We start from the raw sequence: 125,095 nt of genomic DNA, 5'->3' as shown, positions 1-125,095 counted from the left end.
TATTTAGAGGCTCCAGAATCTACAACTTCGTTTTTAATAAAGCCTCAAGGTATCAGCCCATATTGTCAGGAGCAGGTAGGTGCAGGTACATCTGTACCAAAGCAACGGCATTGTCCAAATAGCTCTTTTTCATCTGGATACCTCCCTTGACCCTCCTCCAAGCTTTCAGTTTCCTTGGCCTTACCAATATATGTGCTTGTAGGTAGCCATCAGGCCTCCCACAAGGGAGACCCCAAGGACAGGGACAAGATCTGGAAGTAAGGATTATTTTGCACTTGGAAGAGTTCAGTATAGTGACAAAAAGTTTGTCAAAATTCTTTGCCTATCACCTGCATGCATTGCTCACCCCCCGCTCTTGCTTCCCCTTAGCTGAGATTTTCCTTCCCATGTTTCTACAAGTTTGTCATTCTGGAACACAAGATAGAAGCTCAGTGATGCTCTGAAAAGAGGGTCCAGCTTTGGGAATCTGAACCTTGGCTAGCTGCTCCACTGCACAGCAAGCAGGGTTTTGTTCAGCAACAAAATGGCCTGGACAGGGCACAAAGACAGAAAATTAACCTGATCTTTCACCAAGTCCTCCATTGTTCCCAGGCAGCATAAGAGAGTATTTTAAAATCTCCTTTGCAGGCACGCACAGTCTGAACTCCTGTTCTGCTCAAAAAATGAATCACTTAGAGGCTTCCATCACCTTATCAAAGTCCCTAGTGGCCCCTGCCTGCCCTCCCATGAAGAGTTTGATCTCCTTTTAGGAAGAGGATAAAGCTGTCCTTGAGCAAAGCTGCTTTTCAGTGAAGTATTGTGCTGGTTTTATGAGAACATCAGACACCTCCAGGTGTCCCTCAGACACGTATCTATCAATAGTTGCAGCTCAGATTTTTTCCAAGCAGCTCACGGAAAACAGTTTGTAGGCATCTGATTTCTGCTTGAAGGGCACGTTAGAAACGCGATTCACAGAAGAGATGTCTAGATTACATTTCTGATGCTGCATAACTATGTGGGTCCATCTTATCTCCAATTACAAGGGCAAGCAGGGAGAAGAGAACTGGGAAGGAAGAAGTTGAGCTGAGAACAGATGAAAGCATTACTGGCTGCCATCAGTTCATGCTCACTGCCAAAAGCAAGGTCAGGCAATATTACCTTTCTGCCTCGTTAAAAATCTCAAAGGTAAAAGGGCACTACCATTTCAAGAACATAAATGGCTGCATGAAACAATCTTCTCTCCCACCAGAGATGAGGGCTTGTTACCTAAGATAACCAAATCCTTCAGCAATTACAAAAATCCACAAGGCCTGGAGCATCGCTGCTGGTTTAGCCCAGCTCCATACGGAAATCAACAGCTCTCACTCACTAAGCATCAGGGATGGGAAACAGGAACAGCAGCCAGCCAGGGTCAGATGCCGAGGAGCGAGCCTATTTATAGCAAGACTGTACATCATGCATTTATACACAGCAGGTAAAACAAGAACTGATAAAGATACACACTTCCCATTAGATTTTCAGATTCATCCAGAGGTTGGAACTCAGAAAAGAGAAACTCCCTTTCTACCACCTGTAATGGGAATCAGTAGGTAAGAACAATACCCGTAAGGAAGATTAAAAATGCATCAAAAAGATGTCTAGAAGCAGCTGCTAGAGCCTTATAGGAGGGAGGGGATAGAAGAAAGAAGATGATGGCTTTTCTTTTCATACTCTTACCATTAGAACTCTGAAGTTGAGAACTGCAGCTTCTCTCCATATCCACTGCTGTGCTAATCGGGCTATGCAGGGAGCAACGACTGCACCTACCGCCTCTGGCCTACAGATCTGCCTGAAATCCTTATGTCAGGACCAACAGAACCAGCCTCTCCAGCACTTTGTGAATTTACTTCTCTGGGGTTTTGTTTGCATTTTTAACAAGTTTTTATTTACCCATAAGGAAATTCTCCCTTGGGTCCACACCCTCAAGACAGGTCACGTGAAGGATTCACTGAGAAATCAGACAGCAACTGCTCTCATGTCCATGTCTAGGGTCAGCAGAGACAGACAGTGTAATCACATCCCTTAGCTATGCTCATAGGCAAGCAGAGCTGTAACAACAAAACTATGGGTTAGAAACTGTGGTCTAAACAATTCTCCTCAAGAAGAGCACATTGCTTTTCCAGGGTATATTTCTTGCTTTAGAAAGGTAAAGAAATGAAGTTGTGTAGCACAGTAAGGGATTATGACCTTTGAAACACAATAAGCCAAAATCAGGCTGCACTGGATAAGCACTCACTAGTGGTGGTACACTGGAGAGCATATTGTTGCACAGTTTCTGGTTTTAAAAAGCTCAAACCTTTGCAGAGGCAATAAGGACTTTGAGAACACAGCCTGGGACACATGCATTAGCAATAAGTACACCTGTGCTTTGCTGATGACTCTTGTACTGTCTAGGTCACTACTGCAAGCATTTCAGGCAGGAATAATCCAAAGTTAACGTGCAGACAACACTCCTCAAGTAAGGATCTAACTAAGCTACTGAATTTGCTTGATCAAGAGAGCTCAGCTGGCTCCCCAGCTGGAGCAAATTCCTGGCCTCACAGCTGGTGCCGCTGCAAGGCTAACAGTGCTGCAGCCCAACACACCCAGCATTATGCAGCACCAGGGCTCTTCACACATACCTGCACCCAAACCGTGTTCAGGTGAGCACCCGTAGAACAGGTACAAAGCACATGGACAGCAAGATGTAGCAGGCTGATGCTCCCTCAAGTCACAGAGTAAAAGAATGCACCCTTTCGAGCAATTTGTCACATAAGCCAAGGAAACGTTTTGCCTTCTCTCCATGACACCTCACAAGGGTTTACAACCACTGATAAATACCTGCTGGCATCCAGCTTACTAGTGATAATAGCAAACAAAGTTGACCGTGTGCCAAGATACGTCCTTTCTTTACAGTCTGACCACATACTTCCCCACAGATGAATGTGCGCAGGCTCTGCTGGCTGAGGCAGTGTTATCACACAAGGAACCAACAGCTTCAGACAACTTGAGCCCAGCAGCATTTCCAAGGCTCCTTGCCTTCAAGATCAAGCATATCGCTTCTGCTCAGCTTTTCCCAAACCAGACTCCTCCAGACAGCACATCTGCAAGGCAGTCACATTAACAACTTCTCCTTGTTTTGTTGCCTCAATCCTTTCCCAGGGAAAGGGCGTGCAGCAGGACACTTACTGCTTCAACTGCCCATAACGTTGCCCCTGGCTCCCTAGGCACCCCAGCTCCTGGCAGACACAGGCAAACCCTGGCCTTTTATCTTACTCAGCTCACAAGTTTCCTTGCAGCTTTGCTGTTATCTCTAGATGATAAGAAGAAATAGAAAAATGAGAAAGGCAAGTGTACACGTCCCCTGAAGCGAGGGATCATCTTTTCCACCATTTCACAGCTCAGGATCTAGCCCCCTCCTCACCACAGGGTCTGTCCAAAGCTCCTCAGACAGCCAGACCCAGGATGCAGAGCTGCTTCTTGCTTTATGCACAGATTCATACTAATTCTATACCAAGACTCACCTCTCGGTCTATCACTGACCTTCCTCTGGCTGAAGTCCCCATCCAGTCATCCCTTGGGGCACAGAGACCCAGAAGCACAACCTTTCTAATGCCTCCTTTCCTTCTTTATAACCTTGCTCTGCCAAATTGCTGTTAAGGCATATGACCCTCAGCTGGGCAGCTGCTGTATCCAGCCTTGCTGAGCAGTTGATTAGCTGTGCTGGGGCCAGCTGGTAAGTGTAAACCATCCCAGACACAGTAACAGCCAGGTGTGCCGCGAAGGTCAGGGTTACCATGCAGAGAGAAATAAGAAAACTAAGTTTTTTTTCTCCTCCTATTCCACTTTTCTGTGTATTACAGAGGGGGAAGGAGGTCAGTACTGCTATGAAGCTCAGACATGACTGCAATGGCTCTAGATTGCAGATGGAATGAGAAGGTGATCCCAGATCCTCAGGGCCTGCCTGTCATAACAGTGGTCTCCCTCCATGTATCAGCTGTGTGTTCAGAGCAAATGAATTGGGTTTTAGCATGAGCAAATTCCAGGTCTGGCCACTGGCAATCCTAAGGACGTGCAGCTCCTGTTAATCTGGTGTGAGCAGCAGGTGCTCGGCTACTTGAGCAATCAGGTCCAGCTTCAGACTGAGTAGCTGGTTAGTGGATAACAATGTTGGATGGAGCACGGGGGTGCCCAGGAGCTGTGCGGAAGGATGTAACACCCATGCAGTATTTCTGCCTGAGAGCCAAGTCAGTGTGCCTGCTTCGGTCTGCATCAGGGTAGGAATCAGTAGGCACTAAGCAGGTGGGGGGGGCAGAACCCAGCTAGCTGTGACCTGACCTGCTTGGAAATAGCCCACCTGCCCTGCAGTGTGTGTGCAATACATGATTGTCCCCAAAAGAGAGGTGCTTTTTAATTAATTTTGTCTGGTATTACCTTCTGCAGTTTCAGCAACTGTTTTTTTCATAAGCAAACTGCGAAAAATAACAGGAAATATTGGGAATCATTTAGCAAACAGAGCAGTCAATCTTGTTTCTTTGCTCATTTGAGCAGTGGTGCTCTCAGGTGAGCGTTAACATTTGCATAAGGAACATTAGAGCTGCACTTAGCAGTTCAGCCACTGCATTTCCCACTATTGATCGCTACCATTCAAGCCCAGCTCTAATGCGTGTCAGCAGACATAAGCTAGGAGGCAGCTATGTCCCCACTGGGAGCAATGATACATTATCACTCTCTTCAAATGAACCTAGAGAAATAATATATATATATATATTTAACAGAAAGTCCTGGCTCTAACTGACTGCAAAGAAATTTCAGTGGCTGCAGAAGTGCAAATCAGCATAATCTGTGACTAGAATGAAAATCCGGTACTAGAAGTGAGTTATGCATACAAGAGATTATTTTACAAACACATTCATTAATTTGTGTTGCTATTCTGTCCTCGTGCCCCTGCCTTCATCTTTTGAAATCAGGCTGGCTAAACACGGACATTTGCTGAAATATTATGTGTGAAATTGAGAACAGCAGATACCTTCCCCATCATCAGCCTGACCCTCAAAATAATGTTTTATCTTGCCATATGTGTGAAGGGACAAGGCCACCGGCAGTCGACGCCAGAAGGTTATTTCCAGTAAGAACTGGGAGATCCAATACTGCTGTGAGACATTACTTAGCTGTCTAAGCAGCGTGGGTATTTCCAAAGTGGCACATGCCGTGCAGTTGAGAGATACCTGAGCTGGCTCTTCCAGAAAGAGGAGCTGCATGTGGTCTAATTAGTGCCACTGAAGGAAAGAGCAAATTGGCTTGTGTGCAGAGCTGGGCTGGTCCTGCATGGGGCCATGCTATGCAGCTACATCAGCCCTGCTTCCTGAATGTCATCCGTAAAAGACTCAGGTCTTATTTCCAAGCCAAGCACCGGGCGTTGGGAAAGGGGAGCAAGATGCACTCCATCTCCTCACAGCTGGAGATGGCCCTTGGCTCCTGGTCAGAGCTCTTTGGGTTCACAGGGTGCCTTCCTGATGCACTTGTTGAGGGAAGTGCTCAGTGAGTGTCGTAACTGGAAAGAGGAATGACATCTGGATCTGAAGGACCTTTTTGCAGTCAGGTCAGAGGAGTACATGTGGTGACATGTGGACCCAGCCAGCCACTGGGGTGAGTTATCGTATGATGATGGCATCATGCCATTAAACAAGCATTTGAGGGACCAGGTCTGTGCCAGCAAACACCAGCAATACAGGAGGGGCATGACTCATGTCTAAATGCCTTGCTGGTCCCTTAGACCTCAGATCTAGTTGCACAAATGGTCAAATTAACTCACTTTGTGATAAATAAGTCCCACCCCCAGTCATAAACCACAGCAGTTCATAATCCCTCCACCCCAGCTTTGTGTAGAGGTGTATTTAGTTCTTCAAGGCATATGCAGCTGTATAGCTGGAGTTCTTCATGCCTGAAATAAAAGGAAAGTAGTTAACAGGACTTGGTCGCTGGGACACCTAGACCCCCAAAAGACACAAACTCCCAGACCTACCAACCGCTCTGCTGGGCTGAACCCAGAGCCGATCAGTCAGGGACGGGGAGCTACAGCTGTCCCCAAGGCCTCCAGTCCACACCTGAGACCTCTCCTGCATGTGCACAGGTGTGAAGGCACAGAGGGGAGGGAAAGGCAAAGTAGGCAGGACCCTGTTCTAAAAACACCATGAAGATTCCTTGGCACATCGTATGGGAATTCTTTAACACGCCTTGTCTTTGTGCTGTTGAGCTGTAGTCTTCCTTGTAATTTTAGACAGAAGTCTCAAGGTGGGAAACACCTCCTGGAGGTCTTCACTGTTCAGGAGAACTTCTGAGACACTAATATATCAAGCAACTGGAAGACTAGAAGTTCAAGGATTTGACGTATGCAGCCACACACAAACCACCGCTGTGTCTAATGCTCAGTATTGAGCTGGAGCAGTGGGACATGGGTTTGCATTTGCCTTCAAGAGCGCATCTTTCCATAGTTACCAGAGCTGTATAACTGGCACAAATTCCCTCTCAGGCAGAGCACAATACAGTAAGGTTCCTTGGGAGTTGGAAGCTGGGCAGGAAATCCAAGTCTACTGTGACATTAAAACTGACCACGTGAAGTTCCTTTTCACTCAGCTTCGCACTGTGGAAGGGCTGTGCATGATGTACTGGTTTTTAGGTGGTCTTCTTTTTTTGACCCTTTAATTCTTGAGCTGTTACTCAGAAATGGCTTTCTAACTCAGGCACTGACCGTGTTCAATCAGTTGCACAGTGGTGTATAGTAGTGCAGCCGCAGGCACCCGGGTGCAGGTACAGCCGTGCCAGCACTAGAGCCCTCCAGCCTGCTGGTGCTTACACTGCTCCCACACCCTGCAGCCTCTCTCCTGTCCTCCACACAGTCACACTGCTGAGTTTCCACCCGCTCAACGAGCTGGAAAGTTAACAGGAAGATTCGCTCAGTTTTCTCCATAGCTTGCTTTAACTTGGGAGAGCATGATTTCTGTGTGCTGTCTGTCAAAACAACAAGCCGGTGCATCTGAATTATTTACGCCAACTCACTTGAACTTGCATTTCTTTTGCTTTTTTGCACAGTCACCATGATGCTTGCCACTCCACAATTAAGAAGAAGAGACAGATGACACAGATGATGAGGTTGCTCTAGGTGATTATAACAAAATATGACAAGACATTTATCCAGCTCTCTTCAGCAGCATTTTATTTCTGCTCAATTCATTAGTGTGTAGCAGGACACCTCTGGCGAGTTTACTTAAAGGTGCTTTGGAGAGGGGCGTGGGGCAGGCTGGGTGCAACAGAGAAACAGATTAGAGAAACCAGCTGAGCAGCACTTCTTTCCATGCCTCCTGGTGGGCTGGGTTTCACGTTCTGCCTTCAGTGTGTTTTGATGCTGAATAGAACCATGCCCTGGGGAAAGAACATGTGAGGAACGAGCTCTGTGCTATGGACCTGGTAACATATGCCTCGGTGGACTTACCAGTCCTTAGTCACACGGGGCTGGTGGGATTCAGGACTGTTGGGTTCAGTTTCAGGAGTTTTCCTTTAACTGTTGGGCTCACATATTTTCTGGAGGCTTTCTGTAACAACTTCCTACTGTTGTTCCCTTCATTTTAATTAGTAGCAGAGATGATGTTAGTGCAACCGGTTCAAGTATTCATCAAGATAACATCTATACATACTTGGAGCAGTCCAGGAGCTAAAGGCAACACTTGCCAATTCCAGTTTTGCCACCAGTGGTTAACAAAACGAGGTAATGAACATATTACATCAACCCAGACAGAACCATCAGCAAATAGAGACAACCTCTCGGGGAAGCTAAATGAAGGTTCCAGCTTTGAGTATTTTCTTGCGGTAGCCCTTCTGCCTGTTACAGGGTGTTAAGAAGTGTGGGGCTGGGGGTAGACTAGACACTCTGGAGCCTAAACGACAAAACCACCACTGCTGGTGTTTTTGACCATACTGGTGGCTGAACTCCATGACTGAAGTGGCTCCTCTGAGCCCTGCGTCAACAATTAACAGTTGAAGAATTGGAGGATCCTCACAGGACAATCACAGCTGAACACATGTGTACTGGACACCATGGGAGGTAGAGGAGAAGCACATCCTTTGCACTAACACTGTTGCTTGTCCTTGTTCCTCAGTGCCCCAGTTCTTCTGTGTTAGTTTACATGGCTGCAAAGAAGGTGTAAAGGCCCAGGGAAGGCTCTTGCAGGCACTGAGCACTTACCTAAGCGAGTAGGGAGGGACAGGGATCAGTGGGCTTGCTGCAGGCTTTCCCCGAGAGCCAGCTTTGCCAGGAAAGATCCGACCTCGCTTCCTGAGAGCTCCACAAATAGTGTCTTGCCATAGAAGCCACAACCAGCTGCTGCAGCTGTGGTGGTGGTGCAGAGCTTGGGGGTCGGAGTGAGGGGAGAGTGTGTCCTCAACCACTCCAGCTACCACTCTGCCGCCCTTGCTGGGGCAGTCCTAAGGCAGTCCTGGGCTCTGTCCCACATGGTGGCAGGAGGCAGAAGAGCCCCAGCATCTCTCATGGATAGTGGCTGCTGCATGACACACACTCCTCGACCCAAGGGTGCCTTTACGGTAGCACTAGTCATGGAGCCTTCTCCTGGTCACTGCACAAGTCATAGTGCTGGTGGGAAAGGTTAGACTTTGCAGTGGCCTCCCTGGAGGAAGAATGTTCTCCTCCGTGCTGTTTCAGATCAGCCAATGGAGTTCTCTCTTGGTGTGGCAGTTGTCGGAAGCTGTCCCCTGGCCTGCCATCATCTGCAGATGCAGTCTGTACCCTGCAAACATAACCAGCCAAAGTCTGCTCTCGGAGCACTGACTTCAGATAGAAGCAGACTTGCCCTGCAAGGGATGCTGAAGGCTTGGAAGGGGGAGCTGGCCAGTTTGCACAGAAGTGCCTTGGCCTTTATTCTCTGATCAGCTGAAGCCCTCAGAAGTGGCTAATAACATACTGTGTATGTGAGCCTTGGCACACAGGTGGCAGCAGGACAGGAGGTCACTAGCTGTTCATGAAAAAGCCCATTCCTTGCACAGTTCTGTTGTGAATTGGCTGAACAGATCATAAAACCCTCTCCCCATCCCACCAATGTTATGATAAGGTGTAAGGCAACAGGGAGCCCTGGAGACAGAGACATTAATGCATTTATGCACTGATTCTAAGCCAAAGCTATGATTAGTACCCACTGAAGTGGACAAAAGCAGTTCATGTCTCTCCTATCCACCTACCCAAAAGAAAGCTAAACAAAGGGCTCAGAGGGGTTGAGAATCAGGGAGAAAAGTGGCTATTTGGGCTCAATTTTCACTTTGCACTAGAACTTCCTTGACTTCAGAATCACGTATCATGTCTTCTCTGTGCCAATCAAGACCTCAGTCACATCTTCCATCTTAATATTCCCAGCACACAAAAACTAGGAGGGAAAGACAGGGCCGAGTGAGTTTAAAGACAGCCTGATGCCCCCGATGTGCACCCACATCTCTCTGCTTGGCAAATCGGGCTGTCTGAAGACTGAATGAGAGCGTGTTCCTGCACCACAGAAGGTCAGTAAGATAAAAATAACCCCCCAAAGCCTACATTCAGCTTGGAAGCACAGTGCTGAGCCAGGGACAATGATAATAGGAAAACACAATACATTTCTCAGAGCAGTCCTAAAATAATACATTATAAATGGGCAAAGGGGGAGGAGGAGGGATGGAGGGCTATTTTATCACTATTCCAAAAGCATTCAGAGGAAATAAATTGGGATCCATTTGACAGACAGTTCTCAAAAGCCAAAATGTGCTAAATATAATGCTGAATTTCTCTAAACACAAAACATGTCAGCAAGAGTCCCTTGGCCAGCAACTTTTTAATATTTGTGCTTTTTTTGCCCCCCTCCCCTGGTTTAGCCTTTTCCCCATGATGGTTATTTGCCTTTCTGGAGAGCTTAATCAGGAGCTATTAGAGACAGTCACTCTCTAAGCTGTAAACGTTAAAAGTCCATTAGCTCACCCCAAGCGAGGCTGGCAGGAGGGAGATGATGTACTTGCTGAAGTTGAACAAGCTGTTTGCATGCTGAATATTTCTAATCACTGAGCAATGCCAGGAGAATCTGAACATTATTGCACTCAGCTGCCCAGTGACCTTTCGAAAACACTCACTCTAATAAAAAAAATGAAGTGGCAAACGTATCCAGCACTGAACCTGCAAAAAGGGACAGATGAACGTTTGTAAGCAATTCTAGGCACCAACTACACCCACCTTTACAATAAAATAACTCTAGAAATATTCATTAGCAAGGCCTACCTTGCCTGCTCCCTCTGCCACATTCACTTGCGTTATGCATGGTTGCCTGTAAAATGCATGGGTTAATAAAACATGACAGACAACTGCTTGCTTTTGGTCTGATCACAATCAGCTTGATCCAGCAAAGTGCACACACTTTGTTTTAAGCACATTTTCAAGTCCCAACGGTCTTTAATGTGATTTGAGCCCTGTCCTGTGACATTCTGGCCCCAGCTAGCACCTCCTGGAGGCTTTTGGTCTGATCACCCAGCTGCCATTCATCACTATACAGCAAGCAGAATGGCGAGACACCTAGGTAAACCTTTACAGAAACATTTTCAGAGGTTGCAGCTGAGTAGAACCAGGTTTAAGCACAAGTCACAGCCTTTGGAGAGTACAGCAATGCAACCTTGAGGAATCTCTGGCCTTCTAAGGCTTTTAAGAAGTCATTTCTCCCTGTATTCCCCAAAAAATTAAGCAATTGATTGGAGACTTCTAGCTACTCGTGGATGCCTGGCACCAGGACAGCATCTTGAGTGATGCCAGCCACACTCTGCTTGTTTTAGAGCACAGTGCCTACAGACAGAGTTTGGGGATTATCTCATATGGCCCACAACACCGGCCAACAGAAATTGAGCTGAGGGCACATCTCACGTCAAGAGTAACTGCTGTCTTTCAGTGCCTGTTTCAGTCACCGACCTGTCAATTGTAGCAGACATAAGCCTGTCTCCTAGCATAGTATACCTTCCATGAGAAGACCAAAAAATGGAAGGGCAGAGAGCTTGGATGTCCCTGTGAAGTTCAGAACAACCATAGATCAAAATTAGAGTTATTTCTCACAGTGACAGAAGGACAACGGAAAAGACAGACCATTAAAAAACAGCTCTTTGGTCAGTGGATGGTTTAAGCAAAATACCAGCAGGACTTTATCTCCTGCAAAGAGTGACTCTGATGCTCAGTTATAGTTTTCTGGTTAGAGCACCAACATTTCTCCAGGCTAGGGTATTCAAAAACATGGAGAAACTGATTTATCACAGCCAGCCAGAAGCGTCTGAGGCTTCACATAAGATGCTTGAAGGAGCAGAGACTGCAGGCTTTCACAGAGCGCTTGGGCTGTTGTTCCCTTCTGCTGTAGTTTGAGTACTCCCTCCAACGCAGCACAGAGTAACGCCCCACTGGCTGGTGGCTTTGTCAGCTCTGTAGCAGCTCAGGCATCCCCCTGAAGTGACAGGTTCTTCAGGGTCTCCCAGAAGAGGTGACAACTGGAACCAGTCAAATCAGTTGCTCCTCCCCTTGTGCTACTGGCCAGAAGCCCTATTGAAAGAGTAAAGGCAAAAGCTTGTCCCAAGAGCAGGACCAGAGCCAGGATGCCCAAGGAGGCTCACACTGAGACATGGAAGTGGAGCCTCTGAGGGGCACTTTTCTTCCTCCCCACCTCTCTGATGCCTCAAGGCCAGACCCTCTTGGTGGGGACTCCCCTCCCTTTTAACAGTGTAGGAGGCAGTAACATGCTCCTAGGATGTTACATAAAGGAGACCTCCTACATTCTTACACGTGCAGCCAGCCCCTCACTAATTGTCTCAGTCCCTTTGCAACATCACTCACCAACAGGGAGAAGCCAGCAGGAAGGCAGCTAATGGGCAAAAGGAAAATAAAATAAAATAAAATAAAAATTTAAAAATCTTAGCTCCACAGCAGCGGGTGCAGAACTGCAGCTTCCATTGAGACATGGGCTTACAGCGCTGCCTTGTCCTCTTGATATCAGTAGGGAAGATGACTACATTGCTAGTTTAAAGCAAATCCCCTCTTACTCCAGTGTTAGTCAGATTGGCCAAGCCTCTAACCCCGTGGGGTTGGGTGCTCTATCTAAAGTCTTGTGTGAAGACTTTAAAGAACTCCCCAATAGGAAAGGAACTGCAATCCTCTTGAAACTTGCAGGTTTCAAGTGTATAAACCCACTCACTACTTTGAAATCTCACACAGAGATCTATGCATTTTGCAAGTCTGTCCCAGTATATACTCAAAGGCAAGAGGGGACAATGGGAGAGGAAGAAAATAGAACCTTCAGTGTTCTCCAATATGCAAAGCACACATCACCTCTCTGGCTGGCAACCTGCTTTATTAAGTTAAGCCATAGTATGTGATAAGGAGCAAATACTAGCCTAAGATTCAAAATCTACTGGAGATTAAGATTCTGCCTCCTTGAAAGACAGATGGTCCAGGCAGAGGATATAATGTTCTCTCAGACCTACCTGGGAAATTGCTTTCCAGTCCAGTAAAAAGCCAAGCCACCTCTCCCCCACAAAAATACCCCAAACCACCAACCAACACACCCACAGTTTCCTGAAAATGCAGGAAGAACAAGATGGATACTTTTCAAAATGTTTTTTAATTAAAACCAAAAAAAGGAGCACACACCACAGCTTGACATGGGCTAGCCAAACTGCTGGTCATTGGGACGCTGAACTGGCATGAGGAAGGCTGTGTTTCTGCATAACTCAGGAGCACCGGCATGGACACTGAGACTCCCAGGAAAGTACTCTGCCTGCCAGGCTACTGCTGCTTTATGCTGAGCAGATCTCTCTCATGTGGTGATGAGAAACTTCATCCTGCAGCCCAAATTCTTTTTCCAACAGGCAGAAGTCCTGGAGACTGGGGAAAAGACCATTTCAATGAATCTGCATTTTCCAAGCACTTCTGGAAAGGTTTCCCCGTTGGTTCTCCTGCCTCCCGCGGCAGGTTACACGAGTTTAAATGGAGACTCATCTTTGGCAATAGCCACACTGGTAGGACCCAGTTCTGCTTCTGCTGAAGTCAATATATGTCCTTCCCCGGACTGTAACCGCAGCTGCACCAGGGCTCATGATCACTAGCCAATTGTGCTTTAAAGTTAAATCCTCATCCACTCCGTCTAGTCAGCAACTTCTGAGAGCTTCTTCAGGCTCACGGAAGTGTGTACCAGTAAATACAGGTAAACATGAACATCTTGGCTACAGCAGTGTGGTGAAGTTTTCAAATATGCCCAAGAGATGGAGGAGCCAAAGTTTCATTTTAAGACATGACTTGGGCACCAGATTAGGTATCAAAACCTCTCTGTCATCTAATAAAGCAGTTTCCAAAGCTGCTGGTGTGTTGCTCCACCAGCCTGTGGGTTTTCTTTTACCAGAAAGGCTGGGCTAAAAAAAGTGACACATCTTTCATACACAATTTTTATCTGTTAGAATTTGCTAGATATGCACCTCATTTGTCTGTCAAATATTTAAAAAATACTTCAACCTGCTCTAATAATCACATTTTAACACATGCATCAAGTTTGGATCGGAACAGCTTCTCTGGGATAATCAGTAAGCCCAAATTGCTGATTTAAGGCCTAAATATCAGTCACTGGCCAGCCAGCCACAAAAAGTCACTATCCTTGAACTCTTGGAATTATTTTTGGCTCAGACTAACCCTTGTTACCATACATCTTATCCTACACACAAAAGGAAAGCGTATGTGTTTTTCAAGGCTACTGTTGCACCACAAGTTTACATACAAACACAACTTTTGCAAACATGAGACCAAAGTAAGATCTCATATGTCCCAGGGTAAGTCAGAAAGTCCACAGGAGTCAAGGGAATGGTAACTGCCATAGAGGATCAGGCCTAATACATGCATTACAGAAGCAAGGTAGCTCCTTGGCTCGAGGTCTGGCTGATTCACTTTGCACATACCACTGCTTTAGCATTACATCCTTATCTAATGGTAAACCTGTTTCAACAACATGCAATACATATTAATGCAATATGCACTGCAACACACAATACGCATCCAAAGAAATATGCCAATGCAAAAATCTGACTTCTCACACATAACAGGGCTAATAAGGAAGAGCCTTTTACAAAAGACAATCAAGAAATCACCCGAAACCATGAGACCTGAGGGGCCTCAAGCGATCTGCAATACTGAGACCTAATAACAGATGCTAATTCATGAAAGAAACACAAACAGTGGGACTGAGGTAATGGCAGAGATTTCATTAGTGCAATTAACATTTATAATGGTATGTTCTTTAATAGAATTTAAATAAGGCTTTGAATAATTACACACACTAAAACTAACATTCCATAACCTTATTCCGCATGGAAAAGCAGCAGAAACAACCCTCTGGACTGCACAAGGTCCAATTATGAACAATTACATTCAAAAAGTAGATCAAAACAGAAACAACTCTTTCCCCCAAAAGATGCATCATCATCTTTAAAGTCAACTTTCTCCCCTAGTGTGAGAAGTGTGAAGAACAGATGAACTGGGCTTCAGCCCAGTAGATTTGGCCTCATCAAATTACCGGTACTGCTTTCCAACCCAGAGTCTCTCCTCATTTCTTTAGGGTGGTGGAAGCTCATGGAAAAAGAAGAGAATTTCTGAAGCAATGGAAGGTGAGCTGTCCCTTCCCCAGGCCCGACAATGTACATAAATTATGGAAGCTTGAAAAAAATCTACATTACAGTGTGGCATGTGTGTTATCGGTGCATGTTCTCCTTTAGAAACTACTCACAGACAATGGGGCTGGGTGGGCAAAAAAAATCAAAGCAGCATATGAAATAGTAATATACTGTTTCAAAATCTGCACTGTCCTGCAGAACCAGGAATTATAATTTATTCAGATTGTTCTCAACAGATCCAATCTACGCTGGATATGTAAAAAACAAGAGACTAAGTCATCAAGGAAAACCAAACAAAAAAACCTGCACACTGAAAGAGTTTTTAAAAATGAAACAAAAGAAAAAAATCCCAAGAAACACTGCTGAAAGCTCAGAAAAATTTATCATCAATTCTGAAGTGGGGCCTTGTGACATCATCTGGGTTAATGAAGACGGAGATGGACTTCCCAGGGTTCTCAGTCACTAGCTGTTGCAACTTTTTGGCTAATCGGTCATCAGGCTGGTTGGTGTCCCCTCCATCTGACTGCGGGGAGGGGATGCTGGTGGTGCTGCCCCGCCGCTGGAGCTCGAGTGTTAGCCGGTTGGCTGCTTTGACATGTTCAATGGCAGTTCGAAGGTGTTCGGCAGGGTCTGAGCGGACTGAGGACAGCTTCCGCGCGTGCAGCATGACGGTTTCTTCGGAGAGGTGCTCCAGCATATTGCACTGGGGGATGAAATAGTTTGGGCACATCTTGTTGACCAAGCAGTGCTGGAGATCATCAATGAGACCCAAGAGAAAATGGGCTGCGTAATCCTCCTGGGCCAAGTAGTTGGCTGGTAGCCTGTCACAAGCCCACAGCATCATGCTCCGCAAGTGATATGGACTAATGGCTTTGGGGCGGGACAGCAACTTGATAATGATAGCTTTGCAGGCCTGATAGGCTTGCATGAGGCTGCTGGAGATGCACTTTTTCAGCTGCACTTCACTTCTGGCAAATGACAGCCTCCATTCATTGTCCTTCTTCCCCTTGTAGGAACATGCAGGCACTAAGTAAAACCCACTTATTACTTCCTCCTCTGTGATCTTCCCATCCCAGAAGTGGTTCTCCATCAGCCAGCTCTGGGCCACAGCTGGCCAACCTTTGAAGGACACCACAGGGACAATGTCATACAGCATGCGGCTGCTGCCCACTCCCAAAATGATGGATATGATAGTCCCATTCTTTTCTACCTTCTCCACCTTTGGCATCCCTCGCTGGGGCTTTTTCTGGATCTCGGAGAGGACAATGCTAATGGAGTCATAGAACCAGTCTGCGACTTTTGTTGGAGAGAAGAAATAATTGGTAGCTCCATTGATATGGTCCACGATTGTGCAGCAGTCCTTCCATTTGCTGATAGTTCCTTCGTCAAACAGACGCAGGCTCAGCCAGGAGTGGCACAAAGCTGAGTGGCGCATGTCCAGCGTGACTGGTTGGTTGCGGTCATGCAGCTTCAGCGCGGGCACAAGCAGGGTGAAGTCCATGTCATAGTCTGTGCCTCGTGCATAAACATTCAGCTCATCAAGATCAATGTCCACCACACCTTCCCGCACACCGCCTGAAAGCAGCAGGTACTCGTTGGCTACAGGCAGCTTCTGGTCAAGCTTCTGAACCATGCCTGCAAAAGAGAGAAAGAGAAGTCCTTTCAAGAGAAGGCAAACAGATCTGGGATACAGGATTTAACCCCACCCCATACCCAGCAGGAATAAAAGCGGCCAGAGTTATCCATCACAGTTTGTGTGACACAGCACAGATGTACGTCAGACCCAGCACCCAGCCAACCTTTAGTCCCACCTGACTCAGGGCAGGGCCTTCCCTGCATTCCTGGGAATGGGTGAAGTCCATCCTAAACATCATACTGGGGACAATGGAAAAAAGCAGAAGCCTCTGGTAAAACACAGCAAAGCTACTTTCAGGACTAACTTTAACTTCTTAAACACCTTCTAAACCAGTTTTTCACCATATTGTTGCTTATTTCCATGGTATCCAAATGCTTCAAAAAGAAATGAGATTATTATTTGAATCACCACTCTTATTTTCTCTCTGGTGTAAGAAAAAAGCTGGGCCACCATCAGGGGGTTGATTTGTGTGTAACTGAATGAACAGCTACAAATGATAGTTCAAGCAGGCCCGATTTTGCTATTTGCTTTAGATTTACTGATGAACAAAGGCAATACGTCCTTCTCTTACGGTGGAACGCAGACAGGTTAAACTATCATATCCCTGCTCATTGCAGGAGGATTGGACTAGATGACCTTTAAAGGTCCCTTCCAACCCAAACTGTTCTATGATTATTTGACTCTATCAGGCAGTAACAGAAGCCAGCTCTGAAATTGGTTCCTCAAGCTGTAATGACGGTATCATGCCACAAAATACCTGATCAGCTCCCCAGAGCACACACACAGAATCATAGAAATACAGAATCATTTAGGTTGGAAAAGACCTTTAAGATCATCAAGTCCAACCATAAACCTAACACTGCCAAGTCCACCACTAAAGCATGACATGCAGACAGATTTCTATTTTCAACACCGAAACCAGACACTTCCCCTCACCTGCACTACCCACACCAGTTGTGCAAAGCCAGTTTTTCACTGCATTCTATAAATACCACCATACTCTGTTCACAGAACACGAACAGCAGACTGAGAAGAGACTCCATGCAGTAGCTGAGGTATTAGCACCTCATTCAATGTTCAAATTAGGATTAAAATTGAGGTCTGCACTTCGACTGCTCTATAGTTTGCTTCTGCTATCTGCGCTGTTTCATTCCTGGTGCTAATCCTGTGGTCAAACACTCTTGATTCCTTCCCAGCCCCAGTTCAGAAAACACACTTAGGCCACAAAGGAACTAAAGCCAGTGACTTTGAAGGGAGACACTGATTCTCTTATAAGCACTGCAAAAGGGATATACTGTTATTTCTTACAAGCACAAACGTACTATTTTTTGTTGGCATGCTTTCGAAAAGCACTATAGTTCACTCTGGTTTGCTTATATCAAGAGTGGTCAAATTAAGACCTTCCATGACATTGAAGCCAGATTTAAGAGAGACATCAGTGGGAATAACTAGCCAGAGGCATGACGAGGTGAGGCAGAAAGCTGCCTATCACTCTGTCAGCCCAGGAAGCACAGACAGACACATTAGGAGTGGTTTTTTACTGAAACATTAATACAAATGATCAGCACTAGAGTCTGAGCACCCATCCTGGCAAAGCCCCAGGTACTGCTGAGCCTTTCCTGAGTTAATGCATCCCTGGGGAATACTGCCTGAGCTGAGTGGGTCTCCCTGGCAGAGTGCAGCAGAAGTACCCCAAGGTGCCGAGTGCTGCACTAGGCTGAGTGGCGTTGCAGTGCTTTTGAGGAGACTCGCCTGTCCTTTCCTGCATGCTAGGACAGGGACAAGGAAATGCTCTCTGCATACACACAGGTAGGCCATGACTAGAGCAAAATCTAAACCTATGCTGATTCTGATTCCTTGGGAGAGCCAAGGAGACTGTAGGAAGAGGCCTGTATGTGAAAGGGAATGCACCATGGGGCAATATTCAGGGTAACTGTGCAATCCCCCATGTGAAATTCCTTGTTAAATTCACTTTACCTGTTTCATTGCTTCCAAGAGCACTGGACCCAGTCCATTTTGCTGCACTGAGCTGGGATGATTTTCCTGCCAGGCAGGGCAATGACATAACCCCTTCCATTTCATGCAGCTCTAGAGGCTGCAAGAGAAGGAAACTGCTCCAGAGGAGTGCTAAGAAACTTGTCCTGCTAAGTCTGAGCTAATCACATTCTGTAATCTTGCCACATGCATAATCAAGAAAAGCTTCTGTCGACCCCAAAAACATTTTCTGAGGTGTAGGTACGCAGTGAGCTACATTTCCCTGATCCATGGAGTGGCAAAGCCTTGCACAGGCTTCTCTATCCCTGAGGCCAAGTAAGTGGCAGTCACTGCCCCACTGCACCCAGAAGAAGATTTCTAATGGGTACCTAAATTGACAGGACTTTTGGAGACACTATTGGCACACTGCTTCTAAATCCTCTCCTTGAACCAGTGCAAGCAGCCTCGGTGTTTTACACCCCAGTTGCTGAGTCCAAGACCCATGAAGTAGAGTTTGGGTTAATCACATCATAGGGACAGGGCGCAGTTGCTTTTCTGAGCATACAAGTCAGTACTGACACTTACTGTGGGGCAGCACAGCTATTCAGGGTATGTAAAGCCCTGATGGCCCATCCTGCTTCTACATTGACCCAAAATTTTCCACTTAGGACTGTGATCTGCAGCATCTGCCATGCAGATCTGCAGACGTTCTTGAGAGAGGCAGACAGAATGTAACTATCCTACAGAAGAAACTGTTCTAATCTACAGAGTTCAATAAAGGATGTATTTTTTTAAAGTATTTTTAAACTTGAAGGATGAAAAATGTCCTGTGAAGTTGTGCAGTGTGCTCTTCGCACCAAAACTTCTATCCTATGGTACAGCCAGAGCTTTTGACTGGAAAAGAAAACACGATTTTTCTAAAAGGTAGAGATTCTCCACCACAGAATTGAAAAATAATCAGGCAATGGCTACAGGAAATGATCCAATAGATCATCATTGTCTCTCTACCTGGCTGGCTGAAGAGTTTAAATCCAAACCCTTGAGCTCTGCCTGGCAAAGAATTTCCCCTTAAAGGCCCGGACCAGCAACACCGGCAGATCTGCCACAGAGCTAGAGAAGGTATTTTTGCTAACAGATGAGAGCAGCATTGCTGATCCAATTTAAGCTGTGGAGCAGGGCGTTGAGATGAGGTCCCCTTGAGGAAAATATATTTAGAATAGGCATAGAGTGTTCTATAAATAGTTGAGATGGCCAAATTCAGCATTCACTAAGGCTTTAGGGGTTTGCAATGTGTTCCAACTGCCCCCCTTATTTATAAAACTATTTGAAATGTGAAGGGATTTCAATGAATCCCATTAGCCAACATCGTACGGCATACACTACTCTGGCACAAAGCTTTCATCCCAAGTTTCAACAGCCCAAATGCAATCTGAGAGAAGGAGCAGGCACTCCAGCTCAGCAAACATGTAAGTGCAAACCCAAAGAGAATCAAGTCTGGTACTTGAGCCAAGTACTTAAGATAATAGCACCAGTGGGCCATTTGAGTTCTCTTCTTTCCATCTCAGTACCAGGACCACCTGGGAGGAGGAGGGAATAGGGGTTACGAATAACCTTATGACATTTGTAGAAGCCCTGTGGAGCTGTCAGTAAAGACCAAACCCAGAACCTGTAGCGTCAAACACAAAAAAATGTATTTTAGCTGAAGGACCAGCTCTCATAGCATCAAAGAAGGTTCACTGATCTTTAACAAGTCTCTTGCTGCTACCAGGCAAAACACATAATTTGCAGGCGTCCCTTGTGTGACACATTGTTTTGAAAAGTTTGCTTGGCAAGCTGGTATTTTGCTAAGTAAAGAGACTGATGTTCAGTTACCACTTTTGCTTAAAGCACTTTAAAGGAGTTCTGTTTTCCTAGCTGTGTAAGCAGTAAGGCCTTCCAAAGCTATACAATCTGGCATTGCAACAGGTAAGTGTGCACAAGCATGAGAAAAGCAAGGAATGTTAGAATTAGGAGCAGCACCTCTAGGCCAAGCTTGCTGGTTAGTTCAGAGTAACACAGGTGAGCAAATGAGTTCTACAGAGAGAACTTCATTGCATTGTTGTTCATTCAGTGACAGGAAAATAGGATTTATTTCTACTCCAAGCACTGTGATACAAGGAGAATAAAGACAGAGAAAAGAGATTTTACTTTTACGTAACACCTACATTTAGGATACATTCCTGAATGAAGTGGGATGCTGATGCACATGACGCAGAGATTGTTCTTCCCATTTAAAAAAAAGCAATGCAGAGATGCTCTTCATCCATTACAGAATTTCAGATGAACTGATTTCATGACCACTGCAGTGCATGCTGGGATCTGCTCCTATTTCATGACCAGCTTTGTGTAAATAAGGAGGAACACACAGACTTGTCTTTGAAAAAACTGACCACAACAAAAAAAATCACACAAAACCTTATTTCTAACACAGGCATTTCCTAATTTTTGCTTCCTTCTTGAAGCCTTCCTTCCTGATCCCTTAGATACGCAACCATTGCCATCAAAAGGAAATGTAAGCAAAGACGGTCACTGCATTAAGAGACTTTTTGCTGCACGGGAACTAGAGAGAGGTCAAAAGAGCAGAGAGGTGCTCAGAAAGGCTCCATGAAAGAGGATTTGCAGAACCATGCATGCAGCAGAAGCATATCATGGGAGTGCTTCTGGGAGCCCAGCCAGATCTAGGCACTAGCTCTGCACTGCTCCTCTTCTCCAACTTAGACCCCAGCATCTGCAGTAGCTTTACCAATGTTCCACATCAGCCTGCTGGGGAGGAGACAGTCCACACAGTGCGCTGCCTTGACTTCTTTCCTTGACCCCTGTATCACTCACTCCTCCTGCACAGCCTGCAAGGCTCCCTGTAAGCTGCTGGGACCATGAGTTACTGTAACATCCTTGTCTTTGCAGGCTTCCCATGTCAGGAAGGGTTTGCAAGTTGGCTCAGAAAGCTCATGTGGTCCCTCACAGACCATCTGCAACTTCTTAAGATCACAAATGTATTCTTTACATCACCAGCACTGGAGGTAAGCAAGAGGGTACTAAACCATGAAGATACTGTGGCCAGGCTGCCAAAGACCTTTAGGGGCATGATGATCCCCAGACATGTGTAAATGATGCACACAAGCTTATCCACAGCGTAGACAGCCAGGAGCTTGCCCCCTCTCTCCAGAAGAAAAAGACCCCAGGTTAATGACAAGGGACTGGCTCCAGCCCACAGGCAGCCGTGCAGTGCAACTCGGCAAGTAAAGGTGATGTTTGCTGCTCCTCATTACCGAGCTTCTCTGCTCACCTCTTGATTTTGCCATCTAATCTGATTTGAGAAGAAGCACAAGTCTGTGTAACATCAGCTGTTAAAAATAGCTGCAGCACAGAATAAAAACGCCTGGTACCTGCCCTTCAGCCCCACACTGGAGTTAAGACGCCAGAGTACTCTCCAGCCCTGCTCAAAGACCCAAAGCACTGTAGGTTCAGCCTAGGGACAGAGCACCCTCTGTGAAGGATCAGAAGAACTGGGACACTGATTCTTTACACACTTCAACACGTGCACATAGACAGAAGGGAGGGAAAGAGCTCGACAAAACTAGAAGTGTCCTTCTCCCAGCTCCTCTCTCCCTCATGTACCAGGAGAAAGCCTGCAGAATTAAAATTGAGATTTTGTCTAGAGAAACCCAACACCCAAGCCGGATTTCTCATTGGTATCTTCTTCCCTTTATTCCTTCTTACTTTGCAGGTAACTTAATCTCCACATAACAAGAGGCCTGGATGCTCATTTCCTTGATCAATAGCAATGGTGTGGTGTTCTGGCACTGATCATCAGCCGACCTTGCATTCAAACCCTGCCCTCTCCAAACCATTAGCTTGTGCTCTAGCAGAAGTCTCCTGTTATTCGCAGCCACTCTTGCACAGACTTGACTATTGTCTTCAGCAACATTTTTTAGTAATCATATTGAATGAAAGTGAGCATCATGCTGCTGCTTTTGCACCCCTAGCACCTGGGAAGAAACATAGATACATACCCCTCATAAGAGAAATCAGAAAGTCCCCACTGACATCAATAGGGCTGTATGTTTGAACTACCCATCATCTGAGACTCATCTGAGGCCCAGGGACAAGTGAATTCCCACACAGAGAAGCTCTCTGGAGGGGTTCCATGAAGGAATCACACCTCTGAGGAGATCAGAACTGCTGGGAATTGCTTTTGATTCAACAGATGTGATTTGCCCTCATTTTTTCAGCACTTCCAGCAAGAAGCAGCACAGAGCCCCTTTAGGGAAGCTTGCCCTGTGGCACTGCATGCCCCAGCTCCAGGCCTGTTTTCTGGGATATGCAGAAATGCATCACTGGGAAACTAACCACTTTGTGGGAGTGCAGAGCCTGAGCCCAGGATCTCAGACAAGCTGAGCCCACGTGGGTTTGGAAGGAGCTGACACAGCTGCTGTCGAAGGCAGGGGTCATGCCCATTCATTTCACCAGGGTGGCCAAAACCCACTATGCTAGGTGTATGCCCCCCCATGCCCCCTGGCAGCCTAGGGAGAAGACATGTAGAAGGGATCTTCCTTATATAGGTGATCTCTTCTATAGGGAAGGCTAGGGATCACCCATATGCACCACTGCCTCTCTCCTTTCTGCTGCTTAATCCTTCCGCAGGACCCAGCATAGTCAGAGCTCTTGATTTTTCCTTCCAGGTCTACACAGTTTGAATGCATAACCTTGGCCATGCCTTTTTTTTTTTTTTTTCTTCTGCATAAAATCATTATGCTCCTGTAAGCCCCAAAAGCTAAGGAAGTTTGACCTCCTGGATGCTCAGAAAAGTGCTTGGAATTGCTCAGATGGCACTAACCACACACCAGACGTTATTAGCAGAGAACTCACAATAAATCTTAGGATCCTCCACTTTGGCTGGGCAATTCTTACCCTTGACTGCTATAAGAAACACATGAAACCCCAGGCTAGTTAAAAACCAAAAAGCTTTTCTCATTTTTCGTAAAGACACTAGACAGGCACTCTGCGGTTCCTTGACAATTCTGCAGCAAATAGCAGATCCTGCAGAATAGGAATGTTGTTCAAAGGAAAGATCCCCCTGCAGAGGTCTCCCAGCTATGCCTCAGTGACGTGTGTTGAATTTCAGGGGCTTCTTTAAGACAGGATGGGAGGCCGGCTCTGATGCAGCTGGGTTGCACTGATTCTTCTGTTACCCTTGGTAATTGTAAATCTATTTATGAGCAGTACAAGTTTTTGTTATGCAGAAGAACTGAAAGAGTCAGCTCTTTAGGAGAGTCTTGAGTTACAAAGCACATTTTGAGAGGACTTGGAGGAAGCAGGTGGGGGTGGGAGCAGAGTGGGGAGACTGAACCCTCTGACACCAGTTTAGTCAAATACGGGAGGCGACCGAAGGAAGACGCTCTTTGCAGGCTGATACACCAGTGTCCTACTGCTTCTGCTCCTTTTAGAAATCTTGTGACACGGTGACAGAACACACTGCAGGGAGTCAGCACCCCCTTGTAAAAGAAATCAGCTTCTTCCTCCAAAGTCCTCTTCAAAAACAATCTTAAAAGTAGTGTCCCAGTTTTTTTCCAGTTCTCATGTGCCCCAATAGAAGCCACCCAGCCAGCTGAAATCCTGTATGCCATTGAAGAGGGGCATTTCATGCTGCAAGGGGTAAAAAGCAAAAAAACCCCAACCAGAATGAAAATGGAAAAGGCCCAGACTCAAAAGGGTGTGCCTGTACATCGAAGGGTGTGCTGTCACAAACACCCAAACCCACCACGGCACCAAAACCAGCAGCGGTGTTATTGTAGTGACCTGCTTGGATAAAGTACTCGGGTCTCAGAGACCAGCACAGCAGGGCTAGACTGCTTCAAGAGATGGAGCCAGCACTTCCACAGGGAGCTCCTGCATCACTGTGCATCTCTGCTTTGGATAGCGAAGAGTTTAAGAGCCACCCTCCAAACTGATGTTGAGTTGGGTTTCCAGCCTGCCTGTTTGCTTATCCAACGGGCTTAGTCCAGAGTCATATTAGCCCAACTAAGAAGAGTATCTGAAAGCTGAAAGCCTACAAAGAATATGAAGTGGAAGTGAAAGAGGTGCTTTAGAGTCTGAATAATATGGGTGATGAGGTCTGAGAGCAACTGCCAAGCAGAACAGAGGAAGAGGCTACAGAAAGGATACTTACAAGAACAGCTTGCTGTTACACCCTGCTTAACACTGTCCATACGGTGTCCGTATTTTTGAGTGTGTTTAACACATAAGATTCCCTTTAGAAATGGCACAAGATGCCATTTACCCTAGAATTGCAATCCCAAAGATAAAATCTGCCAGGGGACAGATTGCTTTATCAGTTCCACCCTCTGGGACTGAGAGTACACATTTGGCAAGGGCTACACAAGGTCTAGATGGGCCATTTCTGCTCACACCCCTACGGAACACTGCTAAGTACCGAGCAAGATGTTAGACGGAGGAGACTCACCAGGATTCCTCCCCTGGATCTGTTTACAAGGTAACAACAGTGGGTACAAACCAGGTTGAGCTTCTTGAGTGCAAATGAGCAGCTCCTCGCAGAAGAATCTGCTCTGCCCTTGTTTTCCTAGTCACTTCACTGTTACTGTGCTCTTTACAAAAGCCTAACAACCTCGGTGTGGTACATAACGTGTTCATCTACCCTAGCACCCTGTCTCAGACTGCTGCTGCTGACTGCTTGCAGGGGAAGAGCGTAAGAGCAAGTACAGCTTAATAACTTTCTCCAATCTTCAAGCAGTCTCTGGCTTTGGGATTTCCCAAACCAGAGGCAGTATTTGCACCTTTGCCTTTAACAGCACCAATGGACTTATCTGCTGGGAATGTCTCTCACTGCTTTCTAAATCATTTATATTCTTTGTATAGTCAGTGCCTTGCAGCACTGTGTTGCACAAAGCACGTGTTGTGTCAAAAAGGATTTCCTTTTGCTGGCTTGCTAGAAAATGAAGAAACTCACCTAACCACGGCACCTTCCACAGATCATTCAAGATTTTATATGGCTTAGTCAGTCATCTTCCATGTTGAAAAGGACAATTTAAACTTCATATACCCAATTGTCCTTCTCAGCGCTCGCGTGGGCCCTAGTATTGCTACACTCTATGTGAAATAAGGTGATCAACACTGCATGTCACATGGAAAGGTGACCTCTGTATGGATGTCTTCACAGTCCTCTGGGAAATACCTCTGCAGCCCTGCTTGCTAAATTAGCCCCACTCCACTGCTGGTTTGCTCAATGTAATGGCCTTCTCCCTAGAATTTAATATCACCTTCAGGATATTCCCCCCAAAGAACACAACACCAATCCCACCACTTTACAAAGGGTGTTGATGTCACGGAAAAGAACTGTGGAAGTAGGACAGGGGAAGGTTTTGGAGGCTGCACAGGAAAAAAAAGTCCCCAGCCTCCCTCAAGCTCTCATCCCAATCTGACTAGTCAGCACCAGGTGCCTCTTGCAGAAGACACATGGCAGCCCTCCAGCGATGAGCAAAGCCGTTCCCTTCCAGACCTGGGAACACATTCTCCTCTCGCTCCAAGTCAGCCAGAGGGGCACGTGCACCTATCGGGCAGAACTTGACTCCAAGGTTGCAAAAGCACTTTGGGCTCCTCTGGGATGGTTTTCTGTTCTCTATTACTATCTGGTGTCTGTTTGCCTGCACTGAAATGGCTAAGTTGCTACACCGCTTTATGCTCTGGTGCTGGCCAGAGGGCTATGCCCAGAGGAATGCCACCACACCCTCACATTCTGTAAATAACACAAGAGCCTCAATCATAAAGGCACTTTGAGCTGTTCTGCTGAGCCTCCTGCTTACGGTTACCCAACACACTGGAAATTCTTCTCTTTAGCTGCTTAACTACCAGGTTGTTTTCTGTTCCCGTAGGACAGTTGTTTTCTACAAAGGTAAGTCACAGCCAGAGCAAATCACAGCACTCTTCTTTATGAACTGGGCTTGAATCAACACTGCCTATCCTCAGTGCCTGTTCATTCTGTAATAACAGCTCTACTTCGCTGCAGAGCAGCGGGAGATTTGTCCTTGACTCAAAAATTCTTCACTATATCGTGCAGCAAAGCTAAAACTTACATGTGGAGTATACATGGCAACAAACACCTATCCAAGGGCTGATGGATAGCCACAGCTGAATTCAATCTAATGTTCTTGATTTTCCCTTAAAATCTGTAAAACTTGGCTCCCAGGGTCAATGACATAATCAGAATGGCATCCCCTTCAATCACTTTCATTCTCTTCATCTACCAATGACTGTATCTATGTAGCTTTACACCATGGGACCGGTCAGAAAAAGGGGGAATGAAGGATGGCTCCAGGAAACCAGCCAAGCCCCAAGAGAGTGCTGGACACAGAGAAAATGATTCTGTGAGTGCAGAAAGACAGCAAGTGTCTTCAGAAGCCTTTCTGAGGCATCTGGTGGGGAAGACAACGTGAGGCAAATCCTCTCTCCAGCCCCCATAATTCATTGGACTCCATACAGCTCTGGCCCCTTTGACGGATTCTATGTCCAAGCCAGATAGGCCAAATACCGCTGAGACACCCAGTGACAGAACCAGACTACCACTTTACTCTGGCTTTGCAGATGAGCATGGATTGGACTAGCAAAATGAGGCAAGGAATGCAGATTCTTGGTCAGAAAGCACTGAAATCAAAAGGGCTTAAAGAATACAATACATCTGAGATCAAGAAGCTAAGAGCAAGCTTTCCTGCAATACTAACCACCTTCCCATCCACTAGCAAAAACATTGCCAAAGCCACACAGAGCCAGGTCAAGTCACCTTATATGAAATACATTTGTTACGGCCCCATGTACAGCATCAGCTGTATGAAAAGTGCTGATTGGATTTGACATTCATGCAGAATTCCTCTTCGTCCACATTGTCAGGGGCAGAAGTTACAGACCAGACTTTCTGCTAGCAGAAAACAGAGCAGCTCCACTGAAGTGAATGGGAACACTGGGCAGACATCTCAAGAGCATTCCTCCACCCTGCCCACACGAGACAGAAGAAAACCTAAGCCCTCCAAACCTGCCTGTCCATGTCCCACTGCTCCTACCATCCTGCCCCAGCTTCATCTTGCAGACATCATATTGACGCTGCACAAAAGCCAGCGGAAGCTTCCAACAGGGACTGTAGTCCCTAAATTCTCAGATTTTATAGTCATTTACATGCAGCTGAGCACTGTCATCTGCTAAAGCGCATGGCAGGAAGCACTGTGCGGATTTGCTCTCCATCGAGCACCAAGCCCATGGCCCCAGCAGCTGTCAAGGATCTCTTATCCCTGCAGCACAGGCAGCAGCCAGGAAGCACAGAAACTGGAACGATGTCAGTAAAAGAGAAAGGGAAAGTCAACCACTGCTACCGCAGAGTAGAACCTGGGCCACCTTGTGTGAAGGCACAGAGTATAATGCCAGCACCACCCTGCAGGGCTTCCGAAGGTAAAAGGCACTATTATCTTAAGAAAGCAACAGTAAGAAGCTGTACAGCCAGGTGGCCCTGCGCGATCCAGGTACTGCAGCTGCCCTCCTTCCCATGTAAGGTGTGAATTGCCTGGTGGTAAGGAGGACCTGGTGGAGCTCGGGGGCAGGCGCTGGCAGTGCTCACATGTAGCTGATTCCCTGTAAGCAACTGTAGTGAGATGAGGGCTGTATTTTTGGAGCAGTTCTCTCTTACCAGGAACAGGGCTGAAAAGCTAGTAACAGTTCAGGCATGAAGCACTCACGGCCCTTTGCACAGGACTCTCATCCCATTTTGCCTGCTCTGCTCACTCAGAAGTTCCAGGAGACCAGCCCCACATCTGTGCAAAGCCTCCTTGTGCTTACTTGCCATGAAACAGAGCCACACACACATTTATTTAGAGCAGGCCTAATGATTTCTCAGCTTATCAGGATGATACTTACATTGTGAGGTGAAGGAGAGAAGAGAAAGCACAATTGTTGCTGATCAAATAGAAAATTCACAAAGTATGTTTCAGGAAGCCATTCACTCCAGTAGCCTAGTCCCAGTGTCCTTTCTCATCTAAAAAACCTAGTGGAATATGGACATAAGCAAGATTTGGGTCCAGAGAACTGTCAAAAGCTTATGCAAAAGACCTCATGGAGTAGGATCTCAGAGTCCTCTTGTAATGGAAAGCTGATGACAATCAAAGCTTATTCTTCAAATCACATCTCCTGTCAGGGCTGCTTCACCCTGATAACTCCGAAAAGCTCAGGGGAGCAGGATTGTCCACCAATCCCCCCAAGTTTTAGGAGGCAGTGCCCCAACTCACACATCCATGAACTAAGAGACAGGCCATGAAATCATAGCAGTATCTCAGATTTCATTTTCTCCAGGTATTTTCGCAGGGAGGACCAGAGGAAAGGCAGCTGCCTCTGAAAATCAACGCAATAACGTAGTAAGTTTAGTTAGTTTACTTAGCTTTCCCCTGAAAACATGAGAACTAGAAATGCCCTCTTTACATTCTGCTTTATTTAACAGAGAACCTCACAGTACTCCAGTAACACACCTTATGGAACACCACAGTGTACTGGTAGATGCTGTCCTAGCAGGTCTGTTGTATTTGAAGTTTCTCTCAAAAATTTGACTCCTTTTTTTATTGTCTTACACAGTGCATAATCTTGAATTTTAATTATACAAATTCCCTAATATATCTGTAGCAATAATGAAAAATGTTAAAAAGCTTTGTTCACAAGTGCTGATAAAGAAGTTAGGCTTAGAATAGGGAGGTACATAGAGAATACAGACCTTTCAAATGAATTCAGTAATTAGAAATCTCACCTGCATTTTATCGATGTTGCTGTGAAAACACTTTGTAAAATTTCCCTGTGGATGCTCAGCTCCTGCAGGGCTTGCTATCCCTTGCATGAAAACACTTCCCAGCACAACAGGAATAAACACCATTGAATACAGTCCTGCTACACAGAAAGCAACGACTAACACTGTCCTCACTAGTTTCCCACTGACAGCTGGCCCCCTACCCTGTGATTAACAGACAAACAAAGATTACAAACCTCCTAAATTTGTTAACACGGTCTGTAGGACTAATCGCACAAGGTAGAAGCAGGAATATGAAGGTGTGAGTTGGCCTTTCAACAAGGATGTTCGTCCCTGCAGTCAGACAAAGCTGATGTACAGCTTGTGCCCAGAAGACACCTGAGGACAATCCTACTTATTTGTTCCTGGCTGCTCTTGGGGAAGGGGCTGGCAGAGATGGAGAAATACTGATTTGTAGCTGAAGCCAGTCAGTCCCGTGGCACGCGCCGTACACTGAGCTGCACTGCCTTTCTGGCTGGGGTCGTTCTGCTTGTGCCTATGTACACCTGCCTTGGATGACTGGGGCCCCAGTGAGCTCTTCTACCTAAATACATGCTGCTCTGCTCCCCCTGGCTCACAAAACCACCCCCCAGGAGGAATGTTGCCATCAGGAAAAAGACCTCTCAGATCTGCTTCCCCACCAGCGGTGGGAGGTGTCATGCTGAATGGGGTTTGGGGCACTTCCAAGCTGAACTCAGCCAGCAGCCAGCCCTTACACACACACAGCCCAGAGGAGGGCAAGCGTATGCTGACCCCCAAGGAGCCAACATTTGCTTGTGCTCCGATGTGTCACTGGCACTCTCTGCCTATAGGAAGGGGCACCACTAGGAGGACCCTGTAGAGTTGGTTGCTACACCACAATTGCCCCTGACCCAAATTCTGTTCTGAATACTCAGAAATTAAGCAAGAAATATTCCACAGAACATTGGGTTTAAGGAAGAAGCACCATTTTACCCCTTCACAGAAAGATGACTTATGAAATCACGATGCTACTTCTCTTTGCTTTCCCAAGCTTAGGGCATTCTACTTTGCTGCTGGTTCTTTAGTTCATAATATTGAGCTTGAAATCTTATTTCAAACTTTACCGCCAGTTACCCAGCCGCCTTAACGAGAAGACAGGAAACACCCCCCCTTGCTGTAGGCATGTTCTTTGTCCTCCTGCTTATGAGATCCCAAAACTTCAGCAAAACTGACACCTGCAATCATCCCTTCTGACAGCAGATGGCACGAATGCATCAGCGTGCCTGGGCTGCAGAGCTCAGCAGGCCTGTGGGGTTTTCGAGCAGAGAAAGAACCGTTCAAAACAAAAGGCGATAGTTCTCACACTGCAGTATGGGCACGGGAAGAAGCCACAGACAGGCGTACAGACATCTTTCCCCGTCACCTGCGAGGATTTACACTGAAGAGGAAGCCAGCTCTGACACAATTATTGCTATGAGCAGAAAGAGACCTCCAGTACCAGGCTCTCTTCTATCAAACCAGACTTGGTACGTAATTTACATCCAGTGTATGTCAGAAGTCCTCTGGCAGTATACAATGTACGAGGTGGGAGTGAGATGCAAGTTTAAAAGAGGATAAGCCAGAAGACAGCCACCAAACCTGTCTACAAATCCTATTTAATGCCAGATTTCCAGTTAGTGACAACGGAAGGGAAAGGCCAGCATTTTGTGCAAGCCATCAGTACAGGGCTCCTTTTGTGTCATTTCTCTTTGGTTATTTATGCCACTTTACACAGCAGCATAACTGAGCAGACAGTGTGCAACATGGCTTCAAAGCAGAACAATTGCTGTTTATAGAAGCACTGTTAAGAACTTATTGCTAATGCATTTTAATAAGTTACAAAAAGAGCAGTGCTCTGAATGAATCATTGCAGGTAAATTCAGTTCAAAATTTAGAATTCCTATTTCTTCATCAAAAAAGCAAGCAAACTCACAGCAAGCACACACCTGCACACAGGCAGAGGAGCAGTTCCTATATTCAAAGGTACTTTTAATTTAAGGACAGAGCCCTCCAGTGACTGGGACTAAAGGTGAAAACAATACCCAACTAAGCAGTTTCCCTTATTTATTTTCATTCTCAGAACAGAGTGAATACAACAAGATTAGTCTAGGAGCATTCAAAATTCAATGCAAAGGGGGACATCTAGGAATGCACATACATCCATAATATGTATTTGAAGAGCAGGACTGGAATTTTGGAGCTGTTCCAGGACAATAAATGGACAGTCTACTGGGAGATGGGGGAGGGAATGACACCATTAAGAAAAAGAAAAAAAAATAACACCAAATGGGTGTTCTTGTAAAGTGGCATTTGCATGTTTTAATCCCGTGTATAAAATTTCTGGACTAAATAAATGTAAAATGGACCTAAATAGCAGAGACATCTGGAAGACAAAACTAGCTTCTTACTCAAAGAAATTTTATTCCTATTTTGTCAGCATGACTCCTCAGAGATTCAAGATACAGACCTTCTGCAGTGAGCAATATGCTGTAGGTAGGAGGTTACAGCATGACTCCACTGGTAGTACTGAGATCCATCAAACTGTCCGTGTGCCTGCTGAGTTATGGGCAAGCAAAGGAACAAGTCCAGAGTGGTTAGTGCGTGCACTTAATGCAGCCTTAGATGTGTGTGCTCTAACAGACAGTTGTGAACATCTGGCAGTGCGTAACACATCTGGGATTGAGGGAACATCAAAGGAACAAAACCACATATCCTTTGACTTTACAGAAATAGCAAACTAGCTACCGCAAGCAATGTGTTAGTAATGCTGCCACCACACACATTATAACACTGTGCCAAGCAACAGCAATCAGCTCTCAGGGGATGCTGGGTGTCTCCTACAAACACTTCTGAAGCTGCATTTAAATAGCTATTGTCACACCCACACCTTAGCTGTAAGCCAGCAGAAACCTTAACGGATGACACACATATCTCTCATTAGCAGGCGTACCCCAGAACACTCTCTACCCTGGAAACCCTGTTTGGAGGCTCTTATGGGAGATACTGCTGGATACCTCTCGTGCTGGCTCAAGAAAAACATCGAGGAGCAACCCACCAGTGAGCCCACTTCAAGCTCCAGAACTGGTTTCCAGGTATTGGAGCATAACCCCTGGACAGCACTCCATATGGCATACGTTCACTGATGCTTCAAAGCCAGACACAGGGTGTCCTGTCATGTTCTTGTGTGTTGTCCCGATCTGTCCCGCCCCCCCCCCCCCCCCCAACTCAATCAGGAGTCTGGAAAACAGGGAGGTGGATGGGTAACTGAATCTCCATATCCATTTTCCCATTCCATCCCAGTTAAAAGGAAAGGGGTGGTATGTAGAGCATGTCTGCCAGCCCCAGCAGTGTGAGGGGCAGATCACTTGTTGCAAGGCGGATGGATGAACAGGTAGTTTACAGACCACAGGAGGAAATCTTCTCCTTTGGGGAAGTCAGGGTAGCAAGGACGGTAAAGGTCCTGAGGGCAGGCACACACCTGCAAAACAGCAGGGGAGCAAGAACAAGTAAGTGGCAAACAAGAGCCCCACATGGCCACGAAGCTTGCACAGTCCCCAGGGAATAATTGTTGGATCCAGTGGAGAGTTTAAAGTAAATTTGTGGCAATTCAGAAGACACACAAGAGTTTTAAGCATTGAACAGCAACACTCGCTTGCTTCCTGACTTCGTTGCTCACTCAAACAAGGATGAGCTGGGTACACAGCAGAGAGGAAGGAGCCAGAGCCTCTGCAATTCAGTCATGCTTTTGAAAGCCCACAGTATTTCAGCTCAGAGGCCTGAGACCAGTGTTTGTGTAACAGAAGAAACAAATGTGGAAACAAGTGAAGCAAAGACTGCTTAAGGCAGGGAAGAAATACAGGAATTGGCCTTCAGGGGAGCCTGTGTTGCTAAAGAGCAATCGCTTGATTGCATGAAGGACGAATGCTGGGAGATGGCTGGCTCTCTTGCCTACTTGAGATGCTCAGCACGTAAACAGCCCTGGCTCAGTGAGCCCCCAAACCACAGCTGCATTCCCCCCACCAATGGCTTAAGTGACAGCAGCCTCTCTCCCTTCTGCTCAGCCAGCTGAGCTGACCTGAATACGTAGCCACCATGCAAGCTTTGTATCCCTTGCAAGTTGAAGCACTCTTCCTGCTTCTCCCAACATGCCAGCTAGATCAGAGGCTGCTCTGCCAACCCTTGCGTTCAAAACCTGTAACAGGAGCTCCTGTATGGACTTGGCCCGCAGAAACACGGAAGGAACACTGAGTTCATTGCTACCTTTGCCCCCAGGCTACAAGCTGCCACACTGCCTTTTTGAACTTCCTTCCCCTGCTCAGAAACAAAGCTGGAATTCTCACAGCATCATCTACTGGCTCCAGAAGCTGCAGCTTTGATGAGAACATAAAATTTAAAATCGCTCTTGATTAAGAACAGAAACAAAAAATGTAATTATGAGCTGGCACCATTGCAAGGCACTCAACCGATATTTTGCCCCCTGCACTGCGGAATGGCAGGGGCATGCCACAACTGCTAGAGACTTGTACCAGCTCAGGTGTAAACAACTTGGCCCCTGACTGCTCAGGGCAGAGCTGGAAAGCCAGCCCCTCTGCTGCCCTGACAGCAGCATGGCATGCCTGCAGCCTCCAGGGCAACAGGGGAAAAAATTTTTGACCTCTTCTCTCTTGCTTTAGATGTCTGTCTCCGCACACCACCCCACCAACTGCCCTGTGGTCACTCATGTGCACCCTGCAAGGTCCCACGTGCGCTGTCCAGGCAAGGGCTGGGGCAGGCAGCCACACACTGGGGGTATGCATGTACGCTCTTTCCCCAGTTTACTGTCTTTTAGAAGCTGTTAAGTTGAAAGTGGGAGAAAAGGGATCAATAGATAGAGGAGTTGCAATCTCTTGTGAGTTATCTTAAGAGCCTGGCTTTCAGCTATTTTCAGCAAATTAGTGTGGGCTCTTACACACTTAATTCTGCTCTCTGTGAGGTGAAAGCAGGACCACTGCCAGCTCTGTGACTCACACAAACACAGGGAAACAAACACAAAACGAGCCGCCTGCTTGCTCTTTCCCAGGGCTTATTCACACCCTTCGTAACTATTTGATGTGCCTGCTCCAGCACATCCCAAGTTGCAGAACAAGAAGCAGGGCTGGGGCTGGTCTTAGACAGCTCTTGCACAGAATTGCTGGCAGAATTTGAGCCAGATCCCAAACTTCCCAGTGAACAGAGAGAAGAAAATGGAGACCTGTCTGCACTTTTGAGACAGTAGCTACCAATGGCCCCTGCCAGCTGGGCAGTAATAACTGTTATGTTTTGTTACAAACCATTTTTGGCTATGGCACAGAAGAAGATCCATACTCATCCATCACCTCCACGTACTAACGTAACAGATACCTACAGACCTGTGCCTCCCAAAGCCTCTAAATCCTGAGCCACAGACAAGTGTTTGTATTGCATTCAGGTCCTGACACTAAGCAAAGATGTGCTGGAATTGCTTGACAAGTATTCGATACTCAGCATTCAGCCATATTGCCAATTCTTGCCTTCTGCACCTGTTTTGGTTTTTTTGCTGAAGACCCCAGTTTCTAGAGGGGTAAAAGTGTCAGCTTAAATTTATGAAAAGAAATGAGCAATTCCTATCCATCACAGCTGCAAATACCTGAACATAACCCTGAAGGAGATGTGGCTCAGAAAGACTTAAAAAGCTGAAGAAAACAGAACAGAAATAAAAATACAACAATAGTTTTAAATTTTAGAGTCCAACTCATACCGTCTGAGCACCTCAAGTTTAACAAACCAGCTCACTGTTTTTCCCTCTGAGGTTCCCCTTGCATGGCTGGCATCAGTTCTCTCTACAAATTTACCAGGTAAAACATTGGCAAAATAAACCCCACTGGGCCTCATACAAGGAGGTAGAGAGGTGGCACTGCTAGGAAAGGGATGAAAGGATCCCATGTATTGTTCCCTGGGAAAACAGTCCAAAAAGGGATCTGCCTGCAGCTCTAGGGATGGCGAGGGCAGGGCAGATTTCTTCCCAGGGCAGAGAGCTCCCTTCTCTGGAGGGCAGGGATGCAGTGCGGCTTTTCCCAGCACCTAATGGTCCCTGCTTCACCGTGGTCTTCCAGGTGCCCACTTTCACACCAAGAACTCTGCTGGATTTTTTAATACCCCTTTACACATCTTCCACCCAGCCAAACTCTCTGCAGAGTTGAAGCAAAACAGTAGCAACGTACACTTGTACTGGGGGAGTTAGAAATGCCACAGAGAGCAGGAGTGAAAGGCTCTATTACAGGCACCGCTGCCTGCCGGCCAGGTCTGGCAGCGCAGAGTAACCTGGGTGCCTCTGCCAGGGACAGTAGCAAACGGCTTCCCGGGGCCTGGGGAGCCCTCACTTGCTCACCAGCTTTACTGCTGGGCTCCTCACTTGCTTCCCTGCTCAGCGTGAGTTGATCATTCCCACCAGAGTGCCCCACTTGCCCCACTGGGGCATCTGGGAAGGAGCATCCAGACAGGGCAGAGTGCTGTGACTTGGTGCAAAGGGGGACAAAAACGCAAGTTGAGCTCAGCAGTTATTCTAAGGCAACACGTGGCAGCGTATCCAACTGCCAGGTCCAGCAGCACACTGCCTTCCCTTCCAGCTACTGAAACAGGTCTTACAACCCCACTCGACACCAGACAAAACTCTGTCCAGGGCTCTGCACACCTCCAGGCTATTCCACCTTCAGCTGAGTGTCCCAGAACATCCCCTGGAACATGGACCAAAGGAAGGGGAATCTGCATCCCACCTCACCCAGCTCTCGGGGCTGGCAGACCTCTGCTGATACCCACAGCACAGCAACAGAAAACCTCTGCAGTGCCATGCTCTAACACCAGCAGCTGCAGCCTTCATCACAGCTTGAGGATTATCCTCCTCTGACCCCCCTCCAGCTCCTCTCTGTGATCTGACCACCCCACCCCACGGGCTGGCACCAGGCCAGGCTCCCCCGCCTCCAATCTCCATTACTCCATCTGTCCAAGTCCTGGCCTTTTTCAGCGCTCAGCTGATGCATCAGGGGGCACAGTCGCTCCAGCCCAGAGCCCTGAGTCTTCCACCCTTCAGACGCTCCTATAAAGGCTCCCCCAGGGGCTCACAGCCTGTGACAAAACAAAGTTTTGAACACGATGCTCCTTGAGACCACTCGTTTTTCCTTCCCCATCTATGTGCACACAGGGAGCCAAGAGCCTCATTGCCTCGCTATTTCTGGATGCGGGCAGACCCTCCTCTGCTTTTGCCATTGAAGATGTCTGACATATCAGACAGGCCAGCTCCTGGCATTTGGTTACCTTCCAGGCTCTCTGTTTAGCTTACATCCAGTGATAACAGATCCCTGCCAAGAAACTCAGTTGTCAAGGAGAGGTCTTTCAAACAACAGTTAGGTAGAAACTATGTTATTATTGAGAGTAGCACATCTCCAAGGTAGAGCACTCAGGTTAACTGCCCGCTAGCCCTACTTCAGTTGAAATACAGGCTCAGAGACAGGGGAGAAAGCCAAAATGGAGTTGGCAGCATAACCAAGCACCAGAGTTCCTAATTTCACATACATACAGGATGCTTTGAAGGCAGTGCAGAGGTCACCAAAGAGGGCTGTGCTCCTCCTAGTGCCGTGGCTCAGCTTCTCCCTCACTCTCCCACACTGATTTTACAATCCAAATTCAACCTAAAATGCAAAGAAACAGATCCTAGCTTTTCCCTAACATTGACTGTGTCTCCTCTGGGAACTGCATGTTTCAGGTGGCAATATTTAACCTAGAAACAGAGGAAAGCAGAAGCACCTATATGGAGAAAGTACAGGACCAGACAGGTGGGTTGGGAGCTGTGCTCAGCAGAGGGCTGGCAGGCGCTTCCTAATGAAAGATGTAGCTGAAGGGCATGCAAAGAGTTTCACTCTATAGATGCAATTCTCTGGCTCCTGCTGCATGTTTCCTCCCAGTCCTAGCAGAGGACAGATCTCAAGGGCAATAAGAACTGCTTTTTTATTTGCCTCTGCCCTCAGCAATTACAGCTTCTATTTTCTCTGTTTCCCTCTTCAGAGACCGGGTTAACTAGAAGGGAGAGATTTGCCACATTCACCCCTCTTACACTACAAATAAAGCTACCTCACAGCAGCATTACTAGCTACCAAAAAATTTATCAGCAGTGAAAAAGCAGCCAGAAACAAAGAGTGCATGTGGGTAATTAGGAAGAGTTACCCTGCATGGAATCTTCAAAACCAGCCAGAAATGAAGCAGTTGCGGGAAAGCAAGATATTTGCAAAACTACCAGGTGTCAGCTGATCTGTTTCTAATTGCCTGAAATGACAGCTCCTGACAGCATAAAGCTAATCTTTCATCTCTCGAGAGGAATTTCAAAGGTAGGAGACATTTCCTGGCATGGGGAAAAAGCTGAGCTGGGAATTCAGGTTATAAGGCACCCAACAGAGTGGGAGCCATTTTAAAGTCCACAAGCACTTACTACAACACATAGCTTTATTTGGTGCAGCCTCTTCCATACAAAACATGTAAAAATAGCAACTGGTGAGAAATGAAAATCAGAGATAGCGAGCCTGTGCCAGAGACATTTAAAAGGAATGATGATATGATGTTATGGCTTCAAGCAGTGATTTAAGACTCCATAATTAATTATTTTCTCTACACTAGCCATGAATGACAGGGGAAGTACCAAGATTTATAGCTCCATCCTCAAGATAAAGCAAGCCTGAAAATTCACTGGATGTAAAGGAACAAAATTCAGCAAACAACTCAGAATGTTGAGAGTTTCGTTCTCATACCAGCTTTTTCCTCAGTCTCCTACCATCACAAAGACTTGGACAGTTAAGCTTCTTGTGCAGTTTGTCTTGGAGATGAAATTCAGCACCAGCTTATTGCATGGCAAGGACTTTTCTGAAGAATATTCCACTAAAAGAAAATAAAGTATTAGTAGGTAAAATGGTAAATCCTTCTTAACTAGATACATTTATTGAAATCCAAGAGCTGAATTCAGCCTACATGGTCAAACTGAAGAGTACAGTAAAATTTCAAGCCAACATTTTCTTTTTCTTTTAGGAAAGACTGGTCACTGCATCTTCACACTTTCTTCCCAGTAACGTGCATCTAGGCATCTCAGCTAAATTGTCTAAACTATACAAGTTATCACACTGTGAGCCAGCTTATGCCCTCAGCACCATGGTGAATGCATGGTGACTCCCTTAACCCAAGTGGCATGTTCTTATCCTAGGAAAATGGTTTCACAGCCAGCACCAAAAGACCATTTGCTCCATTAGTGGGCCACTGGAGGCCCCAGAATTAATGCTGAGTGGAGGGAGAAAGTAACCTTGGAGTGGAGAAAGCAATTCCAGAAACATTACTCCAGTGAAATGATGGGTCTCAGAAAAAAACTGGAAACAAAAGGTAAAATTTGTCCTCCTGTGTGCTAAATTCTGTGTTTGTTAAATATGAAACAAATCCTCAGAGCACTACAGAAGACAGAAATCCATTATGACCGGGACTTAAACATTCTGAAATTTTACATCCTTTTGAGTTGAAACACCAGACATAAAACGTTTGAAATTATTCACAAGAGGAAGAATCTAAAAATATTTCAGATAGTTGCATACAGGAACAGCAAACAGAAAATACGCAAAACATTTCAAAAACCTCAAAAGCTGTGCTCCAGAAAAGAAACATCAAATCTTGTTATTTTTCCTTTACAATGGGAAATTGAGGTAAAGCAGTTTTGTGAGTTAACTCCAGATGGAAAATGATCAAAGGTTTTTGCAAGAGCTCTGCTTATCAGGTGTTTAAAACAGATCCACTCACAGCCTTTGCCTTCCAGAGCAGGATGCCCTCTTGACTGAAAGGCCAAATTGTTGGCCATGAGCAACAGAAGCAAGCTTTTTCCTCTTGTAAACCAGTGGCGGACACGTGTGTATCTTCCTGTTCCCTTGCTTTTATACAAGGGAGAGGTTGTGCCCATGCAGATGGACAAGAGTGGGATCTCATCTGGCAATACTGGAAACACACAGTCAGGCTTGGCTGCCCCAACACACATGGAACAAAAGCGAACAAGCTGGAAACCAGCCTGCAGCACTCTGCCAAAGCGGTTTGCCAGGAGGAAATCCCAAAAGACTATGGCCTGGAGCCAAGGATGTGGGGAGAAAGAATTAAAGTCCATCTGAAGTTGACCGTATTTCCTTCTCCTCCAATTGCCCTGCAGTGTCCTCAGGTCTGATGGGAAGTAGCTACAGGTCTTTCTGTGAAACAGGTATCAGGACAAGGAGGGGACCTCCTTGGGAAAAAACAAGGAGAATGGAACAGAAATATTTGTGAGGGTGTCTTACCCTCAACGCAAGCCAGTTTCATGCTGGAATGACCACACAAACCACTGTTTCCACATGAACATGAACAAACATGTTAGTGTCTTGTGCAGCCAAGTGACATACAATGCGAGCAAGCAGTACCACGTAGCAACTTATGCAAGATTTGGTGCTGACAGACACCAGACAGCTGGTTCAGGACCACAAAAGAGGACAGGATCTTCCACAGAGCAGGAAAGGACCCAGGCAGACCAAGTAATTTCTAACCCTGGAAAGTGCAACAAAAGAAGAGTTTGGTATACATAGCTCACAACGGGGCTTGGCCCTCTCTAGTCAAAAAAAGCCCTAGAGATACTCAAACAGAAAGAAATGAGACAGGGAGACCAACCAAAACCAATTAGCAGACTCCAGCCAGAAGGCAGAATTATCCTAGCCATTACTGACATGCTGAATTTCAGCTGCAAATGAACGCTGCAAACTTTGACAGTAGGGGAAAATCAGCTTCAGGGCTTCCAACAGGCCAATCCCAAACCACATTGTTAGGCTTATTTAACAAACAAAACATACTATAACTAGTCTTTTCTTTTATCAGTCTTAACTGGGGATTTTCAGGGTTGGGTTTTTTTATTATTTGTGGTTTCCTAAAAAATTCCAGGGGAGCCACCGACCTTCTTAGTGAATTTACAGCCTCCAGTAAGCTTGTTTCTCCCAGTCACCTACCACAAGCCCTGGAGAAGTTGAATATTCTTCTTCTTTTAAGTTAATTGAGTTGGGCTGAACAAGCAAAATGACAATCAGCCAATCAGCAAAGCATCAGCATGTTCCCAGGGCTCAAAGATCCAGCAGGGTGGGGGCAGAAATGAGAAGCTGAAAAGGATGCAGCATATGCATCCCCGGCACTGAACAGATCACTTTCATGACATACTCCTGGCCTTTCTTTACATGACCAGTAATATCCATGCTCATGTATGCATGCAGGCAGATACCAATCCCCTTCCTCGGGATGTGGAGCAAGTACTAATCCCAAAACAGCTCTACTGATATCCAAGAGATTTCTCCAACAGTAAGGTACAACTCAGTGAGAGTAAGGACACCAAACATAGCCCATAGCAAGCCTGTAGCTCTCCTTCCCTGGATCGATTTATTAATTTCTTCTGTGCGGGTGATTATAAAGAGGGGGAAGGGGATGGAGAGACAGAGACAAGGCCCTTGTGTGCAATGAAATTAAATGCACAGCAGCAGCCATCATTAATGATGCATTATGGAGTAACAAAGAGAGTCTGGTTGATTGACAGTCCCTAACAAGTTGTGTATAATAAACACTTCTCTCTAGACAGAATGTTCCTGATTATGGGATATGTTCCCCCTCATGTTACTGGCGGATCCATTGTGATAGACGCACCCCACTTGAAAGGGGAGAGACACCCAAAACAAAAGGAGGATTGACTGGGAGATGCTTGACTGAAGGAGCCACGAGGCCACCTTGCTGAGGTCTGTACAGAGCAAAATGTACACGGCTGCAAAGTCATCCAGAAAAATAAATGGCTGCAAAACAAGTATGAAGATCAGGGTCAAATATCATCCAGCAATGCCAAAATAAACCCTTCAAATGCCACTACAGATGCTCTGGATTTAGCTTCCTCAAAACAGGTTCTGAACTGTATTTTTATGATCTTCTCTAAATGAAGGAGTATTAGTGCAGATCCTCGGTTCCTTGCATCCTGCATCAACTTCTATGTACAGCACAGGGTTGCCTGCTCGGGGATACAGGCAACCCTACATACCCACATGCTAAGAGGAGCACCCCAACAGAGGAGACAGGCTCCTTTCCTTCTCTCAGCACCAGCCTGGCTCAGGGTTTGAGTGACCAGCTCTGGGGCTTCAGCACGTAACCAGTGCCCACACTGAACTGGTTATAAATCCATCCAGCTCATGCTGACATTCCTGGCCCCCAAGATCTTACTTGCCCTCAACAGCCTGAGTCCTTCTCCCCCCTGACAACTCTTGGTTCAGTCACCATTATCTCCTCCCTGCATCCCTCCAGCAGTACTCTCTTACCCTTCCCATTTGACCCCAATGATTAGAGGCTGCATAGAGCTCATGAGGTTCCATGTGACAGAGATGTCCTACAAGCCACTACAGGCTGGGTTCAAGCCACAGCCCCTGAAGCAAGGTTTAAGCTGCAAAGGCAGAGTCCGTTGGTGTTGCAGCCCAAGCAGAGGGCTGTCGGGTCCTCACAAGACTAGGACAGATCACAGACCAGTCAAGCAATGCAGAACTGCTCCAGTTCAGGCCTCCCAAACCCCGGCCCACCAGCAGAGAGGATCTGTCCAACAGAAACAGGCTCATCTAGCAGTTCCTACACCAGTTCCTCAGTTACTGGTATTAAGGCTATCGCTCAGCTTAGCTGGAGAAACTGCATTTCCTAGAGGGGACAGAATTCCCTTAAAGGGAGGGGTAACATCACTGTGGGATTTAAACATCTCTTGCTCTTCAGGACTAAATCCAAAACAAAGTGGGATGGAAGGACACAAGCTCAAGAGAAGCAGAGGGAGCATTCTAACCCACAAGTGTTCACATTCAGAAAGGCACCTGAGCAGGTACCCCAATCAAGCCTATTTCCAGGCAGTGCTACAAGCCCGGGGTTAGGGCCTGCAGCATGCGATGAAGTAGTTTGCTGGCAGACATTAAACAGAGGGTGTAAACTCTGAGTTTCCCAGAGAGTGATTAAAAGGGAAAGGCAGGAAATTTGCAGCTCTGTAATTAATGCCAGCGAGAAGTCAGAACAGAGGGTGACATCACCACAGCTAATTACAGCTAGGGAGAAGGGTAGGACTAATCGTTATCCTGACCCTGTGATCCATATCTGACTTGCTCCAATTGTGCTCCTGGCCAGCCTTCCCAGGAAGAGCATGTTTCCCATGCTCAGCAGCATGTTTCTGGCTCTGTTCACACCAAGCATATATGAGGGCAGACCCCCACATATTTCACATGAATGTTAAAAATGGAGAGTAGTTAGCAGCGAGTCTGGGGACAGATCACAGGACACCCAGCCCCCTAAGGCTTCTGCTGTAAGAAGATCCTGTAGGCACTGAGGAGCAGCCAGCCTTGACCTCTCTTCCCCACCCTGCTTTTAACTGCCCAAATCCCTTTTTCCACACCCACCCCAGAGCTGGCATTACTCCAATAGCCAGAAATAAGCAGACATCTGGCATCAAATGTGAGTGAAGCACTTCTGTACTCCTTGTGCCAAGACAATTCTCCCCAAGCTGTCACCATCAGTGGCCTGGAAGCTGCTATTTCCACATCCACACACACGACGGATGGCAGGGCTCTACAGCTCATTGCCATTGCTGGGTAGATGGGTTTCTCAGAGCAACAAAAGCCAGAAAAAGCAGGAATTCCTTAAGAAGTCTGCTCTCATGTGCCAGGAAGGCCTGGGAAGACACTATTGACACATCCTGTTGTCCTGATGCTATCAGCATACTTTGCTGAGCCCGCAAAAGGAGCTGTTTCACTATAGGAAAAAGTCAGAGGTAGGTCCCCTTCCAAAAAAATTGTTGTAGTTCTGTACAAGGTCGCCAAGACTTCAGGGTACCAAATTTTCAGCCAAGGGCTTCAGCTACCCCATTCAGCCATTGCAGCTGATCTTTACCATCTGTTTAACCCTCTAACTCAGTGGCAATTGGCTCTCCCACTGCCATGCAAAAGGATACAAGAAGGCTGACAAATCATCTGCAGAAATGCAACACTACAGAAAAAATCCTTCTGAAACAGCAACAAAACAAGGCAGCCATCATACCATAGCTTGTGCCCTCCACCACCCTGAAGGGACATGCATCCATTCTGCATGTAAAGGAAATGAATTTGCAAAGTTGCTTCGGAGAAATGGCACATCAGTAGTGGGAGCTGTCAGTTCCATGGAAAACTAAACAAGGCTAAAAGTTAATCACCTTTTACAAACAGAAAAAGAAAAGCTATATCCAGAGGAAAGGGAAGGGGAAGTTGCATGGTCTTGGTTTTATTAAGAAAACTGTTCTTTACAGCAAATGTGACAGTATCTGCAGCCACTATCTTGGCACTGCATGAAAGCCACAGATCAATGCAGAAGCAGCGAATGTAGCCAGTTTCTGATGAACTCTTCAGCGTGAATCCAGTACAGCAAGTTAAACCCGACAGCATAAAGAAAGAAAACCCACCGTATAGGATTCTGCTTTGTCTCAGTATAGGTGTTAGTAACACACAAAATTATTTTTAAACTCCTTTCTAAGTCTCTGTGTATATGCAGCACTCCTGCCAAAAATATTTAAAGACTATACTGAAACATTGTCAGAGACCCCATGTAGCTATAAGTGAAACTTCTTGGTAGCATTTCGATGTGCTCCAACAATGTTACAAAAATTAAAAACATGACGGAAATCTACAGAATGGCTTCAAAGTAAGACATCAGTCAGTTTATACAGAAAACCACACTAACAGACCTGTAATACTTAACTGTTTGTCTGCAAAGGTTCATTACAAATTCCTTTTAAAATCTTTCTCACATCCTCCTCCCCTTTCGCTATCCTAGTTTTCAAAAAGACTGTAGGAATCCCCTGGATTAAGGGGGAACTCACAGTCCAGTAGCACGCAATATCCAGTCAGTCCTAAGGCTATTATAGCACAGTGCTCCCATGCAGAGATAAGCAATGGTTTAGAAAAATATCTGAGCAGTTCCAAACATCAAGATGATTTCACACCCCGATGGAAAATATGCAAGCTAATATTGCAGCAGTCAATATGGCATTCAGCATACAGTCATAGTGAAATCCATGGAAGAATACAGTTACATTCCTTCATAGGATTAGAAGACTGATCCATATACCACTGAAACCAATAAGATTTTTTCCATTAAGTGGGAACTGGATTGGATCATATAAAACATTTACTCTGTGAGCTTTCAGGAGACATGAAGGTGCAGAACAGCTACACAGTCAATGCTGAGGCACACAAGCATGCTAGTAATTTGTAACGCAAACTGTAGTATCTGCTTATTTTTTGTCCTCCTAGACAGGAAGAACTGATTACAGAATGGGGTAAGCAATGGGGTTACATAGCTGGGCATTGCAAATAATAAATAAACATGAATAAATGAACTCATGACTAGCCAGGGAATAAAGCTAAGGTAAAACCAATAGCACATCTTTTGCATACGCCAGAAAAGCTATGCATGCAGCTTTCAAGAACAGAGTCACATTGTAATGTGATGTTTTGAGAAGGAACTTTAGATAAAACATACAGTAGTCCTAAAGGAATGCAACAGTTCTTCTTAATGAAAGAGCTTTAAGTTGCAAATTTTTGTAGCGTGTAGACTAGCACTGTATTATCCCAGAGCACACAGGCTCCCTAAAGTCACAGAAATACAGTAAGGTAACCTAACACATACATATGGCCTTAAAAATCAACCCAGCTATCTGTCTCACCTGCTGTTGGAGGTGAAGAGGCTGACAGTGTGCATTTGAAAAAGCCCCATGGTGGGTGCTAAGGTGACAGGAGCAGAGCAAGGGCTGGGAAAAAAAAGAGGTGCATGCATCAGAAATAAATCTGGGATTGAAACCCAGGAACATTAGTGTGCTGTGCAAAGAGTTTGGTAGGAGGAAAAAAGCCAGCACTGAACACGGTCAGGATGCTTTCGCCTAGCAGTCCAGGCTAAATGTATCCAACAGCAGGTAACAGGCCACAGACCTGCATTTCCAACATGGGAAGTCTCTCTCCACCCTGAAGTTTTGCAGGACGGACGCCAAAGCCTGAATCCCCACCACAGAGATGCAAAGCATCTAATGAATGGCTGATGATATTCCTGTCTACTAAGAAAGATCAGACAAACAATGAAAAGCAATTATCAGAGGGGATAACAATAGCAGATGGAGGAAGGAAAGGTGAAAAACACACAACCAATCAGGCCCACAAACTAAGAGCTGTTCACGTTTGCTCCAGCAAGACAGGCTTTGTGAATTACATGTTTTGGATGAAAATCCTTAAGAAAGCCTGTGCCCCACAGTCTGCTACAGAGTACAACCCTGGCTGGTCCCCGAGAGAAGGACCTGTGGTGTACAAGCCACCCATCCAGACACTAGTCAAACACTAAGCAACATCACCTTCACAGTGGCAAAACTCCTGAGCTTCATACCTAGACCCCTTGAAAACAATGGGCTGAAAAGGAAGTTGGATAATATACCTTATATTCCATTGCTGTGAGTGAGGGTAGTATAAGATGCCAGAAATTTGAGGCATTTATCTCTTTAACATTTATCTCTTTAACAACTTTGAGATCCTTGTAGTCAAAGTGCCAGAGACAAGGGCTCAGCAAACAAAGAGGAATGAGAAGGTATCAAGCTGCAAAATACAATGGCAGGCACATCAGAGAAGCTCACACAGGTGAAAAAAGCAAAACAGCTGATCTGTCTGCACAACTGAACTGCTGTGCCATTTATTTTTAAACACCCTCATTGCTCATGATACTTGCGTCTACCTTTCCTCTCTCACCCACACCACAGCAGCTGCCCTACTTGTGTGAAAAGGGAACTTCTGAGCTTCAACGCTTATTAGGACAATGCCTCATGCAAGCGGGCTCCAATTGGGATGCCTGCGTGACAAGTCTCTGTGCAAAAGGCAAAATGGCAGGGGTGGGAGGCAGATCGTGACAAAGCAACTAGTCAGTGTTCAACAACAGTAGAAAAACACTCCTGGGTCAGTTCATCTACCACAGACTGACAGTGACAACTAGGGACTTCAGGGGAAAGTGTAAAAAGGCAGAGCAGCCTACAGCAACAACTCCTCTGATACACCTTCCCCAGCTTTTGGCAATGTGTGGCTTAAAGATTTCTGCATGCAGACTTGCATATGCTAAACAGCCACTGACAGACAAATTCTCCGTTAATTTGCACAACTCCATTTAAACCCATTTGTATTTTGGCCTTCATGTGTCATGGGGCCATAAGCTCCATGCTGTAACTATGGGTCGTGGGAAGTGCTTGCATTTCAATGGCCATAATGGCCACCGAGTTCGTTGGTGCCTGTAATTCTTCTGCAGCATAACAGACAACCAGAATTCATATCATAATCACCCTTTCCACCCCACTCACCTCCACTCCCACCAGGGGAAAAAGGACGTTTGCAGAGAGGAGACTCCTCTCTTAAAACGCAGTAGCAAATGCCACAGGTCAGGATTTCATTATTTCAAGCTCCTGCTCTCCTAGAGCATTAACTCAACAGTTTGGGCTGCTCTATGGCTGCTTTAGAAGGAAGAAAGCGATTATATTCTGGCCCAGGCCTGCTGATCAAAAAAAACCACCCAAACAAACAACTTTTCTACCAGCCAAGGCCAAGTCTGGGCAGAGTGCTTCTGTAAGTGATATCAGTATTATCAGTCCAGACAAATTCCAGTGCATAACAGAGAACAGGGCAATGAGAGGAAGGCACCAGGGCACGCGCATCCCTTCTAGCACTGCTGGCTAATAAATCCTGCTCCAGGGGAAAGAACTGACAAACTTAGTCTGTCTGGTTTGTGCACTGCTAAATTAAAGCTGATATATGGCAGATTAGTAAGAAGAGCTGTAATAGAAAAATACTGTCAGGATGAAAAGGAAGATACGCAGACTTGTTAGAAAAAGATACCTTCTCTGTCCATCCCACCTTGCAGATACCTATGCATCAGTCAAACTAGAGCTACTCCCACCTCAGAGCAGAAGCAACTGCCTACCGAGTCTACCACCCTGCCTGTAAAACCAGCTGTCTGGTTATTTCAGGAGAGGATGCAAGACCCAGAGGTTTCTTCTAACTGTACTACCCAAAGACACCAGAAAATGATTATTCCTTGCAGCCTGTGGGGTGGCACTCCCCAGAGCTCGCCTTCATCCTGGATCGCAGACAGCCTGACAGGTTGACATGAACGAATCAGGGCCTGACAGGTCTGTGGTTCCCTACACAGTGGCTGGGACCTTACTCTTTGTGGAGGACAGCAGCTACTCGTGTTCCTGAGCAACCACCTGAGATGGGTCTCACTGGGAATCTGGGTGTAAGCTTCCAAGGGTGGGCTCTGCTCCCAAATACAGAGAAAACAGTGGGCAATAATCTGCACCCTAATAGGATATTCATAGCACTTTTTCTTCTTTATTGAAGCAGAATCATAGATTTAAGGTCCATGATTCTGCGATCCTGTGATTTCACAGGGTCCACTTCCCTGGCTCCTGACCAAGTCTACCTATGCTGTAGCACTTTCCCTGAGCAGCTCAGGGCAAGCAAAGGGAAGCAATTCCAGAAACAACTCTAGACTCAATGCAACTCTCAAATTAGAAATAACCCATCCTCTGCACAGAGCTAGCCAAATAGCAGCCTGGGTGCTGAGCTGTCCCTCTGCCCATCATGCCCTGGCTAGTACGAGCAGCACAACTCACACTGGAGAGCACACTGAGCCTTAAGGAATGGTTTCAGAACCCTGCCTTCAGCCTGCTGGACTACTGCAGAGCCAGGCAATTGCAACCATTTCTGTGCTCTTTCTAGCAGCATCACAGGGGTCTGCACCGAACTGTGTCTTGAAAGGCAAGGTGAAGACAGAGCACTGTTGCAAAGAGATTTCATTAAGCCAATAGCATCATGGGTTATCAGAAGCAGTTTTTTCATCCAGGACATTTCAGGCTCAAGGCTAATACTTCAAGAAAAGGACAAAGGAGAACAATACTTCACAGGTTCTGTTTTCCAGCCTTTCCTTTCAAGCCTCCTCTTAAGTCCCAGCACACAGTGGACTCCATACTTAGTAGCGCTGCATACAAATCTTAACTACCAACTTAGTACTGGCTAGGGACTGATAGAGGAAAGAACAAGCCTGGCTTGTTCCAAGACAAACTCTCAGTACAGGCTGCATTCCTATGTTCATAGAATCATTTCTGTTGGAAAAGACCTTTAAGATTATCGACTCCAACTGTTAACCTAGCACTGCCAAGTCTACCACTAAACCATGTCCCTAAGTGTCACATCTATACATCTTTCAAACACCACCAGGGATGATGACTCAACCACTTCCCTGGGCAGCCTGTTGCATTGCTTGACAACTGTTTCAGTGAAGAAATTTTTCCTAATATCCAATCTAAACCTCCCCTGGCGCAACTGCAGGCCATTTCCTCTTGTCCTATATCACTATTATCCTGTTGTTATGTGGGAGACCAGCACCCACCTTGCCACAACCTCCTTGAGAGCAATAAGGTCTCCCAGAGCCTCCTATTCTACAGGCTAAACAACCCGTTCCCTCAGACGCTCCTCATAAGACTTGCTCTCCAGACCCTTTACCATCTTTGCTGCCCTTCTCTGGACAGGCTCCAGCATCTTAATGCCCTTCCTTTAGTGAGGGGCCCAGAACTGAACACAGGATTCAAGATGCAGCCTCACCAGTGCCAAGTACAGGGGGATAATCACGTCCCTAGCTCTGCTGGCCACACTATTTCTAATACAAGCCAGGATACTAATTGGCCTTCTTGGCCACCTGGGCACACTGCCAACTCATATTCAGCTGGCTTTCAACCAACACCTCCATGTCCTTTTCCACTGGGCAGCTTTCCAGCCACTGTTCCCCCAGCCTATAGCGCTGTGTGGGGCTGTTGTGACCCAAGTGCAGGACCCAGCACTGAGCCTTGTTGAACCTCACACAGCTGGCCTTGGCTTATCGATCCAGCCTGTCCAGACTCCTCTGCAGAGCTTTCCTCCCTCAGGATCAACACTCCTGCCCAGCCTGGTGTCTGCAGACTTACTGAGGATGCACTTGATCCCCTCGTCCAGATCACTGATAAAGATATTAACCAGGACTGGCCCCAGCACTGAGCCCTGGGGAACCACTTGTGACTGGCCACCAACTGGATGTAACTCCATTCACCACCACTCTTCGGGCCTGGCCATCCTGCCAGTTTTTTACCCAGTGAAGAGTACACCTTTCCAAGCCACAAGCAACCAGTTTCTCCAGGAGAATGCTGTGGGAAATGGTGTCAAAGGCTTTACTAAAGTCTAGGTAGACAACACCCACAGCCTTTCGCTCATCCACTAAGTGGGTCACCTTGTCACAGAAGATCAGTTTCATCAAGCAGGACCTGCCTTTCATAACCCCATGCTGACTAGGCCTGATCACCTGCTTGTCCTGTACCTGCCATATGACAGCACTCAAGATGATCAGAAGACCCCCATGTGATCTGCTAACCAAATCCATGGTGGTTCTTCCTCTGCCTCTAGGACAGATTATCGTATGCTGTACAATCATGTTGCACCATGTTTGTGTTGCCAGAAAAGCTGATTTAGTGAAGGAAATCAAATAATTTATCCAAGCTACCTCATGGTGTTAAAACCTCTTTTCTGTGAAGGTGATGGGACAGTCTAACCTCTGCTAGGCAGTGCTGTAAGCTCCTCTAAATATGGTTTTAAGGTCTGCTCCATCTAGTGCCCCGAGAGATGAGTAACATTGGCTAAGTTTTGCACCTTCATGTTCATTTACTCCAGATAAGCAATGGATTTCAAGGACAAGGAGAACTCCTGGTATTAGGACATATGATCAAACCTTTCCCAGACACCCCATTAAAGTCTTTCAGCTTGAATTCCTATTCATTGGATAGACAGAGTATCCCTTTTTACCCAGTCCGTGTTCTTTGCTCTGCTCTTTTTTCTATCTCTGTTAAAACTAAAACAACCCAGCTTAGGGAATGTGCTGCAACCTATTACTGAGAGATCTGCCACTGCCCTTTAACCACCTTACTGCATCTATTATAAAGAAACTTACTTTAACCTTTATTTCCTTCCTTCCTTCTTGTCTCTACTTACAGCTTTGCACTGAAACTACGCAAACATACTGCTAGAGTAGCCATCTGCATAATTAGATCAGCTTGTGGTACTATCATATATTTTAACGACAGAGCAGCCCCATGCCCGACCTCTCAACTCTTGAGGTTTCCTTGAAGCATCATTCTCCCACTCAGCTGCTCACTTCACCCACAAACTAGTACATACATGCCATTTTTGAGGACTGCCTCCTATCAATTACATCCTCGGCTTTGTGCTCCTCTCCCTTGATGAGCTCTTGCACATATTACACCCTTTTGTACTGGCATGAAGTAGTCTTCTGTTGTTTAGAGGCACTTGTTGCCTTCTCTGAAGCTTAGTGATGTACAAGTGCTGGGGTTTCCCTCCTATTCCTCTTGCTAAGGGTGAATCTGTCTCCAAAGGACCTTCCTAGCACCTCAAGATGCTCCATGCCGTAAGAGAGAGAACGGTGCTAAAAATACTGGGTGGAGAAAGACAGGGTTCTTTCTGGTGTGTTTTTTCATTCATTCACTTAGAGGGTCCCTGAGGTGTGGGGCAATTGTGCCTACTAGGGATACTGCGTTTAACACCTTTGCAGTCTCCATTGCTTAATATTTCAAGTGGTTAATCCTGGAACAAACTCCTGTTTAGCTCATACAATTAATTCAGTACTAGCTTCTCCTCTTGCCTACTGCTTTACCAGCCTCACTTGCCTTTCTTCTGTCAGTGTTTAGTGCTCATTCTTTTTCCAGGCCACTGCAGCAGCTTAGCTCTGCTAGCTTGCTCAACTTCATAGGCTGCACTATATGTATTGTTATATTGTAGTGTCGCCTCTTCCCTTCACATTATGTCACCCATTACAGTTTGGCGAGGTGTTTGGGGGGCCCTGTACTCCTTTCTCATCTCTATAATATGATATGTCTGTCCCTACTGTTTATAGCCACAAATTAGAGTATCCCATCACTTTAAATCATATCATCACCCTCCAGTGCCACCTACAATAACAAAGTTCCCACTTCTCCTCCACTGTGTGGGTTAATCAAACTTGCACCTTGGGAGAGAAGCTCCCAAGAAGAAAGGCCAGAGAGATTTCTGACTGTTTCTACAAGGCTGTATGAGAATTTTTCAGGGACCTCGTATCTGCAGCTCTCAGCTGTGCTGAGAGCCGTAATCACTAGGCAAGCATTCACAAAGACACCAGCAGTTTCACTCGGTGCCCTCTCACCTTGAATGCCTCTGGCTCAGTGAAGCCTTGGTTTCCATCCCATTCACTAATACAGAGATTCCCTTGTGTCCATCACATCCCTAAGAGACTTTTCCTGTTCAACCCAGTCAGCTCTGCAAATACCTACCAGCCTGCTCCTGGCTCACAATTTCCACATCACTGCACAAAGCCATCTTTCTTCTCTCTAGCAGCTGTCTGCTTGTTACTTTTGGTTAAGAACCATTCCCACTCAACAAACATCCCAGGTTTATAGACTTTATACCACCCCCCAGGTGGCCATTTCTCTGACAGTTCCTCATTAGCTAAGGGAGAATGTCATAGAAGAATACACAGGAGACTTGAAATTCACAGCTAAAGAATGCCCTGCAACAACCTTACTGGTGCCAGTGGGTACCACAACCAGTGGTTTATGCTTCATGAGACTCATAAGGGCCTGGGAAAAATCTTTAGGGACTATCTGTCCCTGCATTTGGTGGTTGAGTTCTTAAAAGGGTTGTCAGCCACATTTTATTAGTTTGAGATGAATGTATCACCCCCTGGGTGTTTTTTAACATGCTGGTTACTACACAGTTTTTGGTTTTAGATATGATACTTAAAGGGAAACCTAATCTTCACGCATGCACCTGCTGACACAACAGGAGGACTCTGAATCAGTAGATGTGTGCAACCTGATCTATTACTTACATCAACCATCCCAGGCTGAACATAAAGCACAACACACCCAGCCAGGAGCAGGGCCACTTAAACCCATTAGAGTGGTCTTTGCTGTGACTAAGCAGCACAATGAGATTACGCAGGAGCAGGGGGATGGGGAGGACCCAGCAGCCCTGTGCTTATGGTCACAAGATTTTAAGCGCTACACATCACAAGAGCAAAATGCAGATGGGAGGTAGGGCATGCTTCGAGTCCAGCGGACAAGATAATTTTGGGTTTTTTCTGCAGAACTGTTTAGTTTGCTGCAGCACAGATCGTGGTCATAGACAGTGGAGGGCTCATCCAGGAGAGGAGAGTGCAGCATCTGAGTCAGTACAGCAGAGGCACCTACCCTGAGGCGGAGGGGAGAGATACCACGGAGATTTGCCTCCTCTTTGAAAGGGGCACAAAGGGATTCTGAGTCTCCTGGATTTAAATCCTGGCAGAGGTCAGTGCCAGCTTCTTTTCAATATCGCCTAAGAAGGTCAACATGATAAAAGCTCACCCCCTCAGTACTCAACAATCAGCGATTAGCAACCACTTGAACAGCAGCAATAGATTCTCCTCCTCTCCCCCAGTTTTATTACCCAGCAAGTCTGTGAGTGGGTTCAAAGGAACAGATGTCTTCATTGTGCCTTCCCCCTCCTTTTGCTCACAGGAAGAGGTGGAGCAGAAAGAAATTAATTTCCTCCAAATTATGTTTTTAGCCTACTGTATCCTCTACACTATTCAATGGTCACAGAGCTAGGGAAGGAACTGCAAACTTCTGATACTGCAACAACTTCCTTGGAGTGCAAGTGACTAAAAAACTTCCACATTTTGAATACACAAAACAGCCTCTTCAGCCAATTAGCACCCAAAATCTTTGTGGTACAAGTAAATAAAACCTTGGTGAATACATTTTACTTCATCTTTGTATCCACCTGGGCCTGGGTTTGTGTTTACTGGGTGGTTCTTAACCTACCAAGGCACACCTCAGTCTGCAATACGCAGCATTTTATTGCTCAGCAATGCATGCAGTTCTGAGTGGAATTCAAGGGACCACGAAGTACTCTAACATTAAAAGAGAATTTGGTGGCAACATAAATGCGCTATTAACTCAGCTTCTGCTGCAGGCTTTTCTGTCAGCATTGCCAAAAAGTGCAAGAGATGCAATTCATGATTAGCAGTGTTGCCACTGAAACCCTGCGGTATGAGCCCAGTCTATTTGCCACTTGGTGCTGCCTTTTGCCTAGATACAGGCAAAGGTAGGAAAGAGACTTCCTGGCAAAAACTACAATCATCTTGGCAAGATTTTGCTGACAGAGCTTGCCTTTACTAACCTGAGAGGACATCAAGCCTCCTGCTTCAAAAGCACCAGTCCCTGCGCATTGAGCTGCACGAAAATCTTCATTGGCTGAGTGAAGAACACAAGACACAGCATCAAACACAAAAGAAACCAGAGAGGCACAGCTGAGACACCAACTGCTTTATTTAATAATTACACAGAAAGAGGCAAGCCAGACTGTGCAAATACTGCCCTCTCCCCAAGCAGCTGGACTCTGCAGGTGCGCAGCATGAGGAGCACCAGCCACTGTTTAGAGGACCACCATTTCCCACGGAACACCAAGGTTACATCCGACAGTATGCCGTAGCCCAAGCATGCCATACCTGACCTCTCCCAAATTACCAGGAGATGCACCAGGGCGTTGAGCAGAGACTGCCCTTTTCAGCTCCTCTGCTCACTGGCACAGGATATCCAGAGCCAAGCAGCAGCAGGGAGGTATCCTGATTTCTAGTGGAAGGCAGGTAGGAATGCTGAACCATAGAGAATGCTCCCAGAGGACAGATACTGAAAGGAACTGTTGTGCCAAGGTGTGAACAGCTTTCCCATGGGAACAGAATGACAATTCTGCGTTTCTCGTCTCCACCCCCTCCTGACTCAGCAGTTGCAGAAACAAACCACAGCTCTTCTTATGGTTAGTTCCCTCTATTAAGACATCATGTAGTATAAATTTCAGCAGAAGACTCTGACAGAGCTTAATTTTTTCTGGGAACAGAGCAGGGAGACAACCCTCACCACCACCTATACACATTTCTTCCTTTTGATGGATCCACGAGTAAGGCTACTAGCACCCCATGTTCTGGCAGCTGGAGACTGCTGATACCCTGCAATAATTTTGCACAAATGGGATTTCTGACAGTCATAGATACAGCACTGTAGACTCCACACTGTCCAGTGCCAAGACTTGCTACTCTGTATTCACCATAAACGCCCTCTGTGCAGTAAAAAACATGTCTGGTTCAGCTGTTCATCAGTCGAGATTAATACTTCCCTGTTATGAGTTACAAAACAGCCAGTTTCTGCTCTTTGGGCTGAATTCCCCAGGCACCGACAGCAGCACACTTCACTTGGACTTCATTCATATATAAAAGTTTAACCTGATTTAGGGTTAAAGTGTTCCAATTTACAACATCAGCAATAAAGTACAAAGAGCCGTGCTGTTAAGACATACTGACTGAATTTGATCAAGCACTTCTGCTTATTCTCTGCACTTCCCAGCCTAAATATAAGCAAGTTTTAAACAAACAAATGTGCATTTACAGTACTAGACTTTCAGGCAGCTGCCCAGTCCCATCTCTGGCATGAGTCTGTGCATACATCTAGCCTCAGAAAAGCTTATTCCAGTAGCTTTCTGGGAGACTGCCAAGTGTAACTGCAAAGGGAAAAAATAGGTGAGCTAATCACATTCCTGTTCGTGAAAACAGAATTTCCTCCATCTCAGCAGAAGGCGGAAGGAAATACATTTGGCCAAGAAGACCCCAGTGATCTCTAAGCTGATGGTATTTGACAATAAAGGAATACTTGGAGTGGGAAAAACTGTGTGTAATTTGGGCACCAGCTGGGTGTAAGCACCTTCACATATTAACTGAGCCTACTGCAATCATATTTCTGTATTTCATGCTCCCAGGCTGGCAGCACTCAGTTCTGGACACACATCTCCAGTGCCTCCCTGGTCTCATGGCACAAGATTTCTGTGCAGACCCTCCATCCCATAACTCTGTTAGACCTTTGCTAAATGAAAGGGAATTGTACCTGATGTGGCTGCAGTTACAGACACAGACAGCAAAGCCAGCCAAGCATTTCTATCAAGTTATTCCTTTTCTCAACGCAACAGCCAGCTGAGTGTTCTGGAAGATGTTTTGGCACTAGTTTTAGCTGAATCATGTAGTAATATAAGCCACATCTGTTCCACACACATGATCTGGAAAGCATCTTTTCTTTAGCAATTTCACAGGAGGAGAAGGTAAAATTGGTAACAGCTTGGCTTGTGGCCTTGAGTGCGCAGCAGATCAAGGGAATCAGCGTTTCTAGTCCAGACTGCAAAAGGGAAATCAATCAAGTTTATTCTCCGTAACCCACTAAACCAGCTCAATTATTGCTAGAGACAGTGAGCAAATGCCTGCCAGGCTCCTCAACAGGGGAACTTCCAGAAACAAGTAAGACAAACTCTGTAAGACTATCAGCAGGGATTTTTGCTGAGATGCAAGGAGGAGCAATCATAAACCAAGCAACTGCCAAGAGTCCAGTCAATGGTTAAACCAACCCAATGGAATTGCAAGTCAACGAAGTAGTAGAAGGCACAGGACTACTTAAAATGCCTCTGCTACTTATATCCTAAAGACACCTTCAAAGCAAAGATCCCAGTTTTCCATTAATCTTTGCACAGACTTGAGTACTATAGGGCTCTGTCCCCAGTTGACAACTCCTAGATGTACCCACAACACATACCAAAAGCTTCCGTTTCAACATGAAATGCTAGTTTAAGTATTACTGCCCACCATTAACCTGACACTTGTGGGAAGGCTTTGCTGGACTTGTATCAGACGAAAGAGTGCTACCAGTTTATTCCCTGCCAAGACCTCACCAGATAGTGTGCGTGCCTCCCTGGCTGCAGCACCAGGAGCTACATGAAGATTTCTGTCAGCAGAACATTCTTCCAGGGCAGAAATATCGGGTAGCAAAGCCAGCATGTTGCCTGTTTTCTGAAGCCTGACATTTGGAAATCTGGCATGTACAGCCTCAGCTGTGGTAATCATAAGGTGTATACATCTCCTGACATCCAGAAGAAAAGACTAAGGGATGGAGGAACCCGAGCTCCTTGTACAATGCTCAGTACCACCAAGAACAGTACACCACTTCAGATGAGTGACTGAGCTCTCAGCTCTTCAAAAAGCAGATTAAAACTCCTTGCTGCATGGGGACAGAAAGAAAAACAAAGAATAAAGAGAGTGATTTAATAGCTTTGCTCACTCTCACTCCTCCTTTAAGAAAAGCTGCAGAGTTAAGTAGAGACTGACCGTAGCTTAAGTTTTGTCCTCATCAACCTTGGTTGCATGCTTTCAATACCAATGAAGACAAGAGTTAGAAGAAAAATAAAGTGAGAGCAGGCAGATAAGGGGATTTTGCAGTGATCAAACCAAGCATTGCTGTCTTATGCTGTCCTTGAAAAGGGAAGTGAGAGATCTTTTCAAAGAGTGCACTAGAAGTACAGAAGTGATACATCTAGGAGCATTTTAGGTTGCAAAGGCCACATTATGACCTGCATAATAATAATAATAAAAAATCATCCTTCCTTTTCTCTTGGGTGCTAAAAACTAAGCAAACTTGCAATAAAGGGTCAAATATTTAATATGATTTACTTCTCCTTCCTCAGCCACCATTTCAGTACCTCCTAGATCTAGTCTTCCCTCATGGCAAACTAGCACAAAGAAGGCTTTTTTTTACATATATAGTGCCAAGATACACAGAAAACTGAGCCAGTCTGGGCAGGAAACAAAATGTGCTGTAAACTGCTGTGGACAGTGATCAAAATTAGTTCAAGAAAGGTCTTGAAAACAAAAGGCAAGGGGGGAGCAAACACCTTTCTAGGCAATTAACAGGACGTACACAAGTGGTTTCAGAGTTAAGCTGCAAATGAGAATCTATAGTACCATTTTCAAGGTCAGCTCAAGGCAGCAAAATTTCACGTTAAGAAGACTGGTGACTTGGTCAGGCCCTCTGTTGTGTGCATCTGGCTTCTCAACTTTTCACTGCTGTGTGAGAAGACTTCAGTTCGTCTCACTACTCGGAAAAGTGCACTTTACAAAGCTACAAACCCATCAAGAAATGCAGGAAACACTGCTCCATTTGCTACGGATTTTCCTTAGGAAGAACCTTGTATAAATCAAGATGCTGGGGACAGCAAAAGCTGAATCACTTATTGAAGAAACACTATACACTACACTCATTTAGAAGAGGAAAAAGTCCAATCCCATCCTCAAAGACTACAGTGGAAAGAACTGCAACAGAGTATGTGTGAAAGGAGACAAACACTTTTCTGTTACAAATTGGAATTAAAACTAAAGCACTGGAAACCCCTGAACTCCCTCCCTGTTTCCAAATAAATCTTCCTCTTTTGAATGTCTACTGTTGCTAGTTCAAGATTCTTTATATAATGGGAGGGGATAGAAAGTAATTTTGTTTCTTCTTAAAAAAGTAAAAATAAAAATAAACGTCCCCCAAAGCCTCCAAACTTACCCTTTCTCCAGGAATTAGGAATTTGTACAAAGCATCCTTGACCTGACAAAATCACAGTTTAGAAGAATACTACACAGCAGCAAAGAAAAAGTGGACAAATAGTCTATATGTACATATGTCTTACGATACAGCGCCACGTACATACCATGATTCACAGTCAAATGTTTTCATAACTCAGCTTGTATATTCATATCCAACCAGTGCCCACCAATTAGCCATCCTTTCCAAATAGTTAAATACAAGAGTTGTTTATGGCTAAAGACAATTTCAAATATTTTCAAAATAGCACAATGCAACATTTGCAACACTGAAGCTAAACAAGGTATTAGTTTGCAAGTAATCCTGCTGGCCTAGGAGATAAGCATTCCTGAATTATTATAATTTTATTCTTGGAAAGAAAAAAGCTTTGCTTTTACAGAAAACAATCATCATGCAGTTTGGACATGGTGAGATCACACCTCCAGATGGATAGGGAAAAAGAGGGACAGATGATGGGATAGAGGGTGAAGCTTGAGTGCAAACCCAACCCTGCCTATGAAATGGAAACAACTGTTGTGCTTTCACCGCAGACTGATGCTGGACAAGTAAACATGCACCGCCTTGGTCTGTGCAGACAGATGCCCCCAGGGAAGATGAAGCCCTGTTGTGGCACAACATGCTTGTGGTATGTCAGTCTGGTGGCTCTGTCAGGTGTAAATGCTCTTTAGTGTTCACAGCACTTCACTACCAAGGGGACTGTAGTCTGGATTAGCACTGTGTACCTCTTTTAGGAACGCTTCTTGGCAATTATAGGTAAGGAAGATATGGGTGGTGGGAAAAACAGGTCATAAAAAGCCATGACTATTTAAATATAAAATAAAATGCAGCAAAGCATACTCAATGGCTACACTAAGTCCCTTAGGAATCATGAGACATCTCCTGACAGATCACTGGTAAGCACAGACTGTTTCTCCCTCCCTTAGACAGCTAACAGGACCCAGCCCTTCCCACCACTTAAAATTCAATACTGTAAGAAACAGCCGACTCTTCTGTACATCGGAAGCAATGGGGGAAGCGAACAAAGCTGCTTTACTTTCCTCTAATCTTTCTCCCTTGTGTGCCTGCACCAGATGGTGCCAAGCTGCAGGTTGGAGGGAGATAATAAACCCAGAGGAAAAAAAAATGGTAATATTAGGTTATAAAACAGCTGACCTTCAAATATGACGTCAGCTCCTGTTTAATTGATGGGACAGGTCCAGACAGACAGACGCATGCACACTGGGATGTCCATATTCAGCACCTTCCTTTCTAATATGGGAAGAAGCCATACGGCAGCGCTGTTAAAACGGTCTGTTCAGACTTTACAGGTGTGAGAATAAGCAGAGAAAAAGTCAGTCTCCATTTATCTTGCAACAGGCAGACCCACTTGGGGAAAGCATTCTTGCTTTGTTAAACCCCTGGTCCAGTATCACCAGTCTCTCTACTGATAATAGCCTGCCTCTCCCACTGTAAGCAAAGTGAAATAACCCCAGAGTTAGAGAGCACAGATCTTCCAGAAGAGGAAAATTATCAAATGAAAGATGGGTTTAAGCTTCTGGCTACTCTTGTCCAGAGCTTTGCTTCTAGCTGCCAGCACTGTAAACACTGCTATGAACAGTGATTTTAAACACAGTGTTGACTACTGGGGTTATCTTGCTTGGGTCAAGCATAAACTCGGGAAAACTCTGCCACAGCATACCGTAAAATTTTGCAGCCTTTTTTGATATGGTGATCTCAAACGTTTCCCACCAGCCTAGTGTTGGATGCCTATTTTGTATGATGTCTAGCTTTGGGATAAAGAAAGCAAAACACACTAAATAGTAGTCCCATTGATTAAAAGGCAAGTCCTGTGCTAGGCTACTGTGAGGAAGATGGAGCAGTGTGAAATGCATAGGCCTGAGAGTGGGAAGCCCTGGGTGGCTCTGCCTCCCCTGCAGACACATGCCACAGAAGGCACCTCCCTCCCCTTGGCAAGGAAGTCATCTCCTGCCCACCTGCCACAGCTGTCTTTGCAAGTAGCTGAAAAGGGCTTTAAAACTATTAAGTGGTTTGAAAAACATTAGGCTCTGGTTTAGTGCTTTTAGTGTTCTCCCGGCAAAGGTGACAGACAACAGCCTCAGCTAGAAAAGTGCGCATCTTATGTCACACTCAAGGAAGCAGCCTGCATTGTGCACTGAGTCACAGGGCTTTATGGCTATGTTTCGCCAGTCTCAAGGGAAATCTATACAGAGGCTCCCAGCAGCAAGGGACAAAGCCGCACTGAGTGACAACACTGAACAGTTCAGTATTTATTAGGCATGCACAGAAATAAAATAGCTTGCTGTAAGCAGCTCAGTGCTGAACCACTGAATTTCAGTTTTCTTGCTGCTTCAAAGATGCTTCGATCAGGGAAGAACAAAGCCAAGAGCAGAGCCACTCAATTACTGTGTCCCTGCAGAGTGTCTGCACCCAGACACCAATGCAAACATCTCTCATTCACATCACAGCCGTACCAGGTGTGCCTGCCTCTGCTCTCTAGAGCCAGACAGATGCCTGGACATTGGCCAGCACACAGGTCGCTCATCAAAATACTGCTTCCTTGTCCTGTGAACAGCCCTGTAACTTCTTGTTGTCCTTCTAAGGTTGCTGGCAGGAGAAATGCCTTCCTAAGAACTCAGAAATTTTACACGGAGCTTGGAACTGGGACAGCAGTGATTTAACATCTACCATTAAAAGTAGTTTAAAATTTAATGGTCAGAGCATAATAAATCCTATTCAGACATTTTCAGTTTGCGAGCCAGGCCATCAGCAGGGCAGAAATAGATTTGCTGCAAGGCAACCAGGAACAATTTCAAGTGTATTTTGTAGAGAACATAAGCCCTGGATTGTCTCACACCACAGCTTTACCCAGCACCTAGATGAGAAGACACAAAAAAGGACGTACTCAAGCAACCAATATTTGCCAGTTAAAATAGGTAGGACCAAGAAATGAGGAATAAGGCAGAACAATGCTGAACTGTAGCACAAAACTGGAGCATTATCCTCCTTGGTGCAGAACAGAATAGCAACAACTCTAAAAATTACCCTACATTTTCCTCCAGAATCAAACTGGGTTCTCACTTGGGTACAGGTTGCTTTTCATACTGCATTCCACATCTCAAATACCTCGAATCACCGCCTAGTTATCAAGCATGGCACTGAACACCTGCACCTGTAGGAACTCCCTGCTAAGAGAATTAGGATGGAACTCCAAGATGCACTGTTGGGATCTTCCAGAGAAGCTGGTTACATGGTTGTTCTGCCATGCCGAGGACACAAATTGCTTTGCCTTCCTTTGTCAAAGCAAACAGGAGTACCTTTCACCATCCACCAGAAGTAGAGATGGGGACTAGGGAGTGCATTCCTTCACCCCTTGTTACCATACCTGCTACAAAGCAAACCCAAGACTCAAACCACCTTGCTGTGCAAGACACACACATAGCAAAGACACACAGGACACAGAGCTGTGGACAAAGCCAAGCAGGCGGTGGGGCCTGTATGACCAACTTAGTTCCTAACTTCCTCCCATATAGGTCAACAGCAGACCTCCCACATCCTCCAACAGGAATAATTCAAGCAGCTGGAGGCTAAAGATGTGGCTGCTTCACCATGGAGGGGACATCAAAAGAGAGAGGTTTGCATCAGTGATACCGGTTCCATCTTCCCACAGACTTTCTCCTCTAACCTCCTTAGATCAATTGCCCCTGCAGCTTGGGGCAATACAACACTAACTACAGCCTCTTCGATATCCCAGTCACTGAAGTTTTAATGTCTTAAAACCAAAGGGATTGGGAGAGGGAATGGTGAAGAGTGAGGCTGAAGCTGTGCTGTGCCAGGGAAGAGAAGAGGCCTCTCTCCAGCTCTTTGATGTTGGCTCCTGCTGTTCTAATGGAATCTTACCCGGGAAAACAAATCTTTAGTTAAAAATACTGCAAACAATCACAATGGGGCTTTATCGTGGCAAAACCAACCCCATTGCACCTTCTAAAGCTTCTAAAGTTGAACACGGTGTAAGCAGCAGCAACCCCACACCGTGCTGAAGTCCACATTCCTAAAATTCCCCAGTGCACCAGGCATGCTCAGAGAAGGCAGCTTAGTGGCTCAGGGGTTATTAGCTGAGAGTTCAGGTTCACATGTGCCATGGGATGGAGGTCAGGGCACGGTTATGGCTCCTTATTTCTCTTGGACTTTCATTCGAAAATCTTCAAGCATTTTCAGCATAGCACCCTCGCTGTCCTCTCTCCACCAGCTGTTGCGCTAAGTGGTTTTTGCTTGCATTCCTCCAGTCCTTACAGCCCGGGGAAGTGCTGTAGATCTCTGGGGCTGGAGTGCAGGAGATCCACGCTGCAGCAGCCTCCTGGGAGGTCTCGTAAAACAGCAGCACACAGCTTCCACCCTACCCCCCTGATAACCGCTGCATCAGTGTGAGGGAGGAGAATAGTGTTAATGCAGCAGGAATCAACAAGCCTGCTTGTTTCTTATTCCAAATCGAAGACAAAGGTGGGGTTTGTTCAGCTAGGCAGTACAGCCAAGCCTTGCAAGGAAGGCAAGAAAAAACATGGGTATTTTTCATTCTGGTTTGAGCTGAGTCCCTTGAAACAGGATGGGGTTAGAAGTATTTTATAGGGAAAGTAAAAAATTGGAAATTCATCAGAAAAATACTTTTTTTTCTAAGTGCTCTACAACTGTCCAGTAACACTGCTCCTTTGGAGACAAATGGGGCTGGAAGGAGGGGACAAAACAGGGGGAAAAAATCTAATGCTTCAAGCTTCTTTCATCCTAACTTCAGAACAGGAAGGAGTCGCTAAACCTTTCTGAGTTTTAAAGCAGAAAAGAAATGGAAACAACCATTGGATTTGTGGGTATATGTTAGAAAAAATATGGCATACTAAAAGAGAAGAGTTGAAAGGCAGCAGGGAAGTCTGGACGTAAAAAAAATACAAGAGTGAAAGAAGGTCCCTAAATTCCCTATGCTTCCAGCATAGGAACACATATAGCAATTGGAGAAAATTAACTTGAAGATAGAGATTATTTCCTATTATTTGGTAAAAGTTATGTGACAAATCAGTTTGCTAGTCAAATCACACAACCTTTTTAATTTTTTTTAAGCTATTCATTTGCAGTGTTTAATAGCAACATTTTCAGCCTTAGACTCTGAGCTGTATTTGGCAGCTACAGTGCTAATAATAAACTGTTAAAATATCTTGCTCCTTTAGCTGACCAGCTCCCTTAAAATGTCTTGTGGCAGAAGCCAATGTGCTATTTGACCAGGAAATTAGTTGTCTTGGAGACATCTTCACATACAACAGCGGCTCAGTCAGTCACTTTGAGTGACGCCACCTAGCAATCTACACATTAACTTCAAACAGAAAATGAGGATATCAAAGCTACTGAAAGAGAAATCATCACCTGCAAGAAACACGCTGTTCTTCTCCCATGCACTGTTAGCTGATAGGAAAGCTGCAGTGAGATATGAGTTTTTATCTCAAAATGGGCTGCTACCTCCCTCTGTAATTAGGTCACTAAGACCCTAATGGTGTTCCTGTTCATACAATAATTTACACGAAAATTATAATCTACACTGTTCTTTCAGAATCAGTTTCAGGTCAAACCACAGACATCACTTCTAAAAAAGAAAGTTACCAAAAGGTTAAAAAAAGAGGCAATCCAGAACTGCCACCACCTAGTTATAACTAAACCTCACAGATTAAAAAGAGGGTTATAACTACAGAGCATGCAGCAGTTCTACAGCATGAGGCATCAGTTTACAAAGTCTACCAAACAGTTATTTCTAAGGTAAACCATTAAACCCAGGTTATATGATCTGATAAAAAAAAAGATGCTTACCTTCTAGTCACCCTAATGGAATGGTAAAAGGAGATGCTATTCCTGCAAATAAAAGTAGAACCAATCCTGCCCAGCTCAAAGATACAGACAGAGATGCATCAAACTCCCTCTCACCAGCTCTACACACATACACAAAATGCCAAAGCAGAAAGTGAGTCAAATACCAGCCAAATTAGATTAATGCCAATGCATGTATTACTATGCTACATGTTTGGGATACAGGACTATGAATAATGGGACATGACATCTTCAATCACCTTCAAAACACATCTCTTACATGGCAATAGGACGTGTGTTGTGGTTTCTCCTGCCCCAAAAGACAGATTGGTGCTCTAGCAGGTGCTGAATCAAGAAACACGGACCGAAGCCATCCACCAAGCATGCTCGGGTCTCTTCAGCGTATCGTCTGATGACGCAGCAATAGGCACAACTGACAAATGTTTATTCTCCTCAGCCTTGAAGTCCACCGGATATAGTGCTCCCCCAAGGCCTTATGCAAGCCCAGGAAGATGCACTTAATGCATCAACACCTTTGCTAATGCAGTAGCTTCTGAAACCACAAATCTGTTAACTGTGGGTCTGCATATTTGCAGCACAGAGCGTACAGGCAAGTCTCCTGCATAATTTTCTTAATAGTAACACATGTGATTTGGGAATAGTCCAATTCCTGTGCAAACAGGGGTACATACAAAGGCTTAAAAATGTCATGAAGAACGACACTGTCCCTGTAGAGAACATTCCTGCCAACAGCTCCAGTTAAGGGGAAAAAGAAAAGCCTTGTCCCAGCTGTAATGAAAGGTTCCCCTGGGCAGCAAGAAGAGTAGCTTCACTCACAGAGTATTTGCATCTCAGCTGAATTGGTTAATGTGTGTTGAACACTCTGAAAACTGTGAAGTGGTATATAAATGCTAAGGATTGTTATTTATTATTGTCTTGGTGCACAACAGCGGAAACTAGTGCCATTTACAGACGCAAATTAAGAACAACAGGAGGTCTATCAACATGCTGTGGGTCTGGGGATTTTGTTCATTTGTCTCCCCCACTTCGTCTCCCTCAGACAGAAATCTCTTCCATAGTACTCCTACCGTCCTCATGGAGCAGTGAAGCCTGTCACAGTGGAACAGCTCTGTGGGGAGGGGATGAGACATCCACCTGCACACCTAGGTTATACCACTTCTTAACAGCACTCTCCTACACTCCAGAGCACTGTCATCACTGCCCTTGACCAGCAAATATTTTCCATCTAAATTATTTGTTTGGTGCAAAGTAAGACAGAAAATAGAATAAAATAAAGGCACATAAATGTTTCAAGGTAAAGAAAGGGCTGGTTTAAAAAAGCTGAGAACTCAGAGTGACATACACTAGCACAATAGAGCGATTCATATACACAAGTGATGTCTTACAAGACTGGTCTCAGTATAAGAGCAGATTCTTAGACACCAGTTTCTTTACCTGCATTGTTAAGAAGCAGCTTAGATAAAAAGATGATTCTAAACTGCCTGTCTGCAGCTTGGGTGAAGACGTGAGAGGGATGGTCTAGTTTTTAAAGTAACCCAGAAGTGTTTCAGGAATCAGAATTTAGGTTTAAGAAGATCAAAAATAACTTTTTTTAAACTTTGATTTTCCAGACTAACTTGTCAATTAACTCTGCAGCTCTGATAATGTGCAAGTAGTTTTGCTGAGTGCTTACATAGCACATACGAATCCCTCCCCAAAATAATTACAATAACTGCACAGACGTAGTCATTCATTGATTTTATAAGGCTGTGTCAAAGTAGTTATTTTCAGTATAACATTGCTGCCTCAACTGCATGCTTTGCACATTCACAAAATTCACAGGATATTGGAAAAAATTGGGGGTACAGGGTCAAGCTTTTACAGACAACTTAGCATATAAAACAAGCCTCTGACAGATGCTCAGTCAAATTGTAATATCTCGTTTTTCTCAGTAATGCACTTATATTGTGCATTACAGCTTACATGTTGGAAAATAAAAGGCATTTAATTCAGAAGGTGCAGTTTGTTCAGAGACATGCTGCACTTGCAGAGACTTGCATTCCTCTTATTTTTCTCAAGTTACTGATTGCTTAGCACATGGTTGCCCTACTGTCTATGAAATACAGACATTTCAGGAACTCGAGCTTTGAGGGCCTAATATCAAGGGGCCAATATCAATACCTCTTCTGCCATTCAGCACACTGTATGCAACTTTCAAAAGGCAAATTTCAGAGACAGAAAGCAGCAGAGCCCCTGAGGTGTTGTTGCAGTGACATTCCCTCCTCTATTTGCAGAGCTGCAAATTGTTTTATGAACACCATTCAATCAAAAGTTTAAAATAAACAGCAGTTCACTGTCCATGCTGGAACAGAAGCAAGCTCTGCTGGTTGTGTCGCAAGAACTAATAACTGGAGAGTACAGCTATCCCTGTGTACAGATCTGCATCCATACCAAGGCTTCAGAATCATATATAACAAAGAGCAGTGGGTTTAGGCACCTCTGAATCAATATAACCACACCGCTCTGAATGCTGGCAAAGGAAGAAGTGTATTTAGAAGGAGATTAGGGTATTTCCCCCCTCCTCCCAGGACAAGCCTTATTTAATTTGAATGCAGTCAGTTAGCTCCTTTGTTTGCACTCAACTCCAGATTCCTCAATACACCAGGCAATCCTGTACAATCACATTCAAGAGTGGCAATGCACAAAAAAGTTTACAAGAATAGGTCTCAAAGTACCTACAAGAGCTTGCAAGCTCCTGCAAAATGCCCTCTAGAACAGGTTCCTGTCGCACCGAGCTAGGGACAGAGATTAGAGTTATCAGCTTTGACACTCAGCAGGAATGTGTCACAAAGGATTAAATCATTATATCATGAAGTGTCAGCAAACGCAGCTTTCCTGCTGTTCTACCACTAAGTTACACATTAATTAGTGAGGTACAAAACAAACATGAAATATCTCCAAGCATCTGCCTGTGGATCAGGCCCAGATAGAGCTATTAGCACAGGATTCCTTTCCAAGAGAAGAGCTGGTGATGCTTTGGGTGACTCCAAGAGATCCATTAAAATGCAAAGAGTAGAAGTGCTGAAGGGAAAAGCACAGAAGCTCATTGCAATGTTTGTCTTAGCATTTTTGATGCTTTCTCACAACTGCAGCACCTGATTTTCTAAACAAGGTCATGTACGCACCACTGAATAAAAACATCCTTCCTTGAGAGGTGTGGAGTAGTGTCATAAGATCCTGCAACATGAACAGGAGAGTTGGGATACAACATTTTAGAACAGATGAAGCACGTGGCCTAACAGATTATGCAGTAAAGGAAGAACCGACTTTGTTCATTATTTCTTGCAACTGCAAATGTCCTCTAGCTGCTCAGCAGTTCTGAACCGAATCATTCATGAACTTTGTCTGTCAGTGGGTGGAAGAAATTTGGCTTGGTCTGACTGCAAGCTACAGTAGAGAAGATCTAAGCAGACCAATGACATCTGACACATAAACCTCTATTTTTCATCTAAATCATGACCTTAGGTGTCATTGGACAAAAAAAAAAAAAAAAGATTCTCTGCCAATTCCTTATGGCTATCCCAGCAGGATTTCTAGCTTCAGCCATGTCTTGTATTTTTCCCTTGCTTTCTGTCCCAAACTGCTGCCTTCTCCTGCTTGGCACTGCCTGAATCTGCCAAATTACATCAGCATGCAGACTGTGGCCAGGATGCATTCTTCACACTAATTTTTCCTGATTTTGCTTTGGGATCCCTTCAGTATAAAATAAGATTACCTCCTAGAACTGCCTAACTAGGTCACGTTGTAATCTCTCTCTCAGAGTCTGAACTGTACTTGATCTCAAAGGCACTAGATCAACACCCACTGGCAGAGTTGCTATTTGCCCTCACTGATTAAATACTTTCTGAGGCTAGACTCTTACAAACAGACTTCCTTTTCCAGCTTCAGTTTCAGAGGGTTGCATGGTTAAACCATCCTACCATGAAGAGCAGCAGCACCACGATATTCCACTACTCTGGTACCACCCCACCTTTCACAGACTGATGAAGCACAGGAGATGAGGATGGCTTCTGGTAGTACCGAGCTCCCACCATGTATCGTTACATTCAGAAACTTGCGCAGGTCTGTGTAAATTTAAGGGCAGCTCAGAATGAAACATAGATCTAGGATGTCCTGACTCAGTGTTTTACCCACAGAGTGATTTTCTTAGGGTGAAATGGATGCCACCCACCTCCTGTTCTACAAGCTGAAGCCACCCAGTGCTATGCAGACTTCTGCCCAGCAGCCCTAAACATGAGTGGGTGGAAGTAGCTACCACTGCCGTTTCAAAGACATGAATATTATGAACCTTAAAGTAATTAATCACCCCCTCTCAGTAGTATGCAAATCGGACTTTCGACATCAGCATGCTCATAACAAAATGCATTAACAATCTTCTAATTAAATGCTTTAAATTAGATTAAAATCATACTGTCTGACAGGTGACATATAATACAGTAACAGGATTGTTGTAACTTCCTTAGCATCAAGTGTTTATTAAAAGCTCAAAAGTCAAATATGTTGGGGAGAAGGGAATCTATCTTCCTCACACTGAACGCTACAGACATGTTGATTCCGTTACAACCAGAAAGTCACTGAAACAGTGCTTTGAAAGAACTGCAGAAAGTTTATCTAATGCAGAAGTACATGATTCAGGGACCTGTCAGGTTGGCTGAAGTACTAAGGCACAGATTACTCCACTCAGTCCACAACAATTGCTATTTGCAAGAAAAGGGAATGCAACAGAATGGTAGAAATTAAAGCAAACAGTAGTTCTCTTCACTAAAGAGAACAAAATCCATAGCAACATCTGTCAATTGGAACATCAGCTGCTGCTGAAAGATTTATTTTGAATGTCTCATAAGCTGCCTTAGCAGTTATGCAGCAGTTGTATTAGCGAAAAAAGAAGCCAACCCTCCTATTTTTGTTAGTCAGACAGTAAGATAGGTTTGTGCTAACAGAAGTCATAAACTTTCACTGGATATAAAATTCATAATGAGGATGGAGAACCTGTGAAGCATGGTTGCAAGTTCTGATAAAGCTACAGTTCAGTCTCGTGAACTCACATCACACTAATAGTGATCAGAACAAGACTTGGGCAAATAACTTGAGACATCCACCTCAAGCTCATTTTTCAGCTCTTTTATCCTTGCTCCCATGCAGGCACACTCCTCTTTTCTCCATAAGGGATGTTCTGTGAGTACAACATCCAAAGCTGCCTTCTGTTCTAGCTCCCATGATAGGTCCCCTGCTTTTCCAGGGCAAAAAGCAGGCCAGATACCCTTCTTTGCTTCCCCAGAACTCCATCTACACTACTACTTGTTTCAAACCCCAAAGATAGGCAAAATTAAAGAAAGTCTAAATGTAATACAGTGTTGTGCAGAAGAATGGACTGTTACTCTCTAAGGAATTGTGTCTCCTCGTTCAGAGGACAGCAAGCAAAGCTACTGATGGGCAGAATTAACAGTTTTCTTCTAGGATAAGGAACTTAACCCATCCCAGCTGTAAGTTGCTAAGGGAAAACCTAGCTCAGAAGGTATGTCACCCTACATAATACATTCAAGTTTAACCCTCTCTTTTCATAGGAAATGAGCTACAGCACTTGCTTCTCAAGTTAAGTTTCATATACTAGCATCACTCAGCCGTAGGTAATGGACTCAATGGTGGGTCATTTTTCTTAAAGAGAGTTGAGAGGTCTATACCAGAGCCTCCACCCGCAGCTGCCACCGCAGGGTCTCACACAGGCATGCCTGGAAGTAGACTTGTCAGCTCAATCACTGTTCACAGTGTCATGCTGAAGCAGCCCTTACAACTGAAGCCTCCTCAACTGGAGGTGAGAGCTAATCTCTTGGCCTTAAACCCATTTCTTCCTGGCACTTTCTCACCTAACCAATCTTGCAGAGTACAAACAGATAGGGACTGACCTGGACAGAGAAGGAAACAGGGAAACAGACAGGGAAGGGTTTCAGATATGCCTGGGGAAACCATCTTTGCAGCAAAAGGACTGGGACATAAACAGGGGCAAGACTGTACGTGTCAAGGCCCAAGAAAACATGCAAAAGTTTTAGCTGTAGAGAAGATGGTTAAAGCCATCAGGAACCTGGCAGTTGTCAAATAAAATTAAGGACAATCCCAACTTTCAAAAAAATTTGCACAGCTTGAAGATTCCCTTTGAGCAGTCCAGGCAGGACTATCACATTCCAAGTCTCCTCTGGACTGGACTCTGCCCATGGGCTGCTCTGGGTATCTGAGTACACATCCGTCTTATAAATTACCAAAGCTATAATAAAACATGTCCTCTAGACTTCCTGAGTAATGCTGTATTTGTTTTTAATTTAGCTTCATCTATAAAAATAGCCAGCTGCCTAAAAGAAAGTTGAACAACTGGTTTCTGACTAAATTGCTCCAAATGTGTTAACATTCAAGCAAAGTCATGTGGAAGAAAAAAGGAAAAGTCAAAAACCCAATAACTCATGTATCCTGGTTACCATCCTCCACTATAATTATAAAATTGCCCTTAAAACATAATTGCATAATTGGGCTTGGCAAGTATTCACCCAAATCTTTTACAAATATTTCCACAGACTGAAGGAACAGGCAGTGGGCAGTCTGACAAGCCTGCCATGAGAATTTGTGCCCTTAGGACATGTTCCTAGCTATTATACTAAATACTTTGCATCACAGTCTAATGTTTCAAAACACTAGTTGAGCAAATTAAGTACCAGCATCTTAAAACAAATTGAGAGAAAGATTTTTAAGCTGTTTTCACCGGGCACACACATGGAGCAGTAATCCCTTTGAACAAAGAGACAGAGGAGGGTACGGATCCTTTTTAACTAGTTACACAGACAGAATCCCCAGTCAGATGGAATCGGTTGACTTATGATAACTATAACCAAACAGAAGCTACCAATTCCTTGCTAGGGTTACTTTACCAGCCTAGCCCCTTGTCCCTTAAGAAAAAAAACAACACAAAACCTCCACAATCCCAAATGCAAATACAAAAACATGTGGCCTGCAGGGAGAGGAGACCCAACAGAAGCCAGAAATGAAATCTGCAATACAGTAAGGTTGTTTTTAACAGCTGTGCATTATGCATTCAACAGCACAGGGAATGCCAGCAGGGAGCTTTTATTAACATAGGCCTCAGAGTACAGTGTGCTCCTATCATGATTGGCCTCTCTTGAGAAAAGGCACACACACACAAAAGACTTAACCCTAGAGAGATCACTCCAATCCTGTTGCTATTTCATCAGCTCAACACCACAACAGAAACCAGAGAATTTCCGTCATGTATCATAGACAAACAGGTAACACTTCTAACAATGCCTTACACCTAATCTACAACAGAAGTTTCATCAGCAAGTCAGCAAGTTATGCCAGGTAGGGAAAGGGAGAAAAAAACGCCGCACAAACCAACAGAAGAGTCACACTATGGACACTGCTCTGCTACAGCAGACCTTGGGCACAGGGGATGAACGTAATATGCTTCTCTTGTTGAAGATGCTAATAAAAGCAAGCTCTTGTCAGGACACCTGTGTTCTCAGCACAGCAATCTGCACCTCCACTGCACATATTTCAGGAGCCCGTCAGTCCAAGGAACAGCTGGAAGCCTTGCTACAGATGCAGGGGCCCAGCAGGGTAACTCACTCCATTTGGGAAGCCGGTATTGGCAGCAGAAATCTTTTGCCGATGCCAGCTCTGCCTCTGCTACGAGACTCACCTCTATCACAAACACTTGCCAGCACCAGACACCAGACAGAAGGGAAATGCTCTCAGAACAAGCTCACCACCCCTCCTGTATCAGGTGCTGATACAAGCTCTCTAGAGGTCTTGTCAACAGCTCAAAGCGGCAGCTGGCTACAGATCCTCAAAGTGTGGTCTGTCCCAGTGGGCAGCTCCCACAGAAGTGAGATGCAACCACTGAACTGACAAAAAGACACACTAGAGGCCTTAAAAACAAAAAGAAGGCCACCTTAGCACCAATCTAAACCAGTCCTTCCCCTGACTTGTGGGGGGGTGGGGGGGGCAAGGGCAATGAATGAGAGGAAAGGCAACAGCATGAAATGTCCTCAGAATCCCTCTTCTAACTCTACAGAGAAGAAAAAGTCTCATGATAAGAAAAGGAAACAAAATACCAACCTGAAGAGCTTGAAAACTGCTCTAGAGGACTGAACACCAATGTGTGCCTGGAGTGGAGGAAATAGGTCTGTATAGCCTGTATCTATTCCTGCCTCCACTCTTTTCTCTTCTCTTGTTAAGAAGTAAAACACAAGTCAGTATACCTAACAACATGAGCTGACTTGAAGAAAAAATAGCTCTAGAAATTTCAAGGAGTTATTTAATATGCAATGTTATAGTTCCCATTAACATCATATATTTTTTAAGCCTAGCACATCTATGCATTACAACACATTTCTACTTAGGTGCTGAACAGAAAGAGACAGGTAGTGCTTATTAAAGAAGTTTCCTGGAAGTACCTGTACTGCAGGAACAATACGTATAAGACAACATAGGTCAGGTAGCCCTAAAAGGTTTTTAATAGGAGTGCTATGCACCTCTCATCACAACAGCAGCAAGTGCTTTAAAAATCAAAATATCATTGACTATAATATCATCACTTGATAAAAATACTCCTTTATCGCTCTTTGAGCACAAAAATACCCCAAACCCAAGTAACAAGGAGAGTAAGCAATTAGCTCCTTTCACAACTGGCAAGCAGACTTGGTCTCTCAGTCACTCCCAGCCAGCCCACTGCCCAGAACACAAGACTTCTTTCCATTTTTTCTTGATTAATACAGCCTTCCCCTCCTTTGAGGCCCTGTTATACCTGTGTCAAAGAGACAACTAATTAATCCGGACAGTTCAGTGTGAGTATAGGAAAGTACTCAGCAAATACTCAGAAAATACTCAGCAAAGGCACCAAAAGACACCTGTTGTTTCAAAGTAGGGTTCTAGCAAGAACATATGGTCTTGGTGACTATGAATGGGATGCCCAGGAATTGCCTACATTCAGAAAATACTTCCCCTACCAGATAGGTAGGTCATTTGCAGTCCTATTCTAATGTTTGGGGCACAAGATTTTGACAAAGGCATGACAAGCAGTACCTCTCCCTAATTTTATCATAGCCCAATACTTGAGATGTTCCAGAGTTCAGTTGCTAATAGCCAGGGCAAGAAAACACAGATGAAAGAATTAATATAAATAGAAACCAAAGATCTGACCTAGAGGGCAAGCCGTGCAGCGTACAAACATCTGAGAATCTGCACAGTCTCCTATCATTCAGCCACCAATTACACACACCAATGTAATTAAATCAGGAAAGCTACGTTTAATTTTCCTATCATCACCCGATGAGATAAGAGCAGTACGTATGGGAGGGATCAGGCACAGGGGAAAGAGCTATTTATTAATAAGTTAAATCCTTTTAGATTTAAGAGCCTTTCTGGCTAAGAAGGGTCTGGATCTACAAACACAACTTCCATGTCTAATGCAGACAAATCAGACCTCCATTTCAGCCCTGGGCTTGGTCCTCAAGTCTCTTCTTTTATTCAGAAACAAGTCTCATTGGAAAGTGCCAGGTGTAACTTAAAACAAATATAGCTTTTGTTTAAATTCCATTTTTAGCCTGTACATTTAAAATTGAAGAACGCTCATCTCTGAGCCATTATATTAACAAAGACAGCCAGTTTAATTTACATTATTTCTAAACAGCCTAAGGCTGCCTGTTTTCACGAACAGCAAGGCATTAGGGTGCATTTGCAAAAATACAAGGCATGCTCCAGCCTGTTCTGTATTTCTATTGCCTTCTCCCACAGGAGGCAGGAAGAAATGCTGTGGTCCCTGTCCCCTGCAAAGACTAGTAATGCTTAAACAGGATCATACAAAGCTTTCTCTGCTTGCTAGCCACACACCCAGAACTGCTGTTCTGGCTGTTTTCTCTCCACTCTTCTTTGCTTCATCCCATCCAGCCCTGCTTCCTCAGCCAGTTATTTAAAGCCCTGATTGAAAAATGTATCAGATCATAATAGTGGATGACTTCCACAGGATCAGGTTTTCAATAACAAAAATCCTACAGGCTTTGATGCAACTATGGCTTCATCACTTCATTTTTTTTTTAAACAGGAAGGGAAAAATATTTATAACAGCAACTATAAATATACATGCTACTGACTTTTCAACTTGTTGTCCTTGCTCTCAAGCTAAATTTAGTCTGCTATATCCTGTCCAGCCGTCGGTGAAAAAGCAACACACACACAAAATTGTGCAAATCCTACAGCAGGCAATTATACTTATCCAGATACCTTACAAGATAATGAGCTGGACAGGTAGATTCTCATTTAGTGAGTGTAGGTATGTTCATGGCTATAAAGGTTGTCTATTACAATGATTACCCCCAATGCAGAAAATAATTATTATTGCCATAGGATAGCTCTGTGCTTCTAAATGAGAAAAGCCATGCAGGTTATTCACAGTGTACATGTAGACCATACACTAGGTTTGTGCCAAATACGCTTTCAAGGGTGTATGTGCACCTCTGAGCTACAAAGAGCCATCCACCGGCCACACCTGCTGTTTACCCATGTTCGTATTTTACGTGCAAAAATGTTTGAGATACTGATTCAAACTTGGATGACTGATTTCCAGGTCCGACCTACATGTTAAAGAGCATCCTTTCGTACCCTGAAGGCTCTCATTCCTGTGAGTGATTTCTTAGTCGAAACAAGGTAAATATTTACCAGGAACTTACTACCTGGAGAATCGGAGCTGTTAGTCATTCCACTGTTAATCTTAAGAATCCTTAGTCATGCCAGAGCCCAGGTGATTTCTGCAAGGGCCGACACATGTTCCACCCTGGCTTAAGGATCCCTGCCCGCGATTCAAAGTTTCACGCAGATGTGGACTCCCCCGCCACAATCTCACTTGCTCCACTCGCAGCAAGTTTTGCAACCCAAGCAAGAAACGCAGTGGATGCTCCTGTACGAGCATGAGCCCGTCTAATAACCAAACTAAGCGGTCCAGAAAAGTCTGTTTCCTAAAGCCTTGAGAGTTGGGGGCGGGGGGGATAACAAGAAAGGGGCTCGCCTCGCCCTGCTGGCTCGGCGTGTCTCTGGGGCACCGGCCAGCTCTGCGACCCAGCCTTTCCTCTGGGCTTATCCGTACAGCGCTGCTAAAGGCCAGGTGGATAGGACAGGGAAAAACAGTTTCCTGGGGATGAGACCCGCCCTGCGGCCGGGGACCCCCCAGCTCGGCGCGCCCGGGAAAGGGTCCGCCGGTGCCGCCCCGCCGGGCAGCCCCGAACCCTGCCCCGGGTCCCCGGCCGGCATCGGCATCGCGGCTGCCCCCGCCCCGCGCGGTCCCTGCCCTACCCAGCATGGAGAAGATGAAGTCCTTCGCCGTGTGGATCTCCAGGGCTCGCTGGTCGTCGTACTCCCTCTGGTCGTGTTTGGTGAATTCCTGGATGAGTTTATTCAATTCCTCCACCCTGGCTCCCGATCGGAAATCCAGCTCCGGGAAGGGAGGCTTGCTGGTGGTGCCAGCGGACCCTGCCTTGCTGGCGAGAGGCGCCGCCATCTTCATGCAAAAAAAAAAAAAAAAAAAAAAAAAAAAAAAAGGCAAGAAAGGGGAGGGGGGGGGAAGGAGGGTTTGCAATGTTGCAATGGTAGAACGCAAGCGGCGCCGCAGCGCAGCGCAAAGCCGGGGCGCGGGGGTGCCTGCGCGGCGCGGGGCGGAGCGGGCCCGGCAGGCGCGGAGCGGCGCCGGCCGCCGCGATCAACAAGCGGCCGCGCTGGCTGAGCCCCCGCCCGGGCACCGCGGAGCCGCCCGCCCGCCGCCGCGCCGGGGGGCCGGGCCGGAGCGGAGCCCGGCGGCGCCGGGGCCGCCTGCTGCCGGGGCCGGGGGGCGCGGGGGGGCTCGCTCCTCCGCCGGCGTCACGGCGGGCGGGTGCTGCGGCGGGAGCCGGACCCCTGGCTCAGGATAAAATCTCCCCTTTTTTCCTTTTTAAATTAAAATTTAAACTTGAGCAAAAGCCTTGTCCTGCAAGTGGATTAATGACCGGCTGGGAGCTCTGCTCCTCCCACATGTTATGTGTTTATTCCTTTATTGCTCCGTAAGACGTCCTAAAGATTAGGGGGTTTATATATATGAAGTATATCTATTGTAGGTCTTGGAAGCAATGACCAAGATAAAGTATCCTCACTGCTGCACTTGAGACCAACCCTGCCTAGAAGCGCTCCTGGGAGCTACATAGACAAAGGGTAGGAGGGGAAATGGGATCTCAGAAGACTTTGCCTGAGGTCAAGCTGCCTGTGGCAGGCAGCCCAATCCATTTGCCCACCTTCAAGACTATGTGCTTTTCTTCTGTATGTATTTTTAATGCCTTCTAACTTTTCAGCCCGGAATGGTTTTCTCCCTTTAGCCTGATCTTCTGTGCCTTGTCCCATCATTGAACAGATGTCTTGTCTTCCTGCCCAGGGAGCATACAAATATATCACGTTAGCCTCCTACAGGGCGTTTCAGGTGCTGTGGCACCGATGCAAACTCCTTGGATGTGTACTATCCTCTCAAGATTCTTGGCAGGAAACAAAGCTTTCAGCTCAGTCCCAGACTATGGTAAAATGTGTCTACCAAAATCAGGCAATTCAGAGAAAAAACAGGAAGGTGAAACTAAGCTTAGTGTGAGGAGATACAGGCTGGTTTCCCTGATGCATAGTAAACACAGATGCTAGTGTTTAGACCTGAGCTCAGGGCTTTGGCTTGGTTCCTCTGGACCACTAATCTTGATCAGAAATGGGAATTCAGCACTTCTTCCAGCAGGACCGTATCTGAAACAAGAATGAAAATCAAGGGTAGATTTGGAGCCTGTAACAGAAACCACAGCCTATTCAGAGAACAGCCAACGCCTCTGGCTTTGTCCTGTAACTACTTACACAGCTTTTGAGGGCACTGAAATGCTCATTATTTAAGAAATTATGTCCCAAAGGTAAAGGTAGGAGTGTGTGCGTGTGCATGCACATGCCCTCCGCTGTGTATACATGCCCTGTTGTGTTCAGACACTGCTCACAGCCTACTCTGAAAGACATCGACTTCATTCACTGTCTGAGCGAGCCTCGGTGAGCAGCTGCATTGTCGCATGAACCATTGACCAAGCACCTTTCCTTCATCTGCCTTCCCAGCAAAGCCTACAAATAAAAACAATTAACTGATAGCATTAACATAATGCAGGATCTGACTTGCAGAAGAGCAATTGGCAGTGCTCAGTGTGGGTGGCCTGCCCCGCAGGATTAGCTCTGCTAACCTGGCTCAGCCCGTGCCCTCCCATGCTAGCCTGCTGTGGTTACTGCACGACCGAGCTCTCGGGACCTCCTGCCCCTCCGGGCGTTGGATAGCCCTGTTGCCGCTTCTCTGCAGTGTGTTTGTCGGGGGTGACAATCTCATACAGGCGGACAGCTCCCTCTTGTGATAACACTGCTCCCACAGAAGTCACAGCACCTCCTGAACCCCGAACTGCTTCAAGACCTTCTGGTTTGTGGTTTGCCCTGTCCGTCCTCTGAACATCCTGCTTGCCTGCCATAACCATTTCTAGTTGTATGGGTATCCTTGTTTCGCTTTTGTGTGGTGCAAACTTTTAGCAGCTATGCATCACTGGCACCACTTGGTGAAGTAGCTGAGCCTTTTGATACCAGCTATGCTTTTCATCCCCAACCCCCTTGCCTCATCTTTTTCAAGCTGATGTTCTCCACAGGATTCATGAGCTGTGTAGCCTTCTTTCCTAACCATATCTTATTTGCTGCATCATACTTCAGTACTAGGACTTTCAGTAGTTTCTTCATGAGCATTTTGTCTCAGATTCTGTCTTTCAGTGGGTCTCCAAATGATCGCACTGACTCTCCACCCACATCAATCACAGACTTATATTATCATTTTCCCCCTTCTTCATTTAAAATGTTTAAATCTCATTCAGTAACAACATCCTAGCTCGCTTTGATTGCCTGAATTCACTAAACACCTATTGGAAACATAAAGTGCTTTAGAAACAGCTGATGCCAGGAGCAATAGAGATTTCAGTTTGATTGCCTTTTTGCACCTCAGCTTGAAGTTATAGTCACCTTCATGTTTGCAGAAAGTTTCCATTAGATCAGGGTGTTAACTGCTCCATGCTACTTGCCCATCTGGAGTTTGTTTTATTCCTGGTACCATGCATTATTCAGAAATTGCTCAGAACCAAAGAATGTGCTTCATTTAGTGTCTGAACTCAGACCAACGGTGTTCACCAAAAGCAGCGTCAAACAAGCAGTTTTAATTTTCTTCAAGAGTCTCTGACAGATACTACACCTCTCTGCCTCTCTTCAGTGCTAAGAAAAATTCTCCTTCATGAAAAGCAGTTGTACTTGCAAAAGAAGGAGCCTTTTTGCCACCTTCTCTGGAAGCCTTTGAATGGGCTTGGGTCCCCCAGTGGCAAGTAGGATCTGCCACGCTATCATATGCTTGTTAATACCCTTGAAACTGCATCAGCTTGCAATTTTACCTCATCGCATCAGTGCAATTTAAGATCTCTGAATAAATACACAGTTAATTCAAGTCTTACATAAATCAAGCACTAGGGATTACTTGAGCAAATAAATGAGAATGAGATTGCAAGTATAGTTGGCCACGAGTTTTTCTACCAATCTTTTTTCTTTCTGAAATGGAACTTTCTGGGGAAATATTGCAGCATCCCCAAAGCTCCTCCTGTGAGCATTATTTAGGGCCCAGAAAGAATCTATGGCCTCTGCCATGCTGGTCCCAAGACTTACCAGTGAGGACATTCACCTTATTTGAGACAGGGATTGAACACCCTGACAGCTAAACTGTTTCTCACTTGCACTTGGATCTGTGCCTTCCCTCTCACGTGCACTCATCTTTTCTCCCATATGTCTTCTCTTCCCTTCAAAGCATCTTCCTCTTTTTCTCCTGCAAAATAGACTTCCTCTTCTTTCTCCTGCAGAACAGATATCCTCTTTTCTGCTCAGCGCCACTTCCAGCATTTAGAAATAGAACAGGCCACAGAGAAATGAAGTGAAAGGAAAGAAATAACTGTTCTCACTTCTGTAGAATGACCTGAGACCTCAAAATGCTTTTCACGCTTGAATAGGCTGTCTCAAAAAAATGCTGGATAGCAAGTGGTATTAATACCACCATCCTAAGACTGGCAAAACAGTTCTGCAGTAACTATGAAGAGCAATTGACCAGGAATACCAAGGGAGAAAGATTAGGCATCCCAGGGCCTGATGCGAGCAGCATCTCATTTAGGTGCTGCAGGCTGGTAGAGGGAATTAATTGGAACAAGATCCAGAAATAAGACGGAGCCTCAGATACATCATCTTAGGATATTTCACTGCAGCTGGTAATTAGAGTGTGACGCAGAATGAGCTAGACTGATCCCTCATTTCATAGAAATTGTACCCAGATTTTCTGAGGCTAAAAGTAGACTCAAGAAACATCATCCTTATCTGTACTTAGCACCAAAGCAGCTGTAGCTCAAAGCTTCACGTGGCAAGGGGCTTCACCAGGAACAAAATTACTGACTGGAAGAGCTCTATTTTTCCAATCTGGTGGTTGCAACTTCTGCTTCATATTATTGTGGTACCTTCTAAGCTGTTGAAGGGTCCTTTGTGCCTTGTGTTGCAGAAAGTTGGTCCTGGCCTATAGAACAGCCTGTCTGCACAGATAAGAGGGGTGACACAGAGCAGGGAAGTGAGCTGTGCACAGGGAGGGAAGTAGATCAGCAGCAGACCAAGGATCCTGCTGTGCCATCCTCGTCCCTCTCACTGGCTCTGCACCCAACCCTGCTCTTCCCACTGATAGCTGAACCCCAGCCAAGATTCCCTTCTACTCCCTGTTCTCCTCCCTGCAGCCTTTCTCTGTATGGCCTTAATTCCCAGATCTGTGACATTCCCAGGAGGAAGGAGCCTAGAGTAGCACCAAAGCTGGTTTCACATTTATCAGGACCTCACTTTGATTAGGCTGCCCTGGTGATCTCCTGATGTACTTCAGCTGCTTCACTGCTCCTCAGATCTTTCCCTCCACTAGCAGTCCCTAGTCTGGTTCTGGAGTGGGGCATTTTTGGACTCCCAGACAAGACTGGAATGTCACATCGTGCTACAATGCCACTAAAGCACTCCTTGTGCTTCTCTGTGCCAGGGGTTCCCCTCATCCTGGTGCCAGAAACTTTGCCTGTGTTTCACACACCCCAAGAATATCTTCAAAATAGCAGTTACAAGTAGCAGTCTTCAGGCTCCACACAGCTGGGATTGGCCAAGGCCAAGTCTAGTGCAGACTCAGGGAAAAGAGAGTCTTTCAGATGAAGTTTGGACCCATGCTCTCTCCCTGGCACTGCTAGTCAAGTTGCATGCTTCAAAGGGGCAAGATTTGAAGGAACTACAGTGAACATAAAGTCACACACCCCCACCAGAGCACTCCCAGACTCTGGAGATATTGAACTGGCAAGGACTTAGGCGCTTGCTCTGTACCCAGGGCTCCCCTTGCCTTCCCCAATTAATAGAGGAAAGCCAGTTCCATTCTGGCCCGTGGATCCCATTGATTTCACCACCTGTAGCTGTCTCCACATGGGACATATGTGGTACCAGCTGTGAAATTTTCCATCCAAAGCAGCATGTATTATATTCAACTCTGTCCCTCTCCAAACACCTAGTATGTCCCAGATATTTCCCAGAGACCATGAGAAGCTCTTCCTGCCCTTTTCCCTCCTCCAGTCACCACAGACTTTGTCTAAGTTAGTGTCTGTAAGTAAAAATCTGGGTGATTTACAGGCACAATTTCCATATGCAAAGGATTATGACAGGTGAATAGCACCCAGCACACACCACAATCCTGAGACAGTTTTAAAAAGGGGTGTGTTGCCTCCTTGACAGACTTAAACTTTTTCTCCAGATTAAAAAAAATAATAATAATAAAATGCCTCCCCCTGTGAAAAGTTGTGATCTCCTACGTCCTGTCAGCAGAACACAGCATCAAGCTATCCACATGGCAGTGGAGCTGTGCTCATTAAAATCTTTTGAAACAGTGGCATTGCATCTGTCATAGCCAGCCTCAAAGTACCCATACTCAGGATGCTTAAAATGTTTTCTGAAAGAATAGCAGATGCTTAGTGCATATCCCAAGCTAGAAATATATCTAGCTTGTATATCCACCAAGGCTTTTGAAGTAAGTTTCTAAGCAGCAGACTGCTGATTCTCAACCAGCTTCAGACACTAACTGCTGAAAGACCCCAGCCAGATCATTTTACTGTTCTTTCCACAGTGACCTTTTATTTTGGCAAAAATACAGTAGTGATATGTTTATCTCATTTATGTTACGCGTAATTAGATTGTACTCAGACACCTTTGAAGTTGATTTGATAAACTTCTTAATCTGTAAGTGGGTTGGCTCAGGACCTATGTAAGCAACGTTTGGAAATATTTCTGCTGTTCATTTCCTGGGCTTATGTCAATTTTCTGTCATTAGTTTTATTTTTAAATTGGGATTATCTCAAGTAATAAAATTTGGATTCAGATCTGAGCAGTGTTGAGTGTTGTAGTGCTGCACTGGAGCTAATGCTGTGGTACAGGGATCCTTTCCTACTTGGAAAGGATACAGCTTTGGCATTTGGGTTTGGTTCCATATATAATAAATAAATTCTGGTGGGGCAGATTAGAGAATACAAACAGCAAGACACGCTCCCTTACACATCTACATGCATTTTGTATAGCTTGACTATACTCATTGCTGTTGTTCATTTGTAGCTAATTATTTGTATTACAGTAATATCAAAAGCCACAAATTAGAATCAGCATGCTATTGTACTGGAAACCAGATATAAACATAATGAAGAACTGGTCATTAGCACTTCTGTTTTGTTTCACTGTATGGTCAGAGACCTCTCTCACCAACTCTCCTCCTACCCAGGAGCTTAGAAAAGTTACCAGTGGGTCTGTGCCTGCAGTGATCTAGGGTGAGAAGAACAAATTACACCATTTCTCCCATGCCAGCCCTCTGCTCACAATATGGCTACCAGCATCAATTTAACCCCCACATTGTAGGGGTTAAATCTGCAGCTCTTGAGCAGACTTCAACATGGCATTTTTCATGCAAACTGTAAAATAACAATTGTCTTTGTGATTTAGACATACCTGCTACTTCTTTGGAGCCCCATAATGTACCAATCCCAGCATCAATTGTTATTTAATATCACACATTGAGTTCACAGGTGACTCAGTTCTCCAGACCATTGGGTAGTGGTTGTAGCTGTAAAAGATGGATATTTTTCCAAGTTTGAAAACAAGAAAGGCTCCAGCTGCCAGACTCTTTCGTATGTTCCTGGAGAACACACTTCTTACAAGTTGTCATAAAGCTGTGGGGAAAGGGAGGTCTGCAGGAAATATTAGAATTCCCTGTGGCAGCATCCACACAAAGAGAAAACAGTCCTTTTGCCACGTATGGAAAGCCAATAGTCCCTTTCCTCTGCCTTTCCCCATGTTGTGCTTCCTGTTAGAATATCCCAGCCTGTAACTGATTGCCAAACCACTGACTTCTGTATCAATTTCCCTTTCATTAGCATGAAGATCTAAGAGCTTTCTGAGCGTCTTTCTATAAAAATATATCAATGTAAAATTAAATCCAGGAGGCCTGAGCTCTGTACTGTATTTAACTGCCCTACTTCACTAAAAACCTTTCTGCATCTGGCCACTGCAGACAGATTTTTAAGAGCTTGTTTTTTGTGTTGCTGAGAAGCAGCATTCAGCACAGCTCTGGCTGGTAGATATGTTCATATCTGAGGAAGGGAAGACCTGAGATGGATAAACAAAAGGCAGCAACAATCTATAATGAAAAAAGTCTCCTGTAATGCTTGTGACAGACTGCAAATGTGTCAGATAAAACATTGTAGCGGTCTACAATAAGAAATAGGAGTTTGCATGCTGAACACAGGACTTGTCTGTCTGCCAAGACAGACAATTGCAGCTGAAAAATAATGAAAAAGATGGGCGGAGGGAGTTATGGAAAATCAAGGGAATTGTGCTTTTCACTAAAGAAAGATATTAGTGAGACAGACTTCGCCAGAAATACAACATGCATGAATTTTTTTTCTAGCTTTAGTTCAATTTACAAATCTAATAACTAAAATAATTTAATTTTTACTTCCAGTATTGAGCATGCTGTTTTCTGCTTACTGGAATGATCTGTATTTACTGTTCAGTGTTTTGTGCTAGCAGCTGGCATACAAATACCCAAAATATAAATGGGTCCCTGGGAAATTAAAAACATCCTTTAGTCTGAGATTATCAAACACCTTTTGTCATGTGGGCTTTCAATGCACGGGTATGCAGTGCTGGGATACCTGTCACAGAAGGACTTTCGTAACATTTTCCTAATTTAATTTTTCTCAAAAAAAAGCCACAATATCCTTTGACGCTAAAATCCCTCTGTGACTCCTGTTCTGAAAGCCTGGCATGTTGTCACCTGGGAAGAAAGTCACATAAAGTCACTGTGTTTCCTCTTCCTTCCTCAGCTCTTTTGCAGACACAGGCAAATCCTGACATTGCTGCTGTCATCTTTCTTCCATTTTCCCTGCTGTGAACTTGCAAGAGGCAAATGAGGATAGATGCCTAGACATTTGCTATGACTTCTGTTGTTCTCAGCTCTGCAAACACCTCAATCTGGAAGCCTTAGCTGTACTACTTAAACTCTGGGGAACTCCGGCAGAGAGTGCTAGTGTCAGGTACTGTTCAGCATGTTCCCCATCAGGTGGTGGAATAACAAATCTGTTGAGAAGCACAGAACTATGCTCAGCAGGGTATTTTCCTTCAAGGTGCTATAACAAAAGTGCAAAAGCAGTTAGCATAAGAGAAAAAGGAACAGAAATGCCCATCAGAAAAGGGAAAGTCCCAAAGCAGATGTTGTGTCCCCATTACTTAAAGGCTGTTGACCAGTTCTCCTTGTAGTTATGTGACAGTCTTGGTGTTTGTGAGGTGGGAGTGAGGGTGAAAAGCAGGGTTTGGGGAGTCCTATTCTGTCAGTGTGACAAGCACTAGGGGAGAAGGAAACAGGCTGTGGACAGCACAGTCTGCTCAGGAGAGATCTGTGATTGCAGTTGAAAGACCAGGCTGCTCAGCTAAAGGAAGTAAACAAGGAATTGATCAGTTATTGCAGTCATGGTTTCTTGCACGCAAGCTTTCAGGGTATGATCAAACACCATTATCAATTTACAGTGTTAGTCTATGAAGCTGTAATCCAAAGTAAAGCTCTTTGAACCTCCCTAGAGCTGCAGAATTTAGATGGGAACAAGGGCCTACCAGCAGTAACTCCATGCAGGATCAAAACCTTAGCTTTTTTCTGCTTTTCTTGGCTATGTGATGCATTTTCATGGGGTGATGAGGATGGTCTCCTGTGTTTTCATGCTGTCCTTTTTCCCAGAAACAAGATCACTGGTCTCTGCTGTCTATTTTCGCTTTTCTTACTCTAATGAGTGTGCATTATAAACAGAGGTGTACAACATAATAGAACCCCCTGAAAGTATTTGTAAATAAAAGGCTTTTAGGAACCCTTTATAGAGAAGCCCTATAGACATTAATAGATAGTGAACACTTTTCTATAGGCATTGTTTTTCCACTAGTCTATACAATTCAATAGCAAATTATATTCCTGCTATCAAATCCCAAAGGATGATTCAGAAAACCATTAGAAAGGATCTAATTCTCTGTAATTTTCTGCAGTAATTAAGATAAAAGCCTTTCAGGGTCTCCTCTATTACAGTTCATGGGATTTTTCCACAGGAAAATAATTGATCAGTTTAAATTCTCCTTGGTTGCTTAAGCAAAGTAAAGCCAGTACATTCTGGAGGTTTATTCAGATAAAATTTCCTCTCATTTCTGTGGGAAATTTACTTAATTTCAGGAGGCAGTGAGGGCCAAGAATTAGGCTCCCTGTTTGTGATTTTTATAACAGGACATCAAACTCCACCTTCTGCTAGAGCTAAACAATTTGAGTGATTTTGCCTCTTCTTCCCTCTGGGCTGGCAGGGAATGTGTGCTTTGTAGAGGCATTGCACACAGCAGCAGGTCCCACTCCATTAACACATGAAGGCTCAGCGCTGCAGTGAACTCAGAACCGCAGCTTGTCTGGAGAGCTGCAGAATGCTAATTGGAGCACTGCTAGTGTCTTTCCCATCATGTGCTTGGAAAGCCATCTGAAGACGAACACAGCTCTGTGCCTACCTATATCTTGTCCAGAGAGCAGAGATGATGTTTCTAGAACGTTGTGCTGAGACTCTGTGAAAGCCAAATCTTTCTTTGCCCCTTGTCTCCCTGTTTGCTGCCCCAGGAGAGGCACTAGTGACCTCTAGAGCAGGGAACTCACTGCAGAGCCCTGGGAAGAGGTCACACATATGAGAGAAGAATGGGTCATAAAAGCCATGGTGACATATCAAAGAGCTTAAAGGCAAAAATCACTCCTGTGCCGTGCTTTGTTGGAGCTCCCCTTGTGAGGCTGTGACCTATACTTTGGAGTACATAAAGCTGAGGGTCAGGCCTCTGTGAAATCCTGACCTTGCTGACAGCAATAGCAGCTTTTTCACCGACTTCCCTGGGTTTCTGATATGAAAGATTTGTCCATAGCCCTATCATAAGCTCACTCCAGGCAGTGCCCTCTCTGACCATCCTAATGTTTTTTCCCCCAGCCTTCCCCACTCCACCCTTCTCCACTACTCTTTGAGGCTCACAGCAAACTGCTCACAGTAAAATGTCAAGAGTAATGGCTTCTACTGTGTGGCATTTTGCATTCCCAGATCTCTTCAGGGCCAAGTTTTTTAATATCACTGGCCTTTCACATGCAGCTTATACCTAGTTCTTCCTTGGAGAAGTCAAAGCTGGGTACAGAATATAGAACTTTGGATTTAGCTGTCCTCACTGATTCTTGTATCTGTATCTTTCCCTATGTCATTACCTGCCTTCCTGACACAGTGTGAAAGGAAGCTATTCCTATTTCCAGGACCTATAATGACAGACCCCAGCTGATGGTACAAGAAGGTCATGAGGGGCTAGGAGGGCTGTGAGAAACCATCCCTTGTCTTAGTGAAGGATAGAAGCCTGCAGAAAATGGCTTATCAAAGACGTTAATCACCTCTGCTTCCAAGGGGAGTTTTGGAGGTGTTGGATACACTCACCAGTAACAAGACTTCCTGCTGGAATTACTGCATCAATTAGCCACATAAAAAATGACATCCTGCTTTCCCAGCTTCAAACAGATCCTTCCTCTAAGTGTGTGGTGCCCTCTTCATCCTTATTCTAGAGTGATTTTTTTTATCTGGTGGTGCATTGCAAAATTTCCTGGCCTAGCATCGGTATCAATGGCTTATTTTGCCTCCATGTACCAAAGTGCGACTTTGATTACATCATTGTCCCAGCTACTCTAAATCCCAGCCACTTAGCAGCAAACTTAAAGTAGGTCACAATGAATTCAGAAACAAATGGCTTACAAAGATAAATCTTCACTCCAACACGTCAATGCCAGTACTGTACAAGCAAGTAAACTGCAAATCCTCACAGCACCACTACAGAATGTCACTGTAATACTCCAGAGACCAAAGGAAACAGAGCACGCTGAATTAGCTGTTTCAGCTTTTATTAATTTTAATGGCTTTTGGTTGATGCTTTATGAAATTATCATAACTCATGAATGGTGCTCCTTCTTCATTTGACACTGGGACGGTGGGGAAAAGGACATGACTCAAGGGTTTTTCATTTCACTCCAGACTAAATTGTTCTGTGACCTTAGGCAAGCCACCACACTGTGTGTGCCTCTTTCCCCACTTGCCAAGCAGAAACAGCGTTTGCAATGCAGGTGAGTTGAGTGCCGCTGACCCTAATTCATCAAGTCCTGTAATAGCTTGTCTGCCTTTGAAGTCTTGTGGAAGTCCTTTGGGGAACCTTGCTGTGGCTGGTGACCACAGTGGACTTTATGATGCTCAGAACCCTCCTGCTAAACTGGAGGACTCAGAGCACCAGAAAGTCTGCTGTGGTAACTGCAATACTACTACTACTACTACTACTACTACTACTACTACTACTACTACTACTAATAATAATAATAATAATAATAATAATAATAATAGAAACCCCACCACTAGTAATTGCTTGTCTATGTTCTTTTTGATTAGGAGTTTGCACATGGCTACGAGGTCTTCATTTCACAATGAATATTTTTCTGTGTTCGAAGTGACAGAAGTCAGGCTGCACTTCCAGAGTTTACAGGGGGCTTATTTTATCTGCCTGTACAAATACCCATTCAGCTTTAGCCAAACCATCATGAAACACTTCCTGCTATTTTTCTGGACAGGTATTTTGTTCCTATGTGACAGTGAGTTCCCACATTTTTGAAAGCCTTCTGCCCAAAGGTGATATTTGCCTTAGTGCATAGTGTAAGCATACAAGAGCTCCCACAGTACTTTTTGGTAAGATTTTTGCTGCACACAAGTCTTTCAGCAGCCCCTTTACATGAATGAATTTCATCCACACACCAAAAAAAAAAAAATTAGTTTTAAGATTTTGAGCTGAAAAGCACAGTGTAAGTGCCTAGGGTTATTTTCAATTAACAATATCTAATTCCAAGCACACCATGAATTACATTTTTCTTCTCTCTTTAGAGCCAACATTAATCCTTTGAAACAAAAATGGCTGCATTTTAATGAGAGTTTAAAAGGGTGAAAGTTCTGCTCTAGTACACTGAGCATAATAGATTATTTTTGTGATGTATATCTTCCATCCACTCACTTTAATTTTCAGAATAATATCTGGAGAGCAGCCTGTTTTATCTCTGGTCTCTCTTCATTCATTCCACTTAGCTTTCAGTGTGTGTATCACAGTTAATTTGAAGTTGGTATTTGTTACTCCTTATGGGCAATATGTTACAATAACACCAAAAAGATTACAGTGTTGTCCTCTCCAGGTTCACTTGCACAACGGATCTCAGAGAAGCATTTGTTTTAATTGTGTTTTTTGACACTACTTCCTGGCACTAGAACATAAAGAATCCCATTAGGTTAAGTCCTCAGTTGACGACATGGGGTATTAGCGCGGGAGAGCCTTCCACTGGCTGGCACAGACCCCATGCAGGTCTGCAGTGGATTGGCCCATGTTTGCTCTCCTTCAGTGGCAGCTCAAGTCATACGGTGTGGTTTGGAGGGGAAGGGATCAGTGAAAACACCGTAACTTGTTTTTGTAATTGTCCATCAGTGAAACACAGTAACACAGCAGGCAATGCTAGTAGTAAGGGTAGGAAAGAAATTGTAAACTAAGAAGGAAATTTCCTATCCCATTCATGCAAGACACCAAGCCTGATACCTTGCCCACGTGCCTTGCCTGTATACGGTTGTTCATGCCTCCTCTCCAGTGTGATTTTGGCCCTCCTGTTTCTCTGTTGCTTTAGTTGGTGTTCAGGCCAGAAATGTGGGTAAGAACAAGGCGTCTAACAATACTTCTGTGTGCCCTTTTCCCCCATTGTGTCCTGCTCTAGAGCTGAGAAGTCCAGGTAGGTATTTATGCTCCACATGGGGAGGGCTGGAGATGCCTATGGAGGAGGAATTTCCAAATACTTGTTTTGGCATACATGGTCAGAGTAGGAGAAAGCCACAAGAAACAGGTCCACTGTGCTGTCTGTATCCTGCACACAGACTAGATGACAGAAAATAAATGGATATAGAACATCACAAAACTCTTTGGTACAGGAGAATGCACATGGGAGGCTGAGAGATTTTGCCTGAGAAACAGCAAATACTTTAATCTGTCAGTTCTAGCTGCTAGCTCCTAGAGATTTAGCTAAATGCCAAGATCTCAATCCTGATCCAGGTCAGCATCCCAGCCTACTCACCAGCCTGAATTTCATCAGTTTGGGACCATGGGACCTTCCTACATTATTAATTCATTCTCCTGCAGTGTTTCACTTTGTGCAGCTTAGAGGCAATCCAAAGTGGGACAGGAGTCCCAAAAGTGCATAGGAGCAATGGCTAGCTGATATATTCCAGAAGGCATCCCACAGCTGAGAAATTGCCTCCTTTCACCAGAGAAAATGATGAGGAAAAATGTCTACTGTACTGCTTCCCAATCTATTTGCCAAGGAGGAATGCTGCTGCTTACAAAGGACCTTGGAAGGTGCCCATTCTTCCACCTTGGCCCACTTGTGACTAAAACAATAGTATGCATGCATGTTTGATTAAACGTTATAGGCTTGCTTGCCTAGCTCGATTATGAAACTAGATGCACACATGGCATGCACACATGTCCTAAATGTGGGCATTATGTTGTGTGACCAGATGTCACCATCACGTTCCTTCCTTCTACCATGTGCTTTTCAAGCGGTTGTACCCTGAAACAAGAGCATGGCAGGGAAATTGTCTCAGGCTTATTAGAACCATCTCTGTCATACTGTAGAGATGCTTTTATACATCAGCTTCAACATCAGGAAATCCACTGGAACAGGTTTAGAAACCTCAGTGACTTAGTTGTAAATTTTACTGGGTTTATGGTTTTTATCAGATTAATGTATGGCAGGTAGACCCTACTTATACAGAAAATAAAAGGAGTTGCTCATCCACAGAGCTCTGAACTGAAGTAGATGAAGTAGGTGGATGAAACTAGACAGTGGCTGTGAGCCCAGTGTGGTAGCAATTCAGTGCAGATGTTTGCGTTTTCCACTGATGTATATAGACAGCTACAATCTGACTTGAAACAGTGTCTTGCGCTGGGTAAAACTGACTTCTTCATTTTGTGGGAAAAAGGGAGATTTGAGGAAACCTGTGTAACATCACTCCAAGGTTTAAAGAAAGAGCCTACCTTTATGCAGAAAATCAAACTGGATGAGCCAGCCATCTCTCAAGTTCCTTTGATTACTCCAATCAGGGCATGTAAACAACATGCTGCTAGAGGAGAAAAATATGAAGACTGTAAGTATGCAGAAGAAAGGCTAACAGCTGCTTATGGAAGAGTAAAATAGAGACACAAGAACAGTTTGTGGATAAAACTACAGTAAATTATGCCGTCAGCCAGGCCAGCCCAGGTATATTATAAGCAAAAGTTATTGAATCATTCACACCCACTGCATTGTGTAACAGGCAAGCAGAGATGTGCAGATCCATAATGCAGAGGTGTTACGGAGATGGGTAGATGGCTGGCTGACCAACATTTTGGCTGTAATACACAGTGGCAAGTGACTATGGTCCTGTCTGATCTGTGCATCTCTATGATCTCTGCAGTTATTTAGCTCCTGACTCTTTGAGCTATCCTGTTCTTCCTTTCTCCATTCTGCTCAGTTATTATTAATGGACTGTAACTTTTTAGTTTGCTTTGTTCTAAGTATATTTACTTAGTTTCCAGCAGGAAAGCTCTAATAGAAACTGCGCCTTGCAGCATGTTGGGGAGCTGACACTGATGACTGTGTATTAAAGCCAAGAAGTTGGTCAGCCAGACAGTCGTCTATCCATCTCTGTAACACCAGCACAATTTACTTTAAAATTTGGGTAGCTGTCACCAGTTCTCCCCGTATAGCCCCCTACAGTGAAGATGTCAGGGGTAGGTTAAATCTCATTTTCTTGCTGGTAGGTTTAACTACACGAGCTTGCCTTTTCTAGCCAGCCTACACTGTGTTGGGACATTCCACTGTAGTGTGGCTTCCTCAAGTAGATCTGTGTGAACCTGCCAGAGTAAAGAAATTTCAAAGTTGTTTATCTATCCGAGGGTCTCACACACTAGAAGAGAATGTAGTCAGCAACTATGCACTCTCCAGTGAAAGCAGAGGGTGAAAAGAGGCCTCTGAATTTAAAATACAACTTCGTGTGTGCAAATCCTTGGAGATACAAGAATTTGTACCTGCTTAGTTACCAACATTAAGGATGGGGTGGAACTGTAGCTATAATGATGAGGCAGACAATGACAACACAAGACCACCTGCCAATGTTATTCATACTCAGGAGCCATCAGGTGTTCTGTAGTTATACATGAGGTAAGAACATGAGGTAAGTGGACACATCTCTGTCAACAGTCTGCTGAAGTTTTTTAGTCCACTTTGGATTATAGATGAATTTACATTCTCTTGCGTTTCAAGTGATGCCATAAAATCACATTCTTTCCTCCATAGATTTGCAGATGTGCACAGTCCTCTTCTGTACTGATTCATGGAAGTGTCTCCCTGCTTTTCTGCGGGGTCAGGTCCTCTTGCTATTTCCTTTCTCTGTCACATCCACTTACCCTGGGTGCAATCACTCTGGAAGTGAGTGATGCCACTTGTGTCCAAATCAACTCAGGACAGGAGAGAAACAGTAGACAGGAAAGGACAATGCTACCAGTGTTAGTACGCTTATTTGTAACCATGGCTGGATTCTCATGGCTCATTTAGACAGAAACAAATGAACATTAATTTGCAAATGGCAATTAACCCTATAGGCATAAGGGAGAGCTTGCAAGACCTGATCCTATTATCACTCTGAGAAATTTCAGGTGCAATTTTCACTGAGTTCATTGAATTTCTCTTGATTTAGCAAGGAAGATCTGTCCTTGCTTTCAGCATGCTGTTTAAAATATACATGAGAATTCCTCTCTCCATTGTGGCAGAACAAAAGCCATTCTCACAGCTTTAGCTGAAGAGGCTTTGGGGCAAAATTCATGCCAGCGTGTTACCTCAACTGACTGATTTCTTTGCTGCACAGATGAGCAAACTAGGAGTCATCAACTTGACCTCATCAGAGGAATCAGAGCACCTGTCCCTCTGCACTCTGTGCTCTGCATGAGATGAAAGAAAAAGCAAGTAGATCAGTGCTTGTGAAGTAGAGCAGCTAAGTGTAACGCTGAAACAGAGTTGCAACACTCTTGGCTGGCCTGACCAACACTCCCTGTTGACACAGGTTTGCACCTCTGCCAATTCAGGTAATGAGTACCAAGTCACTGCTCCCATGCTCTCCTAACCAACATCTCATTTAAAAGCAGAGACAGCTGGTTCTTAATAAGTGGGTAGAAGGTTTTATTACTTTAATGGGCGAAGGAGAAACTGGAAGGAAGACAAGACTTCAGAGCATCACTTCCAGACTGCATTTCAGCATATCAAGCATTCAGCAGCTATACTGGTTTCCATACACAACCCAGTACTACTGCTGGTTCTCATTCACTTGCTGCAATGAATTCCCTTGGTTGTTCAAGGATCTGAGACTTTGCTTAGTGGGCCAGCAGTGAATATACAGTTTCATTCTTTAGCCGTTTTCCTCTTCATAAAGCCAGATCGGTTCTCCATTCTGGTTCTTAGCATGGGCCTCGGAAACGGTTGCCCTGATAAAACCAGGTGTGTAAGTGGAGTGAGATGTAGGGCATGAGAATTCCCTAATTTGTTGCCTTTGCTACATCTTTAGAGCATGAAACCCTGCCCTATAATGAGATCTCAAAGGATGGAGTTCACCTATACACAGAAGCCTAGTGCAAGAACAACACGCAGCTTTGAAAGTCTGATTTGTTCTTAAATAGTAATCAAGTCAGTAATGTTTTATGCTAGCACACAAAAGCTGGTTATGGAGTTAAACCCTGCTGTGTCAAATGCTGTGCCAAAAAAACCCCCAAAAAACCAAAAAAGGAGGATCTCTACCTCAGAGAGCTCTCACACGAGCGTAAGTCTGTGAAGAAACACAGAAGCAAGGCAATGTCGGCCAGCATAACAGATGGAGATCCCTGCACCCACATTAGTCCAGCATTACGTTCCTTTGGTGTTACAGGAAAGACTTTCAAAGAAGTGAAAATCACAAGTTTATTTTCTTTTTCTCCCTTCATGTGGAAGGCCTGTAGAAATCTCAGATTTATATCATCTGTCACAGGACAATTGGCATAGTTTCAGTGGACCCTTCAACCTATGTAAACTTTTTGCTGTGAGATTCAAGACATCAGGGACATGGTAGGCATTGTCCTGCAGTCTCACCATCTTTGAGTCTGATTACCCTTGACAAGCTGGGTAACTCTGCAGACATTTTTTTCATCTTTTCTTAAAGCCAGATACTGAAAATTACGGAAACAGAGCCAGGCTTTGGCCACAGCCAGTGAAAACGCACACATACACACAGTGAGACCTAGGCAGAGTCTCAAAAGGTAGATATTTGCCTTGCCATATTTCTAACTGTCATGAAACGCTTCACTTTTATTGTAGAGCAGAAGTAAGTGTTGGGATTATGGGCACTAATGACATACTTATTCACAGGTCTATCACCCATGACAAAAATTTAACCCTTCCTTGTACTACAGACAAAAAACTCCTTAGCAAAATTCTGTTCCTGCTGCAAACAAATTCAGCCCAACACTTTCCTGCTCCAAACAAAATGTTTATTTTGATGTCTTGGAGACACGGCTGGAGTGTCACTAATATCAGTCAGCTAAAGCTCTCAGAAGGCTCTGATGCTTCAGCCAGAAGCTGAAACGAGGGTGTAGAAGACTAAGCAGAGACACTTGGAAAGGTTGCCAGGCAAAGTTAAGATTCATGTTATTTAGGAAGAGCCACCAGTACACTTTGGAGCTGATCTAACACTCAGTGAAGGCCTCAAGGTAAATCCATTTATTGACTGCACTCTGCCATGTATGGGTTCACATGAGGCAGAACACAGTATGAAGTAAGAGTGTTGTTATGATGGAAAGAGCATAACAAAAGGGGATACATGGAGCTCCTGGCAAATCACTGCAGGCAGGATGTAGATGAGACTGGAATTACTTGGAGATGAACACTGGGCCCTAACCAACAGCCTTAAGCAATGCAGCGGCCATTTCCTATGGCCTTGTGGCCAAACAATTTCACAGGACTCTTTCCCTGCTTTGGGTTTTTGCCTTTGTTCTGGCAATGATACAGTGTTTGACCTCAAGGACTACTAATCAGTGAGATTTTGAAAGGCAGTCTGCAAGATGGTAAATTGCAGAGTGAAAGTGGAAAAGCTGTTCTTGATTCACGCCAGGTGGAAGTGCTGGTAACCCAAAAGCCGAGTGTCTTCCTCTGGGCAACCCTGAACTACTTTATGAAGCCAAGGGAAGTTAATACTTGGATACCTACTTAAATCACCTGAATTTGAAGAACTGCTGCTCCCATGGACAGCCAAAGAGTAATGGATTGAAGAAGGTAAATGTCAGTACATCTTCAGTGAGCAGAAATGCCTAGGCTCAGAGACAGGCTATAGTGAAGCATGAATTCAGCACAGAAGCATTGATATTTCAGTCCCTTAACTATCAAGAAGGCTCCTGCTTCTCTTTTCAACTGATTAGGCAATTAGGTTAAATACTGGGCTCAAGGGTAGCTGTTACTCACAGCTGTATCTTGTGTATCTTTGCATTCAGAAGCAATTTTATTCATCTGTCAAGAGAAACAGGTCCAGAAAATTTCAAAGCTGTGTGGCAGGATGCAGTGATGAAGCACACAGCAGCAAGACTCCCAGTACAGCAGCTTGGGTGCTGGCCTAAGAAGGTGGCAAATCAGGAGTTGAGTATTGAAGAGAGGCTGGACAGAAGCCCCACTTTTTTCTCTGGATCAGAACCCATATAAATCTACTGGCTGTAGAGATTTAATTTTGGGAATTTCCCCCACAAGTCTGACCTAATGAGAGATAGCAATGTCTGTGTGCTGCTTCTGCACACGCTCATTTCCCAGGTGGCCATTTCCCCGCATTAGAAAAACAATGTAATTACACACCGAACTCAAACTGCCCTGTTTTAGGGAGAGGCAGTTTCTGATACACAGAATTTTTAAATTGAAAACACATTGCCATTGCATAGGCAACACTATCAATTCCTCATCTGTATCAATTTTTTTTTCAGCATATCGAGTCACTTTTTTTTTTTTTTTTTTTTTTAATACTTAAAGGTTAGAATGAATCAGTGCTAGCGTGAACTTTGCAAAAAAAGGTATCCCCAGCAGAAATGAAGACATAATTGATCATCTAGTTTACTAACTTCTATCTAGGGAGACAGACTAGTTGCGCTGGTGACCATGGGAACATAACCGTAATCTGTCAACACTGTCATGCAGGTACTTTTTTCATTTAATTTTCATTTTCTTTTCACTTTTACATTTACTCACCTTGTACTTGACTGTGATTTTGCACAGTGGGTATCTCATATTTAAAATATAAATCCATGATTTTACTGTAAAACCACGCAAACTCTCTCCTTTTTATGGCTCACCCATTAAAATTTCACAGATGAGAAATTCAAGCACTAGGCTCATGCAGACCTGAGCTATAAACAAACTCTCTGGACTGGAAAAGCCCTGATTTTCACAGACACTTTACTCAGACAGGCTTTGGGCTTAAAATGCCCATAGCTGAGAAATGCAAATTAGGTTGTAAGTTTCTGTTTGGAGATGTGCCAGCTCTGTTCTGCTTTGCTTCCATTTTGCTGGGCTAGGTGGTCATTGACCCAGGGTGGCCTTGAATTTGGATTGAGAGCTCACTTCAGCACTTCACTACAGCCTGCTGCTCATGTGAAAGGGTACAGTTTTAAGTATGTGTACTAGTCCAAATGTTAGGCAAAGGTAATTCCTTTCTGGGGACCAGGTCCCATTCAAGATGGCAGGGTGAGTTCTACAACTCGTACTCCTCTTTCCAAATTCTGCTTACATCCCAGCCAATTTCCTTTGCTTCCCTACTCCTTCAGGGTACCCTTCACTGCTTCTCCTACCTCCAGAAAGTGGAGCACGTTGTCTTCCCAGAAGGACCCCACACTCCTGCCCAACAAGCATGTGCAAAGGATGTTCTGATTGCCTCCTTCCTTAAGAAACAGTGAAAGTTTCCTCCCTGTGCCCTAGAAACAGGGAGTCCCTGCTGGCCTCGCAGGCTGCCATGATATTGAGTACCATCAGTCCTTGGCTCTGTGGGTGACAGAGCTCTGCAGACATCCCCTAAGGCCTTTCCTGCTGTCCCTTCTATGTTAATAAGATATCTGGACTCTAGCTCTAAGTGGATCATTTCCTTTCTCATTTGTCTCATCTCACAGAACCCTGGAGGTCTGCTCACATTTATTTTAGGCTCTGGTGGAGCCAATTTCCCCATTTCAGTTTGATTTACCTTCATTCCCAGACAATTATGCTTCCCTTTCTTAGGGAGGCCTGTTCTTGGATTAAATAAAACCAAGCTGTTCTTACTGGTATTTTTGTTGTTGTTGTTGTTATTAGCATTTTGCTCCCTCATTCACTGGGATGCTGGATAGCCTGCCTCCACCAGCAAAAAGACAAGTGAGTGAAAGGGTACCCTAACCGTGCAGACATGCATGCTGTGAGGCCAGCTCCCTGTGCAGCTCAGGTCTGGATTGTAGGCTCATACAGAGCTTGAGCTGGAGGATCGATTTCAAGCATCAGCAAAACCAACAGCTCTGCCTTTGAGCAGGGAGCAGGCAGCGGGGCCACATGCACGCAAGGAGCACCTGGAAAGCTGCTGGGGGTGGTTCCTCTAGGAGTGCAGGGTGATACTGAGACACACTCAACAAAACAATTTGAGGTGTCCTGGGTGAAAAAAAACCCCTCTGTGTCTCCTGCCTAATCTGGTTTTTTGAGAACTCAACATAGCAACTAGTTTAGTGAATTTCCAGACTCCTCCCATAGCCCCACAGGAGCAGAAACTCATAGGGTATCTCCTTTGGAGAGCTCAGCTTCTAGCCTTTTGTCTGCATTCCCTACGTGGCACTAGAAATGCTTTGGTGTTGGTAGCAGTTGGGTAATGGGAACTGCATCCTGTGGCGAAATACGGAGAAGGGCATGTGCTTGTGAGGGTGGAACTGCGTAAGGGGCAGGCGGTCAGCACTGACCAGCACAACCTTCTCTCCCTGCTCTCCATGCATGGCCTAAGCCCTTTGGATAGAAGTTCACTGGATGTGTGTGCAGATGCAAGGAATGACAGATAAAACTGGAAACACAAATGTGCTTCTAGGGCTGCTGCGGAGCCATCAGCGGGTGCATCTTCAATCCTTATTCCGTTTGCACTGAAGTCAAAGCAACTTGGACAGATAAAGACATTATTGCTCACCCTCTAAGATACATCTCTGGGAACCATGGACTGAGCTCACAAGGACATTACAAAGCTTATTTATTGGTGGGGGGTAACACGCTTTCTCCCATAGGTGGAAGGCACAGCTCAGACCCTGCAGACAAAAATACCAAACAGAATATTATTCCCTACATCGAGCCGTAACTGAAAAAGCAAGGAAAAGCTGCTCCCTCCTCATGCTTTGGGACAGGGATTGTGGTGTCTAAGGAACCATGAAGGAGAAACTCTCTCGACTGTATTTCTAGTCTCTGCAGCCTGTTCTTGCCACTGTCCTGACAAGTGTAAATCATGTTCCAGTGTGAATCTGGACCCAGTACATCTATCATGTCCGAGTGGCAATACAGGTTATGCTGTTTGTAAATCCACTGAGAATAATGTATTTGTGCTGTGGGATGACATCCCATAATGAGATTGTGATATTCCAAAGGCCAAGATTTGCTATTTGTGACAAAGACATTTCATGAACAGCAAGGCTGCCAGGAGATCTGCTGGGCTTAGGGGACATTCATAAGCTGGGGAACCTTCTTACCTGCTCAGCCATAACTCAGATACAGGGGGGAGTTTCTAGTGCTTTTTAGACCAATCACTAAATACAATTAACTACATATCTGGCCATATATTTGCATTCAAAACACCGCACAGCACAAAATAACTGAATGTAGAAAAGCACAGCCAAGAACTGCGTATATTTACAAGCCACCCCATCATATTGATCCAACTACATTTAATATAGCAAATACAATAGTAAAAAAAGTCATTTCCATGCCTAGAACAACTACATTTACTCTCCTCAGAGATTTAGAAAATGAATCCTTTTTATAATGAAATTCTGCTTTTTTTCTTTGCTCCCAGTTGTAGTTTATTTATGGAAAGCTTGAAAAAATTTCTTCACTCTAATTTGTGGAAATGCACATATGCCACATCCTTCCCTTCTGTGCTGTAAGCAGAAGTTGTGTATGTTTGTATTTATGCATATGTACAAATCTGCATGTAAATTCATGTCACACTAACCCTCTTAGCTACTGAAACAACTTACACCTAGCTTGTCTCCTCTTATCTCCTTGGGAATCAATCAGTCTGGATTTAGTAAAGTAGGTGAGTTATACATTTATCTCGGCTTATAAAAGCAGCCTCAGAAATGTTGTCTTGTTGAAGGCCAGACAGTAACAGGAAAATTGTTAAAATACAGCCTCTGTATAGAACCCAGCAGAATTAGGAACTCAGCCTAAGCCTCTTGAGACTCAGTCTTGTTTCTCTGGCACTGAGACCAGCTGTCTTGTCTTTATTTAAATGCACAGTCTTTTGAAATTACTATTTTATCCTACTAGACCTCTTGTTCTTCACTTACATCAACGCGTATACAAGCATGGAAAATAGTTACATGTTAAAATAAAAGCGAAGGCAGAGTATAATGCAAACTCCAAATCCCCTATCCATGCACAGCCCAAGGCAAGGGAAGTGCATGGAGCAATGGTTAGGTTACTGGAAGCTGAAGGCCTTCTTACCCATCTGAACTGGAAGTTGAGTTAAAGTCAGTATGAAGTTAAGGCTGCCTGCTCTACTGGGGAGTTGTACTTAGTGACTCAGGGCATGCTCCTAGCCCTAATTTCCCACATCTGGATCACAGACATCCCATTTTACAGGTGGGTAAAAATATAAAAAAGCAAATTGAAGCAATTTGTCTGTAGTCATACAACATGTCTGTGACAATGCAGAACAGTTCTTAGTGTCTCTCAAGCCTGTCCTATCAGTCTCTACAGGTGAAGCTGCACGCTCTCCAACTATGCTGGGTGCTGTATGTTCACATGTATAAGCAAATGTATTCCTGTTGTTTATTTGCTCTGCTGCTTACCTCCACATGTCTCCTAGCACAACAGCTGACCAGGGCTACAGATGGGTAAGAAAGATGGTTACACATGAATCAGTACATCTTTGAAATCTGCCACCTCCACCTCCCGGGACTATCATACAGATGTGGACATCCAGGCCAAAATCCTGCACTGGGTGGAGTGGAAAGTTTGCCTGACATCACTGTTGTGTCTCCTGAGCAACAGTGCGTGCTTGGCTTGCTGTCTACGGCCTCAATCAGGCAAAGGGCTTGTAAAGTGGCGTAAAAGAAGCATTGATGGGGTTTAACATAAAAGGTAGAATCAGGCCACTAAAGCTGACCATATAAATCCAGCAGGTCACTGATTCTTTTGTGTTGATGTGAACTGGCATAATCAAAACCTGGCTGGGTTCCCCTTGCAGTCTCTCCATCACATGTTACTTACCATCTGAATTTCCCTGCCTTCACAGAACACTCCCACCCCCTCCTGACCTGCTCTCTGAAGGAACTGTTAGTTTGAATAATAAGATCCCTTTTTAATAACATTCTCTCAGAAATCCCAAATGCCAGAGACTGCACATCAGCATGTACAATCTCAGCCATTCACATGCACGCATCAGTGATTTTTCCCATCTCTGATATGTCAATGCTGTTTACAAATTAATTCTTAAATATATTTCTGCCCTTTAAAATCTGTAGCATAGCGTGACTGCACTGACTGCCCCGTACAACTGCAGAGGTTCTATTCCAGAGACACTACTGTCAAGGATGAGTTTGCCTGTAAACAAGAGGCTAATACAGCCCATGGGCATAGTTTCTAGCCATGAGAAGTCTGTTGGGTTTTGTACAGCAGGTAGGGCCTTTGTGTGTGTTTTGTGACCCATATTTCAGGTTTATTATTACCAAAAGACAGAATCCTCCCCTTGCGTTACTAATCTGCAGCAGAATATCATGGCCACCACCACAGAAAACACTAGTACCAAATGTATTGTTGGAGTCTGGAAAAACACTGTTCCAGCGGTATATCCATTTCTGCCACGTCTGTCCAGACTTTGCCTGGAGCTGGTTTCTGCTCCCTCAGGGAAGGCAGCGCAGTTGTGCTGGTGTACGTTAGGTGGCAGAGATCCTGCAGAGAGGTTCATTCTTCGGAACGTTTGGCCTCAGCCAGTGTTTTGGAAAGAAAAGAAAAACGGGGGAAAATCTCACAAAATAATCCTGGAAGACAATCTCAAAAACCTGGGACACTGCTGAGAACCTCATGGAGTGCTTTGATCATCTATTTTACAGCCAGGCCCTCTGATTTCTATGTCTAATCCATCCAGCAGCCTGAAAACTTAGTAGTAGGTATCTTTGAAAACTGAAAGTTTCTCCTCTGTAAATGGTTCCCACAAATGATGCAATGTTTGGAGAAGTGTCAATGCTGGTTTTATTTATTTATTTATTTTAAAACGGATTTCACTAGACACTACCCCACATATTCAGCTTCATGTGTTCTGATCTCCATGCTGATAGCTCAGCATGGGGCTGCAGAAGCTGTCCTAGCTGGAGACAGTGGGAACAGAGGGAATGCAATGAGTGCTAGCCAGATTGCCACAGAAGGCAATTTGAGATGATAAGTAAATTAGCTGGATGCTTCTGTAATACGATCAGTGGCAAAACAGTAGTAACTTAGTTGTGGTAACTGCATGTGGATGTCTCAAAACTAGTTTCCCCCATTGTTTACAGTACCAGAAAAATAGTATTTTATCAGTGACATATATTCCTCTTAGATTTCGGAAGTTTTTTGCACAGCTATAAGCACCTGTGATACTTGTCCTTAATGATATCTCCCTGTGCAGAGGAATGAAGCACCAAATGGTTTGGCTGGTCCTAGAGCAAGGCAGCACAGAATAAGCAGGCCTGAATCTCTTTAGAAGATTGCTGCCAACTGCAGTGGGACCTGAGCCTGTGTGCATCAGTGCTTAATTCACCCTCAAAAAAAGCCTAACGACGGGCTGGATTTGTTCTTAGTACAACTCTCTTGACTTCAGTGGAGTTTCCCTTGCAGCAAACTTGCCCTAACACACTCACATTGTGCAGTCAAGCAGAGCGGCAGAGGCTCTGGCTGGCAGGCCATAATCGAATACCACTTCAAGTAACACAGCCAGCCTGCTGCCAGGGGTTTGGAGCAAGGAGAGAGGCAGCATGCCAAAGTCATCTCCTGCAGAACTCTGTTCTTCCCAATTATTTAGTTATACTGATGCTGACAAGTGTATTTTGAATCTTTGATTTCTACTGCTTGGGGCTACCTCACCAGTGTTGAAAGCTCAGCATAGCTTCTGATTAAACAGCCAGTTCACCATCCATGCAGCTCAGCATTCCATTTCCTACAGTGTTTGCGCCAGGACTGCTGCGAAGGAGTTTGTGCTGGCTCCTTTCTGGGTGCCATTTGCACCAGTGGCTTTGGGAGGTACTACTGCTCTCCTCTGCACAGCAAGACTGTTCCTAGTCCTTAGGGTGCCAGTTCCTGCCTTAGCAACACAAGAAAGACAAGCAGAGTCTCCTCCAGTTTGTCAAGCAGATGCCAAGTAAGAGATGTAAAGGCTACTTCTCTAGCAAATTCCAGGATGAGGAAGAAATAATGAACATAAGCCCTTCTGGGATGAGCACACTTATTTCCCAGAGCAGTGACTAGAATCGTTAGCCAATTGTACCTCAAATTCCTGTAGGATATTGCTGGGAAGAAATAGAAATATACTGCACAATGGTTTGCCTTGTGACAGGAGATTCTGTGTAGAAACTACTGGGAACAGACAGACATTAATCTGCTGTAGGCCTGGTATGAATTTCTCTGTGTTTTGTAGAATGCTGGAGGAAATCACCTACTGTGATTTCCTAGATCTGAAGATTCACTTTCCCTCAGAAATTCCTTTCAGAATTTCCCATGAATAAGCTTCTTCCTTTCCTCTGAAAAATTGTGACCATTGCCAAAGTACAGAATGCTGGACTTCACTTGTAGACTTTTGATGAAAAAAAGGAATATTTTTCACCAGAAGATAAGCACTTCCACACACTGAAGATACTTGTAGAGGTTTTTACCTTCCCCAGGGGAGAAAAAGCTCTCCCCTGTTGCTTCTTCCTCCTCCTCCCAGTTAGTACCAGTGGCAAAGATTAGCAACAAAGTACTATGGCATCTTCTTAACAGCCCAGCTGGTGCCCAAGTCAGAAGAGAAAGACTTGGTTGAGTGAGGTTTCTCTTTGATGAAAGAGTTATTCTTTGTCTTCTCTGTTTCCTAACAGAGATGGACTCAGAGACTGTGTATCTCCATGGTCGCCTAGTGGCCATGGTTTCAGAGGGGCTGTGTTTGGTCACTTTGGGGCTCCCTCCAGGTCTGTGTTCCTTTTTCTGTTGCTGAGAAATAATAAGACTTGGGAAAATGAGCCTAGACTTCCCAAATTGTAGCAGTGGGAGTCTAAAACCTACTCCTGAATTCTTCACAGCATTCTACAAATACTCTACCTTGCATGAACCACAAGCCTTGACTGAGGCACCATTCAAGCTGCTCTGCTATGTCTGATTTGCATTCAGATTTTCTGTGCTCTGTTTGTTTCTCATGAATGCATCAGAGTAGTCAGTGTGCATCCCAGGGTGGTGTACTGGAAGCTGTACCTTGGTGCCTGTGATTTAGAAAAAGCCAGTAAAATACCTTTTGATCACTGGGCTGAGCTCAGATGTGTTTTGCGCTAATAAGGGGCCCTTATTTTTTTGTACATTTTCATGTTTTATTATTTAAATATAAATTTAGCTGTGGTTGAATAGACTGACTTTATAGCTGGTAGAAATGTCACTCTTCTGTATTGCAGGCATGAAGATGAAGCTATATAGGAGCTTAGTAATAACTCTATGCTTCTAGAAAAATGCAACTGTGATTTACAAGTTTGTAAAGCTTGAAAGTTCTCAACATAACAAGCTAGCTGTGAAACATTAGAGGTAAGGGCAGGTGAAGGAGGGCAAGAAGCAGAAAGCCTGCTCTGCTGAGTCTGTTTAGCCAGTCTCCAGCCATTGGTCTGACCCTGGCATTTCCACATGATCCCAAATGATCACAAGCCACATCGAAGGTGGGTCCCTTTTACAACATAAATGCTGAACTGTGGCAGGAAATAGTAATGTTAACACCTCAGGCAAAGCAGGTATTATTTCACTATGGGACTATGGTCCCAAGAACTGATCAGACAAGAAAAATAATGAATCTGGAAACATGTGGAAGAGCTAAGAACTGCTCAGACTAGTTTTCCACATAGATTACATTTCCAGATCTGTAAATGTAATCCTTACAGGTGGGGTCTTAGCCGGAATGGAAACATGCAGCACTCTGGACTGACACCAACCACAAAACCTGCCTAACAAATACTACCAACATCATTGCTAGCAAGAGCACTGGCTGACAAGAGAGCTGATGGCTGATACAAGTAGCAACATCCAGAGATGCAGCAAAGGCTTCCGTCTCGAGGAGAAAAAATTGTTGCCCTCTGCATCCTATGGACCAGAAAGAATGGAGATATGCTAAAATCCAGAAAGACTGTTTGTGATTTTGTTGTTGCTGTTCTGAGAGTGGCCTTTCAGAGGACATGAACTCCAGGGCTGGCTATTGCTCACGGCAGCCCCATAGCCCCTGCCGATTGCCATCGGCTGGTCCCAGGCCCGTCAGCGGGGATTACACACTGCCACCTCCCGGTGCGATTCAGCCAAACCAGTGATCTGGTTGCTAAAGGAAGTCCTGGGGGAAAGACTTCACCAGTCCTTCTTACATTAAAGTCATAGATAGTGGAGGCAAACAAGTCTGCACTAGAACTCTAAAAGCAGCTTGGATAAATGAGCTCCAGTGGAAAGGAAAAATCTTCTATTTGTCTAAAACTACAATCAGAAGAAGAAATGGCAACAGGATTTTCAGGATAACAAATGTGCTTTGCTGCAGTCTGAGGCAAACAGAAATGATGGCTACATCTATTTGGTGAATGGTCTCCCACAAGTGGTTCCTGAGCATTTATGCAGGTTTGAGCTGTTGGAAAACATGCTGGCCTGCTACAGACCAGCAAGTTTGGACTCCTTTCTTTTACCATCCCTCCATCAGCATTTTCAAGAGACATTCCCACTGGGCCAGTCAGGGGATATGGGGAGACCACAGCCTAGTTGGAGGTGGGCTGGGTCATGAATCTCTTCCACATCATTGTTACTGTGAGACTTCACCTACTGATGCAGAGGAGATTACTAGTTCAGTGCATCCCAATTTCTCCACTGGGATTGAATCCTCCTGGCCTTTTATCTTCCACAGTGATACAGAGGAAGCTATCCACCACCAAACAACTGCACTGTAGCATCAGCAGGCCCAGCTGAGGTTGGGATGGTCACATGCTATATTTAAATAGCGGTTTGCTTTTGCTATGTCATTGTTACATAAGAGTCATTAATTGGAAGGCTGTAGAACAGGCTATTTGAGAGAGCTGATGTCTCCCACTAGGGATCCAAGAGACAGAAGATTTCCTGACTACACATGTGTATCCTCTGCCAAAGGCTTATACAGCCAGCACTTTCTTATGATTACAACTTTCTTTGAGAGAAAAATATATTCTAACAAGCAGCCCTTAATCCTTCAACTACTGCTATGAAGAAGCCTTAGAATAAGAGTTCCTGCAGTATAACACTTTTGAAATATATGCAGCAGGAGTGATAAAAAACCCTCTTTTATACTTGGAAAACAAATCTGTTTCAGTTGGGTGCACTCAGGCATTCCTTCTGATTTGTTTAACATGCATCTTCTGTCCAGTCTGTCTGAACAGAGACCAACTTAATGAAGCCCAAAGATGTAAGGCTTTTAGATCTTTTTATGATGTTGTGGATGAAGTAAAAACAAAACTGTTGTGGGGTGGTGAGCATCAGACAACAGAAATAACACTGATATGTGCCTTGATTTATTATATAGCAGCCATATGGCAAGGTTTGCAGTTTCTGAATAGACAGCAAATTCTCTCAGAAGTTGCCACACAGGAAAAGCATGAGGAATCCTTACAGCAAAGAGACAGGTGGCCAAGAGCTGCCCCACCACACATGCTGCTGTCAGAATGGAAACGTACCCATACCAGGGCTGCAGCTCTCTGCCCCACCGTAGTGACCAGCTCCTGCCCACCTCATCTGGCACCACTCCCTTTAGGAAAGAGCTGCTCTTTCTGGTGCGCATTCCTGCTCTCTGGTTTGGCTCACATCCAGGGCAGAGAGGAATCTGAAAGCTGGTAGCACCTTCAGCTGCAAACACTGAGTATCTGCCTCACCTTTAGACAATGAGTTTTGACATTTCCTCTTTCCTTCCCTGTTGGCATAATTTCTTGATAGGCAACGAAACTTTATTTATTGAGTCATCTTGTGGGTTGAACATTTTTATGTTCATGGAACAAGATAAACCCAACATATAAACATATACTTGGCCACAAAAATAAGCTCTTGACACCCAGCGACCTGGGCTCTTCCCCACCCTCAGACAGAAGCCTCACCCAAAATATAATTCATGTTCATTGTCTTGCTGATCTACACAGTACCGTTGGACTGAGGGAAAGTTTGATGGTCAAAGGCAGGGCTTTCAGTAATTCTTCTAGTTCCTCAATAGGCAGGTCTAGTGGAGACATTGCTTGATCTCTGCTGAGATGACACATTGGCAGAAGGGGCTCTGTAAGGCAGAACGGGTGAGGTCCTAAAGGTTTCTTAGGTCAAAGTCAGTGAATCAAAGAGTAGCAAACGGGAAACCAATGCATTTTATTGAGTCGTGACAGGCTGCAGTAAAACCGCATTCATCAGACAAGGCTTTATTGCCACCCACTGTGGCTGTGTCACTGCTGAGATCAGGCTTCATGTCAGAAAAGGTGTAATACAAAAGTACTTTGACAGATGGGCAGTGCCCAAAAGACTTTGCAGTCCTAACAGATGAAGGTGATAGGAAAAAAGGATTTTTGTCTCCATGCTATAGGTGGACAACAGAGTAGGCGTACCTCCAAACTGCACACTGCTGCTCAGAGCCCCGAACCAGCTCATAATGCTTGGTGTTGCTAAAAATCACCATTTGGACAGGCAAGGGCAGCACCTACAACATTGCCTTGAGCTAGCACACCTCTCTTCCTGACTTACCAGATCTGTGCTCTGTGAGTGTGGCTAGATTGCTTCCAAATTGAGATTGGTGATTACACAGCTCTGGCTCTCCACCCCACTCAATTTCTTTGAATTTCATTGCATCAGAGTTAACATGGCCAAGTCAACATCTGGATATACACTAGAACATCTACCCATCACTATGTGAATAGGCTGTAAGAACCAGGATTTAACCTCGGGTCTTCTGTCCAGTATCTAACTGAAGGTAAACTTTCAAGTTGGCCTCCAGTAAAGGGGCATGTTCTTTTCAAAACTGAAGAGTTGACAGAGAATACCTAGTTGAAATCATTTCACTGACAGCTTGGTTTAGTCTGAGGGAGATTAAAGTTTCCTGCTGGCAATAGCTGGGCAATAAAACTGTGATGCTTTTTTATCAGTCACTGCAATAATATTAGATAAATAGATTTCATTGTTCAGCATCACTCATACCACGTAAGTCACTCAAAGAATCCTGATATCAAGAGATGAAGAAACCACCTCAGAGAAAAAGCTTGTTTTCCTCAAAGTTTAAAACCCTTTCAGAAATTTGAGGGTATTTCCTAGATGGTCTTTTACAGATCCCTTTTATATTCCTAAAGAATCTTTTACACACCATCTTTCATTCATATGTACCTCAGAGTATGGCTCTTCCATATTGAGACTAGTTTTTACCCACAGGTTTCAGGAAGGGTTCATGATTTGGGATGCTCCCTCCCATGCTAAGGGCCCTACCTTGACATGCCTGGAAATGTTGAAAAATTTTTAAGCTGCCTAAACTGCACTGTCCATCACCTTCAAATCTGAATAACTACAGGACCCCTGTTCAGCCCCTACTCAGCTCCATTAACCTGAGGATGGGACAACTCCTAAGCTTTCACTTACACTATGCTCTCAGTCACGCGGTGTCAAAGGGCACCATTTAAGATAGTTATACTGCGGTGGAGGATTTATTTCATCTTTGTACTTTCTATAGCTGCAATCTGAGGCAATTACAGAACATGACTCAGGACCTATCTACACAATGCAGTGCAATGCAGAGATTTTCAGTTACAACTGATTCATCCCATAGTGGAAGATGCCCTGACTCACAGGAGTCATTACAAAAAATGAGACTATGTACAGCTTCCAGAGCCAAGATTTCTGTTACAGTATCTTGGATCTTTCAGTGCCTTCAAAGTACCAGAGATTATGTTAGCTAACTGGGAAGAGTTAAAATACTTTTATGCATGGACAAACACTTAAAAGTCACCCTTCTGTAGTTTCTACTCAGAGGCTGCCTAAAAGACCAACAGATACCTCGTAGAAATTGAAAGCCTTGCATTTTAAAGTGTCAGATGATCAGGACATTTCACTTCTCCTGCCCAGCTTAAAATTACACTGAAGAAACTTGGTTTTCAGAGGCTATCAGAAGCTCAGCACTTGAATGGCTTGAAATGGAGGCAGTCCAAATAACTACTTACTTTTGAGAATTTGAGCAATTAAAAGTAGAACTCTGCTGCTATCTCCAGTGACTAATGATATAGCCAAACTGAACAGTTTGGGACAACATTTTCCCTAGTATTATGAGCCTCAGTCTTGGTTTTCCTGGTGTACTCCAAGCAGAACACTGGTCATTTAAAAATAAATACACCCCCCCCCCCAACAAACAAAACAAGAATTCTACTTTGTCTGTACCTTAAAATTCTAGTGACCTTTTCTGCATTAGAGACTAATACTCCCTTTAAAAACCAGGAGCTTATAATTTGCTTGAGGGGAAGTACATTTACCAAAATTGTGCTTGTTGACACTATGTCTGTTCAACTTCAGGGAGAATCAGAGTTCTGGCCAGGATACAGTTTGGCCAGATCCTTGTAACTGCATTTCCTATTTTGCCAAGCTCCAGACCAACTTTATGTGAGCAAAGCCTCATTTACCCAGCACTAAAGCGTTGCAAGGGATTAAACAGGTAAATTATCAGGAACCAGATCTGGCATCCTGCTTCCTTTTCACTGTCAAGCTGCTGTCCCAATACCACTGGGCACAGACAGGTAGGGGAATGACAGCATCCAGTTCAGGTCTGGACACAGAGCCATGTGAAAGGCATACTGGAACAGACTGCAGTGTAGCAGCCAGAAAGGAAACCAAGCTGGAGAATCTGCAAAGACAGAAGCAGGTGAAGTAGACAGATCCTGTGAAGAGAGCAAGAAAAATGCATGTGGAAGTAGAAGTCCAAGTAGTGAGGACAGAATCTGGGAGTCTGAAACTGGTAAGATGACAGGAAGGGGCAGCCTGGGGTAGAGTGGAAGGAAGGGCAGGACAGCTTAGGCACACAGAAGGTGGAAGACAGGTGCTGTGCTCTGTTCCTGGAAAGCAGCGGCAAAAGCAATGGCAGAGTGGACAGATCATCTGCAAATACTGAAGCAGTCAAAGCATGAGGAACTAACAAAAGCTACCTGTAATGCCATGAGGCAGCAAAGCAAATGACCCCCATGTCACTGGTAACTTTAAGGTATCATGACAAACCTGAGGAAGTACTTCTCTTTAACATGCCCTAACAAGAGAGGAAATTATGACACACATGAAAATTATTCCACCACATGCGGAACTGTGTTAAAAAAGCCCCCAACATACTAAAGAAACCTCACACATTTATACAATTTATAAAATCCAAGACTCAGTAATTTCATGACAGAATTTAAAACCATTTTTTCTACTTCCTTCACTTTGGCCTCCTTCTCTGTAGGCATTATGACATTTAAGTGCATTTTTGCATGTTACCAACAATATAAAGTTTTTCAATATTCTAAACTTCTTCTACCTGTTCTTTTCCTTACCATTTTGATATTTTCAGCAGGTTTCTTGAACTTTTGACACCAAACTAAAACAATATACTCCAAATGAGCAAAAATGTTTAATTGACTACAGCTCCCATCGCTGACTTGGCATTCTACCCAGCCCACCCCCACCAAATCAGATCAGCCCTTCTGTTTATACTGAATTCTGCTGATTGTGTAATGTGAACACCCACTCTTTTGGAAAACTTCTTTTTGCCCTGTCACCTTCCTTCAAGTATGGTAGCAGAAGTACAACTGTATATTTGCCTTAAGTAAATGTGCATGCATATTCCAAGAGCTACAGACCTCTGCACCACGGTTCTACAGGCTTCCTCACTTAATATATCCATTAATCTGTGTCACCCGCACAACTCATCAGTCATGAATTTATGCTTTCTTCCACATCATTGCTCAGAATATTAAACGGCATACCCTCCAGAACTCTGCCCAAGCTACATACCCAGACTGTGATAATCCCTTGTTTATAGCTACCCTCCGGGGTTTAGCAAATAATAGGGCTGGAAAAGGATCTCCTCAAGAATTTAAACTTGCTCTCAGAAAAACATTTTGCATACCGCATAGGATATGGTTTTGCTAGAGGATTGCACTTACTTCAAACTCTACTGGCTGCCAGGTAGAGACCACGTAAAAGTATCTATACTTAACAATGTTTATCCAGGTATTCACAGCGTATGAATGATCATGCAAAGAAATATTAGATGTCAGACCTACAGAAGGAGGGCATCTCTGTGAAAACATCCTTAGACATTTCTTCTACAGCCTGAGACATAAGCAAGTCTTAATTAAAGGACCACAGCACAGTTCAACAGTAGCCATCATCTGCAGCTCTGGGATCATCCAGGCATCAGTACAGATTGGCCCTAATGGATGCCCCCTCCCCATGCTCTTACCCTTGTTTCATTTTAGGCAGCCTCCTCAGTGTCTGGTGGTCTCCGGAGATAGCAGAGGTGACAAAAATGAGCAGGAATAGCATCAGACAAGTAGAATAGAGAAATTGTCTTTCCTCCTTCACTGTCCACAGTTTTGATGCCTGGGTATTTGATTCCATGGATTTTGTTTCCATCTATGAAATAACCAGAAAAAGTTATTTGTGAAATTCAGCCCTAAAGTTTGGAGGAAAAAGGAGAGTGTTGTACCTAAAGTTATGCAAAGGTACAGACATAAAAACGTTTGCCAAGCATTAAGGAGTATTATTATCAATTTCATAGCATTCCAGGGCTGGAATCTGCAAAGTGTCCAAGAAGGCTTGAAAGTACTTGAGGCCTTGGCTAGGATCACCGAGATCAATAGGGCAAAATACAGGCCTGCCAAAAAATGTTCTTCAATGTCTCATTGAACCTGTTCTGAAAGGCAAAAAATTGGACCCAATCTTATCTAACCTCAAAAGGCAAAGGTGATGATTGCCGGCTGTTTCACTTAACTTTTGAAAACTACCCATGCTTTTCAGGCCTATGCAAACCTGACATCAACACTAAAATCCAGATGGATAACCAAAACAACAATTCTTTTCTCATTTTGCTCATTTTGTCTGCAGGTATCAAAGCAGTTAACAACTTTGCCCAAATGTCAAGGTGATGAGGCTCGCAGCAAAGAGCTAATTCAGCGGGACCACCAACATAGGCGGCTGCCGGAGCCCAGCCAGCTGCATGCGGGTCCATGCTGCCACGGTGCATGTCAAAGCTCACTCTTAAACACCAGGTGTGGTGAAGATGGAGTTTGAACTCAAGGAAGAAATCACCACTGTGGTGCTTGCTCAACAACTGACCTCCCCACAGGTCAAAAAATCAGACCAGTTACCAGAAAAAGAACTAAAGAGTGACTCCAGCACAAACAGAAGAGTGCTGTGGCTTTATTGCACCATCCCCTGATTGCCTAAGCCCGGTAGGGAACTGGGTAATATGTGAAACAGTTTCAACCTGGAGAATCCTCTCCTGTGAGGAGACAAGTGGTGTGAGATGTTGAGACCCTGCCCGCCATGACTTCCATCTGTATACCAGCCTCTTCCTCTTCCCTGCCAGGGGCACTGCACCGCCAGCCCCCAGCCGGCTGCAGCCCCTCGTGCATCAGCTCCTGAGCCAGCTGGAGCCGCCCCTGGCCAGCCCAGGGCAGCTCTGACCCCCAGCCTGAGGCATGAGCCTACACATGGGGACCAGGGTAAGGCCAGTGAGGGGAACCAGGACGAGGCAGAGCCGGGGGTGTCGTGGTTTAACCCCAGACAGCAACCAAGCACCACACAGCCACTTGCTCACTCCCCCTCACCCAGAGGGATGGGGAGGAGAATCAGAAAGGAATGTGAAACTCAAGGGTTGAGATAAGAATAATTTAACAAGTAAAGCAAAAGCCACACATGCAAACAAATAAAACCAAGGAATTAATTCACTACTTCCCACGGGCAGACAGGTGTTTGGCCACCCCCAGGGAAGCAGGGCTCCATCACATGTAACGGTTACTCAGGAAGACAAAAGCCATAATACCAGATGTCCCCACCTTCCTCCTTCTTACCCCAGTTTATATACTCAGCATGACACCCCATGGTATGGAACACCTCTTTGGCTAGTTCGGGTCACCTGTCCTGGCTGTGTCCCCTCCCAGTTTCCCATGCCCCTCCAGCCCTCTCACTGGCAGGGCCCAAGAAACCAAAAAGTCCTTGATTTAGTATAAACATCACCCAGCAACAACTAAAAACATCAGTGCACTATCGACATTATCCTTACATCATAGCCAAAACGCAGCACTGTACTCACTACTAAGAAGAAAATTAACTCCATCCCAGCCGAAACCAGGACAGGGGTTGAGCCAGGAGCCCAGCCTGCGGGGCCTACAGCCAGGCCGGGCTGCGGCGAGGCCAGAGCGTGGGCCACAATGGGGCAGTGGTTGTGGGTGGAGGCCCCAGGTGAGGCTGGTCAGGGCCCATGAGATCTCTTAGTGTGCTCAGTGCCCTGATGTGCTGTAACACTTGCTTTTTAGTTCAAATTTTAAGTACCAAAACTTCACTCCCTACTTACCCGCAGCTCCTGTTACCTGCATCCCTGGTGCACGTCTCAGCCTGCTGCAGGTGCAGAGGAGGGCCCCTAACAAGGCCAGTGGTCCACACTTTACCATGGCCACTCCCAAAAGTTATTTACCATCATCTCATCAAAACATTTGCATTTACAAAAGCCAGGGGAAGCCTAGAAGAGTTTCAGCTACTTGCCTGCTAGGGAGAAGCATCCTGCTTCACTGCACTTTCCCATGCATGTTTTTTCTTTCCTAGGTGGCTGACACAATGCAATTTGACCACCTCTATGTCTTAATAGTTGCTCCTCTTGCTGGGTACCTGTAGCTTCCATCACTACTGCTGCTTCACTTTGGTGAGACCTTGATGTTTTACAAATGAGGTGAGTGCTCTAATCCCTGAGCTAACCAGGTAATTTCACTTACTTTTTTCTTCTTTGGACCTGCTTGCTTTCTGTGAAAAAATTAAATAGCTGCTGGGCCTTAAAGGCAGCCTGACTCATGTGGGAGATCAAGGTACAAGAGCTCACTCTGCAGAACAGACAAGATAAAGACTGGCTTCCCTTTTCACTCTGTGACCTCTGGCAAGACCTGTCATCTCATACTGTTCCACCCTGGGAAATGGGAACAAATACACAGTTCTGAAACTTGAGCCTAGGGAGAAATTTTCAGAAATAAGGAGGAAACCCATGTGGCTTCACTGAGTGAATGCAACTGGAGTATTGCACCTGCTCCTTTGAGCACAGCAGTTTGAAAACCTGTTCCAAGCTGTCTGCATGTGAAGAGAGTCTAAAGCAATGCTTTACAGCCTATGGCTGCTTAAAAGATTTTTCTAAGTATATTAATATATTATTTTCTTCATTTTATTCATTTTCTGGATTTACAAGATAACACAAGGCAATAGAAGAACTGTGGGATAAAATGAAAGCTATTTTCCACAGCAAAATCTTAACTGATTAGTATATTTTATTTAGGTTTTTTTTCATGAAGCTTTTCTCACGGCTTATCCTCTGCTATGCTCCTTGTATAGCAGGCCTAGAATAAAAGAATTTGCCCGGACGCGGGGGTGTCATACGTTCCATCTCTAACAGGCTTATTCAAAACTACAGGGAAGATTTACAGGTTTGTATCTCTTGGAAGCCCTGTACTTACAACATTAACAGCACAAAGAGAATTGCCTGTGATTCTGTTTCCTAGCTTTACTCAGATGTTTCTCTGTCATTGCTAATTCTCCCATTTTGATACTAGCCTTTAGAAATTGTTTTCATAAAACTAAGCTTGTGGAGTTAAGTGGATATTTTTGTTTCACAGATGGTGTTTTGCTTAAAAACAAACAAGGGAGAGAAGCATTCTATTTCTTTGAAAACCTGAGATTGTAACCTGATGGTGACTTGAAAGCTTGGAGCTCTTAGGGCAGTGAAGAAAAGGCAGGGATGTGAGTTTTGTGATTATTGAGCCATCAAATGATTATTTCTGAAGTCTAACATGATTTTTTTACACGGTTTCAAGTCCTGCTCATGGCACAGATGCACTATGTACTATACAGGTAAATTACACGTTCTCTCTTGTCTGGTTTAGATATCAAAGCAGGGTCTTTCTGCTCTGTACTGTGTTATTCCTGATTAGAGCACATTTACAGGCACTTCTGCATTCATTCCTGAATGCAGGTGTGAAAAGAAGCTCATTCCATTAAGGTTATATATTACTAATTATATCCAGAAGTCTTCATAGTGGAGGTGGTCAAACACAGGAGTTGGAGAGGGACCCGAAGAGGTAATGGTATTTCCATTGTGATGGATAAGGCCCAGACCAACTTAATATAATTTTGAAGTTACTTAGGCTTTAAGCAGGGTGTGAACCAGGTGATTTTCAGAGTTCCCTTCCTCCTTCAATTATTGTACGGTTCTGCAATTTGTATGCATTGTTGTGGGCCTGTCCAGCTGGGGAATGTGGGCTAATTCCACATGAATCAAAACATTGCGGTAGTTTTACCCATACAATCACACAAGAGAGCATACTATCCTGAAATAAGGGTAGAATGTTCTGTTATTATTGATCTGCTTTGGAAACTATAGTATTATTTTTCAGTTTCCCAATGCACAAGAAAAGAGGGAAGAAGGAAGATTGTATGTGGGAGATATATCTGTTCTCAATGAAACATCACTGCAGGGGTCTAGTGAAAGTGTCTTCCAGCTCTGCATTGTTAAGTGTGCAAAGACTGCTTATTTCTGTAGAAGCTTCTAGATTTCTGGGTTCATATATGATTTCAGTATAACGGCAATATATTTTATCCTTCTGAATCATGTTAATAGCCACTCATCTCCTTAATCTTATCAGTATAACACAAATTAGTGATGCTCAGCAAGAACTGGATGTCTAACAAATCACTGACTTGGCTGGCAATGGCTTTAACAGCCCTCTTTCCAAAAACTATTTGCTTCCTAGGTTTGGTGTACAGGGTACATCCTTTACTCAGGCACTTCCTTTCAGCAGTGAGAGGCTAACTGCCACCTCCTTTCTACCTACTAAACTCCAAAATAATATATCCAGAGGCTTTCCTCTTGGGTCCATATCCACTGCTGTGGGTACTCTTCCTTCAAGAGGTTGTGTCGTATTACAAGGTCAAAAGATAATTTCTTAATTTAGCTGGTAAAAACAATTTATATGCATGTGTTCTGTCTGCTAATTATCACTTCACTTTATAGCAGCATGGTAGTTTGTAATCTTCATCTTTCATTTATAGGTGTTTGACTTTGCCACTGAATCTTAAAGTGATAGATAACCAAACAGGGAAGCTTCAAGGTCTGAAATGTGTAAAGTCTGAGGGTTTGACCAGAAGAACCCAAACTGAAGCATTTTAGCTTGATCAAAATACAATTATGATTTCTAGAATGTCACACTTTGAATGGACTCAATCTGACAAAAAATGTTTTCCAACTGTCTTTGATTTCTGGAAAAGGAAATCCCAGTCATACATAAAAAACCCTATCTTCTCCTGCGGTCAACTGTTTTTCCTAAACTTTGTTCACACAAATATTTATGTATATATAAGTATGCAACCACACCCACATGTCATCTACGGTCCTAAATGCTTTGCTGATAAGGAACCCTGCTTACTTCCTGAGGCAAACCTGCTTTTCCTGCATAGCTCAAGACTCAAGTACTCTTTTTATAAATATAGTTCGCTCCAAAGCAAACAGCAGAATGCTGATCACTCGCTCTGACCCTGTGGATGACACAATGACACAACCCCATTTCAGTTTAGTTCTTTTCGGATGTAGAGTTTGTAGAACAAATAGCAATACATTTCAAAAGCTTTATACTTTGCTAGGGTCCGGAGTGGATTTAGTTTGTGATCTGCGCATAGACTGAGCAACATGCTAACTTTCCTGTCTCTGCTTGTAAAAGTAGCAGGAGCTGCCAGATGAGACTTTTTTTAAGTTCAACTCTGTCACTTCTCAGTGGGTTTTCCTGTAGACTGGGTAGGGAGGTGTCTGTGATCTAGGTAATGGAGGGCAGTACATAGCTCCACTAGACATGGGAAGTGTAGGATTTAGATCAGAAAATGCCTTATGAATAGATGTTGACAAGTTTCTTCATTTTTAAGTAATATATATTTGTACATCTCTATATATTTACATAAAACCAAAATTGTACTAGGAATTTTTGAGAAACAATTCTAATAACAAGATTTAATACCTTAACTGCAGGAGCCATTGGATATCCAGAGGGCTCTCTTACTGTAAGAAATGACCATACCTTAGGAATATACATTGAGAGGAAACAGCTTTATCCAGGAGATAACAGATGGGAGAAGTTACCCTTCCTGAAATGACCAATAAGAGGTAAGCAGTTTGTAGGATTACTCAGGGCATGAGGAATCAGATTGGAAGGCAAAGAACTGCACCAATTCATTTGGGATCTGTAGAAAAAGATAACCAGGCATAAACAGCTTTTTAAAATAGGGTTCAAGTAAGTGAAAGCCTTGCTAATGTCAGGGTGTTGAAGATGAGAAGGACAATGTAGTTTTCATCATCATCCAAAGAGCATGCAATGGTGAGCTGAAAATTCTGACTTCCCCATTCATTAAGCCAGGCCTAAGATATCTAATTTTAGACACAGCTACATCTGTAATACCAGTTCTGTTGACAGTGAGACAGTCCCTTTCATTTACACTAGAATGAACTAGGACGAGCACCACCAACTTTTACAGTAGAATATTGGAACTAAAATAGTGCAAGAGCAGAATCAGACTTTTGCAGTAGTCTAAATCCTTTATCTCTGTAGGTAGCTTGGTTTTACAAACCCATTGACAGAAATAAAAAGCACCACTCCGCCTCTGAGAGGAACTAGTGTTAGAAAATGGTCTTTGCACACCACAGGTTTGTTATGTATTGTAGATCCAAGTGAATAAATGTAAAATACATCAAGGTGCAGATAAGAAACTACTGAACACCAGTGAGCCAGAAGCAGTTGATTAGATTATTACTGAATAAAAACCCCAACCCTATAAATAAGGCAGTTACAGAGATAAATATCAGCAGTTTCTTCCTGCCAGAGATCTGCTCTCAAAATACATATTTGAAGTTGTCTTTTATATCTCATCTATTATAGACAGACAGACTTAGAAAGAATTCTGGGCTTTTATGAACTGATTTACTAATCTCATGATTGCAAGTGTGGCATCACAAAATCGGGGAGAAAGTTGTTTTTATCTATGAGTCTTTTCTTTATTTAAATATCCATTGCAATGCCAGCAAAAATTCTTTATTGCATTAATCAGGAGGAATGTTATGTTCTTTACCTTGGTATGCTGGAAATGAAATACATTGTGATGTATTTAAGCTCAAAGATACAAAAGTCCTTAATAGTTGCAATTTTAGTAACACATTATCCATATGGTACACACTTGTAACCACATAACAGTCCTGAATGTTACCTTGAAAATACATTTATTTTAGGTCACAGTATAAGGTTTCTGTTTCCACGCAGGAATTTTGGCAACTGAGAATACTCACTGAAAAGCTGCTATCTTTTTATTTCTGTTAGCTCTGCACTGTTCAAAGCATAAAAGAATGAAATTTTAATCTGGCACCTGCACTCTAATAAGAATGCTACATTCTGTTTTCAAAATCATTGCAGCTCTCAAACAAGGAAAAAGACAGCTTGAATTTCAAATCAAAGCTTCAGTTTGGAGAGCCAGCAGTTAGAAAAACAACCTCAGCTTGTGCTCAACAGAACACAAGTACACTTCAGCTATCAAAGAAACATCAATTTATTTTCTAGCGACAGAGGTGGGTTTTTTCTGTACTTCCTTTTCAGCCTATCAAAGCCTATTACCCAACAGAGCAAAAGTGGGATTAGTTGCACTTCTGTATAAGCTAAATTTACCTGATTTTAGATTTATGGGTGCTAATTGTTTGTTTCGTAACTCCTTAGTGAAGGTTTACCAGAGCAGTGACTTGGGGGTAGCTCCAGCAAGAGTCTAACACAGGCAGGTTTCTGAAGGAATGAGAGATCTGACAATGCCTTCTCATACACAATGTCAGTCAAGGCAGAGTGGAGTGCAGAGGGTACTGGGAGTTCCAGAAACTGTGACAGAGGTATTACATGTTGCAAAACCCGACTCAGTCATTTGTTAGGACAGAGGGAGAGCTTATTACCTGAACAGAAACAACAGAGGGATCCTTCTACTCATGCAAATTGTATCAATTTAACTACAATTGATGCAAAACCCCAGTGCAGCTAAATCTGTGCAAAACTCAATGAGATAAATTCATATTGTCTGAAAATCAGATAAAGATGTTTAATGTGTGAATTTACTGAACCTGATGTATTCCAAATTAAGAGAACCTGCACAGAATTCTGCCATCTAAGAACAGCCATTTAGTTAATCCAATTAAAATTTCTTCCAGATATAGCCTCAGCCAGAATAGACCCTGGGATATACATGTGCTTCAAGTGCATCCCAACAAGACAACAGCATTTCACAGCAGCCAGTGACCTTTCTGCTTTGTACTAAGTAGCAGTGTAGCAGTCTTCTGCAGTGTCACTATGAGGCTCAACTAGCTCCAAACCTGTCAGTTGGGAGAAAGAGGTTTTGTATAATTTTCCTCATTTATTAGCTTGCCAGGCTCTCTAGCTTTGTACTCACTCCAACACCACAGACTAACCATTAGCAACATGGTGAAGTGCAATTGATTTTCATCAGAGAATACTTGATTCAAGAAAATGAGTAACCAGATTTAGATACTTTAGGACAATTACATGTGCTAGAACTGCACAGCAAAAGCTGCACTGGACAGCACTCACTAGAATGGATGAACTGCTGAGTTTGCTTCTTTTACTGTTTGATATGTCTTGCTTGGGGGAATTTTTTTAGTTGTGTCTTCATTGTGCTGTCCCTTTGCAGTAGTACCAGGCTGATTCTGTCTCCTGGGAAACATAACTTCATCCTGCAAAAATTAAGAGTCTCTTTAAGAGCCCCTTTCTGACCATCAGTCAGAAATAAAGTTGTATGCAGTGTTATCTCTGTCCTTTTGAAGATGTTGCATTTCACACTGTTGGCAGACAAGCCTTTCTATTTGGCATCTTCTGCAGATTTTTGGGAAATCTGTTTGTGTCACCTAAAGGCAATTAGTTCCCACGAGTAGCCCCAGTGTGCCTTGTCAACTGGTAGTAGGTGAGGAGAATTTGTAATGCTGGTTGCAGATGGAGTGAAATCTGATGTCTGGTCTCAAAAAGAAATGCAGCAGTACAGAGCACTAGGAAGCCAGTCACAGGGATTAGCTGTCAGGTGTGCATCACTTGCATCCTTGGTTTAAGGCAGATGTAAAACATAACTTGTTCATAAGATTGTCTGCAAATGTCCTTCCTTGGAAAGAATTTTAGCTTCATTGTATTAGAAGTGAAGAACTGTTATTGTCCTTCTTCCTCAGACTGCTGTGCAGTTCAGACCATTTTTTTTGTAAAAAAAGTAGTGTCTCCCAGGTGCCTTTCAGAGATACAAAGCATGCAGATGGAGAATCATAGAATCATTTAGGTTTGAGAAGACCTTTAAGATACTAAAGTCCAACTGTTGGAACCTAGCACTGCCAAGTCTGCCACTAAACTATGTCCCTAAGAGAAACAGTAGACCTGCAAGGTGATCAGTTTGACTGCCAGGAATGCAGGATCATGTCACATCCAGCTGGAATCAAATGGCAAGTGAATTCCTTGTCATCCTCTCCCTATGTAACAGAGGTTATTAGTATCTTTCCCTCACTGAAAAGCCCTAATCAGTACTCCACCTTTCACAGAGTACCTGATCATGCTATTTTTATGCTCTGTGCTTGGGGAGGGGTCAAAGACAGTGCATCATCTGGATGGACAGATTTACCAGAGGGTTGCATACTTTCCAAGATTGACTCACATCCTCTCGTCAGAATCATACAGAGCAGCATCAAATTATTGAGGAAAGTACGTGCATACATGGAAGGCCCCTTGCTACCCATTACCATGCTAAGGACAGCTGTTGCCCAGATTGCCACTTGCTGGACCAGCATCTCAGCAGCCCTGCTGAAAATGCAGTGTGTTCAATGCAACTTCTATCTGAAAGTCACTTGTATTCTCCCACTCACACTGAGCTCACCTCAGCTGAACTGGGAAAAGTGTGGTCAATGGTTTTGTGCATGGAATGAGTCTCTTTTGTCCCTGAATCATAGAATCCTCTTCGCTGTTTACTGATTGGCAAAAATACATATTTTCTGAAGAAAGGATTTTTATTGGGGAGTGATGATTACCAGTCAAGTGGACATCCACCCTCTGACTTTGGAAGGGCTTGTGTAGGGTGTGAGCTTGTGGCAGAATGTAGCCTAACACCCATTGTCAACATATCAGTTAACACCGAATTTGAAATTTAGTTTCTGCTTAGCCTCCCTTGATCCTTCCTTATTTATCTTGTTTCTGTGAGCAGCCTCCTCAGTTATTTGTTAAGGGCAAGTGAAAATATTTTGTTCTGAGCAGGGGGAAAGGGAGTTGAAGAAATTTCCAACTTAAAGTACGAAGCCTTTATGACCTTAATCATCAGAATATAATCACAAAGTGAAAGTGTAACTAAAAGGCCACTTTTGCAGAAAGCCTCACTCCTGTAGACATCTTCCTTTTAGACACAAAAAGAAAAAAAAAAAAAGAGAGAGAGAGTCATGAGCTGGGATTTCCAGGCAATGCAAGGAAACACTGTACACTTCCTGATACTCCTTTACTCCTTTGATTCTCATAACTCACCTGATACTCCTTTGATTCTCACCACTCATGAAATTCAGGTTAAGTAGGGAATCAGGCTGCTTTTGAGCCATTTCTTTGCAAACCCCGGTGCAAGGAATGCTGCAAAGAAGAGAACAGCAAAGGCCCAAGTGGCAGTGGGAATGATCTGCCTGCTTTTTCTGTGCCAGCAACCAACAGAGACTCCATTGCAGCCCAGAAGATGATCCTTTTATTTTTAAGCATGGGCAATATGGTAGCAGTAATATTTCAGCAAGTTCCTGAATTGGCCCACAACAATATGACTGTTGCAAGTAAATTGAAAGCTTGTTACCTGCTCTACTTAATGCTAGTTTCAGAAAGGGGGAAAGTCAGTCAATACGAGAAATCTCACTTAAACTAGCAGTGAAAGCTAGGCAGGAGTTTTAACATGAAGAAAAGTTGTCTTACTATCAATGTGAGAAAAATACCCCTTTATAATTGCAGACTTTTTTTTAATGTACAACAGCAGCAACAAAAATTGCCAAAATCAGTTTCTCCAGCAGACAACTAAGGGTGTCAAAGCAAGTGACGCAGAATAATATGAGCTTTCAGTTCATATGTGCTTGAGGTAGATAACCCATGGAACACAACTGATACATGGTTGGACAGATTTTATAACCGCCTCCACCCTCTGGTCAATATATTCTGTTTCACGTAGGTTGTCCTCATTTCCTCCTTGCTGAGTATAGCTGATGGATTACTATGCAGACTGTACCACACAGAAGAATTAACTCTGTCTTCTAGCATGGGGACCCTCTGGCACTTAGAATATACCTTAATTTTATTATTTGTTTCTGTGCTGAATACCACAGGGTAAGTAGTACAGAACTGAATGTAGCTTAATTCAGGAAGCTTAGCTATTAATGATAAATATTCTATCTTTACTTTTTAATGTGGAATGTTGTACAATTAAACTGTGTCTTCTTTAAAAAGAAGAAATAATTTAATTTTGTTGTTGCTTGCTTCTGCATTGGTTCCTGTCTGTGATAGAAACCTATAACACATGGATTTCTAACGGCACATCTGAAAAGGAGACATCTTGACAAAATAACTGCAGTAGTTATAAAACACTTTTGAGACTGAATATACCTACACTAACCTTTGCCTTAGGGCTTGCTTGATGTGTAACAGTTTAAAGACAGTGCTGAATAGCGACCAAGTGGCAACTTGTCACAGCTTTCCCCTTCTCATGGAAAAAGAAATCCAGGAAGGAACAGTGAAGAGAATTTTCTTACTTTACCTGTCATCACATATTCTCTTTCCTCCTTAGCTCAGTCTGTTTTCCAGTTGCTTGCTGTATTTAACCAATGAATTGATTGTGTGATATTTGCTCCTAATCTCTCTAGTTTCTCTGAATGTCATTGCTTAGGTTTTGAGGGTCAGTGGGGAGATTCACTGTGATGCACTCACTGAAGGACAGATTCTCTATACTGTGCCAAGTACAATAAAGATAATTAAGGAGGGGGCACCCCAGAGGTTCGAACTGAACCCTACCTCCTGAAACTGTGGACTGCAGTTGGAAGATGTCAAGAACTACTGCTGTAGCCTTGCAGTCCTGGAAATCCCTTCCCTATACAAAACACTCAAAGGGCAGAGCCATTTAGGCTGTGATCTGTGGTGGGATTTTGGTCTTGTGTCAACTCATCTCTGCAGGACTTCATAGCGCCACAAGGACTATGGATTTATAGCTGCTTTTGTTCTGCAGCATTTTCAGGGTGAATTAGAAGAGCTGAATGAGATTACAGCTTTATGTCATGAGAGATTTGCAGGGTTTAAAGGAAATATATAGCCTTCCAACAAATAACAGAGTTATATGGTACAGTAATTTACTGGCATTTATACGCTTTGCTTTGCAATAGTGGGGACGACAATGCCTTGATCAAGTTAAGCATGTCTTTGTTATTATGTTATTATGGTGGTTATGCCCAAGCTGAGCTGCATACATCTATCCATCCCTTCCGTATCTCCCAGTACCTAGGAGAGGTGGTCTGCTTTCATTTCAATGGGTTACAGAGCAGAGGATCCTTCCACACTACATTAAGCGAACACATCCCACCTTTGACTTGCTCTCAGAGCTTTACCACGAAGGAGTGAGTACATATGGGAAGAGAAAGTGTCAGACATGGAAAACCATGGGTCTATGCAGTTACTGAGTGAAACACCCAAAGACATATGTTGAGGTCCCAACATTTTTTTTAAACAGTTCTTGAGTCACTAGTTCCACAAGGGTTTCACTGTGTTCTTTTTCTTGGCAGGATCAAGCAAAGACCAACTGGTGAGTTGAGAACATGGGATCCTGAAACAGGTAACTGCATGTCATTAGTGCTGTTAACATCCAAGACAGATTTTGAACATGCTAGATTCTCTTCCTTACTTTAATGTATTGTATTTCAGCTTACCTCACCAGGTGTGATTTTAACAACAACTCCAGACCATTCTGTGACTGGGTCCAGCCTTGCAACGTCAACCAGGGAATGTGGATACGAACCAAGCATGACACTCCAACTGATGGAACGGGTCCCAGTGGAGACTATCCTGATGGAAGTAAGTGCTCAGTTGTGGCAGTGTTGATTTCCTTTTGAAGACAGCTTGACTACCTTTATTCTTCTGTCTTTGAAAGAGGAAACAGATTCATGAAGCCGTTTGAAATGTGTCAGTTTCATTTCATGCTGACACCTCTCTTTGACTTTTCACATTGTCAGTTATGACGTTGTGAAACACAGTTAAACTGGGTTGCCCCATCATGGATTGGAAATCTTTATCAGTGCATGAAAGTAGAAGGGAACTAATTATGTCTTGCATAAGATCTCACTCATAGAGAATGCAGTGACATCCAAAAGGTCATTATTCAAGAGAGATCTTATGGCCAAATTACACTGATATGAGTTAATGGCCATAAATGTAATGATCATTGTACTGGCACTAGATAATGTTCACACTCTCAAAGCATTACAAGATCGTCTGAAATTAAAGAATATCTTTAAAAAGCTTATCCTAAACCACATGTGATTGAAAAACTAGGTTCTAACATGGTCATATCATCAAACAAGTGCTTAGTATGTCTCCATCTATATATATTTGAACCACTATCCTTGCACGAGCAGATCCATTTATGGGGGATCCGTCTGCAGTCATACTTCTTTGTATAATTATCCCAGTGCTGAAAGGTCAATTACTGTCAGGCTCAGTAAGCAGATTAGAACACTATCAGCTGGCATTTTTGCTAAACAATTTTCTGCATTTTTGGTATTTTGATAATAACAATTAAAATTGCCTGTTGAAAGCAGAAATATTTTTAACCTGGATTCACACAAACAATACTGTTTTGCTTTTTGAATTGACACAGACCATATAACACTAAATGTGACTTAAGTTTTCTTGCCAACTAAAATATATGACTGAGTATTTAGATGCTGTGTGCAGCCATACTTTACCATATATAAATGGTCATCCAATTCTTTTTGATTTCTTTCCATAGTCAGATGGATGGAAAAGACTTGACTTGAACTCCACTGAGGAAATGTAGCTTTGATTTTAGTCCATGGGAAGCAAAAATCTTCAGCCCTAGTAAAGCAAAATGTCTTCTCATATTGAACCAATTCAGATTAAAGCATTTCAATTCCTAAAAGAAATACTATGAATTTCTGATTTTCAAAAAGTTTCCTTCTGTTTCCTAATGTGAAACCTAAATATTTTGATGAAAATGTCTGAATCGCTTTCTAGCCTTTCCATTTGGAGACAGAAACAATTGCTGATGGGTTGGAATTTTCCTTGTGACTAGGGATTTGCTCATCTTGAGACCAAAATCTTTAGAAAAAAATATGTCCTGCAAGAGAAGGTGTATAGCAGATTGCATTATTTTCCTTTGAGGAAAGAGAAAACTGAACATGGATCAGTGGGGCACTCTGTCTGGAGATGCCATCTCTTGAAAGAGGCCTACATCTATATTTGTGACCCCAAAACAATTGTTCATGTGAGATGGGATATATTTGCTTTGCTCTCCACCTCACGTTCTAGTTTGGATAACTACATGGTGCTAACCATTGCAATGTGAATTCTAAACACCTTCTACTTTGCTTCTTTGCACTGCTAATGATGCCCTTAATTTCTTCCAGAGTTGGGTTGTACTTCAGTTTTATATGACATCTAACAAGTTACAAAGATTCAACCGTATTTTAATTTTCTTCACTCTGCAGAAGGCTATTTCATCTACCAAGAAGCAAGTAATCTGATCCCATTTGACAGTAACAGGCTTGAGAGCCCAGATACTATAGTTTCTGGAAAAATATGCATAGACTTCTGGTACTATATGTTTGGGTCAGAAGACATGAATGAGCTGAGAGTGCTTATCCAAGACAGCACAGGGGAGTCTGTGGTGTGGAGTCAGAAGGGCAACCAGAGTTCCTTGTGGAACTATGGCACCATCACTCATGCTTTTCCAACACAGAGAAAGATAAAGGTAATGTATTCTCAGAATAAATTTATTTCTACAGTGTCAGCATGTGTTCTCCCCTTGCATGCTGCAAAAGATTGTCATGTAAGCTAGAAAATATAACCAAGATTTGCTTGGTTTATTATGCTCTGTGCCTATGAACTAAGAGAAGAAATAAGCAACCCTGAGTTTTGCTAGTGCCGTTACTTAGGGGATAAAATATATTTAGTTTTCTCTTTATTTCCTTCCTACTCTCCTTCATTTTATCACAAAGCCGAGAACTTTAGTTGCCTTAATTAAATGCATGTTTGTCTGCTGTGAGTTAAGGTTTGAACTTTAGGATGCTGCCTGCATTGGAATCCTCTGTAGAATCCAGGCAACCAATTCTCATAAATCATTTATCAGTCAGCAAAACAGAGGACAATGTTTCTTGAAGCCTTTGCCTCATTACAGAATATGTATTTTAGGCTTCTGAGGGAAGCTAGGAACACTGTAATAGCCTCAGCTTACTTGATACCTTTAGAGAGAGACCAGAAAGAATGTTTTGGAAACATGCTAAGCAAAATGATCCCATGTTTCCCTGAACAACTCTGATGCAGTGATTCACTTTAACTCCTGCCCAGGTAATTTTTGAGGCTGTCCGAGGACTGACAGAATATGGGGATACGGCACTAGACAATGTGAGAGTGAGGGATGGATCCTGTGGTAAGTCTGTATTTGCACCATATTGTATACTCCTTCCTCATCTCTGTTTAAGCTGTTGACCATTACTCAATTCCACATACA

General features: G+C 44.2%; 1 protein-coding gene across 1 annotated transcript; it reads right to left on the bottom strand.

The window, feature by feature from the left end:
* Positions 1-12,652: 12,652 nt before the first annotated feature.
* On the bottom strand, positions 12,653-75,299 carry MB21D2 (Mab-21 domain containing 2). The gene is made up of 2 exons (XM_037407419.1): positions 75,082-75,299; positions 12,653-16,341 (listed from the first exon to the last, which is right to left on the bottom strand). The coding sequence occupies exons 1-2, from the start codon at positions 75,290-75,292 to the stop codon at positions 15,077-15,079; spliced, it is 1,476 nt and encodes a 491-aa protein (XP_037263316.1). The 5' UTR covers positions 75,293-75,299; the 3' UTR covers positions 12,653-15,076.
* Between the last annotated feature and the right edge of the window lie 49,796 nt (positions 75,300-125,095).

The sequence above is a fragment of the Falco rusticolus genome, chromosome 13 (assembly GCF_015220075.1).
Source record: "Falco rusticolus isolate bFalRus1 chromosome 13, bFalRus1.pri, whole genome shotgun sequence".
Taxonomy (NCBI): Eukaryota; Metazoa; Chordata; class Aves; order Falconiformes; family Falconidae; genus Falco; species Falco rusticolus.
This window is presented reverse-complemented; position numbering and strand designations above follow the sequence as displayed.

Excerpts from the sequence above, each read along its gene's own strand:
- MB21D2 (XM_037407419.1), bottom strand. The coding sequence starts at position 75,292 with ATGAAGATGGCGGCGCCTCTCGCCAGCAAGGCAGGGTCCGCTGGCACC. Across the intron at positions 16,342-75,081 it reads CTTCATCTTCTCCATGCTGG|GCATGGTTCAGAAGCTTGAC; the intron begins GTAGGGCAGGGA and ends TCTCTTTTGCAG.